The 144179-nt window shown below is 39.0% G+C and overlaps 1 protein-coding gene across 1 annotated transcript; it reads right to left on the bottom strand.

The window, feature by feature from the left end:
• Positions 1-48279: 48279 nt before the first annotated feature.
• TRPC6 (transient receptor potential cation channel subfamily C member 6) lies at positions 48280-143626 on the bottom strand. Its single transcript, XM_004585005.4, has 13 exons — positions 142786-143626; positions 87561-88335; positions 79970-80152; positions 77686-77850; positions 74338-74554; positions 68016-68249; positions 65124-65388; positions 64685-64880; positions 63784-63987; positions 61832-61906; positions 50509-50592; positions 49151-49226; positions 48280-48664 (listed from the first exon to the last, which is right to left on the bottom strand). The coding sequence occupies exons 1-13, from the start codon at positions 142947-142949 to the stop codon at positions 48513-48515; spliced, it is 2790 nt and encodes a 929-aa protein (XP_004585062.2). The 5' UTR covers positions 142950-143626; the 3' UTR covers positions 48280-48512.
• Between the last annotated feature and the right edge of the window lie 553 nt (positions 143627-144179).

Genomic DNA, 144179 nt, shown 5'->3' with positions numbered 1-144179 from the left:
GGATAGGATTCGGGAAAAAGAAAAGAGGAATCCCAGAGGCTATAGAACCGTATTGTGAGATAATACAACAAATAAATTTTAAAAGGAGAGAGAACCACATTATGTCACATTTCTCAGGCATATTCCTCCCACCCTCAAACACACACATACACACACACACACACACACACACACACACACACACACTGCTTGATTTTATCATTTAAACAGGTGGTTTTCCTTGGCAGGAGAAGAGTTAATAAATAGTGATTTTCTAATTCACCCTGCTATTAAATCACACTTTGGAGATTCTAGTTTTATGAAATGAAGGTGCTTTGGTTAGCTCTGCACTATTTCTCATTTTTCCTGTACCCAACCAGTGCAAATGGCAGAACAACCTAAGCTGAACCCAGGCAAAACTAATATTTCTGTACTTTTAACTACATGGGCTCCTACTTTAATGTGGATTTTAACATCCATATTCCATATAGTTTTTCACTTGATTTGAATTTTTACATTTTACCTAGCTATATTACGCACTTTCTTTTTGTTTTCAGTTTTGCAGTATTTTTTGTAAGTATATTTTTGTATAGTAAGTATATTTTTGTGATTATATTATAATAAGTATCTAATATTATAGTAAGTATATTTTTGTAAGTATATTTTGTAAGTATATTTTTGTAAGTATATTTTACAGTAAGTTTTTGTTTTCAGTTTTACAGTAAGTGAGTATATTACTCACTTTTTGTTTTTGTTTTCAGTTTTACTGTTTTACTGTTTTCACATTACAGTAAAGGCAAAATACCTTTAATGGATTCCCTTAAGATAAAATCAGAACAACAACTTGGTTTATAAAGCCCTGGTTGATCTACATTTTTGATGCTCTGGTGTCATCTTATACCACAATATCCTTGACCTGCACTTGGATCAAACTTATCTTTTTCAAGTTCTTTGCATGCCTCATGCAGATAGCTGGTGACGCTGATTATGAGTTCATCTCTGAGTATAAGAATTTCTGTTTTCCCTGTGTGGGTACTGTTTACATGATCATAGTAAATTATAGGGCGTGCTGCTCAGTGTGGTGTGCAGCACTCTGACTTCTATTGGTACACTGTCTTTATCTCTCTAGTAGTCAGATCATACTACTGCTCTGTGGCATACCTTCCACCCTAGTGTTTAGCTGAATGTAACCTGTTTGGGAAACATGGCACATTGCAGCTATCCATGTGCAGTTCAAGCTAGAAAGAGCCAGGAGCCAACTGGTTCACCTACTCTGAATATGGAGACTGATAGTCCCAACAGCTGTGGCTCAACTGCTCACTATTCTTCCTAGTGTTTGCATTATAGTGGAATAATGAATTGGATTCAGGAACAAATTTGAGCTCATTCCTTTCCCCTTACATAGTAAACCATGATTCCATATGTTTATTTTATTTTAGAGGCCAAGAGATAGAAACCAACACAAAGACAGACAGGGATCTTCCATCAGCTGATTCATTCCCCAAACTCCTGCATCAGCCAGGGTCTCAGACTAAAGTCAGGGACCTGGACCAATTAAGGTCTTCCCTATGAGTGGTAAGGACTCAAGTACTCAAGCCAGCTGCTGCGTAGCAGGTTTACAAGGAAGTTGGACCAGCTGGAGTAGCTGAGACATACACCAGTTACTCTGTTATGGGATACAGGCCTCCTGTGCAGCAGCTTAACCACTAAGCCAAATGCCAGTTTCAGTGTGATGGTTAATTTCATGTCAACTTGCCTATCGCATAATACCCAGAGGAATTTTTGTGCATTATGTATATATACATATGAAATATTTTTTAAATAGGTAGACTTTGAGTGAAGCATGTATTACTCTTCACAATATGAGTGAGCCTCATACAATCAGTTGAAGATCTTAATGTAAAGAAACTGCCCTCTTTGAAGAGGAAATTCCAGAAACAGACTGACTTCAAACTTAAGCTGCAACATGGACTCATTCTGAGTTTCAACCTGCTGGCCTGAATGGCAGATTTTTAATTTTGCAGTTTTCCCAATCACTCAAGCCTACATGTATATGATAGGAAATAGCAGATTATACATGTAATATTTATTCAGAGTATTCATAAAAATTAATGGAAATGAAATTAAAAGTTACACAATTTCCCATGAACTATTTGAAGACCTAAAATACATAGTCACGTTGCGTAAGATATACTCTATTGAATCTGCTTTTCAGAAAAAAAGCTAGATACATCTTTCCAGTTGATGGCACCCTTATTTGTTTTGCTCATTTCCTTTATCTTAGTCTCATATTCCTTCCCATTTTTCCACTTTATGGGCACTTTGGTGAATATATGTGCTCAATGTGTCATCGTCAATGGGCTGAGCTAGGTGTGGCCATGGAACCTGCCATCACTCACAGGTGCAGGGACCAATAAAGTCTGGGCAGGTCCAGGCTGCAGCACCCACATGCGCATCCTAAAACAGGGTGTGGGGCAGGTCAGAGCACAATGTAGACCAGCTCATACAAAGCCAAGATGGAAGGGCAGACTATGCCAGGCAAGGGTCTTACACCCACTGGCATGTATGAGATCTAGGTCCAGGAGTGGGCCGAATGGGGAGAGGTGGGAAACTCCCCTAGAGGGTCATAACTCCCACTGGTGATCACATGGTCCAGGCCTGGGGGTTGGGCAAGCTGGGCAAAGTAGCTCCAACTGTTGGCTAATGTGTGGGTTGGTTATCGAAGGGGTGGACCGGGCAGGGCCAAGCAAACCTTAGCTCACCAACAAGAACGAAACCAGGCTGGAGCACAGGTCATGCCGAGCTAGGCTCTCACATCTGTTGGTTTGCATGAGCCAGGGATGGGAGTAGACAGAGCAGGGCCAGGTTCCATCACCCACCAGTGAGAATCAGTACGTGGGCAGGCTGGGTCAGGCCAGGATACAGCATCTAAGGCAAAGGCAAAGACAGGTGGGGCTATGCCAACTGGGTTAGAGCAACACTGGCACACACACGAGCTATGGATGGGAACAGGCCTGGTTGGGAGCTGGCTGGGTTGGGGTTCCCACTGGTGAATGCAGGAGCCAGAGTGGAAGCTGCATTCTGATCTGGATATGGCTTCAGTGTCCCTCGGTACAAGTGTGGACTGGGGCTGGGCACACCGCGCTGGGCTAGATTCCAGCACCAACTGGTGCTCTGGAGGACTAGAGTAGGTGTAGGACAGGCTAGGCTAAGTGTTTGTCCCTGCAGTGGCTCAGACGGAGTAGTGGACAGAATATCCAGGTGCGCATGGAGGATATGGCACTATGTTGGAGTCTGCAGAGGACACCTGGTACCACAAAAGAGGACGGAGGATGGAACAAATCGATGAACTACCTCATGTACATGTTGGCAGTGAAAATCTGGGCAAACAGAGACTCTAACGTGGACTATGTCAGCCAGTGGATTCTGGAGAGATTTCATCGTGCTTGGAATGGCAAGATTGGTAGCAATTCAGAACTGTTGAACTATCAAAACCGCTTGAGCAGAGCCCTCGGAGCATGCCCCATGTCAGGAAGCCTGGGATGGGTGGTAGGCTGGGTGGGGCTTCTCTCTTTATCTCCTCACTTACCCCAGATACAGAAAAAGAGAGAGAGAGAAATCGAAAGAGAATGTGGAAACAATGGTCTTACCACTTCACTGTAGCCCTTGACCCTTTAAGCCCTAATCAACTATGTAAAGATTATCAAAATAAAATAATTTGAAAAAATGTATCATCTTCATGAAGATGCTATTGAGTATGGTTTTGACTTTCAGAGGACCTTTTGAAAACTGCAGAAGAAATTGAAAATGTCTATCATTTAGATTTTCTAATAACTCTTAAGTCAATTGGATTAGATTTATTCTTCTTCATCTATTTTATTATGAATGTATTTAATATGTACACAGCAAATCCTGATTGTTTATCCTGTTTGCCAGTGATATTACTTTGCAATTTTATGCCTTTGTAAAAAATAAGATAGAGCTGGGCTTATCTGAATATTAACTCAAACTAAAAGGAAAAGACAGTTGGGAAATAATCTATGTGTCATTTGATACATTATGTGTTTTTGAAATCTTACTTGATTGTGATGAATTTTATGTTAATATAGTGTCAGATACTATTATCAGTATTTTATATAACTCAAAAGTTTGTGTAATGGTTTTATTTATATTTTATCACTAATGTCACTGCTTAAGACATCATGACTGATATACTTTCTTTTCACCTTGTTTATATCTAGATGGTAAAACTGTGGAACCAGAAAATGGTCTCCCTTTCTGTGCCATTAAGCCTCAGATTTTGGTTTTCACACTCTTCACAGCAGTAAAAGGTGGGAACAGCATGAGAACCAGTTTTCCTTCACCTGGTGATGACTTGGCAAATCGTTTCCACCAGCCCCTTACCTTGGCCAGTGTTATCTTCTATTTACAGTGATTTCAGGGGTAGTGGATGAGAGGAAGTGGGTGGTTGACACGTCTCTCTCTGCCAAGGATTTTTAACATGACTCAGGCTTTCTCATTGTCGCTTTACAGCTAAACCATGCAAGTTTCTGGATATATATTTTTTAATCACTATGTATAATTTTATTTTTAATTTATTTCAAAAATGCATTTGAGAGGCAGAAAGAGACATAAAGGGAGACAATTGTACAAAATGGTGCTTCTTCATTTACTAAGCTAAAATAATTCTTTATGGTTTTAAACAATTCTTATTTATTTCAAAGGCAGGAAGTCAAAGATGGCAGAGCTGCAGACTAGAACCCAGGTACTCCTCTCTGGGGATACAGATGTCCCAACTGTGGTCCTATGTGCTAGACCAAACTCCCATCCCTAATAATTCTTCATTAGTCTTTTCATTTTAATGATATGTTGACGTTTTTTTCCTTTTTGTCAAGCTTATTTATATGAAATGAACATACTGCGTGTATTTAACAGTATAGATTTGGGAGCATAGTGGGACTTTCCACCCTACCCTACCTCCAGCCTGTGTTCTTCACCACCACCCCTGACTCTTGATTGTTTAAACCATCCCAATCTTTCGGGCCTCTCCAGCTTAGTAACTCTCTTACATCTCACTGTCTCTTTACTGTGCTTTCGTTTCACTGTACACACTGAAAACACTTATTTGTGGAATTCTTTAAATATTGTCTTACAAATCCCCAGTAAAGGAAAATATTTTATTTTCTTCTCATTTTCAACAACTAGAATATAATTCCATTTGCCACAGCTTTGAAACTGCTCTTATATCTGTCCTTTTTTTTTACCTGAAATGCTTGCTCAGCAAACATTTGTCTCCCACCATAGCTAATTAGTAAATTTTCGTTAAGCCTTTTGCTTAACAGCTGAGGTATAATATCCTCTAGAATGCCTTTCTTAACTTCTCAATGAATAAAAATCGTAACTATATGCTGACTTTTCCCATTTTTCATTTACATATGCAAAAAAATAACAAAGATCATGTACCAATACAGTGAAATTGTTGTCTCCTGTAATGAACTTAATGGCTTTTTAAGCATGAGAATAGTGTTTGTACATAGAACCGGCTGCTATACACCTTATGCTGGACTCTATGCTTGGTATATGTTTGCAACGAAAGAATCTTGACTCAATTTGAACTGTAATACTGCAACACGGTGGAGGAATCCACCATCGGGGGAGGGCACGGGGAGGGGTTGGGGGAATCCCAGAGCCTATGAAACCGTGTCACATAATGCAACGTAATTAATAATAATAATAAAAAGAAAGAGACTAGTGAGGCCCAGAGCAATGGCTCAATTAGCTAATCCTTCCTCTGCAAATACCAGGATTTCATTTGGATGCCGGTTCATGTCACAGCTGTTTCACTTCCCATCAAACTCTTATAGCTTGGGAACACATCCAAAGATGGCCCAAAGCCTTGGGACTCTGCATCCATGTGGGAGACATGAAAGAAGCTACTGGCTCTTGGCTTTGGATTGGCTAGCTCTGGCCATTGTGGCCATTTGGAGAGTGAACCAGCAGATGAAAAATCTCTCCTCTCTGTAAATCTTGCTTTCCAATAAAAATGAATCAGTCTTTTTTAAAAGGAGAGAGAAAACAGTGTTTTATTTATCTAGTTATTCTTGGCACATCTTATTTCTAGCACTTAAGCAATACTTGATAAATGTTTATGGAATTAACTTATTAATTTTTAAATAAATACTTGTTTTTAATTATGGTTTCATTCTCTCAAGGCTTCTCTTATGACCATCCCTCTTTTTAAAAGAAACCATGTTGGGGCATGTTTCTTTATTGTATAATTCACCTCTGTGTAATCAGAATGTTCTTGCTGTCTGTCACTCCATCTTAGCAGGACAATGTTGTACTCTCTGACAGCTCTCCTAAAGCAAATGGAAAAATAAAAATCTATCCCTTGGAAAGAAGATCAGGCTGTTGCCAGTATAGCAATTTGATAAAAGTTCACTGTGTTCTTGTCTATCATATTTCAGGATTGGGTTAGGCTAGAAAATCTGACAGGCATTTTGTGTTTAATTGGTGAAAGAAGAAAAGAAGGTTGTTGGATGACTAAGTTGTAACTGGAAGGAGTCATTGATTTGTGGTTACACTGAAAGACAAGTGAACCCTTATCACAGACACATTTATATTAAAACTGTATGTGGAGAAATTAGTGGATTTTCATTCTTCTAACCTATCTTTGACAAGAAGACTACAAAACAAGGCAAAAACTCAATATATCATCTCAAACTGAATCAACTTTGTCAAGGTGCAAATCTAAAGGGATGACACATCATGCAGTACAGCAAAAAGGATTAATTTCATGGGATCTATTAATGTAAACCATAACTGGATATTCCCTCGTGTATTGTTTTCCTATAGAGTAGGTGGTATATGTTGAAATACAGAACTGAGATTTTGGAGCAACAGGAAAAAGAGTTTTGAAAGTCAGCTATACATCAAGGTCTAGTTGTCTCAGGTGTAGGAATCAGTTCCTCACATTTAATAATTCTTGTTATATATATATATATATATACATACATACACACACATATATATATACATATATATATATACATATATATATATACACACACACACATACATACATACACATACTTGGGAGATAACAAATCAAATGTCCCCACAAGCCATGGCTGAGCCAGGCCTAAGGCAGGAGTCAGCAGTTCATTTCAGGTCTCTTGCATGAAGGAAAACATCTCAGCATATGAGCCATTACCTGCTGCAGCCCAACATGTATGTTAGTATAAAACCGGAATCAAGAGCTAAGATGTGAATCCAGACACTTCAGTATGGGATATGGCATATGGTCCTTCATTCAGTGTTTTCACCCATGGGTCAAAAGATTCTTTTCCTTTGAGCAGGAAAGAGCATGAAATTCAGTCTAGTACAGTGTTAATATTTTCAATATAGATGCACCCTCTCTCTGGGCCACAGTGGTTCTAGTTGTAGAGCTGGAATCTAACAGCATCTGTGCAACAGCATAGTTGTAAGGCATTACACATCAAGTCAAGTATGAGTTATTTCCTAAGTAGAAGTAGTTGACAAGTTGAAAAAGATTTCATTATGTTGAAAAATAAAAATATGAATTTAAATATTTAAATTCTGTTCATTTTAAGCACATTAGAGTTATCCTTATACAATATCCTTGCATACTAGAATTGAAGACAGAGAACTGGGTGCCTGTTTATCCATTTCCTTTTATCAAACCTGTTTTCCTTTCCCGAATCAGCCCAGGTTATTGTGAGATTCAAAACCATGCAGGTGTCTCAGAGTTCCACCTCTTGGGCTGCTCAAAGGATCCAAAGCTGAAGCCCCTCCCCTTGGGGACATTCCTGCCCATGTATCTGGTCTCAGTGCTTGGAAATGTGCTCATCATCATGGCTGTCACTTCAGACCCTCACCCGTACACCACTGTGTACTTCTTCCTCTGCCACCTGTCCTTGGCTGACATAGGTTTCACCTCCACCATGGTTCGCAAGATGATAGTGGACATCCACAACAGTACAATTATCTCCTATGTGGGCTGCCTCAACATGGATGTCTGCTTTTCTCATCTTTGCCTGCATGGATGGTTTGCTTCTGACAACAATAGCCTATGACCAGTTTCTTGTCACCCTCTGCATTACTAGGTCATCATGAACCACCACCACTGTGGCTTCTTGGTTTTGGTGTCCTTTGTGGCCAGCCATTCGGAATTTCTGCTGCAGAATTTGCTCATCTCACAAGCTCCATGCTTCAAAGGTGTTGACATCTCTATTTCCTTCTGTGAACCTTCCCAACTTCTCATGCTTTCTTGCTCTGACACTTTCACTTATAACATAGTGATACATGTTTTTGGCATCGTACATGGCTTTTTCCCTATCTCAGGAATCCTTTACTCTTTTCTTAAATAGTTATTTTATTTTTTATTGGAAAGTCAGATATATAGAGAGGAGAGACAAGAAGATCTTCCATCTATTGATTCACTCCCCAAGTGGCTGCAATGTCTGGAGCTGCGACAATCCGAAGCCAGGAGCCCAGAACCTCTTCAGGGTCTCCCATGTGAGTGCAGGATCTCAAGACTTTGGTTTGTCCTTTACTCCTTTTCCAGGCCATAAGCAGGGAGTGGTATTGGAAGTGGGGCCACCGGGATTAGAACCAGTGCCCACATGGGATCTTGACACATGCAAGGCGAAAACTTTAGCCTATGTGCTACCACATTGGGCCCAAGGGATCCTTCATTCTTACTGTAAAATCATTTCTTTCGTTCTGAGGGTCTCATCACCAGGTGGCAGGTGTAACGCTTTCTTCACATGTAGCTCTCACCTGACAGTGGTTTACTTATGTTATGGAACAGACATTGATGTGTATCTCAGCTCAACCTTCTCACTTTCTACTAGGAAGGGTGCATGGCCTTCAGTGGTGTACACTGTGGTCACCCCATGCTCAACTCCGTTATCTGCAGCCTGAGAAACAGGGACATCAAGAGGGCCATGTGGAGAGTTTTTGGCCAGTGACCGATTTGGAGCATAGCTTGGAAAAGCCAGAAAAACAAAGCAACTAGTCCTGAAGATCTCACCTTTCATCACACCCCACTTGAGGTTCTCATGCATGACTTTCTTCTGCTTTGTTTGGGAATTGAGTATTTACCCTTTTGATATTTCCTAATGGGAAGTAGTATAGATCCTTTGTATATGCTAACCATAGACATCTGATTCTTATTGTAGCTATGATACTTTCTGAAGTTCATCATTGATGATCCAGGTCTCCCAGGAAGATGAAATGTGCTCTTTTGTTATTTAAAATTCACATCTTTCCGATTATTCATATGTACTTTTCATTCACACATCCATATGCATTCAAAACCTACTTGATTTGGTTATCTGGGAGGATGCTGAATCATTAGTCCTTTATATGAAACCCTCCTAGGCAAATGTTAAAATTCTAAGGGTTGGATTTCACCACCGAAGATTCTAACTTCAACTGATGTGTGGCCTGAGCATGGAAAGGTCAAGGCACCCTGGATTTGAGAATTTGCTGCCAGTTCAATAGCAGCTTATGCAATGAGTATGTGATGAGTCAAGTTGTTCTTGCTGTTTTAATAAGTTGCTCAGTGACTTCTTATAGTCTAATCTGAATTTGTGTTGGTATGTTCTCTTTGGACTTCATAGAGATTCTTAGATGTGTATGTCCACGTCCAAATTCAAGTTTAGGAAAAGTCAAATGCCACTCATTATTTCTTCAAATTTTCTCTCTCTCTCCTTTTCCTTTTCCCTCTCACTCATCTTACTGGAATTGCCACAAAATATCTACTGTTCTGTTTATGGTATCCCGTAAGAACCTTTGGATCTCTTTACTTCAGTTACTTCTTTTATCTTTTAATGCTCTTTGGGAAATGCTCTTTTTTAATTATTATTTTTTACTTTTTTATTATTATCATCATTTTATGATACAGTTCCATAGGCCTTGGCATTTCCCGTACCTCCTCCCCATTTCCCCTCCCCCCTTTGAGTTCCCCTATACTATCACTATAGTATAGTTCTTTAAAAACAGTCATATAAATAGTTTTATCTATTTATTTGAAAGGCAGAGTTATTGAAGACAGGGAGAGAGGGTGAGGGATATCTTTCATCTGCCAGCTCACTTCCAAAATGGCTACAATGGCTGCAGCTGTGCCATGGCAAAGCCAGGAGCCCAGAGCAGCTTCTGGGTCTTCCATGTGGGTAGTAATGGTGTTAGCACTTAGGCCAGCTTCCGACACATTTCCAGGCACATTAGCAGGGATCTTGATGAGAAACGGAGGATCTGGGACTTGATCTAGAACCCACGTGGGATTCTGGCATCACAGGTGTTAGTCTAACTTGTTATGCCACAATATCCACCCCAGGATTAGTTATTGGCAACCATTCCTCCATGAACAATAATGAGATAGTCTACTACCCATTTCTAAAAGTTTCATTCACATAAAACGAGAAAGAGAATGATGCTAGAGGCGATTCCTAAGCTTACTCCTGCCATTAAGCTAATTACAAAATAAAGGTAATGAGTCCATGTCCCTGGAGACATTGTGAGGGACCAAATAACTAACCTTGGAATCCGCATTGTTTCTATGTCTCTTGATACTTGACAAATATCCTAATTGATGTGCACACTGTGTACAAAAAAATAAGGGAGCCCTTAGGCCTCTTAATAACAGAACTTGTTGAACAAAGCTATGAACCAAGTTGTCATCTTATTGAAGCATATTTAATTTTGGCTTGAACTTGAATAGACCAAATGAATATGGACCTGAGGAATGTATCTTGGATCTGATTTGAACCTGTTGAGAATGAAAACTGATTCCAGTCAAATGGGAAAAGTTTTAGCACTATACTGATGCACTGAAGACACATAGAAGAAACTGCGACGCCATGAATACAGGGTCTCATGAACAAGAACAGCCTTCATTATCTATGATCCTAGGTGTCCCGAGTACCGACTTCCAGGAAGATCACAGTCTTCCTGGAGGATCATCAGGGGTTCACTGTCTTAGTTGATTGCTACTGACTTCTTATTCTGTAACCTCTGGCAGGTTACTTAACCCTTTTGAACCTCATTGTCTTTAATGGAAGCATGAAGAAAATATTACATCAAAAAGTCTGATGTGAATGTTATGTATTATGTATAATATGAATATTATTACGTTGGGTAACATGAATAATGCTTATGTATTATGATGCACTCAACCCAGAATGTAATAATAATGGCAACAAACTCGGTGAGAATGTTCATTTGTTAACTGCTTAAATTAGGAGGAAAAACACGTTCAGCAGTTGCGGCCTACAAGAGCTGCTGCATATTAAGCATTCTACTAGAGTTATGCTAATATTTTTCCTTAAAAATTGTAAGTTGCTTAAACATAGAAGCATCTATGTAGGCACTGTAGACTTAACATAGTTAGATTGGGAATTTTACTGTTTCTATTTTTCAAAAAAGAGAAATTTTGGTAAGCAGCACAATGCCTTCATGCAGAAAAAAATTCATACACACTTAAAATGCATGAATAATTATCTTTCAACCTGATTTTTGGCCCTGTAGACCAACCTCTTGGATTTCTGGAATTAAGGATTTAACACATAGTGAGCAATGACCCACATGTTGAGAACTTGCTGGACCATGAGCATTCAAATACACAGAGGTGTGATTTTCCTGGGAAAACGGAACACGATTTTCCTAGAATAAGATGAAAGAACTGTAAATTTCAGATTGATGTGAGGGCAGAAAATAAAAAAGCATATGAAGCATAAAGAATATATTGGGGTAAGAAAAGATGTTTAGAACCAAGTCCTGTTACTTAGGAATTTGGCTAGATGATATATCTTTCAAGAATGAACATAACAAAATCAACAAATCAAAATGAGGCAAAACTTCATGAACAGATAAATCTGGAAGGACATTATTGATGTACGGCTAGAAGAAAATTGTTAAACTGCCAGATTTAAAGAATAGTGCTTCCTTTCAGAATCATTTCCAATTTTCCTTTTTGCTGTCGTCAGAAATATAGTCTGGTCAAAAATCTTGACTCAATTGCATTCTGGGTCAGGTCACTAAGTCAACTCTATAAAAATCCTCAAAATTAAGTTACAGCTTCCTCTGAGCCTTGCAACCGTCCAGTTGGGTTAAATGTGCTCAGTGGAATACAGAAGAGAATGCAGTAAAAATAGAAAAATGCATTTTAGGTTTTCTATTACAAATAGAAAGAGAATAAAAAAAAACATAAAAATTTGACTATATGATGAAATTTATAACTGCTATTCTTATAAAAATATTAATTTTCTTGTCCTATAGTACAACTGTCATAAATTTTAAATCAATAGAATTTGCAGTTCACTATTATAAGCATGCCATAATTTTCTTCTAAGATTTATTTATTTATTTATTTTTAAAGATTTATTATTATTGGAAAGCCGGATATATAGAGAGGAGGAGAGACAGAGAGAAAGATCTTCCATCCGATGTTTCACTCCCCAAGTGAGCCGCAACGGGCCGGTGCGCGCCGATCCGAAGCTGGGAACCTGGAACCTCCTCCGGGTCTCGCACCTGGGTGCAGGGTCCCAAGGCTTTGGGCCGTCCTCCTCTGCTTTCCCAGGCCACAAGCAGGGAGCTGGATGGGAAGTGGAGCTGCCGGGATCCTGACGCGTTCAAGGCGAGGACTTTAGCCACTATGCCACGCCGCCGGGCCCTATTTATTTATTTTTTAATTGGAAAGGCAAATTTAGAGAAGAAGAGACAGAAAGATCTTCCATCTGTTGGTTCAAACCCCAGATGGCCACAATGGCTAGAGCTAAGCTGATTTGAAGCCAGAAACCAGGAACTTACAGGTGCAGGGTCAAAAAGCTTCGGGCCATCCTCTACTGCTTTCCCAGGGCACAAGCAAGGAACTGAGTGGGACATGGAGCAGCCAGGACACCAACTGAAGCCCATATGGGATTCTAGAGCTCACAAGGTAAGGATTTAGCCACTGAGCTGTTGCGCTGGGCCCAGTATGTCATGATTAATGTATATATGTGCATGACTTTGTACCAAAAAACTGCTATTTGACTTAATACATTTTCAAAAGAGTTATTCATTTTATGAGAGAGAGAGAGAGAGAGAAGAGAGAAGAGAGAGAAAGGAGAGGACAGAGAAATTTTCCATGTGCTGGTTCACTCTCCTAATAGCTATAAAGGCCAGAGCTGGGCTACTTTGAAGCTGGGAGCTAAGAGCTTCTTCAGCATCTCCCACATGAGTACATTGGCCCAAAGCCTTAGAGACGCTCTGCTGCTTTTCTAATGCATTATCAGGGAGCTGGATAGGAAGTGGCGCATCAGGAATTTGAATCCCACCTGTATAGAATGCTGGCACCACAAACAGGATTAATGTGCTATGCCATCACACTGACTTTTTATTTCTGTTTTTATTTTTTTTTAAAGATTTTTTTTTTAACTTGGAAAGTTAGATTTACAGAGAGAAACTCAGAGAGGAAGATCACCCATCTGCTGGTTCACTCTCCAAGTGGCTGCAACGGCCAGAGCTAGCCAATCCAAAGCCAGGAGCCAAGAGCTTCTTCTGGATCTCCCACATGGATGCAGGGTCCCAAGGCTTTAGGCCATCTACCGCTTTTCCTGGCCACAAGCAGGGAGCTGGATGAGAAGTGGGGCTGCTGGGATTAGAAACAGCACCCATATAGGATCCTGGTGCATGCAAGGCTAGGACTTTGCTACCACACTGGGCCCTTTACCTAGATTTTTATCAGGTAATTATGTAATGATAAACAACATTAAAGCTTAGGTAGATTCATGAAAGTTTATTAGTAGTTGTAACTGAATGAACCCATATTAGTTTAATATTTACAGAGTCAAATTTATTTTTTTATTTTTTAAAAAAGATTAAGTTCTATTTCCACAGTAAGATACTTCTCTAGAAAATAATCTGAGACACTGAACAAATTGTTCAGGTGCTGGGAACCCTGCAGCTGCCATACGTAAAAACCTTTCTTTGAAAAAAGAAGAGAAGTGAAAGAGTGATTTTCAGACCACGTAAAAAGTATCGAAGAATCTTAAAAGTTATTAGAATAACTTTCACAGGTAAATATATTAAAGGAAAAGTTTCTGTGCCCATGAAAATGTTTTTTTTACATGATACCCACAAACTCTTGAATGTCATCTCTCTTTAATCACCTTTTATTGTTGTTCATTTTCTCAAGTCTTTCTTTCCTCATCTGGAAAGTGGGAATAAAATATCTAGACTGGTTTCCTAGGAAAGCCATTACAGATGATTGTACAAACCACTGCTTAAGGACTTAAAGCAAAAGAAAAGTGTTCCCTCATGGTTCTAGAGGCCAGGATTGGGGTGCAGCAAGGCCAGGTACCCTCCGAGGGGCCATTCATTGTTTCAGGCTCAGAACTGGGCCTGGTCTCAGGGGTTTCCTGACCAGCAATCCCTGTGACCACCGAGGGGATGAGGCTGCAGTAGCATTCCTCAGCGTGAACCACCACAGCCAGTCTGATCAAGCATGTCCGTTTCTTCAACCACTTTTATTCTGCATTTTATTTCCCTTAGGGATTGGTCATCCTATAGTTTCAGGGGCTGGTGGTTTTTGCAGAATCCACGGAAGCTTTCATAAACCTTTCATAAAGCATCAGTACCCAATTTCTTGGAAGGCTATTAAAAAGCATGTTTTGGTTCTGTCTCCAAATATAGACCTTGACTCAAGCCCAAGCTTGTTTTCATCATGATTTCCCATGACAAATGAACCAGGTGTTGTTCCACCCTTACAGCTTCCTCTCTGACGATCAGAGAAAAAAAGTGGTTATGAAAACAGGCTGTCAAGGCCCCGGTCAAGGTGTATTTTGTTTTTAAACTCAATACTGCCACAAAATATTATGTAATCCAAATACGTTTCTTGTAAGATCACGGTACAAAGAGAGAGACACATGCTATCAAATTCAATTATGAAAAGTGTCTGCCACGCCACAGTACTACCATATCATCTTTTTTCATAAGTGTTGTGTCCTACAATCTGAAAGCTTCACTTCTAAAATGATTATCATTATCACTCCAAAGTGCTTCTCCGAGTAGATATTGGCTATATCCTTTAAAATGCATTTATTTTTTCATCTTATGGAACTGGTTACATTGTAGCTATTTATGATATACAACTTCAATATCTGATACATGTATACATATAAAGTGATTAAGACAAATTGATTCACGGATCCATCATCAGCCATTTTAAGAAGTGTGGTATGATTGTGTGTGTGTGTGTGTGTGTGTGTGTAAATGTGTGTGGCTTGTTGTGAGGAAACTTGAGAGACATTCTCTTAGCAAATTCCATAATGGAGATCAAGCAATATCAGTAACATTAGATTCTGGGCTAGAATGTGCATGAGATTAGGTCATCTGGAGAGCCTAATGGAAAACACACCGTGTTGGAATCAGGCAGTTACATTTCAGTCAGTCTTTCATTACTTATAAAATGAACGATAATCAACATGATTCTTTTTCTTTAAGATTTATTTATTTTTATTGCAAAGTCAGATACACAGAGAGGAGGAGAGACAGAGAGGAGGATCTTCCATTCGATGAATCACTCCCCAAATGACCCCAACAGCCAGTGCTGCGCCTATCTGAAGCCAGGAGCCAGGAACTTTTTCCAGGCTTCCCATGCAGGTGCAGGGTCCCAAGGCTTTGGGCCGTCCTCGACTACTTTCCCAGGCCACAAGCAGGGAGCTGGATGGGAAATGGAGCTGCCAGAATAAGAACAGGTGCCCATATGGGATCCCGGTGCATTCAACGCAAGGATTTTAGCCACTAGGCCATCGTGTCAGGCCCAATCAACATGTTTCTTAAGCATTCCATGTTTTTGCATGAAATAGCAAGATGATTACATTTGGAGGGACTGAAGAAGATTTTCATGCTGGCTGTTGTAGTCTCTCTGTACTATTCTCAGATCTACATCAGAAAGTAGCTTCAGTCCAACTGTCAGCAAGCTAGCAGGTCACCATCATCTAGGGTACCTCTGCAGATCTCTGTGGTGTTATTCCACCTCACACTGCAAGGAACAGCACTTTCTCCTAAAGTGACATCACAAAACAAGAATGGTAGTTGGCTCATCCTTTAAGCTTAGATCAATATGTCTCTAACTTTCAATATCGGTTACTATAAAGCAAAGTATTAGATTATCACTGCTTGCTAAGGAAGCTTTCAGAAATTCCTTATATAGTTATATCAAATTCTTACAAAAACTCTTACAAATACACAGGAGTGATCTTCAACCATACCATGGGAAGTTTTTGAGCTTGCAGGAAAAAAAGAAATAAGAGGCAGTTGGGAGAGAAGAAAGAGAAGCAAGAGAAGGAGGAAGAAAGAAAGAAAGAAAAAGAAAGAAGGAAAGAAAGAAAGAAAGAAAGAAAGAAAGAAAGAAAGAAAGGAAGGAAGGAAGGAAGGGAGGAAGGAAGGAAGGAAGGAAGAGGCTTCCTCATAGGAATGGCAATGAGAAGATAGGAAGCAAGAAATCATGTTGATGGGGCCAGCAGACAACAGGGACCAGATTTATAGTGCTGCAGTGAAAGGAGGTCCCCATGAGGTCCTGATGGAGTGACAGAGGTGACTTCTGAACCACCTGCCCCCCAACAAGAGTGGGTAGTTGTCTTTCAGAAGAGATAGTGTTCTTGTCTCAAATAGAAGCTCAGAAGCTTTTCAGATTCATGGAGAAGTCGGAAGCGGTTAAGATTTCCAGGCTCATGTGTGGGCTTCTTCCAAAAGCAGAGGAATGCAGCCAGTTTGCCAAGGATGAGCTGCCTCTGCCCAAAAGGAGGGGAAAACTTTATTCTTCCTCTTACAGCAAAACAAAAGCATGCTCAAGGCCATGGAGACCTGTTCTTCAGGGCACTGTGACCCTTCACATTCCAGTCTGGGCCCAAACATCAATCAAAATCTGCCATTTAATCAATATATCGGATCATGAAACTGTTTTAAATTAAGGTTTCTAAAAATGCCACCTTGTACACTTATCATATTTTTTTAAGATTTGAGGTAAAATTGTAGCGTTTTGTGTGTGTGTGTTGTTTATTGAAGATTTGTTTATTTTTACTGGAAAGTTAAATTTACAGAGAGGAGAGAGGAAGATCTTCCATCTGCTGGTTCACTCCCAACTGCCAGCAATGGCCAGAGCTGAGCTGATCTGAACCCAGGAACTAGGAGCTTCTTCTGGGTCTCCCACGTGGGTCCCATGGCTTTGGGCCACCCTCTACTGCTTCCCAGGCCACAAACAGGTGCTGAATGGGAATTGGAGCAGCCAGGATTTGAACCAGTGCCCATATTGGACCCCAGTGCATGCTAGTTGAGAACTTTATCACTAAGCTACTGCACGAGGCCCAAACGTATAAGTTTTGAAAGGTACAATTTAGAGAACAATTTTTTAATTTAATAATTTAATGTCTTCTTCAATGAATTATCAAAATAAATGTAGAATGATACTAAATTTTTCTTGCTACTTTCACTTTTATGTCAAAGTCAAAGCAAACAAATGATTAAAGCATTCCAGAAGATGTGTTGTGTTCAGACTTATGTAATTTGTCAAGTGTTTATTTTGATAATAGTCCCTGTTTATACAAAAATGAGTTTTAAAGGAAAATATCTTAATAAAATTTAAACTTAGCAAAAAATTCAACTAAAATTATTAAAGCTATTATTCTGTTTGTTATATATTGTGACACAGATAAATAGGTGCAAGAGGGAATCCCAAACTCCAAAGATAACCCTTCACATGTTCTCTTTCAGTCTGTGTTGTCAGCAAACTTCTGTTAACACAATTATCACAATCTTTTAGTTGGGATTTGTCCTATAAATGAAGACTAACATGTCTGCCTTATACTATTGCTAAGGAGTTAAAAGATATTTTTGAGGATTAAGAGGATTATTAAGGGAACTCTATTATTACAGATATTGTAATGTTGTAATGCAGTGCTTCGCTTGTTAATAGGAATCTATTGCTCACTACACTTAGGAAGTTTATGCTGAGTGTATGTTGGTAGATACCTGTGATTTTCTGCGTGGAACATGGATGCAATAATAGAAGTAAAGTATCTAATAAAACATTTAGAGGATAGGTGTAGGAATATTAGAGCACAAAAACCATTGCTAAACTATGTGAATCTGCAGGTAGCAAACTCAGAATATTTTCTGTTGCATGCTACTAGTTATGTGTATCCAATGTCATTTACATCCACATTCAGATTTATCAAGTGTTACCAATACCTGGTGTATGCTGGGAATTACACCCAGGATGCCCTACAGATTTGATCACACTTTATTTACACTAAAGATCTTTGTAGTAGGCCTGGGTCATACCATCTGTGACTGGGACCTGGTTCTCGTTTCTTTTGAGTCCTGAATTTGTCTGTACCAACTTAGTAGTCTTAGGCAGAGATTTTGCTCTATTTTCATTACCCCTCTGCACTGTAAAATCCCCGGTAGGAGCAAGCAATAGTCCTCAAGGTAGGGTGGTTTTACCCCATGTAGAACATTTAGCAACGCCTGAAGCATTTTTTACTGTTATAAGAAGGGAGCTATGGCATCCAGGGACTACAGACTAAAGGCGCGGCCACACATCCTATCATGTACAAGAAAGCCACACGCAGCAAAAAAATTATCCTCTCCAAAAAGGCTAACAGGGATGAGGTTGAGAAATCTTGGGCAAAAAGAGCAAATTGTGTAGTTAAGCCATGAAAAAAATGTCATAAATTGGTGGAAAAATGAGCTCAACTTGAGAAAAAGAACAGAGGCCTTCAAAACTCCCTATCATTTTTAAGTCACTTATTTTTGACATTTCAAATGAATAAACATAGATTTCTACTTATTCATCACTCATTATGCCTCAGTGTATGCCAAATATCATACATGAAGACATAAAAATCAGTAAGACACAACTGCTGTGCTTAGCAAGTGCAAATATAAATGGGAGAACACTTTCAGAAAAAAAACAAGTCATTTCTGTGGAATGCTAGTCTTACAAGCAAGGGTCAACAAACTCTGTCTGGGTCAGAGCAGGCTTTTACTTATAATTTTAAAAAGTATTTTGGATATTAGAATGTTTGACTACAGTTTGAGACTTATGGTGTGCTTGTAGAGTCTCTGTTGGATTTATAATGCGCTTAGTCACTGGGTACTTTTAAAATTCCACTATTCATCTTGAATTCATTCACATGGACTTGTGCTTTTGTCAAGCAATGAAAAAATGAAAGATGTTCTCTACAGTCTTCATGAAAAGGCTCAAAGATGAATTAATAGCTTTTTTTTCTTTAAATGGAAACATTCACCTTACCATTACCTACTACACCATGTAATTTCTTTGAATTTAGATAAGTCAACCACAACAAGCCTTTCTAACGAAAGTTAAAGCTGTGGTCTATTTATACTTATCTCTTCATTTCCTTACCAAGAGTCTTTAGGACCTTAGTAGCAACATTCAGAATGAAAGTCAGCATTTCTTCGGCATTGTTGCTATGTGTTGACTGACCTGATGGGCAGTTCATAGGAAACAGTTGCATCAGTGGGTGCTGAAGCAGCAAAGACACTTAAGGGTAACAAGAGAGTGAAAGAATGGATATGACTTATCCTCATCCCTTCTCTTATATTGGTGTGGCCCCATACCTCTGGACAACTCTTTGCTTTCAAAACCACTACCCCAAACAATGCCATCAACATCCTTTGCTGGTGTCTACAAATAGTTTGGGAATCGGTCTCTCAACATTCTTCCTGGCTACAGAATAATGAGGTACAAATAAGGCAAGCAGGATCTCTTCAAATTCAGTCCTGCTCACTGTACTCCTCTGCTTAAAACCTTTGATGACTACGTGAGCATGTTATGGAATTTAACTCTTTTTTTTTTTTAAAGATTTATTCATTTTATTACAGCCAGATATATACAGAGGAGAGACAGAGAGGAAGATCTTCTGTCCGATGATTCACTCCCCAAGTGAGCCGCAACGGGCCGATGCACGCTGATCCGATGCCGGGAACCAGGAACCTCTTCCGGGTCTCCCACGCGGGTGCAGGGTCCCAATGCATTGGGCCGTCCTCAACTGCTTTCCCAGGCCACAAGCAGGGAGCTGGATGGGAAGTGGAGCTTCCGGGATTAGAACCGGCGCCCATATGGGATCCCGGGGCTTTCAAGGCGAGGACTTTAGCCGCTAGGCCACGCCGTCGGGCCCATGGAATTTAACTCTTACAAAACTCAAATAGATTAGTGTGCATTGTAGGAAATAAATGTATCAAAATAACCTAGAAAGAGAGAGATAATTTACATTTCCGTAGGAATCCTTTGTTTCATTTAGTTAGTCTATTTGCATAGAAAGTATTGTTACTTATTTTTGGTAGAATACACTTTATCTTTCAGTATTTACAATTTTATTTATTGAGTCTTTATTTCTTCTTGATAAGTTAACCAGTATCTTTTTTGTGCATGTAATATCAACATGATCAAGTCTACCATTTTTCAACTTTTTAACTCATTAGCTTTTAATATGCTCCTAATTTTATTTTCATCTTGTTGCTTTTTGTAGATTCCTTTTGTTGCTGTTTAAATTCAATCATACTTTGCAGGTTTATTTATAATTATAACCAGAAAATATTCAATAGTAGCACCTCTTACATGTTCTTACAATTCTGTTGTTACTCTTCTGGAGCAATTAATTGTTACAGATAATTTTAATTGAAGTATCATATTTTTATTTTCAGGCTATTTAGTTGTATTTTGATGAGATAATTTCTACTTCAATGAACAAATTACTGAGCTGTGTAATGATTTCATATTTGCTCAATTTTTGTGTGAGTTGCATGTGCTTGCAATCATCAGTCTGATGAAAACCAGATCTACTCTGGTAAAGAATGTTAAGCCCTGGTGATGAAGAAAAGCTGCGATAGCTGGAAGGTTAGAAGGATTTTGTAAAATGGTTAACATCTTGGAAAACTCATAGCTTAAAATTTCTGAATACAACAATTTTAGATAAGATTAAATTCTAATGTATGATCACAGGATTGCGTAGTAATGGGCAAAGTTATGAGGCGATTATCAGCTGTGTGAGCCTCAGTTACAGAATCCACATCTATTTACTTTCATCTTTCTCTCCTGCTTTTTTTTTTTAAAAAAAAAAAAGGCATTGTCTTCTTGCCTAAGAATAAGTTTCCCAACCGTATCCCCACCCATCCCCTTATTTATGCAAGTAACTTGCTTTCCTGCTTTACGAATCCCTGGTTTCTTCAGCCTTTGGTTTAACTGTATTTATATAAGCTTAAATTTACCTTACCTTAAGAAGAATATCTTCTTCTTCCCTCCAAAATAATAGCTTCCCAATACCCATTTGGTACTGACTACTCTCTTTTCTCTCCAATATCTAACTAACTTCAAAGACTTGTGATTCTGTGTGTTTCTTTTGTCAAAATTCACCTACATGTTTCTGTATTCACTAACACTACTTTACCTACCTACTGGTCAGCCTGCTCCCATTTGGGTTTTTCAAACCCTTCCTCGCCCTGCCATCTGCACACACAGATGCAGTCACACACGACTCTTTCTTCGTATTGCACCAGGTAATAGTTCAAAAATGCAGAAGTGCTTAGACCCCAGTCTCTGTGGGAAAAAACGTGACTTTCCTCATCAAATTCTTGAGGAGACTTCAACCTTTTCAACTAGATTCTTCTTGCATCTCACTTTGTTTGGGTATAACCCTGATATAATTTTTATTTTCTCCATTCACTGCCGATGGCCAGTATTGGCTCTCCTCTCCCTGTTCTGAAGTGAGGTCTTCCACAGCTTTGGGGGCAGATTCGTATCTATTAAAAAGCTTGTTGATCAGAGTTTGCTTCATCATTTTTGTTTTAAAGGGGATATCAAATGTCAGAAAATGTGTAATGTGTTTTGTTTGAGAGATACATATAATGCAAATAGACTTGCTTGTGATGGGATAAATTGTAGCCTTTTAAGGAACAAACTAAATGTTCATAGAAAATAAAGAAACAGTAATGTTTGGCTATGAAAAAAAAAACTTGTTGAAGTTTAAATGTTCGTATCTTATTAATGATTAATCCAACCTCCTCCATTATTCCCACTGTCCTTCAGATATGTGGACATGGGGGAGGAAGCCCTCAACTAGGAGGGGCTGGGGGAAATGATAGGTCTCTGGGACACTTCCTTTTCCTGTCCTTTCAAAATTCTCCCTACAGGCCTATGCCAGGACAGGGAAGGAGTGACGGCTTCTATCTCTCCCTAAACTGTGCTGGTGGTTCTGCCATCCTCACTGCCTGTGATGGCTGCTGCTTCTCTGGCTGAACCTGTGGACCCCTCCTAGTGTTGCCAGCATTTAAAGGCTGCCTCTGCTATTAGAGGTGGGCTGGGGGAATGGCTGTGTGTATCTTAGAGTGCCCCAGCAGTTGGAGAGGGATGGCATTACTGCATTCCTAGATACACCCAGCTCCCCATCAGCCTTTTCCACCCCCTTTCAGCTCCCACTCCTTGTGATTCCCACTCAGCAACATCTTCCTAATGTATTTTCTTGCTTTCCAATCACCTCTCATAAGGGTGCTAACAAAACAGGATGGAAAATGTATGTAGAATGGCCAAATAAAGCAATGGGGTACAGAGTACTTCACCACAACCTCTTTATCACATATTTCCCTCTTCCCCGTTTGGATGTGTGCAGGAAAAACCTACAAATTGACTGTATAAGCAGCTGTCCAGCTGTGGCTGCATAAATCATTCTTTTTCCAATCAGCTGCTGACACCACTCAACTTATAGGACTTATTTCCTGTGTCACTTCCTCTTCACCATCCTTCTGAAATTGTATACCTCTCCAGTGTAGCCCATTTAATTCAATGAGGTACAAAACAACCACCAGCCTGGGTCACAAATGTGGCTTCATTGTTATTATATTCTGCTTCCTGCTTTTTAGGTTCCCCTGCTTCTATCATTGATATACCATCTTCACTTCACTTCACTTTTAAATGATTTTTTAAAAATTCATTTATTTATTTGAAAACCAGTTATGGGTGCGAGGAGGTGGGAAGAGAGGGATTTTCCATCTTCTGATTGACTCACTCCTCAAATGGCAGCAAAGGCCGGCGTTGGATCCGTCCAAAGACAGGAACCATGAGCTTCTTCCAGACCTCCCACATGGGCCATCATCCACTACTTATGCAAGTGCATTAGCAGGGAGCAGGCTTGGAAGTGGAGCAGCCAGGACTTGAACTGGTGTCCATATGGATGCCAGCATGGTAGCAGCGGCTTTATCAACTATACCACAATACTGCCACCCAGCTCACATTTTTGAAAGAAATACTGCTACTGTAACCCTTCTCAGTATAGGAAGAGACCCAAAATTTTTAGAACATTAAGTTCTAATAGCCTTTTGGGAACCGAAGAAAACCATCCCTTGTGTGTACACGTGTGTGTGTGTGTGTGTGTGTGTGTGTGTGTGTGTGTGTATTATAAACCTCTCATTGAGAACTAAGAGTTACTACATTAATTGAGAATTTCTCCCATATTATGTTTTCCACAAGAAATCTATTAGAGATGATTGGAAAGGAAATTCCAGATAGAAGAAGGGGAACTACATGGAAATGAAGATCACATGACAGCGTAAACCAAATGGCAGATGTTGTTAGGGAGTCAGAAAGGGCAAGGAGGTCTTGTGAAGGCGTCTCTTCCAAGCTGAGTCCAGGAGTCAGTCCTGCAGAGAAGCAGCCTTCCCTCCTACTGTTTCCAGTATTGTATGCTAGCAATTCTGCTTTATTTTCTGGTTGCTTTTTTAATGAATTATTATTTTAACAGTTTTTTTGTTTTCTTGTTTCTACCATCTTATCCTATGTTTTCTTTCTGCTTTTGCCTCTCTCTCTCATTTGGAGACAAGTTGGCAGGAGCTGACCACAGGGGTAGTTGGTGGTCTATGGGACAGGCCCCTTCAGCTGTAGATAGACTTCCCCAGAGGGCTTCTTTGGTGCTGGGCAGGCCTTGAGGGCAGTCACACAATGCCAGTGAGGCTATGACAGCCATGAGCTACACCTCTCTGCCTCCTTCCTCAGCACAATCCACTGGTAGCCTCCAATACCATCCTGGTTCCAAATCCCTAGACTAGGACCATGCTTCCCATGGATTCCTCCCAGCTGGTGTAGGGGCCTGGAATGGGCATCAAAGCAGGCCTCTGCATGAGAAATGCAGCTCTCCTTAAATGACGACTTGACAACTGCATTTGAACATTCTTAGAACCATGCAATCCTCAATTCTCCTCCCTTTCCCTTGTCATCACTGGTTTAGGACCAGCATTTCCTGCCTTCTCTGCTTCAAGTTCCTTCACTCTCCATTGTTGTCTTCCCTTCAAAAAAAATCTCATCATTTACTCACCAGGGAATTGAACTAATGTAAGAGGTGCAATGATTAATCTAAAGAAAAAGGAGGTATACAGCAATTTGGAACTGCCTTGTTCATTATCCGTTTTGTCAGGGTGGCTGGGTCCACGTTTGCATGCAAAGTGAAGGCACACACTAAATAAGCCACATAGGTACATTCAAAAGTGAGGGCTGCACCCAATAAAGGTTGAGGCCATCCCTTTATATGTTTGGGTAGGATGTGGGGGCAGATTTTTTGTCAAGGCTTTGAGTTTAACTCGTTTCTTTGTTTTTTTCTGGAAAACATAGCAATGCCATAGAATGAGTGCATGATGAGAATGGCTGTTTCATTATAAGAGGGTTGTATTTTTATTATAATGACTATCTAATCAGCTAAATTTCATTTCAGAAATGTAGGTAGCAGTCATGCTGGTTCTTTTAGGCAGCCGCCAGTTCTGAGCAGCAGAACTATTGAACCTGCAGTCTTACGTTACACAGTTGGGGCAGTGCAAGAAGGGCTACCGTGCAGGCAGTGCTGCAGTGGGGAGCTGCAGTGTCAGTTCCTTCTTGCTGATCATCTCCCTGCCTATCAGTAATGTTGACCAATATGACGCTGGCCAGAGTAACACAGGGAGGCTAGGCACAAGAGCCAGAGGTGTCTCTAATGCCCATCCCTTGCAACAGCAGTGCTAACACAACTGGGGAGAAGACTGAAGCTCTGAATGTTAAAGGTTGGTGTTTTGTACATCAGTTAAAATGCTCCTTGTTGTGCCCACAACCCACCTCAGAATGTCTGGGAGAGAGACTCCTGGCTCTGCTTCCCCTCCCAGCCTTACAGTGCACCCTGGAAGGCAGCAGTGTTGGCTCAAGTACTTGGGTCCCTGCCAGTCATATGAAAGAGCCAGATGCAAGTTCAGGCTTCTGTCTTCAGGCTCAAGCTGTTGAAGGCATTTAGGGAATGAGTCAGTGGATGAAAGACATCTCTGTTTCTCTCAAATAAGTAAATGGAAAATTATTTTTAAAAGTTGGAATTCCGACAATCTTTAAATGAGGAGCAATGTTGGAAGAGATTGAAAAAACTGGACACCCTGAAAGATGGTGTAGTTACATCGGCATGGGTGCTGTGAGGATGTTGGCTTTATAAACACGCCTGTCTGACAATCCTCAGAATTGGCAGTGCTTGGTTATGCGTCTCTCGTCAGAGCTAACGCTGCCGTGCTAAAAGACCCATCAGCAAATTAAGAGGTGCCACTCTGAAAACCTTCCCCAGTTTTCTCATTTGGATTTCAGGCTGTTAGCCAGCATAAGATATAATAGATGTGGTAAGGGTAGGAAGATATTATGTGTCAGTAGGTATAAAACCCATTTAGCCTATACTAGTATTGGCTTTCAAGGATGTTTGGTCAAGGGCACAAGATGTAAGACTGCATGCACAAAATTCACTGATTTGGAGGGTCTCTAATTATCCTGGCAAGGATTCTAAGAAATGAGGCAAATTCACTTCTATGGCAGCCACTAGTAATCTGAAGAAAGTGTCAGTGTTACCTTGTCAAATAATGGAAGAAGGATTAGAGAGGCCAGGGGATGAGCATAAGATGCGTATACACTATGTGAACCGAAAAAAATCAACAGAGGATCTGCCTACCTGTGCATCACAGGACACACCTCTAAGGAAAACCATCACGACGCCCCCAATGACAGTGACCACTGGAAAGGACAGTCTCGATGGCTCTCCTTGGCAGGTCAGGGCTAACAGTGGGAGAGGCAGTCATGGTGGATATTGCTGGATGTGATGAAATCTTCAAGTAGTTGAAGTTAGGTATTGTCACCTAACTGTGAGAGGCTGTAAGACCTTCATTACTGTAATAACTGGCAATGACAGAGGACAGTCCAGGGAGCTTGAGTTTAGGGGAGTTTGAGAGATAGTCATTGAACATATGATTTCTAGGAGGGAAAATCAATGGGAATGGAAAAGAGTACCATAAAAACTACATACACCCGTGGGCATTTGTTTTAGCAGTTAAGGTACTACTTGGGGTACTGGCACCCAGTATCAGAGTGCTTGCATCTGAGTCCTGATTCTAATCCCTGATTCAGTTTCATGGTAATGCACATCTGGGCACCAGGCAGCAGGAGCTGCTCACACATCAGTGTCCCTGATGCCCAGGAAGAAGGTTATGGATTGAGTTCAAGATTTCACCTGGCTCAGCTACAGATGTTGTGGAATTTAGGGAGTGAGATGGAAGATGGGAGAACTCCTCTCTCTGTTCCTTTTTCCTTTTCTTTTTTTCTTTAAGATTTATTTTTATTGGAAAGTGACATTTACAAAGAGAAGGAGAGACAGAAAGATCCGCCTTCCACTGGTTTACTCTCCCAGTGGCCGCAAAAGCCAGCGCTGAGTCAATCCGAAGCCAGGAGCCAGGGGCTTCTTCTGGGTCTCCCACGTGGGTGCAGGGTCCCAAGGCTTTGGACCATCCTCGACTGATTTTCCAGGCCACAAGCAGGGAGCTGGATAGGAAGTGGAGCAACTGGGACACAAACCAATGCCCATATGGGATCCCAGCGCATGTAAGGGGAGGACCTGAGCCACTATACCACGCGAGGCCCTCTTTTTCACTTTTGAAATAAAATAGCTTTTTTTTTTAACTATAGATAGAAATAGGGAAACTGGAGGATCAGAAAACTGCAAACAATCACTCCAAGATTTGTCCCTGATCATTTCCAGGCATGAGTCAAATTTCACAGTGGACCTGACTGACGTCCCCTCCTAGCAGGCAGTGCCATCATTAAGCATCTGTAGACTTCAGGGAGGTACCCTGTGATATGTCTCTTGGATGCCTCAAGCTGCCTCTACATGAGTCCTGAAGATGGACTGCACAGAGTTACCACTGCAGCAGCCCTAACCCTGCTGCTAGGCCAGATGTGGAAACACTCCTAGAGCAGATGTGCAGGCCATTAGGTATACAGTATGAAGATATTTATTTGGCAAATACAGCTTTGCTATTCCAGGAAGAAAAGGGGAGGTAGAATGAGTCCTTATTCCCATTGGAGGAACAAAACTCTGAGTGATGTAAATCCTCCCCATTTGTTTTACAAAACAGTACAGAGGTCTAGGACCACCTGGATATTCCATGCTATGCTTTGCATCAATGGCACAGGATTATCAAATAAGACAAGAAAGAGGTGGCTAAAACACTGCAGCTACTTCAAAATATGGAAAAGAAATCCTATGGGATTCAGGGATCTGCCATTTCAGTGACAATTTTAGGGGCATGCTGGAGTATTCCTTCCAGAGTATAAAACAGAGTGGTGCACCATGCAACTTTTACCGCAAAGAAGGGAACACAAATTCTTGGACGCTTTTTGAGATCTGGAGGCCACTCATTCCACTCCTAGGAGCCCTGATTTCACCCATAATGGAAGACCCAGAAGCTGTCAGCTTGGGGTCTAGACCAGCTCCACATTGCCGTGCAAGCAGCCATGCCCATTCGAGCTCACAGACTCCATGACCAGGCACTCCAGCTACGGTGGGAAACGACTCGGAGTGCATCTGGTGGTCTGCCCCAGTGGGAGAAGCATGAGGTGGGCCTTGGCTTTCTATGACTGCAGAGTGAGAACTAATTACCCAACTGGAGAGAAACAGCTCCCATCAGGGAAGTCTTGGCCAAGGGCTCACTCTGCCATTGCCGGTTAGGAGCATGGTTCTTTCTTACCTGCCAAATTGGAAATTGGGTTTGGCTGCACGGGAGGGCTATCCAATCAATGACTGAGCCAAGTGCAGTGGGTACAAGCTCATTCCTGTGAGGAGGGGCTGTTTGGGCTGCAGAATTTCAGCAGGCAGCTTTGGCTACAGCACTCACCCTTGACTTGGCAGAAACATTTGCAGAGCTGCTCATGGTCTGCTGTGTGTTCAGTCCCCTCCCACCTAATTGTCCTTCTTGTCCCCTCTTTCTAGCAGTTGATGGTCTCTCGGTTTCCCTCTGCTATAACCTTGATGGCCTTTCCCCCTAAGACATTTCTTGTACGTAAAATCTCATTTTGAAGACTGCTTTTTGGAGTGTCCAAATTAACACAGGACCCTTTGTCATCAGTCTAGATGGATAAAAGCCAAAAAGAGGCAGGGGGTTGGGGGAGTTCCCGAACCAAAACCAAAAACAAACTTAAGGGCTTGTTCTTCTTAATGGATCCTGTCCCTCCTCCCAGCACTGAATTTCTGGGAACCACTTCATGTAATGAATTGTTTGTCCCCAAACTGTCTTTTTACTCTCAGATGTAGAATTTTATTTCCAAGCAACTCCCCTGCACAGCATAAGATATACTGTAACCCCAGAGTACATGAGGGATTGAAAATTGCAAGATCCAGGTTAGGTATCTGAGACCAGAGGGCTCCAATTCTCTCCCCAGGGCTCCCATTCCAAATCAGTTTTCAGCTGGTAATTATGAAAGCACAAGGGAGCCTACATATTGCGGTCCTGTGTGGTCTCTGTGCCCAGAGCTCCATCTCACTCCTTCCCTGTGCTGTTTTTTCTGAATGTTCTAGTGACTTTCTAGGGAGCCATAAAACCTGCTTCCACATAGAACCCACCCTGGATGAATGCCTGAGTGGTTCCAATAGGATTTCAGGATCCACTCTCTCCAGGGCTTTAAGCATTTGACTTGGGAGAGCTGCCATGGAAACATCAAGAAGCAAGAGTCCCTGAAAAGTGTCTTGCTTCCATCCGAGCCACCATTGGTAATCACTTTTATCACACGCCCTCTTCCATGGCGGCAAGGAGTCCACCTGAACAGTATCCATGCAATGCTTGCCTGCAACATGGCATGCAGCTCCTCTAGCAAGCACTGCTGTCGCTTCCCCAACATCCTCCTCAACCCAAGGCCCTCCTCACCAGAGCAAGGTGCACACCGCTTTGCTCTGCCTGTTTCGAAGTGTGTATCATGAAACACTGATTCCTCGGGGGGTGTTAGACACGGTCTGTGAACAATAGATTCAGAAAAGTTTGGATTGAGTGTATGTGCCTACACACTCAAAGGAAGGCAGAAATGAAGAAAAAGCTGTCGACATTGGGGCTTCTCAGGGGCTTTCAGATGCTTAAGAGGACTGTGACTCTCCCCAGTGTCCTTACCACAAGTCTCACAGACTCTGTACCGATTCCTGCGGGGTTACTTTCCACCAGCCCAGCCTTAGGAACTAGCCTGTTACTATGGAGGCGGAGGGCACTGTGCCTGCCTTCTGGGACTCAGCAGAGAGCGGGAGCAGTGATCCATGTGGGTCCTCCATGGAGATTCCTACAACCAGCACCAACAGCAATAGGTATTTAATTTTTTTTTAATTTTATGATACAATTCCATAGACTCCAGGATTTCCCTTATTCCCTCCCTAAGCTCCCTGGCTTAATTTTCCTTATATTATTACAGTAGTGTAGTCCCTCATAAGCAGTCATAAGTCCATCATTCTGCTATTTAAGTGTATCCTGACATTGCAGATACAGACAGTGGCAGAGAGATCAGCATCCTATTGTCAAAATAAATTTAAGAGTTTCATTGGGAGTGCATCTTTGATTTGGAAGTAGAGATGCACACTGCATTGCATCTTCTTATCTGGAGATGATCATCTCTATTATCTAGTTACTATATATTCCCTCAAATGAAAAATCATAAAGCAAAATCAACAACAGGAAAAAATTTAAAATTTTACAATGTCATGAAGCCAAATAACATGCTACTGAATGACCAATGTGTCACTTAAAAATGAAAAAGTAAATTAAAAAAAAACCTTGTTGTTGAAAATAATGCTTGGAGAGAAAAACAAATAAATGTATTTATTTTACTTGAAAGGCATAGTCACAGAGAGAGATCTTCCATCTGCTGGTTCCAAAATAACTGCAACAGCCAGAGCTGGACTGGTTTGAAGGAAGGAGCCAAGAGCTTCTTCTTGAACCCCAATGTGGGTACAGGGGCCCAAGGTCTTGGGCCAACCTCTATTGTTTGCTCATAACATTAACAGTGAGCTGGATAAGAAGTGGAGCATCTGGGACTTGAACTGGCACCCATATGGGAAGCCAGCCCTGTAGAAGCAGGAATAGCTTACTCTGCCACAGGCCCCACATAGTTGCATTTTTAAGTGCTGGATGCGTCTGTGGCAACTGAGAGTTTCATTCCTACCTTCAATGGCCTGCCCGGTGGCAGGTCCAGACTAGAAGGTATGTGGTACATTGTTTTCATTCCTCCCTGCGGCCAACCACCTCAAATTCAATGTGGTTTCCTTAGGAAAAAGAAGGAGAAGAGGATTAGGTCCCTAATCGTCTCCTTGGGCCACACTAAGAAAATGTTCAAGCTTTTGCTAAATGAAACTGTTCCCGTGTATGTGACATCCCTTAGGCCGTGAGGGCACAGTGCCCTCATGCCAGCAGGCTTCCTGCCTACATCGTAGTTCATCTCTTTACAGTCCAGGGACTCGGCCAACCTCTCCTGGAAGCATACACATTCAGAAGTCTCCTGGCAGGTGTTGCACACAGCCCGGATGAACACAGTCCGGACGGCTGTTGAGTGAATACTTTCGTCAAGGACTGTCTGGGCTATGGGGCCCTTTCCAAGCACATCAGCATGACAAACAGGAGCAGGGAAAACAGCCTGAATCAAATGGGAAAGATGGAAGTGCTCACCTGATACAGCAGATCCTGGGGACCTAGAAACTGTTACCTGATATTTCTGAAACAGATTCCGTGAATTGTCTCCCTCTGCCTTTGAGGGTTGATTTCAAATCTAAGCATCTGCTGCTCACTTCACTCCACGAAGGAGCTGCGGGCATGGCTTCAGGCCAACAAGATGAATGTTCCCAACGCGCAGGGCTTTTATTTTCTATCTCTATGCTACTTATTCCACATCAGTTCCCAAGAAAGGAAACCACAGTGCCAGTTGCCACTCTTCTAGGGATGAGATAAGACATCACAGCCTTCCTTCCTCCCGTGGCTGTCTCCCCCCTGCCTCCTAGAGCAACGTGACAGTGAGTGGGGAGAAGCCTGTTTGCTGTGGCATCACGGAGACGCAAAGCAGGGGTCTAAAGTGAGAGGGGCTGAAGGTGTGATTAGGAAGGGCTAGGAGAATGAGGGCAGAATTAGTGCACGTGTGAAGAAATGAGAGATGCCAGGGAACCCCGTGTGTTAGACTTAAAGGACTCTCCAGCTTAACTCTGGCAGTCAGACCATGGCTTTGCCACACGGAGCTCTGGCAATGTATTTTTGCTCGGGGAAATATTACCACTGCTGTCCCACAAAGACAGGAATGTTTTAGCTAAGTGTATTGCCAACATCTTTGGATAAACAAAGGAAATATAATAAGCATTGCAGAAAAACTGCAATATTAAAAACAATAATCGGGGACTGTAGGGAAGTGCACAGACCACAGACCCCAAGGCCATGATGAGGCTGATGTTTCCATTTGGGGCACAAAGCAGCAGGCTCAGCTCCTGGCCCAGGGAACTGCACATGCCCGAGAGCCTTTACCTGTGATAAGACGCTCTTTGCAGCCATCAACACTTTTAAAATCAAGTTGCTGAAGGGAAAATTTCAAACTGTGTGTTGGAAAGCCACAGTATGGTATTCTGCTGCCTGTCTGATGAGAAGTCCCTACAGAGTAAATCACTCACACTCCATAGCGCATCTTTGCAGTCCTGTGCAGAAGCCTATGTTCACTCCGGCTGAGGGCTTGTCTGACTTCTGTGTTACACATTCCCTGCAGGAACTGAGAGTATGCCCCTTCATCTCCGTGTTTCAGTGCCTAGCATGGTGCCAGATATAGAATAAGAACTCAATGTTAGACTTCGCCAAACTGAAGGAGGCCATAGAGAAAACAAAGCAAAGTGACAGCACAGTAAACTTACCATATTTTTGTTTCATGATGAGATTAAGCACACTGTTTAGAATCGTCAAGCTTAGCTCTTCTACCTGGAGTGAGAAACCCAGTGAAGTTTTTACAGCTACACACGCATTAGCCATAAACACTCCTCCTTTATGCTTCACACAGAATCCCAAGGCTCCACCCCGGAGTGTACAGCCTGAACAAGCCCATCTGTTTGCACCAGCTGAGCTGCTCCTCGTTCTCATCAGACCAACAACAACAACAAAAACATAGATCCATGACCTATAGCTGTCACAAATTACCGTGCTCATGCTACCCAGCATAGAACAAGCTGTTCTTTCTTGCCTCAAACATCAACCTAGATTTGGAAAACCCATTACAGCATCTTTGCTGCTCTTTCCCCAGCCTCCTTCATCCTCTTGTTACATCCTGAAGGAAGGCCTCAGGGCCTACCGATTTCTTTCCCTGGGTTAATTAAGAAAGGGAAAGGCAGCTCTGTAGATGGGCAGCAATTACACACACGAGCAGAGCTCACCAGTACCGCCTCTTACCTGCTCCTTGGTCCATTCTCCATGGCTCAGCTTCCTCTGTTAAGTCTCATTAGAGCCAGAGCCTACTTCACAGTTCATCGGGTAATTATGAGCAAGGTGATATCCGTAACCACTAGCAGGGGAAGACAAATCTACACATCCCGGATTTTTCAAGTTCAAAGTGCTTGCTGCCATTACACACAGGCAGGCAGTTGGAGACAGCAAAAGGAGGGGTGGCTGTGGAGTGGGGAGATCATCTTGTGGCCACTGTGGGGTGTTGACACGAGGCTTCACTCACTCACTCAACCGCTATGGCCTAAGTGTTCCACGTAGACAGAAACACCCATGCTGTCCGTCGGTTAAGTCCCATGCCAAGGAAGATGAACAGATGAGAATTCAGAATTGGTGGTGTCTGAGCTATGGGCTGAGGAAATTCTGTATCGGTGTAAACTTCTTTTTTCTTGGCAGAACAGAACAGGGTTGGTTATTCAGATTTGCTTGTGTCTCACTGAGTCATTTGCAAAACCCTTTTATGGGCCAGCACTCTGACACAACAAGTTAAGCTGCCATCTGCAGTGCCAACATCTCCTACAGGCTCCAGTTCAGGTCCCAGCTGCTCCACTTCTGAGCCTCCTGCCTACTATTGCACCTGGGAAGGTAATGGAGGATGGCCCAAGTCCCTTCCGTGTGGAGACTGGGAAGAAGCTGATGTCTTCCCTGGCCCATTCCCCGTCATGACAGCCATTTAAGGAGTAAACCAGCAGATAGAAGAGTCTCTCTCTCTCCCTCTCTCCCTCCCTCCTTCTCTCTCTCTCTGTGTGTGTGTGTCTTTTTTTCTGTATAACTCTGCCTTGCAGATAAACAAACAAATCTTTGAAAAAAATACGTTTAGTGAGTTCTTTAAAATCCTTTCAAGAGAGTATAGTGTAGTATCAGGTTATTTGTATCCATAGAGCTCAGCTTTCTGCTTGTGGGGAAAAATATTACTGATCTTCTACATTCTTTGAGAAGCAGATGCAGAAGTTTTATGAAGAGTGACCGCCCACCAGACCTTGCCTTCCTTTAGGCCAGACAGGTGAACATTTGTGAGCATGTGGACTCACAGCTACAAGAAGGGGCGTGGGCGCCCTCTGGCGGTGCGCTTTCGTCAGGATGCTTTTAGTTTACATCCTTGCACTGCAAATTGAAAGACACTTTGTTCTTTTCCTAACTTTGCTGCTGACAGGAGCAACTTGACCTGAATGGAGGACTACTTCAACACTCTTCCTCTTGGAACGAGGCTATTCTGTTGCCATTACAAGTTTTTGTGCATAAAGTACTGCCCTTGGCCTTACAAGAGCTGAGATTAGGATGGCGATTTTAAACAAGAACAACGATTACCACCCGTGAGCCTCAACATGAAGCACACTGTGAGGATAAATCAGACAACGTGTTAGCGTGTAAGATAAAGCATGCTCAGAGAGAAAAGGGACACCTGAAATCAACATTCTGTACAGGTCGGGAGCTGTTCGCTCGTTTTCTTACTTGGAGTGTCAAAAGTGTGATTTTAACAGTCAGATGGAATTCAGATCCTTCCGTGGGAGGAACCGGAGTGGCACAGTGATTCTCAGCCCATCTTTTCATCTTCCTTATAAAGTAACACATCCAACTATTTCACACTTAGGTTATACATTTGTCAGAACCTTCTGTATTGCTCTGCAGGATTTTCACAGCTCAGACCGCAAGTTCCTCTTACCGAAGAGCAGACGCTTGTTTTCATGCATGTGATGAAGAAACACAGAATTCGACATAAACTAGGAGCAAAACTAGTCTCGTAAGAACAGCGCCCTCCTTCGGCTAGTTTCAGGGTTTTAGACCTTTGTAAACAACCGAAAGTAATTCTTCTGTGTTTGTTCATTCTGGCCATGACGAGGGGAGACTCCATAAGCGGGAACTCTTACAGACCCCAGGCTGTTATCTTGCCTCTTAGCCACCTGATCCATGATTCACGCGGCCTGAGCAGGTGTTCTTCTCAAAGGAGGAACTGCAGTGGCGTTGAAATACTTTCGTTTTTGCAAAGCTGTAACAGATCTGATGCAACATCTTTCATCATCAAGCAACCGCAGCGTGGGATTAAAGCATTTTAACTCCTGCATTTGCACTTTGTCCCTGACTCTTTTCCCCAAACCTCTGGGCATCTCAGCCATCATCGCACCACCTACTGTTTGTCAGGCTCTGAGAAACCCATCTGATCTGTCTGTCCTGAGCGTTCTCATCTCTGATAAGCTACAGCAATATTAACGTCTTACAGTCACCGTGACTACTCCGTGAGATAAGGCAGCTGCAAGGCCCAGAGCCGGACAGATATTGCTGATTGCTGTGGCTAGGTCCTCCACAATGAGATCTTCTGGATAGAAATAATTAAAATAGATAAAATAGATATGAGATATTTTCTCAGTTTGGCCATTTTTAAAATTATTTTTAGATATGCTTGAATGTAGTTGCTTGCACACTCCAACTATTGCAGCCCAGTGCCACTCTTGGCTGGGGAAGGTGATGATGTCATGGAGTGAGTTGCTCATCAGATGGCCTTCGGGCTACCATATCAAACGCCACAGTTATGGGCAGCCATTAGAGCTCACGGATGACCTAATAAAGCCGTAGCAGTCTGTGTCACGGTGCTCTAGGTCGCCTGGCAGAAGGCTCCAGCGCAGAAGCACACGCTGCCTGAGGCCTGGCGGCTCCTGGCCTGGGAGCCAGTCCTGCCCAAAGTAGAAGGGCACCATAGCCCTCCGCCTCCACAGGACGGCGCTATAGAGTGATTCTGGGGCCCAGGAACCACTGGCAGTGTGCGCTAAAGTGCATCAATTTTAAGAAGAAAAAGGAGAGATTTTCCAACGTGCTCTTAAAAATCAATTTGCTTTGTGGTCTATTATTCCTGAGATGGGCACTGTTCTGATTGGATTGCCATTTCTCAATGGGAATATTCAGAGGATGGAGGCGAGGTTTTCCCGTTGGGCACCACTCACCCCGTACATGCCCGGGTGAGCTTCTAATTGATGTTTACTAAGTCCTCAGGTTAGCACCAGTTTCATGGCATATTAATGGTAAATGCAATTCTTTTCCAGAGATGACTGGGAAAGGATGGAGAGGCAGGGTTGAGGCACCCTGCGGACAGTAGCAGGAACAAGGAAGGGTAGGGACGTGAGGGTGGGAAGACGCAGGACCCATAGGGGTGTGTGACCAGGTCTGATAGATACGACAACAGTAAACTCATCTGGAAGCCTCTGAGCCACTCAGTCCTACTACTGCGGACATCACACACCCATGCAAGCGTTGATGGCAGGCAAGGTGAGGCAGGGCAGGGCTGGGCCTCCGGGATGAGCCCCAGGAAGAGGGCGGAGCAGCATTCCTCCTCAGCCTTCCTGGCGCTCCCTTGCCCGCACCCTCTTGCCTCCTCTCATCTTGCCTGCCTTCCCTCTGCCCTCCTCCTGGCTATTTCTCACGTCCATCACATGCTCTGGCCTCCTGTTTTCAGGCTCCCGCGCCCCCAAATGCCGTTCCCATAAGGCTGCTTGGCACCCTCTCCCCACCTCTGCTAACACTCCTTGTGAGGCCCTTTTTAACCATGGTAATTCACATAGCTCCTTTTAACACGCTGTGTATCTTATTTGTTGTCTTGCCTTAATTTCCCCTCCCGAATGCCAGTTTCGCGGGGAGGCAGTTTATCCCTGCAGTCTTCGTCACTTGAAGGCGCCCTGAGCATACACGTTGGGAGTGGGAAATGACTGTCCTACAGGCCACGTAAGGCCCCGGGGAGCATTTGATGTGGCTCTGCCAAGGCAAGCACAGTGGCTTTCAAAATTCAGCTCATCTGTAGCAGTTTGATTTTGATCATTTTGTGTGGTCCATGAATGATATTATAAGCATCCAAATGATCCTTGGCAACAAAAAGTGTCCCCAAACCTGCGAGGCTCTGGGAGAGTGGCTGAACCCTGGATTGGCTGCTCACAGCACCAAGTCGCCTTTGGCACCGCGACACAGGGGGAACTTGGATCTGGAGCTCAGGAGGCACACACAGAGGTAATGAGGTCAGGGTCCTGATCCAAGCCAGCGTGAGCGTGCCTATGTGGCTGACACTTGGAACCGGAGTTCTGCCAGGGGTGGGAACCCAGCTGACCAAGAGACCTAGTGATGGAGCAACCTCGTGGCAGGATCATGGGAGTCGGAGAATGAAGTCCAGGATGAAACTACAGCCTCACCAGGGAGCCCACCTGCATACAGAAGGTGACCTTGGTGTGGCGTCTGCAGGAGACGCACTCAGGACCCAAGTGAACTGAAGAGTGTAGACAAGAACATGTGTGTCAGCCTTGCCAGAGTTCCCCCTCGCCGCCCCCCAAAGTGGTTTGCTCACATCTCAGGCTGGGCACACACCCTGAGCCTTGCTACGTACTGAGTAGCACGTCAAAGTTGAGTCAGATGTGGGGGCAGACATGATGGAGGAGGTAGAGAAGGCTTCAAGGTGAGACCCTCAGAGAGCAAGTGCTGAGCATACATGTCTGTATTTCATCCTTGCTTCCTCTTCCTGAGGGAGGCCGACTCCTGCAGCAGCTTGCAGAGGAACGTCAGGAAGGCTCACCGTCAGCCCAGACTCCCAGAGGAGGTGGCTGTGGCAGGTTGTACACAGGAAGAGGAGGATGTGCCTCCAGAGATGCCTCCGACACCGTGTGTGTCCCCCGTAACCACACTGCCACAGGAAGCGGCGCCCACGGGCTGGGCTATTTCCTGCCCAGTTCCTCCAGCGGCCTGTCACCAGCCTGCCTGAACCATGTCAGTGTGACCTTCCCCTCGGGATAGAGTACCATGTGGTTTGGCCAGTGTCCAGATAGAAAAGAAACAAAGAGAGCCCATGTCCAGCTGGGCGCCTGGGCTCCCTGTGGCTGTCTCCAGGCAGACGCCTGGGGCTGTTACAAACCCAGCTCCCCAGGCAGCAGAGAGCCAGGCCCCTCACTGAGTCAGGGTGCGCAATGGTCGTGGAGAAGGCATGAGACGGTGCCCCCGAGTTTGCCCGGTACATGTTGACATGGTCTCCCTTGGGAGTTTGTCTTGGCCAGGGGCCTGTTCCTGCTTTTTTCCTCCCAGGCTGCAGCTGCCAAGCTCACTGGGGTTTCAAGTGGCACCAGCAGATTCACCCAACAAATATCATCAGTTTTGGAGCACCCATTGTGAGCCAGGACCTCTGGAGCTGCATTACTTAACTCCCTGGGAGCTGGGTTCCTGGGATTTTGGCAAGGTCTGGTTTTAGTAGAGGCAGGAACCTGACAACTGTTGGCAAAGCCACCTGCAAGCAGGTGAGTCATTGGTTCTGTCTGTCTTAATTTATTAAGACTGAACTCAACGCTTGCATTCTCCATGCCTAGCTAGGCTATGGCTACTGCTCTGCAAGTCAAGGGCAGGGCTTGGGTGTCCTTGTTAGGAAGTTACAAAGTGGCCTAACAAAATGAGCCTATTCTCGGAATCTTCACTTGGACATACACTCACATAAAGTTTCCAATTCTGGGTTTATTCAAAAATGTGTATGTGGGGGGCCCTGCACGGTGGCCTAGTTGCTAAAGTCCTCACCTTGAACGCCCCGGAATCCCATATCTAATCGTGGCAGCTCCACTTCCCATCCAGCTCCCTGCTTGTGGCCTGGGAAAGCAGTCGAGGACGGCCCAAAGCCTTGGGATCCTGCACCCACATGAGCTCCAAGCTCCTGGCTTCGGATCAGCGCAGCACCAGCCGTTGCTGTCACTAGGGGAGTGAATCATCGGACAGAAGATCCTCCTCTCTGTCTCTCCTTCTCTCTGTATATCTGCCTTTCCAATAAAGATAAAATAAATCTTTTTTAAAAATGTGTGTGTATGTGTGTGTGAGTGTGTGTGTTTACGAGGGAGGGAGAGAGAGAGAGAGAATGAGAGAGAGAGAAGGGGCCTGGGTGAATAGTGAGAGATTTCATCTGCTGGTTCTCTCCCCGAGAATATCTGATAACCTGGGCTATCAGATCAATTTTTGGCTCTGAGAGGTCAGTCCGTGTGTTCTTCACTGATGGCAGGAGCTCAGACTATGTGTGTCAACACCATGACTTCACCAGGAAAGGGGAGGCAGGAGCCATAGCAGGGTTCCCATTTGTGTCATAGCCATCAGGCCGCATCCCCACTCTTGGTTCTCATTCTACAGAGGTCCAGAGAAGTTGATTCAGGTGAATGTTGATAATTTATAAACACAGAAGCCCCTTTAGAACTGCATTTCACAGCACCATGCTCCACTTGGACTTCTCGAAAGGACTCCTGCTGGGCAACAGAAAGGGACTAGTCAGCCCCTGAAAGCATTGTGAGTCCAGATTACCTCTCAAATGTTCATTTTTTTTTTTTTAATGGAGTGAACAGTCACTGTGCAAAGAGCCTCATGACCCTGGGGGGATCAGACATCACTTGGTTTCACCCCCAAGTAACTCAGGTGTTCCTTTGTATCAAGAGGATGCAGTCCATCTATTTAGTGGACTCAAAACCAGATATTGATTTTCAGATTCCTTCCATAGAAACGAAATAGCATTCCTTCAACAAAAATGAAATAGCATTTTAAAATGTGATGCACTTGATGATCCCAAAGGACCTTGTCCTTGCCTCTGTGCCTCGGCTGGAGTGGACACTGCCCGTGCCCCTCTCACCGTTGTCTGTGTGTGCTGGCAAGGCCTGCGCTAGCCGCTCTCGCTAAAAGCCTGCTCTTGGGCTTTGCAGAGAAGGCCTTGAACTTTACCTTCTCTGAAGCAGCTCTGATGGGAAAGCGGTCCAGGAATCCGGCTCGGATGTATTCCTTTGGGAACAGGCTGCAGTGATCGTGAGCAGGGTTTTGCTGTATGCTCTTCCGGGGTTGTGCTTTTGCCCTTCTACGTCAGTTTTTTTCCTGACCATGTTTCTTCACAAATCACTTGTACACGAATCCTTCTTTTAGGATCTTCTGAGATTAACCATGACTCAGTCTGCATGCAGGCTTCTCCAAAACCAGAAGCCTCTTGGAACTGAAGTATCACCCCCCTCCCCTGCCCAGCCTCCATGAACTCCTGTGGGTCCTTCTTGGGGGCGTTCACAGCACTCAAAAGGCTGCAAGTTTGATTGAGAACCCGTGAGGCAGAGGTGCGTCGGCTCTCAGTGAAAAGACAGAACGAATCCCATGTTGCACTGCACACACAAAGCCCCAGGAGTTCCATTAGTCTGGAGCTCATAGACCGTGTTGGGATGGAAGTAGTATTCAAACCTCTTTGCAAAGACACCCGAGTGCTGTATTATTTTTACTTTCTGAAGGTGCATTTTTATGGATTTTTTTTTCTATTCTCAAAATGTTTTAAAATATTAAAGGCTACAGGCCTGGTGCCTGCTTCAACAAAGAGGAATTGGGAATCATGTAGGTTATCTTAATGGTAATGGTTGCAAGCAGATAGTTGACAATTAATGCCTAGATTATGCCTACGCACTACGCATAATTGAATTGCCAGAAAAGTAACCTTTATATCTTCATAATATCTTAACCTCAGGTCACATTGCTTAGAGGGAAAGGTTTGCTTTATAAAAAAACCTTCTAATGTTGTGGCATATTAAATCCATCTTCAAACCACAAGCAATATTGAAAGACCTCTGATTGATGGCCATCCAAAATGTTACGGAAGTACTTGAACTTTTCTGACACTGAAGTTTTCTTTCAAAAGCCTCTATGACCTCTTGAGCCATCTGCAGAATGTCAGTGGTTTAAGAGAGAAAACCTTGAACATATCTAGAGGTCAGACCTAACAGTGCTGTGGATTTATGAGGATATGCAAGTGGGTCCCAGGATGGACAGTGTCAACAGAAGCAGCCAACTGAGCTGAGCTGTTTGCTTCCTGATAATAAGTAAGGCTGGATGTTGAGTAAACCCCTAACAGCTGTGACGGGTCAGGGGTCTCCCGTTTATGGATCTTGGCTCTTATGCAACCTGAGAGGCTGGGTCCGTAAAGGAAAGGGCTTTATCCCTACTCCTTGACCAGAAGAGAACTCCCTTATTGAACAGAATGTTTGATGTGAATGAGTCAAGAGTTGAGAGGAAGACAGAAATAAATTAGGAACCACTCAGTCGGTGACTGGACAGCATCAAGGTTTCCTTATATGGCTTGATATGAACAGAATAAAATGAAACCATGAGCTATAACAGGTAAAGCCAGCCTAACACAAATCACTCCAGAGTTCCTTTTTTGTTTTAAGGATGTTGATGAAATTTGTCAAACTCCAGCTTTCTGAAATGAATATTATATGACCATCTAAAATAAATAAATTCAAGTAGCTGTCAAATAACGTGTATTGATTAGGTCTGTTAGTTGTACGTGGATTATTTGTGGGTTTTTTTCTAGTATGTCTGTTGAAAACAGCACTCGGAATATTGCAGTAAATATCAGAAATTTCAAACATAAACATCATGAGAAGGATCTAATATGGCACATGTCCCGAACAACGTATGATGGTATTATAAAATGATACAAAATAATTGCAATCAAAAGCAAGAAAGGGGCTCGACTCAATGACTCAATTGGCTAAATCCTTGGCTTGCAAGCACTGGGATCCTGTATTGGCACCGGCTTGTGCCCAGGTGCTCCACTTCCCACCCAGCTCCCTGCTTTTGACCTGGGAAAGCAGAGGAGGGCAGCCCAAAACCTTGGAACCCTGTACCGTTGTGGGAGACCCAGAAGAAATTCCTGGCTCCTGACTTTGGACAGCTCAGCTCCAGCTGTTGTGACCATTTGGGGAATGACGCAGTGGACGTATGATCTTTCTGTCTCTCTTTTTCTCCATAAATCTGGTCTGCCTTTCCACTAAAAATAAATCTTTCTTTAAAAAAAAAAGAAGTAAAAATTCATAGAAATATTTTTGATAAAGTAATAAAGGTGCCACATTTGTCCACATCTTGCTCAAATGTGAATTCCCTTGGCAAAATGACAAATACATGGTGTGGCCTTCACGCTAACTTGCCATTTCATGACAAGCATTGTTAATTCTACAGCTTTACATCCTGTGGATTCTGACTTTAGCATTAGAGATATCAGTGTGATGCTCCAGAGAAGGTATACAAACTTTTAGAAAGAACTGAGTAGGAATCCAAGTGCCGTTACTTCTAATAGGGGTTAAAGAGGATGACTTAAGACATGGCAGGAAAGGGAACTGCAGAGCCACAAGCTACATCCTTTCTCTAGCATAGATGACACTAACTTAATAGTTACCAGGTGTCTCATACTGTTCTCTAAGCTTAAAATGTGCTAACTCATTTCATCCTCACAAAAATTCAGTGTGGAAGATGTTCAGTTTTCATGTGTAGAATTGGAATAATGACTTTCAGGAAACTGAAGTAACTTGGCCAAGGATACACAACTAGTAACTGTCACTTCTGGAGTTTAAGTCCACACATTCTGGCTCCTGATTCTACATGATGAGGCACTAGGCTGAAAATAATTCAGAAGAGATAGGTGATAACATGCCGAGACCAGGAAAAGGGTGAAAGAAAATGAAAAATAATGAAAGGACAGCTGAGGGGGGGAAAAAAAGAAGAAGAAAGAAAAATTTGTAAACACAATCATATTTCTAACATCTTTGATATCTTTGCTTTGAAAAATGTCTCTGATCAAATATGCATACAGAAAGACACTTTAAAAAGTTCATGGAAATGGAATTAAAGGTAACTTTGTGGGTACAAACATTTTAAAATCCACGTATAATTTTTATAATACATCCATACACTTTTGGAAAATCTCTCTTTTGTTTTTGCACCAAAATACACTTGGTCTTTTAATTCTGTTTCCAGAAATTCTTTGATATACTCTCCTATGTATGTATTATGTGGTTATAGCTCATGGCACACAATAGATATGCATGTGTTTGCATATTCTACATGCTAATAAATTATAGCAATTATGGCAACACATTCATGTTTTTTTAAATACAAGCAAATGCTATAAAATCTGACCTTTTCCAATTATTCCGATGCAAGTCCATTTTCTGAGGAAGAGAGAAGGGTGAATGTCATGTGGCTGAATCACCAGCTACTGAAAAGGTTAAGCCAAATGCGGAGTACTGCCATAGTTCTCCTAGCCCGAGCCATGACAACAAGTAAACCTAATTTATTTTGAAAAGATCATTCTTATGGTGATATGAGAGTCTATGTTCTTGGACAATAATTAGAACAAAAATGCAAGGAAATAAAGTTCAAGATTCAGTTCCTGAATGCCAGCATTAAAGTCTTCTCTGATGATTGAGGAAAAAGAATTGTGATGTTTGTGTATTCCGCAGACATAAGCTGTCCTTGCAGGTAAACAATAGGAAATGAAAAAAGCCTTATGTTTGCCCAGTGGGCATTAGAAAAAAAGTAAAAAAAAAATATTTAGTTCTATGCATATCAGTTAGCATGGCCTGAGTGTTTATAGCTCCCATTCCCAAATGTGCTTATTGAAATCCTAGTCACAGAGGTGATGGCACAAAGGTGGCAGTGGTACCCTTGGGAAGGGTTAGTTTAGAGGCTCCCTTCCTCCCTCCCGGGGGAGAAGGCAGCTGCAAGTCTCCACCGAGGACTTAAGAAGCCGGCCCTCCCCAGACAGCACGCTTCCCAATGCTGTAATCTCGCATGTCCCAGCTTCCAGAACGATGAATAGACCTGAGCTATGGGGTTAGCTGTTCAGTTCAGGAGTTTTTCTTTCTTTTTAAAAATTATTTATTTATTTATCTATTTATTTATTTTGGAAAGGCAGATAAACAGAAAGAAGAGGCAAAAAGATCTTGCATCTGCTGGTGCACGCTTTAAGTAGCCGCAATGGCCAGAGCTGAGCCGATCTGTATGCAGGAGCCACGAGCCTTTTCAAGGTCTCCCATGTGGATGCGGGGTCCGAAGGCTTTGACCCAACATCTACTGCTTTCCCAGGTCACAAGCAGGGAAGTGGAGCAAGCAGGGTTTGCACCAGTGCCCATCTGAGATCCCGATGAATGCAATACGAGAATTTAGCTAACAGGCTATCACGTCAGATCCTATGGGTTTTTCTTGTAACAGCCCAAATAGTCTAGAACCAAGTTTTCTCCCTATTTTTCCTTCACAGTTTCAGATTAGCATAACAGTTATTAAAGAAATGTCATGGTTGTCATAAATATATAGTCACTTTCATGGATAAGATCACCCCTACCATTCAGTAAGATGGCTTTTGATAAATTATTTCTCCGAGAGTTCACAAAATAGGTTACTCCCCCTATCATCCACTTAAGCTGTTGAGTATCCATGAAATGGCCTTATTTTGAACAATATATATCATAGTGGTCGCTGTCACTGTTTAATCAGTTGTTCAAAAAAATCTATGAAAGGGCCTGTTGCGACAGCCTAATGGTTAAAATCTTTGCCTTGCCACAGCTGAGATTCCATATAGGAGTCGGTTCAAATCCCGGCTGCTCCACTTCTCATACAGCTCCCTGCTTGTGGCCTGGGAAAGCAGAGAATAGCCTAAAGCCTTGGAACCCTGCATATGCATGGGAGACCTGGAAGAGGCTCCTGGCTCCTGGCTTCGGATCAGCTCAGCTCTAGCTGTTGCGACCACTTGGGGAGTGAACTTGCAAACAGAAGATCTTTCTGTCTCTGTAAATTTGCCTTTCCAATAAAAAAAAATATTTTTTTTAAAAATGTGCTTCAGGAAAATTTTACATAGCTATAGCTATAAACATAGAATCAGGGAGAAAATTCAAAAAATCATCATAAGTGATTCACACACAAAAATGTGTTCTTCCTTAGTTACAGGAGTATTCAGCATTCAGGGTGTATCTCACACCTCACTCATAAAGCAAGAGACTCAGACTATGGATCAGCATTTTGTTCCATCACTGTTTCTGAATTTTCAATATCCATCCATTTTAGGATGCTGGACTGTACTCCTGGGTGGCTTTTAATTAACTCGCTCACTTGGCAATCTGTGCTTCCTACATCCAAGGGCCGAGTCGCTCAGATGTGGGCACTGCATCCAGCACCATTGTGCAGAGCTGCGCTAAGGACTGGCATGGTGCCCGTAAGCCCGCGTTGGCACACAGCTCTGAAGGCAGCTGTCAGAAGTGAGAGGCCACCTGCAGCTGACTTTGAACTGAGGCAGAGCATGCTGGGCACCTGCACCTGGAGAGATAACATCTGTGTCTGGGACTCTTCCTTGGCCCGCAGCTGATAATCAGGCCTGACAGTGATTCCATTAGGGGACCGAAGGGCCTGTCTGCCTGGTTGGCCAATGCTAACGTAAAGACTTTCCACTTTAATTGAAGGTCTGATTTCACTCTTGACATGACAGTAAGATTTTTTTTTTCAAACTCAATCGTCAATTGAGACGATCCAAATAAAGTCAAAACATTTGCTCCCAAGGGCGTCCTTTCGCCCCTTGACTCACTCGCTGTACTTGCTGTTGCTCCTGCGGACGACCTCAGCACATGGACCTCCTGCTGAGGTCTTACCATTACTCAGTTCACACCCACCCCAACATCAATGTCTCCATCTATCACTCTTGTTTTATGACTACCGTTGGGTTCAGGACCCACTCTCCATCATATACAGACGGGCTCAGACACGCATGTTCCTTTTCTTTAAGTCCCCAGTAGCTTGAACCAGGTTCTGCTCATTTGTTCAACTGAGAAGAGAAAAACATGCACATTTAACTAAGACAAGTTTTATATGACATGACAGCCTTCAGAAATCAAGGTTCAAATGAATGAAGTTTTACACTGTGCTTGAGGAAGAGTACACAGTTGTGAAGTCATCTGTCTGGCTAAGGAAGCATCATCTGCTAAGATGTATTCCTAAATTTCAGAATGATGACAGTCGTGGAGTAAAACCATATTTGAGCTTATAGGATCTTTGAAGCTGAAGGCATTTTGAAAATCACAAAATTAAGGTCACATTATTCTTTCCTTTACCCTTTTGCCTGGAAGCAGGCTGTAAAAGTAAGGAAGGACTTTCTGAATTCATTTCTGAAAGCTGCCATGTCGCATAAAACTTGTATTCATCAAATGTGCATGCATCTCTCAATTTAGGGGCTTTAGTCATGGACCTAAGATGAATGATAGAAAGATACGCTTTCTTATCATATCTTCAGGCCTTTGGGAGCCAAATTTCTGTGTCTGCAAGCTTCCTTGCTTAATGCTATTGTCAGTCACTTGACTGGATACATAGTGGAAGGTCTGGTGTTCAAATATAGACCCTTTTCCCTCACCTAGAAACCTAATATAAACTACACAAGGATACAACCACCTCCACTAGGGCAAATCAAAACGAGCAGGTATTACAAGGCAGGCATAGGTGTCATGCCTGGCTTTGCCATGTACTCCATGCATAAGATATTAGCCTCTACAAATCTACATTGTGTCGTTTCTAAAAGGGGATGATGATAGTATCTGGCACATAATGATACGATTGCACAAGTATTATCAACATGAATTAAATTTAACTATGCACAAGACACATTGACCACAATGCCTGGCACGTGGCAGTGCCCAGCAAACATCCCTCACAGGTGGAGTAAGCCCCATTGTTTCATTTGTTTGCAAGAACCGTGAGTTCAGACCCTCATTTTCTACTCCTTTCAATCCCTGGCACTTTTAAGTAGACTGTAGTCTTTTGTTTGATCTGAACAGTAAAACCAGATCAAATCTGTGATATTTCTGAGTTTCCCAGTAAAGAGCAACAGAGAATAAAAACAAGCATTGACATAGAAACCCAGTGTTTTTGTCCTGTTTGTTGGTGATGGATCTGTTGTGCAGAGGTGATGGGAGAGGAGTGGCCAAGGCTTGACCTGCAGGAAGGATCTGTGAGTGAAAAACTTTCTGTACTATCCTCCTCTTCATCCCCAAATCTCCAGGGAACATCAACTCACAGATGAGGGAGAAACTGGGATAAATGCACTTCAGCTTACTAATCACTCTATTTTAAAATATGATACTGACTGTGTAATGCTAATACAGGATTTAAAGCCGGAGGTCTAAAGGCTCATGACCGTCCCTTGTAAATATGCCAGTAATTAAGCTCATTATATAATTTTTCCTCAACACACATTTGGTTTATCTTTCATGTTGCAATGGAAAAAAGTTAAGAAAGGTGTCAAACTCATCTGCACTTTGAAAAAAATCCGCTGGCTTCATTGAGGGGCCTCTTGGTGACAGGCAATCCTTTACTAAGACATCCATGGTTGTTTCTGTTTGTTGTTTTTTCCCCAAAACTGTTAGCTTGTCAAGTTAAGCCAAATTAAGACACGCTCAGGCGTCTGCATGTCTTTTCTAGAGTGGGCCTGCCTAAAGCAGTACGTGACGGGGAGGCCAGTCTCCAGCATGGCACAGCACGCAGACTTGATGGCTGGTCCCTTATTTTAATTTGCTGACAGTGCATTTGGAATTTGGTAAATTTTTTCACAGCTACTGATTCAATTATTCTCATTTAAATGGACTTTTTGTATCACTAATTCATATCACTAAGTTGACAATACACAACTACAAAAATAACAGATTATAATTTTTTGTCTGTATTTTCTGATAGTGGTTCTTAAAAAAATTTGTTTTAAGTTAGTTAAACTACAGTTGTGGCTAAAAATATTTTCTGTGCTGATTAAAGTTTTTTCAGAAAGTTTGCATTTGATTATTTCCCCTGTTGAATTTAAGGCAGCTTTTCCAGGTAATGTGCAGTGTTCTCTGAATGTCAATTGTACTAGCAAAAAGGAATGAACCTTCGTTTCCCTCTGTTACTTAAGATACCACTTGACATCATCACTAAGCCGTAACAACCTTCCAGTGAGTGCACTTAATTTCCAGTTCCTACTTTATGTATTTTGGGAAAAGGACAGAAAATGTTGAAAAAAATGAACAATCAGAATTTTCCACATTATATACCCCTTTACATCCAATAGCCAAATGTGAGAATTGCCCTAAATGCCCTCAGAAATAGAAAAATTTGTGCTATCATTAAACCAAAAAAACTGTATGTGACTTCAATACTTGTCTAACAAATACTCATTTGAATACTTACATGGACAATAATTCTTCAGTCTCAGCAAAAATATAGCACAAAGACAGAGCTTTGGAGTGTGTGTGTGTGTGTGTGTGTGTGTGTTAGCAACAACAAAAAATACAGGTCAAGTAATTTATGTGTACACACACTCACATACACACTTGGACCATGTGTTCAGGGTTTGTTGATGAAATACATTCTCATTTCTAGGTGTAATATTTTAAAGAGATGACTCAGAAAATTTAACATAAACGTAATCCCATTCTGCCCAGAGAGTTTTGATCTTATTCTTTCAAGGTTTAGTAAGGTTAACTGATCAGTAACCGGAATCCTTTCATCGGTTATTGATTAGTAATAGCTGAGGCCTGGAAGTCACCAGCAGGGAGTCACACCTGGGCCCACCACCCACTATCTCTCGCCCATTCCCTGAGAGATACTGCATGACAATCACATTATCACTACAGTCATATCCAGAAAGCAATTTATCAAACAGGCACCAAGCATCCGGGAATGATCTCCAACATAATCAGAGAGCCTCATCCTGAACAAAAAGTTTAATCACTGAAAATATTAGCTATTAGGGTTCCAGATGACAGGCTGACCCAAGTTATCCGTAACCTTTTTCTAGTTGAAAAGGCAGACAACTGGCATTTAAAAAAATAAATCAGAAAATAATATGGCTTCAAGTGAACAAATAAATACAGATTGCTAAGGAAGTCTTTGCACTATCTGTTGCTTTCGTCTTGATTTGGTTCCAAGGATAACTTCTCCCCAAGTTTTCTAATGAGTTCTGCTAGATCTTCTGTATTCTGAGATTTTTCTTCAAGGAGTTCATAGCGGAGACTTGAGATGTCTTGCTTAATTTCCTTCAGTTCCCCTTTGGAAAAAATAAGAATTATAAGAATTACTAATGTGTCATAGAAGGAGACCAGTGATTATGGGACAGGATGATATTAGTTCTAGTTCTGCGCAGATCTACATTTTAACCTGTTACAAAGGAAACAACTTACTAATAGAGTAGGATTCTGTCATCTTTTAGAGCTACTTTGGTAAGCAAAGAGATTTAGTAGAGGTATAGTGAAGTGCTCCTAAAGTGAAATAAAAGGCAATGGTGGAGAGTATGGCAGGAGTTGGAATAGTGGCTCTTCATCTTTCTCCTGCCTCCCCAGCTCTGTCCCCACTGTGGAGCAAACAGCCCACTGCCCACTGCTTTAACAGAACTGATGGTTAGTGAGCTCCTGGTCTGGCAGTCCTCTTGAAGCTTCCCTTACCACATCCAATGTCCTAGCTCTCTCTTGGCTCTGCATCAGATCCTACGACCTGCTCCTACTCGAGGACCGGTCTTCTCACGTGTTCCACTCACCTTCATTCACTTCGTCACTCTCCTTGTCTATCTGGGCTTTCAGAACATATCTCTTAATGAGCCTCTTCATTATTTTCTAGAAAGAGAAAGGAGAAATCATCTCAGTTTGTGTACACACACATACACACACACACACACACAAGTCTCACTTGCCAGAAGTTTCCAAATCTTCCTCCCTTTCGCTTTGGAAGCCATAGCTATCAAAAGTGAGGTGATTCATCTAGCGGGGAATGTATAGTTCTGATTTTTTTTTCTTTTGAAGTAGTTTTCACATCACCTGGGTTAATGACTTAAACCTTACTTCTTAAGAACGGAGTAAGTTTTGGGAAAAAGAAATCTACTCTTTAATGGTTATTGTTTCATATCTTAATTGAAAAGTGTTAGATCAAAACAAAGCCTTCTTATAGGGCTGGTTGAAGAGACGCAAGCACTGCTTGTGAAAAATTATCTACTGTCCCTCTGAAAAATATGGCCACTTTTCATTTTGTATGTGCTATCAATTTAGGAATAGTTGGTTTCTCTAGCACCTGGGTTTCTACTGTGTAAATATTGCCTTTGCTATAAAATATAGATGTGGGCTTTCCTAATTGATTTCCTTCAGTTTCACCCTTTGAAAAACAAATAGCCAGTTTTTAAAATCAGAAGACTTTGCTTGCATGCAGAATGTCCTGGCTTACCAAGGCCAGAGTTACATGGTGAACAATAAATTTCCATGTCCAACACTTGTCACAATGACACACTTCTTGTATATCGTTTTCATAGTAGTACTACTCATAATTGTGTTGGAAAGAACACCAACTTTGCATTAATAGGTTATGCTAATAAATTCTCATATTTTTATGTAAATGTGAATATTACACACCCTAAGAATTAACAGGAACATATATTTTTAGAGTGAAAAATACAGTCTACAAAATCAGTACTCATTATTTAAATACTTTATCTTGTTTATACCATATTATGTTCATTTTGTGTTAAAATATGTCAAGTTCAACATATAAATACATACAATCATCTGGCTGGACAGTCACCAAAGGTCAACTTTAATAGTGGTAGGACCAGAGATTATTCACTCTCTTCATGTTGTTTAAAGGCAGGATGATTTTTGCAATAAATATATAAACATAGTTTCATGACTCTAAGCATTTTATTTTTTTCTTTATAAATCCAGTATTTGACATGTCATAGTTACTAAAGACATATTTGCTGAGTTGATGCATTATTTTTATACTGAGAAATATCCTAATATTTCATGTTATTTAAAGATATTTGATATTTGAGAAACTGAATTTTTTGAATATTTAAGAATTCAAATTTTCCAAAGATCTAGCCTTAACTCTTTAAAATTACAGCCTTACCTGATACTGCCTTGGAGGATTATTGAAACTATTCAAGTGGAAATCTTCTGAACTTTGTATACTTGACTCTTTGTCTTGTGCAAGCTATAATTAGAAAATAATCAGAAATTAACTATGGGCTTATGTATTAGCTATATATATATATATAAGCTAACAGCCTCATATGAAATTAATAATTTCTATTTGTGTAGCATAATTTTTAACTTGCTTAAAACTCTCTGCCAGGACAAACCATCGACACTGTAGTGTGCCCAGTGTTTAAAGGCTTGTAGACACTGCCTGAGGTGCCTCTGAGGCTGTCGTGAGAGTCATGCCTTAACACGCCTGCAGAATCATCTTTGGTGAAGGAAGAGGCAGACAGTCTGTAGACGGGATGGTGGTGATCTCAGAAGCCACATGCTGAGGAATCCAACAGCCCGGCAATCCAAGACAGCATACCTGCAGGTGGTCTGATGGGGACCCAAAGGGATACCATGGTGACTCTCTTATGGGACAGAGCTCAGCTGCCAAGAAAGCACCAGTTAACCCATTTGGATTTAGTATCTATATAGTATCTCATTTTGAAAGCACATTTCAAATACTAATTTACCTGAGAAGGCAAATGATAAAGAATTAAAGCAATATGAAATAACAGTGATGACATACCATATCAATATGCTAATAGGATGATCAAAAAATTCTTAATTCCTTCTGTAAAGGCAAAAACTGAGTTTACAAAGATAAAAATAAGAACAAGGTAGTTCCAAACATGTATTTTTGATGGAAAATTGTCTTCTGGGGTGTAGGTAGGAAACTATAAGGCTTTTTGGAGACACCTGTGATATGCATTTCCCAATGGCATGCAAGTTGTTGTGAGTGAAGCTCAGTGAGACCTAAAATCCAATCTGCTTTAATGGTACCAATGGCCACATTCTCATTTAAAATATTCTCCCATTAAACAAGTAGATATTGAGGGTCTTCTACAAGGAAGATGCTGGGCTGGGTTTGGGATGTTCGATGAAGAACACTAACAATTACGGTCTGGCAGAGTTGTGGCAACAACATAAACATGACATGGCTGATAAAATTGATAAAAATAATACACTGCATTTGACGACAGCATCCTTTACATGTAACTATCCTTTCGTTTCATTGCTTCTAAAAGTGTCAGCAAATTGTTTGTATTTTCACTCATATGACTTTAAAAATCATTATATAACATTATCCAAGTCATCAAGTTAATCAAAGAAAGTCAAGTTAGATTTTCAAAAAGAACACTTGATGAAAACCCAGAACAGCTTACAATCTGTTTCTGCCACAAGCTACGTCTGGAGCACGAGGCAAGATGCTTCACTTTTCTACACACTTACGACAACTAAAGGGGAAATCTGCTTGCCTTCTGTCATCCTGTAAGTTTTACTAGCTTGTGAATTCATGAAATGTGTGGGAATTTCAAAATGATGTTTTCAATAATATACTGAGATCTCTAACTTCTAAACTATGACTTATGCCTTAAGGCCATCGCTTGATGTGAAGACTAAATTACCTACTTATGAAAAAGTTTAGAAGTTGAACACAGGCTCAACACGACAGGGGAAAAAATGCCTTCGATTTGTCTGCATCCAAAACGTGCTCACTGATACAGTAAGGTGAAAATGTGCTTCTTTGGGACATTAACTCCTGGATATGCCAGTTGTACTCAGTTAGGGCAGTCAGTTCCACACTATACTGCACTCGTGGAGGTGTTGTTTGTTTTTTTCTTTAATCCTAATAACTGATTAACATCACATAGGCATTCTTTTATTTTCTCTTTTCGTTTTGAAGACCTTTACACTGCCATTTCCAGTTCATAAAACAACATGCTCTCTTTGGGATATGAGCTTGTGTTTATACTGCAGTGGAACTGATCTTTCTACTTTTTGTTTGAGAAATGTTATAATCACATGCAAAGTAAGCCTGGGAATATGAAGTGCATGAAAGATATATCTGCAAGAACTGATGAAGAGTTGGGAGTGAGGGAAGTGTGGTCATCTTGGAACTGTAACTATCAAATCTGTTCTCTGTGTATTAATCAAAATGTTTAAAAAAAAACACTTTTCAGCATCATATCCTGGTGGACTGTGTCGTCTTCTTTTGGATTTTAGTTGAAAACAGTTTCTTCAGAGAGTTTTCCTGCTCCCTCTATGAGAAGCTGACCTTGAGAAAGCTAGGCCTTTTGTTTCCTTTAGAACATAAAAATGACAATGGTGACAGTGGTTTGGTTACTTGCTTATTGTCCATACTTTTCTAAATAATGGAGGGAGAAACTTTGTTTAGTTCAACCCAGTGTTCCCCATGCTAGTACTGGCAAGTGGAAAATGCTCAAAAATCGTTGATTGGTAAAATGAAGGCAGGAAGCATGCCACTAGTGAGCTGTGCTTGGCTGCTCTTCATCTTGCTGTACAAGCGATGTACACCCCGGATTACAGGCCAGGAACCAAAGGGAAATTGGTATGAAGGTGTGAGGCTGATGTCTCAAGGACCTTGACAGACAGGGTAGTATACAAGAAGTAACACTGTTGGGAAAGACAGATATGGCATTCTGTGTATGGTTGTGGAGTTCTCAGAATATAGATATTAGGAAGCGATGACAGTGCATTGGTGCAGCTTCAGTACAACCATCGGTTCTTCTCTGAGCACATGCGCAACGTTGAAGTCCAGAGCTTCTTAGCAGTAAGGCTAGTGGCACTGGGGACTGGATGACTCTAGTGTGCTGGGTGGAAATACCCTATGTACTGCTTCACTTTATGCCCCTACCCTCAAAACACTAGGGACCAGTGGCAGCTCCCCATTGCTGCTGCTGTAGGCAAGTATGGTTCTAGATGTTATCAAATACATCCTGGGGAAGACAATGAAAAGAAAAATCACCCCTGGCTGAGAACTACTGTTGTAGTATCATGGTATAAGATTAAGTAGCTATAAACCCATTTGAATCATTTTATATAGCTATTACTACTCTAAGTCAGAAATCTCAAGTTTACATTAAAATATATTTCTTCAAAAATATTTCTAGACCATTTCTTTTACATAGGAATTCAACAAGTACCCATATTTAAAAACTAGCAAGAGGAACTTACCTGATGGTGCAAAGATGCATTACTACCACTTGGGGGCAGACTATCCTAATATATCGTTTCCATTATAGCTCCTAAACCAGTTTAAAGCCTGCAAAGTCACATTCCTAATACTTGCACAGACATAAAGGAACTTTAATTACAAAATGAACAGGATTTAAATATTATGGATTTGAGTATTTCTGGATCTTATGGACATGCATAACTCCACAGTAATGAGGAGTTAGAAATCTGTTAACTGAAAGCAGAACTGCACATAAGCTTTGTTCGTAACCAGCACATAATGTACTCTCTCCAATGAAACACTGTCCTTTTTTCTATGCCTTGTACAAATTTCCTGCATTTTTATGCTTGTTATTATTTTCTAATAATTAGATTCATAGTAGCATTTCTCATCTTGTAATTTCATTGTAAGTGTAGAATAAGGGAGACCAAATAATTTATTAATAATGAAAAGAAATATGTATGCCAAACAAAATACCAGCTTTAAGTGACTGTGGGAAAATTAGATTTTCCACAGTCCTAGTGATCCAAAGCTAAGGATGTTTGGGCAAAATATCCAGTCATCAGGGAATGCAGTTGGGAAATAAGGCCTTGCAAGTGCTTATAAATCTCATGCTTGGGAGTTGTGAAGATGTGAGCTTTAATTCACTCTGTCTCAGATGGCTGATGTGGGATTTTGGGCAAATTATCCCCAGGTTCCTTAAGAATGGAATAAAGCAGGGGGAGACGAGAAAGCAGGCACAACGATGCAGCACTTTAATCCTGTGCCTGCACTGCCAGCATCCCATACAGGTGTCTATTCTATCCAGGTTGCTCCACTTCCAATCGAGTTCTCTGCTTATAACCTGGAAAGCAGTGGAGGATGGCTCACGTAGTGGAGACCCTGCCCCAAGTAGGAAACTGGGAAGAAGCCCTCACTTGCAGCTTTGGATCAGCCCAGCTTTGGCTGTCATAGCCATTTGGAAAGTGAACCAGCAGATGGAACACCTTCTACCTCTGTCTTTGCTTCTCTCTGTAAAAATCTGCCTTTCAAATGAAAATAAATAAATATTAAAAAAAAACAAAGAATGAGATAGGACAAACATTCTCACCTCCTAGGGCTAGTGGAAATATGAAAGAGATTAGGTCTATAAATTACAGTTTCACAAGAAGGCAATATAGAGCTGCCAGTAGCTGTTATTGTTCGAACATACACACATCCCCACTACTTAGCTGTGTTTCATGTGAGCTTTAACATAGTTGATATCTTCTGGAGATACTTGGTCCAAACATTGAGTTCTAACAATGTGCTCAATTCATGACTCCATCACTCAGGGAACGACACATTCAGTGAGACCCACACACTGATGAACGTTACATTCTCCTAATGTCTTATTTAAGAAAGACCTGTTTCCAGGTCCTGCTGTCAGATATTCTGACTGTAGATCTGGAAAAGAGGTTTGAAAATCTTACAGAACTGCATAGAGAAGTAACTCTGGTGAAACTGAATTAGCTGGAGCCACTGTTACAGGCCATCATTTCATCAGATGACTGAAGTCTCAGCTTTGGCTGGCAGTAATGGCTACAATACAGAATTTCTGGTTGTATCATCAATTCTTAACATCTTTCTCAATCCATTGCTGCCCAGATCTGTTCAGGAAGTCACACTCTGAAACCAAAAGCTTGAGAGAAATTGACTCTGAAGCTTGAACAGAGCAATTATCCCAGAAGCCATCTGGCATTTTTAGGGTAACACATGTAACAGTGTATGGCAGAGATATCATTTCATTTATGCTATTCTTTCAGCCTCTACAGTTGCAAATCTAATGCTAGCAAATACAAAAGTCAGGGAGCCCCAGAGTGGAAAGACATGATCAAAGATAATGAATAGATCTGCTTATATTGGTTTCAAAGGTATTCTTATATGGCAGCTCATTAAACTGATTTCTATGCTATAACTGAAGAAAATATGAAGGTTGAGTTTTTGTGGCTAACTATACAGTTTAACCCCCTGGGAGTCAGAAGGGAATAAAACAGCAACTTGTTATGTCAGTGCAGACTTTATGAAAAAAAGATATGAAAACCCACTAGAATTTATTAAGGAAGAATGAACCATGAGAATTTTTCCTAGTACATATCAAGACCAAACTTGATCCAATACGAGCCTACTTTAGTAATAAGAGGCAAAACTGGTACGAGAAATAGTCACCTTAAAAATCATTTCCCCCTCATGTGTACAGTTAATGTCTCAAGTAAAATCCACTGTGAAAAGGGCCTCAAGTTTTGGTTGCAACAGGCTCACCTGGCAAGGGAAAAGATACTTGTCTTTTTTCCAACTTTGAAGATTCCAATGCCGAGACAGAGTCAGAAGTATGAAATATGCTCATGACTTCAACTTGAAAGACCAGAGCGGATGCAGGACAAGGCAGATGACGTGTCTAGACAGTGAGGCTCAGTTCATTTGCGACAAAGGGAAAGGTAAGAAGATTGTCCAAGCAAGTCAGCCTAGTGGGGAGCTCTGGAGAAAACTCTGCACAAGACAAGCTCGGCGCTCAAGATAAATGGCCAGGACCTAGTGAGCACAACAGCACAGCCAGGAAGCCACGGACATTGTCCCAGCTGCTGTGAGGCTGTCAGTGCACAGGGCTCCCAGCAACAAGTTCTCTCTTGGAAGAGGATAAGAGCAGCAGCAGCTCCTGGCAGCCACAATTTAAAACTGTTCAGAAGGCTCTTTAAATGGCGAAATGGAACATTAGAATCACCACTCTATGCCATACTTCACAACTGACACTGACACATCAGACACTGCTCCTGGAGTTTAACTAAGGATTAAAATGTATACTGTTGAGAAGTGTTTTGTGATTCAAGTCTCATTTGAAAGATATAACACACTTTACAGATGATAAAATGCTGCATGTCAATGTTAAACATTTTTTTTGGCAAATCACAAGGAAAATATTTTACTTGCTAGATACTGTAGTTTATCATAAAGTATTTTTAACTTATTGTGAAAAAAACTCTAATATGCTTCTTTTAAGTATAATTTATAATACATAGAGAGAAGTTAAACAAATTAAGATGAACCACATCATTCATGAATTTTTAAACCTTGTTCAAATACTATCAGTTATAAATTACTTGATACACATGTTGCAAGTGATTGGGATCATGCAGTAAAGGACCAGCACAGTTGTACTCAATTTTGAATGTATCCACCTACTAGCGATGCCTTTGAAAAATCATTAAATCATTTTGCTTTGCTGCAGAATTCTTTGCAATGTGTGCAAATGATTTAACTGATAAATAAAATATTTTATTACAGTGACCTATCAAATTGTACTGTCTTTTGTGTTGCGTACTCTTTGAAGACCGCTATCCACGATCTGTAGAGCATCTTTTCACCTCTATCCATCCATCTTTTCTTCCATCCTCTGATTCTTTTTTTCCACAGGTATTTAGGAGTATCAATGATATGGAAATATCAAAGATCAGAGTTGAACTAATGTTTGGACTTTGTCCTCCAAGTTCCATACTGTCATCCGTTAGTTTGCCTCTTGTTGGTCCAGGGATTGGTTAACACAGCATGACCAACATTTCACAAAAGAAGTGGATTAGGAGAAAGAAATTGACACGTAAGAGGAAGGAAAAAAACCTTCCGAGTAATGCTATTTCATTTACTTTAATGATTTTGTAGAGGATGAAGTACAAAGTGACGAAACTAAGGCCTGAAGGGTCTGTGCAATTTGTCCAAGCCCATAGTTGATAGGTGAATAGGAAGCTACCGTAATGTATGCATGTGTGTGTATGATGGAGAGTTATTTGCAAGCACACCCTAAAAATACTAATTTTGTTGCCTCTTGGTGATTAACTTATGCTGATTTTCAAGTTTGTGATGACATTATGACTTTCCATCACTGTTGGTATTTCTTCCTCTTACAATTCATTTATTTTAAAATATGTGTCCATATAACAACTGCTTATAAGTCTTAACTTCTCTCATTACCTGTTTCCATTCTTTTGCTAGGACTTTTTGATATAATTTCATTTATCAGTTCTCATTGTATTAGCAGCACTGCCAAACTATGTCATTATATTGTTCTTCCTCTTCTCTAGTAGCAATAAAAAAGTCACAAATAGCCATTATGTACCTACCATGGGTCAGACACCGTTATAAGGACTTTATTATGAACTACTAATTCAATATTCAAAAAACGTTTCACCATTAACAGGATTACTGCCTGCACTCTACAAACGATCGGAGTATCCTAAGGAGGCAACATTCTAAGAATAATGCACAGAGACATGAATCCAATGACAAAAATCACTTCCAGAATATCTGACCTTGATTGTGGTTTTTAAGTGTTCTGCTCATGGTAGCCATCATCCTGAGTCACAGGGTGATTGGTTTTTTTATCCAAAAAGTTTGGTGATAAATATCTTTGGTTGTGTACCTCATATAGAATACCATATTGTTCTTTTTTATTATTATTTCATTTTATGACACAATTTCATAGGCTCTGGGATTCCTCCAACCCTTCCCCAAGCCCTCCCCCCATGTTGGATTCCTCCACATTGTTACAGTATTACAGTTCATATCCAGTCATGATTCCTTCATCGCGGGCATGTACCATACATAGAGTCCAGCATCTTATTGTCCAGATCAGTTCAACAGTTTCATTGGTAGACCATCCCTCGTCTGAAACTAGAGCTGGCAGAATATCATCCCATCCAATGAAAAGCCACAACACAACATCAACAACAATTTACAACATTATGGAGTTAATTGCATGGTATTGATTGATCAATATGTTAGAAAATGCAAGCTCTTAACCTCTTCCTGTGACTACTTCATTGACATTTCAATTTTACTTTATACACAACTGGCTGCTATGCACCTTAAAATGGTTATAGGGTATTATTCAGCTGTCTCGTGTCTATTTTCATTTTTATATTTAGCAGCTTATAGTATTGAAGCATGATTTTTACTGAACTTGGTGAATTTTAGGATAGTCCAAACAGGCTTATAACTCAACGAGGCCATAAGTTAACGATTGGGGCACAGAACAGTTTTAGGAGGGCTGTGCAGAGAAATCTTCAGTACCTTAGTGAAGAGTAACTAATCTTTGCGTTCTACCTAGTAAGGTATATGTGAGCCCAAGCTGACCGTTTCTTGTCTGTTTTAAGCTTTGCTCTGTCTACCTAATCTAATTTTTTTGTGGGGGTAGGGGGCTTCTGGAACGACCTTGATGGTCACTGCAAGAGAGGGTGGGGAGCCAAAGTGGGAACTTACTAAGGACTAGAGAAATCTCTCCCCAGTCCCAAAGGAAGTTTACTGTTCTTCTGTTTCTGAGGACCGCTTAGGGCTCCCGGCTGTTGTTCTGATGACATTAGATCCTGTGAGGAAGGATCTGGGCTGCTTCCATCCCATGTGGGAGTTCCAAAAGGGAGTGGATGACCTCAGAGTTCTTGGCCTACGAGGGCATTCCATTTCCCAGTAGTCTCCTTGGCAGTTGGGATATAGCCCTTGGTGTCTGTGCTGATAGTCCTATGTGAGGATCCAGGAGTCTCCAGGGTTGGGGTACAAGCCTCCTCCTGCTCCGCTCTGGGGTCCCCACCTGCCCTGTGCATATGACCTGCTGTTAAGAGGCTGTCAGGATTGCTCCTGATTCCCACTGTTTTCCTTTACAGTTTTGCTAATGTCTAATGCAGATTCGATTCTGCTGTCTATAAGTTACCTGTTATATTCTGGATAGGTTATACTTAACATCTTCCTCACACATTCTAAGAAGGTGGAAGATTTCTCTGCTCTCCCGGCCCATTATGGAATAACATAGGGAATATCATATTATTGTTACAGCTCTTAACTGAACAAACTAGGCTGAAGACCAAAGAGCCATACTTTATTGATTCCCTGCAGTAGCTTGCTAACTACTACACCATCTTCTCAACAACAGTGAACCCAACTTCGTAAATCTGTTGTATGCATTATTTTCTATCTCATAAACTTCCCTTATCTGTACCATTTTTAATGACACTCTAGATTCACATGGCATCCATATAAGCAAGCCAAATTAGGCTTGTATGACAGCAAGATTCTTTCAACTTTCAACAACCTCAATACCAATACTCTCCCTTGCGAAACGAGATTCTTTTTTTTTTCCTTCTATCTATTTCATTTCATATCCACACAGTGACACTGTTGTGACTGAGTTTGAATGTGGCAAGTCTCGGGGAATTTCCCCATAGGTCTCATACCTTTGTGTCACCCCTTCCTCAGCCCTTTCGGTCATGCTATTTATTTATTTATTTGTTTATTTATTTGGCAGTCTTACTGAGTCTTCCCAATCTTACTGAGACTCAAGGTCCAGCTTTTCCCTTATCCCAGATTGTTCAGACTTGAAATGGAGATGTGTTGACCTACTTTTGGCAGAGATGCTTAAAAGGAATTTTGGAAATTAGAGATTAGATATATCTTAAGAGTATCCCTATTTGGGGGGAGAGAAAAAGTACTCAACTTAAAAGCAGAACGTCCCTCCCTCCTGAGCTTTTGTGTCCCATGAGTTGAATATGCAAGTAGTAGGAATCTGGACATTAAAAGACTGATTAAAGGAGCTCAGTGAGCAATGCTTCTGCGGGTAAGAGCAAATTCACTCGACATGGCTTACTTTTCCTCTGTCCTTACTACTATTAATGTTTGAAAATTGGTGTAATGGCAGGAACTGAAGTTGTTCTCTTACATTTAACTGTGATGAAAACCCTAGAAACTCATGGAGTCTCACCCCTAGCCACAGTCTCGCAGTCTCTACACAGCTACATGACAGAAGCAAAATAACTGCATTGTCAAAAACCACCAAGTTTATGGAGCTTATATATTATTATTATATGTCATTGAATACAATGTCTTCCTATACATCATCCTTCTCATTTATCCTTTCTCCTCAGCAATAATCATTTATTTCTGTTTTTGTATTTCTTTACTGAGAGATGCAGAAAGACAAAGATAGAAATGGATGACAGTCAGACAGACCTCCCATCGGTTGGTATGTTTCAGAAGTGCCTGAGAGCTGGGAACTCCATCCAGGCCTCCTGTCTGGATGGCAGCAGTCCAGCTACTTGAGAGATCAGCAGCTGCCCCCCAGAGTGTGCATTAGCAGAAAGTAAGAATCAGAAGAGCCAGGGTTTGAACCCAGACACCCTGATTTGGGATGTGGGCTTCTTCACTGCTGTGTTAGGAACATCTCCAGTCACAAATACGTACTATTTTCCTACTGTGTGCGTACTCTCAGAAAGGAAGCCAATGTCTTCAGTATCGAGTGCTTCACTACTCCAAAATATAGAACTGATGCATTCCTGGGATACACTGTTAATTAGGAACTGTGCCAATTACAAGAGTAGTTGTATCCCCACAGTGCCCTTTGTGACAGCTTCTCCATTACTGACAAACATGGAGGCATCTAGTCTATGTGTACCTTCCACCAAAGGTACAGAAATTTCAAAGAACTTCATGTGAAAGCCAGGAAGAGAAAGAGAGAGATCCTCCCATCTCTTAATGCCCAGAACAACTGAGGTGGATGGGGGCGAGGACAAGAGCTGGGACCCCAATTCATGTCTTCCACATGGGTTAGCAGGTACTCAACTACTTGAGCCATCACTGCTGTTTCTGAAAGTGTGCATTGACAGCAACCTTGTACTGTGAATGGAGCCAGAACTTGGACCAAGGCACTCCAGTAAGGGATGCAGGAGTCACAATAGTGTCAAAACCATTGTACCAGGTACACATCTTAATATATGTCTTAAATATACACATACTTTTTTGCTAATTGTACAGGGGGATTATTTTTAGTTCTCAACAGATTACTTATTTTAAAAAAATATTTATTTTGCTTGAAAGTCAGAGTTATAGGGACAAAGAGAGAGAGAGAGAGAGAGAGAGAGAGAGAGAGAGAGAATCTTCCTCTGGTACACTCCCCAAATGGTTGTGATGGCCAGAGATGAACTGACATGAAGCTGGGAGCCAAGAGCTTCTTCTGGGTCTTGCAGATAGCCACAGGGGCCTGAGGACTTGGGCCATCCTCTGCTTCCCTCCCAACTACGAGCACAAAGCTTGATCACAAGTGAAGCAGCCAGGTCTCAAACTAGTACCCATAGGGCTGCCAGCACCACAGTGGCCCCACAATATATTATCTATTAAAATAAATTATCTTTTATTTACTCATTTGTATAAATTCATATTTTCAAGTAAAGCTTACCTGTTTTTTGTCAATTGATAATTTGGAGAGATCTTCATGACTTCCTAAAATTCCAAGTTTCTTTTCTTCATTTCTCTATTAAAAATAAGTAGAAAACTGAATATAAATGCATTTTCACTCATTCTTCATTTCATATTTTAAAAGCCAAGTAGTTTAATTCTCTGGGTGTTTTTATAAGATTTATTTCTTAATCTTAAAGACAAAGAGAGGAAGAGAGAGACAAAGAGAGCTTCCATCATCTGGTTGACTCTTCAGTTGATCACTGGTCTCAGACAGGATGAAGCTAGAAGCCAGAAACTACATCCTGGTTTTTGCCATAGTTGGGCAGGGCTCCATATAATTGGGTCACTTTCTGCTTCACAGGCACTTTAGCAGGGAGCCAGATCAGAAGCAGAGCAGCCTGAACTGGAGTCAGAGCTCTTATAAAGGATCCTGATGTCACAAATGCTGGCTTAACTTGCTCTACCATAATGCAGCTCTGTTCCTCCAACTTCCAGCAAGTTTTAATAAAGGAAATAAATTCCCTTTGAAAAGTGATTGGGTGTTTCTTTTGATGGTCAAATCCTCTCAGGCTGAAGTTCTTATCAAACCTGTAAACTACACACTTAATTACACTAAGATTAGGAAATTTTTGCCACTAAACTATTAATTTTGGAAATCATCTTTCAAAAGGTTTCAATAAATAGACTATTCTTCCAAAATGTATCTGAGGAAAAATAATGATGATGACTACTGTTAAACAGAGCCTTGGAATTCTCCAAGAACTCTCATGCATTTATTTGACCATTACAATGTAGAAATAATTTTTATTTCACGTGTTAGCTAAGAAAATTAGAATCCAGTTACTAACTTGATAATTCCAATTAGTAAGTGTTCAAGAGAACAGGAATTAGAACAGTTTTCCTGCTTATAAATTATAGAATCATTATTGCAAGGAAATTTCATACTCTTTTGGTAATTGACCATTCAATATAGGAAGTTCTTCTGTCAATCACCAAATATTAAATTGAAACTGATTTGTTATTTGCAAAACTGGAAAGCTCACTTCCTCCTCTGGCAGTCCTCGGTTCTTTTAGCGAATCTTGCTGGTATAAGTTTGTTGTTACATAGAAAAAAATAATTTTTTTTACCACTTTTGCCCATTGCAGTTTTTTTAGAAGGGACAATAAACTGTAACCCTTTATTAAAGGTGGGAGATACAACTCTTCAAAATTCTTTATTCCAAAGACACAGCTCATCAATTTTCCTTCAGATTGCACTATACCCATTTCTTCCTCCATCCTGTTTCCCCCTCTTCAGATGCACCTCGTGTCTCAATGCTCCGCTTGTGTGTAGTATCTCCATCCAACACATATTCTTGCAAAGGCCTGGCAGCTTCCCTAGTTATACACAACATGCCACATGTGTTCTAAACATGTCTTAGCAGCCTCTCAAATAACATCTGTATCTATTTTTTCCTTGAGCCTTTATTGCTCAGGAATTACAGTTTCTAATTTCTATTCTTAGATCTTTCTTACTTGGATTACTTAATGCCAAGCCTGGACCTGCATACTTCACGTGAGCAATTGATTGCTGAACTTCTCAGTGTCAAAGTTAAGAGTCTGCTCAACTGCCACAGTCATGATGAGCTGATGATGCTTTACCTGGTTCTAAATGTTGTGAATGAAATGAATAATGTTTAGCCCTGTGAGCAAGAATGAGCCCTAGATCAGGCTCTCCTTGCAGCATTTACTGTAGGCTGTGTACTACATTATTTTTGTGAGTTTTTCTTAAACTTTAAAATAGGAAATGTCCAATTTTCTCATGGTAAAAAGATACAACACAAGGGGATTGCTGAGAAGAGACTGAATTGAGTTAGTTATGTCATCTTGGACTATTTCTTCTAAATGGCCAAGTGGTTATAATAGTCACTGGACTGAAGAATGTGATGATACATCATCAAGTCAAAATACCTTGTTCATCTCTGCATCCTCTTTAAAACCTTTTTTATGACCCTGGAACAGCTCAGACACCCACTTTTTAAACTTCAGCAAGAGGTAAAGCAGGGACTTTGGACTTGGCACCAGGTTGAAGGGAACAGGAAGTGTTCTCCCCTCTTCAAAATAGGAAAACCAAAGTTTGGCCCTTGCAAACTTCCACTCAACATCAGCATCGTCCTGCAAAATACACACAGCAGTTCAGTAAGGAAATGCATATACAGAACTACCAAGGTGCTTCTAACATTGTGTAGTTAGTTGGAAGCAATGACTTTTTCAGATGCTCACCCCAGACCCCAAAGATTATTCTAAGATTTTTCAAAATATTAATGTTGCATTCTCATAATCTTTCCTAAGTCTTTCTAAAGTTTTATGAGATTTACCACACTACAAACCTTAAAATTTGCAAATATTTGTACATATATTTAAGCATATAAATGTCTTTCCTACATTCTCAAAAGACAATATGAAAAATTATTATTTTATTGTGTAATAGAGCATGCATTAGTTCAGTATACAGGTCAAGATTTCTGGCATCAAGTTAATGTTGTCACACTCAACCTCATGAAGAAAAGTTGATTACAGTGATATTCCTTAGCAATAATTTTTGAGAAAAATATAAGTCTGTGTTGATAAGGCATTTCTGAAGTTGTTTCTTTTTGATAACAATTATTTATATATTTCTTCTCTTTCAACCTTATCACCCCACAATACCCCATTGATACTGTGTTTGGAAGCAGAATCGTCCTTTTCTAAATCACTTAACATAAGGCCGTAAAGTGGAGATGGAACAAGGGAAGGATGGTAGTTTATACTTTCCTGACTTGGAATACTTAGAACATGTGGGCACAGACCATAAACAGTAGAGAGTTCATACCTCAATTTCCTGGAATGAACTGTTGATCATTGCAATTAACATATTTAACAAAACAATGACCATTGTAACATTATAGACTCCATAAAGAACATAACCGATGTTTTCAATGAATTTGTGATTGCAGTTGATCACCACTGATTTCACCTCAGAAAGTCCAAATATAGCCCAGAACAGTGTCTTAAAACTTTCCTCAACTCTGGAGAAAAAGAAAGAAAATAAGAAAGTACATAAATAATGGCTCCAAAGTGTTGGCTATTATAATCTAACGTCTAAAAGAGTCTTATATTTTAGAGTTTTTCCAACTTTTTAAAAAGTTCCATGTTTTATGAAGACAAAGTGGAGATGAAGTCTTTGCCAAGTATTATTTATTATAAGCATTGCTAAAGAAATACTTATTTCATCTGCAACTTCCATCATAAACATATCTGCGATCACATACGTTGTAAAAGCTTCATTTAGTTTTGCACCAGTGTAGTAGGAGTAGAGGTTGAACATTCCAATCATAAAAGCCACAAACACCATGATGAATATGACCATGAACTTGAAGATGTCTTTTACTGTCCTTCCAAGTGATATCTGCAGAGGTCCAAAGCTTTCATTCGCTGGTAAAATATAAGCTATTCTGGAGAAACTTAACACTACAGCAATGGCATAAAGTCCTTCAGATATAATTTGAGGATCAGAGGGGTCCCACTTTATCCTAGCTAGGAAAAAGCAAAGACAAGAGTTATGGTGAGCTTCTTGAATTTGTTTATTCTGGAAAAATAAATAATTATTTGAGCCGTGCTGCTCTCAAATGTAAGTTTCTGATTTCAAAGGGCTTTAGTATTGGCCACACTTGAATTTCTGAATTTACTTAGAAAATCTTCATATCCCTGGTTTGTTGGTGGATTTCTATGTGAGAATAACATAATAAATGTTATTGATAAATTATATATCTATATGTACATAGATATATAATCTATGTAAACATACAATGCTCTCAGAAACACATATATGCATATATATGTATCAACTGGAAGAACTTGCAAATAAAATTAAAACTTTAAATTAAATTTTCATAAGACTAAAAGTTTAGTTTTATTTCCACACATCTTTCAAAATGAAATAACACTGTGGCTACCTCTCTTCATAAATTGGCACATGTCCATTGTTTAGAAATTGTTCCACACCTTCAAAACCTAATAAATGTAGCATTTATTGTCTAATATTAAACTATAATTACGTAATAATGTAATTTGGAGCTTGTGGAATAGTGTAGTCATTTAATCTTACTAGATGCAATTTTTATTGGTCATTCAAATAAACCAATTTTTCATCACAAAAGTTGTAATTATTCATAATGATTTTTCTTGTTGTTGTATCTGGTCATCAAACTCAAATTCATGAAGAAAAATATACAATAATATGTAATAAAAAGGAAAACTATGATTATAAATTGTTCTGCTTATTTGCTGAGAAATTGAATTAGGAAAGGATAACAAGATAAAAAGCAGAGCCATTTTCTTTTTTATGGTATCTTGCATATAAATATAGTATGATCTGTAAATTGACACATCAGTGACTGTAAAAATTGCAAATGGCACATAATATTTCTATAAATTTGTGGGATATGCACAATATAATAATTTGATTCAGGTATCCAATGCTCAATGAACATGGTAAGGTAATAAAGATTTATATCTCCTCAAACATTTATCTTGTATATCCAAAAACTTCAGATTCACCTTTTCCAGTTAGTTTGAAGTATGTCATGAATTGTTACAGACTAGAGAACATACTGCACCAGAGAACATTAGAGTTGATTCTTCCAAGTTGACTAGGTTTTGGTGCCTACTGCTTAACCCTTTTCCTTCCCTGAATTCTTCCTCTTCCTAGTTTTTAGCGACCACCATTTCTATTCTCGTCTATGAAATTGACATGGCTTTGACTTCTTAAAATACTGTGTATTTTTTAAAAATCTTGTTAAATGAAAAACAAGTACTAAATACTAAAATTACATATACATATGTGTAAGAAAGTGGAGTCCTTTTAATATATGGATAATAAATCCATAGAGCTTCAACTGAAGATTTACTGATGTCTTAACAGAAGGTGGGTTTGAAGTAAGTATCAAGGGAATATATTATCCTCAGTACAGGTTTCTACAAACAGACATTTTCTCTAAGCAAACAAATGAATAGATCCACCCCTTAGTCACCTTTTTCCTGGGAAAATAAAAAAAAATTATGTATGTTGTTCAGTTGTGATAAATAACTTAGCATAAGTGGCTCAGCATTTCCCATTTTTCTCTTGAACATTCTGCTTCGTTATGGAGGGGTCACCTCAATCCAACCACCTTCCCCCATCCCACTAAAGAAGCACCACCCTTGCTCCATTGTTGATGAAAAATTGAAGGATAACCCATCCTAATTTTGGGTTCAATATCAGTGAGCCCATTATCTGATTGACTCAGATCATTGCCTTTCACTCTGATGTCTATCAGTATTACTAGTAGCAATCTGGCCTTCATGCTAACTTTTTGTTTGACTTTCCAATTATTCAAAACCTGGTTGAGAAATACTGGTGTTACTTATTCGGAATCCTCAATATTTTTCCCTTCAAATACCCAACAGTTAATGTTTTGTTGTCTATATCTTTAGGATCCAATGTCATATTACACACACACACTTTAAAGCATTCATTGAAGCTAATCAACAATGATAACCTCACCCAGCTGTCATGCTGTGCTTCTGGTAAACACATCACATGTCATCATTCACTATGGTCAGTGCGCTTTTCAGTGGATCTGCAGAATGTATGTCTCCTAAGTTAAACTTTGTACTCTTACCCATTGTCTTTTTCATCCCACACAGCATACACCATTACTTACAAACACCATTACTTGATGCTTTAATAAATTTGACTTCTTCAGGTTCCATAGAAAAGTGAAATCATGCACTGCTTTTGGTTTGTCTGTGCCTGACTTAATTCCCTTAACCTAACACTCTCCATAATCACGCACATGGCCAATAAATGATAGGATATCCATTGTGAGTATGTATATCACTGAAATGTAGACTATTTAAACAGACAAAAGGAGCAAAATGAGCCCAAAATAAACTATTCTCAATAGATTTTGGTACTCCATCCAACAGATGCAAGGAGGTAGATTTGTGGTTAAAGAGATTTCCAGCATCAGGAAAAGCAAAAGCAGCAGCAAAAAGCACACTCTTAGCTATAGGTATTGGAAACTTTATAAGAACTTGGCAGTAATTAAACTGCTGTTACTATATCCTTTGTAAGAATATTCTCCATTTTTGTTCATGTTAATAACATAATGTAAACTCACCCAAATTATAGTACTTCACATTGTCTCCCAAAGTAACTTTTGTCAAGTCTTTCAATGTATCATTTGCATCAATGATGCTCTGAGCTTTGGAAGCATGCCAAAATGCCATGAATCTTGCAATGAATGATGCTGAAAATATTGCTAGCATACCAAAATCAAGCATATTCCACAACTCAAACAAATATTCCTTGGGGCCTTGAGTCCAAATTTCTTTGCATTCAGCCCATATCATGCCTGCATCAGAAAGGGATTACAGTATTAATTTACTTTCACTAAAGCTCTGGGTCTTCAGTTAACAAAATCAATTTTAAAAGTCTCAGTATGACATTCAAACGCTTCAAAAATTTGTGACAATCTGCATATGCAACAATAATTCCCACATTCCTAGAAATTCCACAGTTCAACAATCATATCAGTGCATTAATTTAAAGCAATTTGGCAAAGTTCAACTAGCGCTTTAACACAGAAACCATACTGCTGACTCATTAATTATATATGTAGAACTCTATTAAAATGTGTTCTTTATGGGTGCATTATAATAACCAAAACTTACACGTGCACTCACACATCTACCTTCAAAATAGAAGCAGTTGTGAGACTTCCACACAGATGGACTAGTAGGCAACCATTTGGTATGGTGTTTTGCTGATTATCCTTGGGCAATAACCATGAGAATGTTCCTCCCTGGCCTCTGGTTTCAGGAATTTATTTGATCATCATCTCAGCTTACCCTTCTTTAGACAATGGCCAATTTGCTCAAGTTGTGCATCACCTGGCAGTTCCCAGTCAGTGACTGTGTCTTTTTGGGGGAAGACCATGGATACCTTTGAAAGTTGATTTTGGTCCATGGACTTTCTGAAAGTTTTGTGAAGCATTGATTAAGCTATGTGAAAATCTGTGTTGCTTTGTCCCAATCTTCCCTCTTTCACTCCATCCCTGGGACCTGACTTGTATCCTTCCTTTGCAACCTTTCCAGCTTTCTCCCTGTCTTCTCTTGCAAGATACTTTTCTATAGCAAAACTTACCATTTTCTTTAATAAGACTGTTTAATCATTGCATCTCCTCATTAGAACAGCTGGACACTTTGGAAAGTCTCTGTATTAACGCTAAATTCAAAAGTTTTAAATCTTACATAACTTCATATTGAAAATAAGCATAGAAGGAATTACAGAATAGTTCCTATATTTTCAGTAGTTACTGTCTTCTCATAGATTAATAATATTGCATAGTCTTTCAAAAATGTAGTGTAGTACTTAGATCAAACTGACTTGAATTTGAAATCATCTTCCACTTTTACCTCTGAAACCTTTTGAAACCTATTTAAATTTTATAAAATTCAGTTTATGAAATGGGAGTGGCAATATCTTGTTTCTAATTAAAAGGATTGCTGTGAGATGTAAGTAACAAGGTCTATGTGAAATGCACATTATGGTACCTGACACTTGGAACACAAAATAACAAACATTGTTCAAATTTCCCTTGGTTGGCACATATTTGCTTTTTCAACTTGTAGACTATTTGATTTAAAAAGAGAAGACACTTCTCTTGCATTCTTTCTAAGGTGCCTGAACACACTGGCATCCCCCCTTCTAGAGCTATCTAGAGCACAATACAAAGTCCAACTGTTGGCTAGAACCTATCTCCATCAGGAAGTTTTCCATAACCTCTAGTTGGAATTCATCTTCTCATTTTACTTTCAGCAATAATCTTGCCCTATTCTTCTGACATTCATCCTAAATGTCGATTACAGAATCTACCGGATGAATGGCAAGGAAGGCCTGGAGGGCTGCTACATTCTGAACCAGTCTCATGAGCCTTTCTCTAAATCTGCATTTTGTAAATCATGGAGAACGTAGTTGTAAGAAAAGACAACTTAATTGGGTGTTTTAAATTATCTCAGGTTAAAGAGAGTCTAGGATTGAACTCATGTGGACTCCAGGGGACCAAATTTATCACAGGAGATGATATAGATGTGCACATACACTTTGCGCATGTATGTAAACACACATACCCAATACACACTAAAACTGTGGCTGAAAGGACATTGAACTTTAGTGGTTCAGGGTTTTACAAAGCTGCTTCTTTGCCTCCTTCTACCTCTCCTCCAGCTCCTTCTCATCTCTTTTTTAAGAAGAAAATTCTTGGTACCAATGCTATGTTACCAAAAATATAAAACTAAATAAATGTAGTGAACTCTTCAGCCTACATAACCATTCTCCTGTTTGATTTCTCACAAGATCCCTGTGACCTGTTAAGCACAGTTTGCAATCCATCATCCAGTTCAATTTTCTCTCGGGTAGAGGACCTCTCCACGGGGATCAAGCCTGTCCTTGAGTAAGTGCTGAGGAGAGGTGCTTAACTGCTTCTCAAGACCGCTCAGGCCATTGTCAAATTTTCAGGATTATTCCTTCAATGTGGACTTATTGGTTTTATTTCTGCCTTCTAGAGCAAGGAGAGTGAGTCCTCTGCCTTTCAGTTTCTTTTTCAAAACAATAACAACAACAACAAATATCTGACTTGTGGGCTCATGAAATCTATTTTAAAGCCTTACTTTTTCTGGTGTTGGGCCCTTCAAACAAGTATACCCCAGATTCCTCATGACTTTGATGCCACCATACCATTCACGCAGATTTTCTCAGGCCTGTCAAAGACAATTGTGTGTAGAGGCCATTCAGTCTTGTGTGCATCCATGAATAACATGCTCCCTAGTTTGCAAATTGGCTGCAGGTGGTACCTGGAACCACACACAGTCTGCAGAGGTAGCCTTGCTGGAGTGACAATGACAGTATGGATTCCAGTCCATCCCTGATATTCAAGTCATGCAAGATTGTATTCATTTTCTAGCACTGGCTGTTAAGTTAAAAGTTCCCTTTTAAGCTTCGCTAAAATAAAGTGCATATAACTTGTCCCCAACCTGTATTGCAGCTACACCTACCCTTACTGGCACAACATTTTGCCTTGTCAAATCTCCTGGAATAGTAGCTCTCTGCCCAAGTCTTAATCGTTTGCCATTAGAAAATCAAATAGTTTTTTTTTTTTGATGTGACATATAATTTGATTTTTTTGTGTATGACAAATAATGTGATTCTTTTCTCTCAAATCAACAAGTACAATCAGCATCTTATCTAGAAGGGTAACTCATTATTAATATGTGCATAAAATGCTACAACAATTGAAAATAGTGTTTTTCACTCCTTTCACTTACTAACCAATTTTATTTATAGAGAGATGGCGAGAGAGAGAGAGAGAGAGTGCACTCCCATTTACTGGTTCACTCTCCAAATGCTGGAAAGCACTAACATGGGGCCAGGCTGAAGCCAGGAGCTAGGAGCTCCAGCCACATCTCCCACTGGGGCAGCAGAAACCCAAGTCCCTGAGTCCTCACCTGCTACTTCCCAGGATCTGGATTAGCAAGAAGCTGGAGTCAGTCAAGCACTCTGACATGGGTTGTGGACGCCTCAACAAGTGTCTTAAAGGCAACACCCAACTCTTGTCCCTAAGACTTCCTTGAATGAGTAAATTTAAAAGGAAAATAAATACTAGTGTCAGAATTTCAGAATCTGAACTGAAAAGGTATACCTGTCTGTTTCAAATTGTTCTTGTTTTTCCCTTTAAATAAGTACTGTGATATAATGTCTGTTATCACTGGCAGAACAGTTGAAAGGAAATGCTATTAGTCAGAAGATTAAAAGTTAATCTAATGTTACTGGCTAAGATTTGCAAGAAAAAAATCTGAAATTTAGGAATTAAAAGTGTATTAGTCTACTAGTGTGAGAGTGATTTGACAAATATGACAAATATGAGAATTCTCTTGCATGAAACATATTTTTAAAGTGTCATCTTACACTAAAAAGAATACATCTTGTTTAACATGTCTTCAGACCAAATTATACTCCCATGTAGAAAGAAGAGACATACATTCAGTGAAAATTTTAATAAGTATAACTTTTCACCATTTACTATGTGCCTATCACTGTATTATTTTACATATACTAATATGTTAAAAACTGTAGCACATAAGTTTCAAGTGGATTCTAAGATAAAAGCAAAGCCCAAGTGATAATTTCTTTCTTGTTTTTAACAAGGTGTTAGTAGTCAAATAGGAGTTAGTTGTTATACTTTTAATAACTGAACTAGAAATGAAATAGCAAAAAGTCAAAGTTCTTTTTTATTATAAGGTTTATCATTACCTTGGTGAGATGATTTATACTTTAAATCTATATCACTGTGTTTACTTGAAATATACCCAGGAGTTGAAGTGACTCAGAAAATTTGAATAACTCAACTGCAGTTGAACTACCAGTAATACATCTGAAATGCTCATATGTAATTTGCACAGTGCTCTATAATGTTTTGATTGACCATAGGACTCTAAAATGAAAATGATAAAAAAAATCCTCTGCCCTTGAAGTAATGCAAATAACTGTAAGTAGCTCACTAGACAATTGACAGGAAGGAAGGTGTGGACCGATGTTTCTACCAAAGGTTTTATATGAAGACCCCGGAACTCTTTTCTTTTCACATAAATCCACTGTAGATAATTTCCTCAGAGTTACGGAGTGATGAAACTTTATTTACAGCCCAGACATCTCACAGGGTCATCAATTTTACTGCTTAGTGGAAATTTCTACCTGATGTTCCAAGGACACTCAAAAGTTAACTCTACCCTATACTTCATTATTAGCCTTTGCCTCTTCAGTCCTAAGCATGATATTTTCTCTTCAGGAGTTATGGTCACCACCTACTAATCAAAGACAGAATCCATATTGCTCCCTTTTTTAGTTCATTTATTTGAAAGATAAAATGAAAGAGAGAGAGAGAGAGAACCTCCCATTTAATGGCTGACTTGTTAACTACTCATCATAACTAGGACTGAGTCCCCCTTGTGGATGGCTGGAACAATTGACCTTCTGCCTCCCATGATACACATTGGCAGGAAGTTTGGATAGCAAGCAGAGCCATGATTTGAACCTAGGAACTCTGATACAGAATGCAAGATATCTCAACCAGTGGCTTAACCACTTCACCAAATGTTCATCTCTGTAACTCTTTCTGTGGCTGTGCAATACAGTCAAGTCTTTGGAGTCTGATCTCTACTCAAGTCTCTACTTAATTTCTACTCTCATTCTCTGCAGAGAAATCACTTCAGTTATCTCAATCTCTGGACTGATTACTCTAAGCTCTGTACCTTACAACTCAGTGATCTGTCAGACTGTGATTTGATCCATCACCAACTGACGAATGCTATCCACTGTCCACTTTACTATCCTTCTCTCCTATCACCCTTATCCACAAATTTGCCTGAGCTCTTGGTCTCCTAGCTCAGTATTTCAAGCATTGCAAAGGTCCTCATTGGTCCTTGTCTCTGCATGCAATGCTTTCATGCCTCCCAGTGCCCTATATCCCCAAACGCTTGATGCAATTGACATTGCCTTATCTGCAAAGTCTGAAATTGCAATGACTTTCCAGAAAGGACTTTTTGGACCTTTATATATCCCCTTCACTTACATTTAAATGCCCAGTCTATGTATACACATAATATCTTAACATTTCCTTAATTATGTTACTTGTCACACTGCCTCCTTGACTCCACCAGATGTCCCTTCCTTGAGTACAGGGACTATTCACCTGAATACCATTATTATCTAACATATACTTAATAGCCATTAAATTTACTTACTAATTTATATCCAGCTGAAATGCCTCATCATTTACATTATATTTAATGGTAAATCACATGTATGGTTCTATAGACAAATCATTCAATAAATAGGATATTTCCTTCTCTCTTATCTTTCACCTGGGAGATCCATAGCAAATTACTTGATCCTCAAATAAAATGAGTAAAATATGTGTTATTTTATATTACAGATTAAAACTAAGGAACAGATTATGCAATTTGATGAGTGTATCGTACTCTGAACAATTCCTGCTACATAACAAATGTTAAATGGATACAAGTGTCTATTAGCCTAATAAACCTTGCATAAAATAATGTGGTTGCTTTAAAACTTGGAATTGAAGTTCTCCCAAAATATGAATGGAAATTTGTGTCAATGGTGGGATTTAAATATCCGGTTGTTTTCTTCCTGAATTGTTCTCAGAATTGCAAAAAGCACTAACATGTGAGAGGACTGATAATGGTACCAATAATGAACCCGAGGCAACTGTGTTTTACGAACACAAAGAAAATCATGGAGAGCAGTGTATTATGCTGTGCTGTATGCATACATTTGTATAACTGATGTGTGAAAAAATCAGAGTCATTCAGTACAAACGCTAAGGCTGCAAAAAGAAACGATGACGGAAAATCAGTCTTTACCTATTACCCAGGATATAATGAGCATCTCCATCCATGAGAAGCAGGATGTTTTCATCCTGAACAGCTGTTTTGCATTATCTGTGCTGGTTTCATTAGGAAGGAGCTTGGTGCCTTCAAATCTGTCAGCTGCATTCATGACTAGTAGTCCAAGAAAAATGGTGAAGGAGGCTGCATGTGCTACAAACTTCATGAATGGTCCACGCATTATCCTCCCCATCTGGCACAACACACACCGAAAGGAAACCTTAGCTTTGTTCCATACACTTTATAACACACACACAAGAACAGACATGTGCATATTCCAATGCTTTCGTAAAATAATTATGTACATTTACATAATTGCAGATAGAATTATCTGATACTATTATAAGATTTGGGTTACAAATTCCTCACCACCATATGTTAATGTTCTTAATTAACAATTACACAAACCAACTTTTCAATTACATGATACTTTAGGTCTGAAAATATTACATAATGATGACAGAGCACAATAACAGCATTATTCATGAATGCACACACCAACACAAAACAAATTAACTAACTTAATGTATTAAGGAGACAGCCATGAAAATTTTAGGCTGAGTGTACTTGGCAACATACAGACCCTTGGTGTTTTGTCCTCATGTAGATGTTGCTGTCTTGGTGATGTAAATGGATAAAACCCATGAGTTCCCAAGCAAAGAATGCCTAGCCAATGACCAGAAGACAGAAGAGTTTCTAAAGTCTTGCTCAACGCCCTTGAAGGGCTGTGGGTTGAAATGTTGAAATCCAACATTTTTGGTTCAGGCTCAGTTTCACTTCATCATTAGTTAGTTGCATGAGGAGGGCATTTCCAAAATTATGTGAAAATCATATTCTATATATGAAAATGGGGACAGCAAAAGCTATCATGCCTCTCTAACATAGGATTCATTTCCACCTGAGTTGCACAGATCTTAGCTAGGCAGCAGGAGAATCCAGGACAGAAATGAAAAGGGTTGGAATAGCTTTAACATTCAAAGTATTTCAAATCACAGAAAGTCCTACTTTTATTTTAATGAGCATAAAACAATTGATATTTGGGTTGCTGGAGAAGACAGAGAACAAGAACAAAAAACTTCTGGAAAGAGGAAGGCAGAACACTTTAGGAAGCAAGCCTAATTCACAAAGAAGCACAGGCTCTGCCATGGTCATTAGTCCTTTGATTGGATCTGGATTTCGAAGTTTCTAGAGAAATCTAAGTTCCCTTAAAAATATTTTCAATAACAGCATCAATTCAGTCATAGCAATATTCCTTCACGAGAAAAATCAGTTGTGACTTTTAAATAATTTTCATAGTCATTGCTAATGGAAAACAAGTCAAGTGGATGTTAGCATCATGCTTTAAAGGACAAACAACATCCAGGTTTTTTTTTTTTTTTTTAGGTTTTGGATAGGAGAGAAAAAAAATACCTTGACAGCATCATTTTAATGTAATTATTTGCCTAAGTGTTCATAAATGAGGGCGGAAAACAGATGCCAGAAAGAAACATGGCCCAGGAAAAATAAATAGTGAAGGAAATTAGGTTAATTAGGATTCCATCAAAATTTAAGAAATGTGTAACTCAAAAGAATCCCAGAAATAGTCTGTTTGAAAACAGCAGACCTCCTAGATGGCATTACGCTTTTGAACTCGCTCAGGAAAGGAAAATTGCTCCATTTAGAAAAGAGGTTATAATTGAATTGATCACAGTGACAACAGGTATAATTCAGAAACTTTCCTTCCTCTCTTTTAATTCAGCTTGAGTCTCTCAAGACGAGGAAATGCAAGTAAAAGCAGAACAAGGAGCTACATATTGTAGATGCAGCTTAGGTTCCAGTGAGGAGAACACAGACATTTCTTCTTCCAAGCAGTAATTTGTCACGCACTCAAAAGGGAGAAAATATCGTTCAAGACAAAAACATGTATTAAAGAGGCCATTTCTGATGAATATCACTGCTTTCCTTTTATGATTTTGATTCATATTTTATTTATAAACAGTCAATTCCTGGCCTTACATTTCAAGACATTTCAAAAAGTTTGTGGAAACCGAGTTCAAAGTTAAATTTATTTTGGTACAAAAACACTTTAAAAATACATATCAATAAAACATCTTTAAAAGGTTCATAAAGTGAACAGATTTAAATTTTTTGCACCAAAGTCAATTTGTCATTGAATTCAATTTTTCTTAGGTTTAAAGTATCTTTGTGTTTTGAAGGAAAAAAAATATTATACTAGATCAAAGGTTCACAAGAAATTTCTCAGATACCAAGAGTTCTTACCATCAACAGTGGAAACAACCATGAAATTCCCACCATGTAAGACACTTTACACTAGCTTTCTAGTGTAACATTAAGGCTAAAAAAATAACATTATGTTGAAGTGATAAGTAGACAACCAGCTGGTAATGGTGGTGTATGCATTTGCCCAAATGTTTGAAAATGAATCATGCCCATGTTTATGAACGGCAAGTGAACAACTGATTTCTATACTGCAGTAACAGATGACCCAGCAGACATTTTAGCCATAATACTCTTAATCTCAGTCAGTCTTTCGGAGTTGTAACTTAAAGAGACCCAAAAATATGATTTCAAAGACATGATGACTGGGATGATTGCCAATAAGGAGCACAAATTGTTATGCTTATTAACAGAAGGAAAGATCAATGTTTCTCCAACTTTTTCATAGTAATGAGAGGTTGGGTCCATTTGAAATTATTTTCACCAAAAAAAAAAAAAAAAAAAAAAAAAAACAGGGCAATACAGTCTGCTTAGAAAAGAAGCTATCTTGTCGCTGGGTTCTGATGTATTTTGGCCTTAAATTTTATTGCTGGGTTCTGATGCATTTTGTCCCTAAATTAACTATCTCTTACTGAAACAAACATTACATTAGTATTTGTATTGTTATCCTTATTTATGTTAAGAGTTGTCTGGTCATGTCAGCTAAAATAAACACAAAACTCTCATCTCAAATTTTGCCAAGGGAGAAATAAAGAAAGGAATTAATTTTCATCCTTAGAATGTCACTTAAAGTATCCATTCATTGATAGTATGATATCACCAGAAATATAAAGGTGTATGCAATAAGCCTAGTAGAAAATTGTAAAAGGAAATAAGTAACAGACTAATGGAGGTTTTCATTTACACGTTAATTGGGGTGACATTTCAGGTGAATTTTTATTTTTTTTTCCCATTTTTTCCCTTATACTTACTAAACCAAGTACATATTTTCACATAAAAACCAGCGGTATTACTTAAGTTACCGAAGTTTTCATTTTGGAAATGGACTATTTCCTGGTTAAGACACATCTGAAGCAGGTAATAGAGGTTGAGGCTTCACAGACATACCTTGCTGCATGGAGCAAACCAGTAGATGAGAGCCAGGAAGGGCAGTCCAATGGCAACGGCAAGGACCACAAGAAACTTGACTGCCATTGTCTGCTGCCGTAAACCGGAAAGATTCTCATACCATATGGAGAGAAGCTGCTGTTGGCAGTTCGGATGAGCTACAAACTAGCCAAAAAGTGACAGAACATAGAACTGCTTGATTAATAAAATGTTCAGCATAAACTGTTTCCATGTGTCCTAAGATTTAATTCTATACCTTCTCATAGAACCCATAGTTAAAGAAAAAAGATAAAACATAAACTTTACAGAAATCAAATAAGGTGACAAGAAGCTTTAATATATGTTATATAAATCTGGGGAATTTCTGCTAATTGTCTAATCATTTAACATTATGCACATGTGTTAAAATATTGCTCAGGATTCTATGTATTAAATAACTGTACAAGTATTAAATACTAATCAAAAAAGATTTAGAACTAGAAAACAAACTTTGGTATTCAAACTTATCCAAATTATTCTTTATGACTAGTGGGCTTTCTTCAAAGCATAAAAAAGCTCTAATAAAATAACAATTTTGGGGACAGTGTTCATGCACATCTTCTTGAGCCACTGTTTGTGATGCTGGCATCTTGTATGCATGTGGGTTTGAGTCCCAGCTGCTACACTTCTGATCCAACTACCTATTCATGTGTCTGGGGATAGTTGCAAGTAATGGGCCTTCGAGACATGAACCAGCCAATGCCAGATACGTATCAGTGTGTGTGTGTGTGTGTGTGTGTGTGTGTGTGTGTGTATCTGTGAGAGAGACAGCCATTCTGCTTTTCAAATAAATGAATATTTAAAACTTTGAAAATAGGACCCAGCATGGTAGCCTAGCGGCTACAGTCCTCGCCAATGCACACTTGGGCTCAGGTTCTTTTCCCATCCAGCTCCCTGCTTGCAGCCTGGTAAAGCAGTCGAGGATGGCCCAAAGCATTAGGACCATGCACCTGTATGGGAGACCCAGAAAAGGGTTCGGGATCCTGGCTTCAGATCAGTGTAACTCTGGCCATTGGGGCAGCTTGGGGAGTGAATCAACACATGGAAGATCTTCCTTTCTGTCCTCCTCCCTGCATATCAGACTTTCCAATAAAAGATTAAATATTTAAAAAATTAAAAATAGACATTTTTACAGTAATTTCACATTTAGGAATTTGCAGAGTAAATTCATGCAAGTGAAGATAAACAAATATGCTTACTATACAAAAATAAATAATCTGTGATAACAATAAACATCCTCAAAGAGTAAACACGTTAAAGGGATACTCCTGCAATGATGTGAAAATAAAGCCTTTGAAGGATGAAACAGGTGCTACCATATGATAGGTGAACATGTCCAGAGTATACGTCTGTAGAAATAAAAGCAGAATGGCCATCGATTATTTTCTATTAAGGGAGCAGTGCTGTGGCACAGTGTGTTAAGATGGTGGCAGCTCATACTTGAGTACTAATTTCAGAATGAGATGTTCTACTTTTGATTCAGCTTCCGTCTAATGTGCCAAGCAAGCAGTAAATGATTGGCACAATGTTGCGCACCTGGCCCCCGAGAGAGTACAGAATAGAACACTTGGCTCCTAGCTTTTGCCTGGGCCAGTTCTGGCTGTTACAAATTTGGGTAGTGAACTAACAGATGAGAAAAGCTTGCTTGCTTGCTTGCTTGCTTTTGAATGAACAAATAGTTTTTAAAGAAGAGTCGGAAGCAGAGGAGACATGTCTACACCATTTGAAAAATACAGCCAACATCATGTACTAGTTTTATTGTAAAAACCTACATTTACAATTTTTTAAGATCACACACAGCCTAAGAAACCAGTCAAAGGTATAGCAGCTTCTGCAAAGAAATACAGAAATTACAAACATCCTGCAAGTAAAAATACAGCTGGAAGGAATTCAAATGCACAAAAGAAGGAATTGAGGCATTCCTTCAAAAATTGGAAAACAGCAGCAGATGGGAAAATGGAGCTAAGTATGAAATAATGATGTTCCCATCATTTAAAGAAGTCTTATAATTTGAATGCACAAAGTAATTGTAGCATCATTAGTTAAGTCAAGGAAAGTGGCCATCACTACAGTGTTCTGTGTAGATAGGACTAAATTTTTTAAAGTCTATTGTTTAGTGCAAGTTGAGTGTCTGCATAGCCCTGGTGTCAGTCAGATAAACAGCCCAAGCCAATCATACTAATCCTTCATCCTTAGCATCAGTAAGACTTGAAGTCATACAAGTTGGCTTCATGCCTGACCTTACTTTTTTTACTTCGTATTTAATAGCAAGTTTTAACCGGCTGAGATTTGGACGGCCATGGTCACCAAGGTGGCATGTTTCCACATCCCCATTCAGAATGGCCTCGACTTCTTCAGTATTTCTGCACAGATCAAGGAGTCCAACAACAAAATCTTTGCACTGCATTGACAGCTTTTTGTAGTCGTTCTGGAAAAGACAAGGCAAAGCACAAAACAATGATGCAAAAACTGCACATTTCACTCCACCAGACAGCAACGTGTTTCAGACTTGAGGGATTGCATATTTCAAAATAAAAGTTTTAATTCACTGTTCTTTTATGCATTTCAACTCTTCTATGGACAGGCCTACAAGATATTTTGTCAATGATGATTTTCTTCGCATCCCCTAAATGAAAGTTACCTAAAGTACAGTTTAGTTATTAAAATAAACAAAGCTTGCTGTGCCAAATTCACCTACTAATGCAAGAGAAAAAAAACCTTTTTACACAGTATGATTGTAGCACTTTACACACATTATGTCCTTAAAGGGCAGAACTTCATCATTAAGTGCAGAATATATCTTTGATACATCTTTCAAAGGCTTTGTAAACTTTGTAAGCTGAAGAGTTGACTTAATTTCGGGTCATGTCTTTGGAACACACAACTACACCATAGAGTAATAAATTAGAAACTGGTGCTTCCCTGTTAACCTTTTAGCAAAAAAGAGGTGGCTGATGGTGGAGCATAGAACAGGGTTTATAGATTATAACAGCTCTCCCAAAGTCTACATTTTTTTTCTTGTTACCATGGTCCTAACATTTGGGATTTTCTTTTGTAATCTAGGGTCCTATCTGGACCCAATTACAGACCTGTTGACATGAGAAATAAAGCAATTTATTAGACTTAGAAGATTCAAGACAGAAGCCTAAAATTCATTGATAAACTCAGCAAAAACTCTCCTGATATCTCTTGTTAATAGTCTATGAGTTGTTATGAAAGAGAGTTTGGAAAGAGCCAATAACAACCACATATTGGAAGTTACAACTTATTAAATCATTGTGAAACATCCTATTCTTTGTCATAAATTAGATTATCAGTTCTCTTCAAAAAGATGTACAGGAAGACTCCTCAAGGGACTGTAGAACATTCACAAATTTGATGCAATTTCCAGACCTCCACCTTTTCTACAACTGATTATTTTGAGAACATGTGTTCAACTTTTTTGTAAACAACTCTCCGTGGTCACTCATCTGTGCACCAAGTGACATGATATCTCTGCTGATTAATCCAAGATCCAAGAGGAGTTTTCTGTATTTCCCTGTGTTGATATATGTTTCTGTTGCAGATAAAGTTTAGTGACATACCTGCAATATGTTGGCTCATGTTGGACTGAATTCAGAATCATGATGGAAACAAGGGTCATTTTTAACTATCATCCAAGAATTCAGCCATCCTGAGTCAGGGTCCAATAACATCAAAAGAGTGAGACCATCTGGAGGGGATTCAGTGAGCCCTCCCTCTACTTTGTGGTGTTGTATTCTGTCACTTAAGTTATCTACAGTTAATCGTGAACTGAAAATATTGTTTCCAACGGAAAAATCTAGAAATAAGCAACTCATGGATTTTTCATTTCACACCTTTTTCAGAAGTGTGACGAAATCTCATGCCGTCTCACTCCATCCCTCCTGGGATGTGAATCCAGTATATCCATGCTTTAGACACACACCTCATTCATGAATCATTTAATATCATCTATGTTACCAGATTGTCCATTCCAGCACTGCAATGCTTGGGTTCAAGGAATTCTTGTTTACTTAATAATGACCTCAAAGCACACCAGTAAATACACTCACAATTCACTTAGAGAAGCTATGAAGTATGCTAAAGTTTCTACAATCTGTTAAGGACAAGTCCATAGAATTGTGAAGAAGGAAAAAGAAATGTGTGCTAGTTTTGCTGTCACACCTAGAACTATAAAATCTTTAACCATAGGGGCTATCGCAATGGCATATGCTAATCATCTGCCTGAAGCTCCAGCATCCCTATGGTGTCTGCTCATGTCTGACTGCTCTACTTCCAATGCAGCTTCCTGCTTATGGCCTGGAAAAGTAATAGAAGATGGGCCCCTGCACTCACATGGGAGACCTAGAAGCAGCTTTTAGCTCCTGGCTAGAGATGAACCCAGCTCTAGTTGTTACTGCTATTTGGGGAGTAAACAGCAGATGGAAGCTCTGTCTTTCTCTAAAATTTGCCTTTCAAGTAAAAATAAATAAACCGTTTAGACAATGTTTTCACCACAGTTTAGGATAAAAGTTTAATTAAGATGAAAAAGGCATTAAATTTTTCTATGTATGAATAGGAAAGATCGTAGTATGTTTGGGTTTGATACTGTGTAGTTTTGGGCACCCATTGGGAATATATTCCCCTTAGAGAAAGGGAAATTGCTGTACCAAACAAGCAAACAAAACACACCTTTTCATGTTTTTGAATGAAAATTATTCTTTTAAACCGTTCTTAGCAATCATCTTTTGAACACATCAATAGCTGAAAACAGTCTCTCAACAGATAAGGCAAAAAGGTTGGCGAAAAATGACTCTTCAATGTGATCTGGAGTGCATCCAGGGATCAAATTTTTGTCTACCTAAACGTATAGCTAACATTTTTATGTGATTTCTTTTCCATTCAGTGAGCATAACTCAAGAAAACAGCTATCAAATCACATCAAGATATATTTATTCCAACTAAAATCAATCCTTTTCAAATTGCATATGATCTTTACTAATTTCTGATGTATGTTAGTAATAAAAATCAAGTAACGTGGCTTTCATGCTAAGTATTTTTATATAGAAGTATGTATTTTTCTTTCATTAAATATATAGCAAAATTGTGAACACAATACCACAAAAATTCATTTTCAATTAGAATTGGCTATAGTTAAATTTTTCCTACTTTTTTAGCTTAATTATTTATTTATATAAAGTGGACAATTTTCAAATATACTGCTGTACAGATTTAGGAGTTTTGTGATATTTTCCACCCTACCCCCTCTCAGGTTCACATTCCTTACTCCCCTCCTTCTTTCTTATTGCTTTAAATTTTCCTAATTTTCATAATAAACACTTTCACTTCATTTTGCAATCACAGATTTAACACTCAATTAGGTAAAGATATCAACACATAGCATATAGGAAACGGCAATAAAAATTGGTACTCCTCAGGAATACAAAAGCTGTAACAGGAAAATCCCAAGATGCTAATTTTAGTCTGAAAGATTACTTTTTTATATAGCGTGTGTATTAGTTACCACAAACAAGAGAAAACATATAACATTTGTCTTTTGGGGATTGGTTTATTTCACTAAACATGATGGTTTCCAATTAGATCCACTTAGTTGCAAAAGACAATATTTCATTTTTTTTAATTTCCAAGTAGTACTCCATAGCATATATTTTTCCTATTTTTTCCTTATCCAGTCATCAAGTGATGGACATTTGGGTTGATTCTATATCTTAGCTATTGTGAACTGAGCTACTATAAACATGGGGATTCAGAAAACTCCATATACTAATTTCATTTCCTTTGGCTCAATTCCCAGGAGGAGGCTGGCTAGGTCATATGGTAGATCCATTTTCAGAATTCTGAGGAGTCTCCAAAATGCCTTCTATAATGGCTGTAGTAATTTACATTCCCACCAACAATGGATTAGAATACCTTTCCCCCATATCCTCGACAGAACTTACTGTTTGTTTGTTTTTAATTTTTGGATGATAGTAATTCCAATTAAGGTGAGGTTAACCTTCACTGTAGTTTTTATTTGCATTTTCCTGATGGCTAGTAAACTTGAGTGGTTTTTTTCATGTGTCTATTGGCTATTTGAATTTTATCTTTTGAAAAATACCTGCTCATATCTTTTATTATTGAGCTCATTTATAAAAATTTATATTTATTTGTTGTTTTAGCAACTTTATTTGATATATATTGAACGGTTTTATCAAATGTACTAACAGTAGACGTAATGGTAACTTTTAGCAATTTAGTTTTATTATGTACATATATGGATCACAGGAAATAAACTCTAAAATTTAAAACATATATGTTTGTGTCTTTATTTACAAAACATGTGTGATTATAAGAGAATTTACAATAGAATTAGGCACATTGAAAATTAGGCACTTTTCTGGGGGCCAGTTGGACTTGAAATAGAAGATTAGGAGAAAAAGGAGAGTTACTAATCTGAACATTAATTCAAAGGTTGTTGATAACTGTTGAAAACCAGCTGTCGGTGGGCATCAAACCCTCAGAGAAGCCCAGAAGTTCTATTTTAATGGCAATATTCACAGGTCAATCATGTGGCAAGGGAACAGAAGAATTTGCGCATCAAGCACGGGGAGTTTTCCCTGTGGTTAACACTATCAAATGATTCCTGGGCTGGCCCTGCCTCTGGAATTCCCCTTTGCTTCCTAGGATGCAAGCAACTCTAAGGAACTTGAATATACATATGTGTGTATACATATATATATATACACATAAGTATATTCAAGCATATGTATAATGACTAGAAGGATATACGCTGATAAATTTACAGTATATCAATGCTAATTTCTTGTTGCAAATTCAGGAGGATGTTTTTAAAATGTTCTTCATCTTTTTACCATTATTTTCAACATGGTTTTTGTACTGGAGTGCTTCCTCGAAGACAGTAACTTCTGCAACCCTGTCAAGTGGGACCTCACTGTCATAAGCTGAGGTTGAAATGCTGGGAGAAGATGTGTTGTCACAGTTGCTATGCGTAGAGATCTAACACAGCTTTCTCAAAATTTGAGCAACAAAAACAGAGATATGTAACCAAAACAGAAGGTTTTTCTTACCTTTGCCATCCAACCAAGTCTCAGAGCAGAGCATGTTTCTTTTAAGATTTGAAGTTTGGTAAGAAAAAAAAATGTTCATTATGATTGTGCTTATGAAAAGCCTTTATAAAAATCCAAGAACTGACCTTTCTCCTTGGGCAAAGCATTGTTCCTTTGAATCAGGTCTCTCATGAGAAAAACTGCAAACTGTGAACTTTTAGGACACAACTTCTAAAATATTTGACAATTGGCTACCATCTTTTAATAGTAAACTATTATTTGAATGGTTTTTAAAAAAACCTTGCAGATAACAGGCAACTAAAACGACTTTCTGACTTAAACAGATTTTTCTTTTCCTCTAGACCTCCTAGAGGCAGGACGTTAAGGAAAGGGTAAGGCCCTTTCAAGAATGTAAGCTACAGCGAAACTCACAGGGACAGCATGAATGAATGAAAAGCGTATATTCTATGCCCACCTGCCAACTTCACCAGCAGATGAATGCACCTGAGGAGCAAACAAAGGAATTCACAGATCTTTAAGTCCCCATAACTTTATGGGAGCTTCCACATTCTGCAATACACTTGCAGCCAATGAGGAGATCACATCCTCATCAACTGTGATTCTTCCCACTGTTGAATCACTGTTCTGCTTTCAAGACACAAGACCATGCACAACACCACACAGATCACACACAGATCTCATTCCCTCGTGCGATGAGATTATAAAATGAGTGGAGAACAGGATTACTAACTCAGTTGTCATTGTATGTTGTCCTGTTTCGATAACTTCATCCTCAACTATCCCCAACACACAATACTTGGTATAAGACAACAACTCCGAAGATGAAGGTGAGTGGTTAAATGAACAAATACAAATGCACTAGTCATCAGTGATTTAGTCAAAGAATATAATCAAGGAAACAGTAAAGAGCCATGCTGAAACATAAGCAGTGAAGTTACTAAAACTAGATATAACTTTCAAAAATGATTAATTAGCTTTTGAAGACAGTGTTTTAACTTAAATCTTACAAAATTCCATAAATCACTGAGTCCCAAGAATCAAGTGAAAAGTTGGATGGAGCCTGAAGCACGGTTGGGAAGGACAGGTTCCTTATCTTGCATGTCAAGTTGCCAGGTGGACAGTGGAAAAACAACTTTCTCCATCATGGGACCCAAGAAAAGATTGTAGCCATCTATTTCTCCTGTCCCTGGAGACCTGGATTTAGGTAGACACACTGAATCCCACAGTGAAAGGGTCACCCCCTTGGCAGTGACAGTGGTATCATGACACTTCCAGGACAGATAGAACTATAGTCTCCCTAGGTATGGAGGTAAGGAGATAAGAGTTTCCAAAGCATATAAAATAGAGCAATTCAAAAATTTTAAAGAACAGCAGGTTGAACAATGGTACAGGTCAAATTTTCCACCAAACATCTAAGGATATGGACATACCATAATATATACAGCTGGCAAGTATGGGAAGTGGTATCCCGTATCTGATGCAAAGAAGCCAACATCATTTCAGAGCGATTGAGGCTATTCAAGAAACATTCTCATAACATTTTCCCCTATCATGGTTTCTGGGATGAAATCTGATGACCGTCTATATCCCCTGGTGCTGATATGATATGGCAAATAGCACAACATCTCCCGTCCCTTCCAGGGAGGGCAGGATTTTTTTCCTCATGCACCTCACCCCCTCTCTTCCCATCCCACCCAGAAACCTGCACCTCACCTATGTAACAAACTTTTTAAAATAAATAAATCTAAGTTAAAACATTTTTAAAATAGCATCTCTTTTTATAAAGCACTATTTTTGGAAAGCTATTTGATGAATCACACCATTTTGCCAGCCACATACAGCTTGCTAAAGGAGAAAGGCACACACTAAATAATGACAATGTGTGGCACCATGTGATAAGCACTACAAGGCGGAGAAGACATGGAGAGAGTTGAGAAGTCTGTGGTATGGCCCTGGAGAGCATTCTGAGCTTGCATCCTCCTCAGCTGTATCACAGACCACGGAAAAACGCAACATCAGACACTCATTTTTTTAGATCCCTTTTATTCAAAGACTGCTCAAAATTCTAAGTGTCTGCTTAATTTATACCAAAAACATTTGTTTTCCTGTTACCCTAACCTAAAATGTTTTTTTCTACCATTCTATACCTTCTGAATTCCAATTAACTCTGACATACACATCTGAAACACCTTCTTACATGTAATTTTGCTGAAACGTAACAGAAGTTGTGCATTGCTTTCTCTGAAGTTGTATATAGCACATTGCCTGTAACTCTACCTGGTATTTCCATTTTGCTTTATTCTTGCATTCTTCTGTCAGTTAAGGCAAACTATGCCTGTCTTATACTCATCTTTCAGACCTCAACTTCATGTATCACAGAATTATTAGCACAGAAACACTGATAGGAGAAAGAACCACCAGTTTTAGAGATCAGCCCAAAGTGGAAGCATCCCACTGGATTTGGAGCTCAGCCAGCTAGCTGTTGACTGTGGGCCTTATTTAACTTCTGTGCCCTAGCCACCGATCTCTCCCTGTACCAGCAACTAATTATGTCTTCTAAAAGTTGTGATAGGGATGCAGAGTAAAATGTAAAGTTTCTAGTAAATAAATTGTCACTAAAATCTTGTGGAATTAGCATAGAAAATTACCTCTAGCCCACAGCAATTAGCATGGTATTGAGCAAGCTATAGAATTTGTTCACACATTAACTTTGACTTCTGGGGGTAATCTCTACTGTTAATCACCTACCTTGAACTCTTTCTCAATGTTTGCCAGAACTGCCAGCTCATTGCTAAGTTCTAAAGCAGTCATGACAGGGTCTTCACTAGACAATGACAGGTAAGCCGGACTGGCCAGGCCCTTGTAGGCATTAATCCTAGACCTGGAGTGGCTAAAGGAGTCATGCTTCTGTTTCTGGTTGCATTCACTGCACTTGCAGAAGTAGTCATGAGGTCTTTCTATCCGGGCACCCTTTCTCAGGAGGGTATGGACTATTTCATACTCCTGGCAATGGGCAGCCAGGATGATTGGAGTCACATCATGGGAGAACCGGGTCCCATCTTCATCATAGGCATAAAAATCATCTTGCTGAAGTTCAGACTGGCTAGGGCTAGTTGCTAATCTCCTGCCTTCAGCAAAAGCTGGATGATTGAGAATTGCTTCCACAATCCGGACATAACCTTTACTAATGGCTAGAAGCAAAGCATCGCCAACCCGAGACAGGTTTTCTTTCTTGAGAAGTAGCTCTGTAATTTCCAGGTGTTCGTTGGCCACTGCCAACTGCAGGGCATTCTGGCCCATGTAATCCACACAGTTCACATTGAGTGACAGGCATTCTTCTAACATCTTCCTCACCACTGGGATGTTTCCATATTCTGCTGCATCTAAAAAGCGTTCCTCCTCAATAGATAGGCTTGTGGAGCGATCACTGAACATGTATGCTGGTCCTCGATTAGCTAACCTTCTCCCCTTCTCACGGAGAACTGTCTGCCGCCGGTGGGTCAGTCTGTTGTCTGTGCCCCGGCTGCAATAAAACAGAAAGATAGTAAACAAACCATATTAAGAGCATTTTAGTGCACCAAATGAACTGTCATTTTCTAGTGCATTCATTAGTATATTAGACCTTGTCTTAATGTCCCTAGACCTGCTTCTGACAAAATGAAAATACATTTGCTTGTTAATGGAGCTCAAGGATGTTTCCTTTAAGAAAGTAAGCTCTCTGCAGATTTAAACATTCCAATTTGAGGTGAAGACTCTGATAATTGCCATAACCTCTTTCTCTCTCTCTCTCTCTGACTTTCACAGAAAGATTAATACATATCTCTCTATCACAGACATACAGACTTAAGATTCTCTTACTCATAGTTAGTCACCAATAAAACAGAATGTGAAACTCTAAGGAAAGAAGAAACAACAGTGAATCCACTCAACAAGTGCTTTTTGAATCCTTCTTACACCAAGGTTAACATTAAATAACATATGGGGTAAAGCACAAATGAAGGAAAGTAGGTAGTTTCTGTCCTTACAAATCTCAGTCTAAAAGGGAGAAATGAGCAATCAGAACATTGTCCGGTTATCTGCTCTTTAATTCTCATGATTAATCTATTGCAGGTGCATTAAGCCCAGTGGGAAGATGAGTAGGATTCAGGAGAGAATGTGTGATTTGAGGAGTAGGGAGAAGAGTATAACACAGATCAAATTACGTGGAAGGCAAGAGATTGGGTATATTCTAAACCACAGGTTTCATTAATACGTGCAGTTAATGCTAAGGCTCTTGTCCCAAATCTTACTGCAAACTTCAGAAAAGCGCGATCAAGGTGTCATTTGGGAAGGACAGTCCCTGTAAGGAGGCAGTGATCAAAGCAGCAGTCTCTCCTCAGTGTAGGCCTTCAACTCTTGATGACAAAGTGACTCTTCCTCCAATCAAGCTGCTACAACTGGGGATTTCTTTGATTCCCAACGTTACACTTTAGAATCTTTTTGAGCTTTAAAGGATGTCACCACAATAAGACATTCAAACTTAATGATTATCGCTAACTAGAAATCCAAGAGTTGAAAAAGAAGGAAAAGATGAAAAATGAATATCATTTGTTCTCTCATAAATTTTCAAAGACGTTTTTCTTAGAGACTAACAAATATTCCAGAGTGAAAACGATTTACATGGATCCAAAAACTGTAAACCACCCTTCCTTTCAATGTAGTTGGGTCTAGAGAATTTAAACTGTTTTCTGTACCAAAACTACTCATCTTTTTACAAAATGTATTTGCAAGTCAGAGCAGCAGCATCAGAGAGAGAGAGAGAGAGAGAGATTCTATTTGCTGCTTTACTCCCACGATGGCCACAGCCCAGGCTGAGCCAAATGGACTCAGAAGCTTGGAATTCCATTCCAATTCCCTCCGTGGGCAGCATGAGACTAAACACTTGAGCCGTCTTCTGCTGTTTTTCCAGAAACATTGGCAGGGAGCTAAATTGGAAGTAGAGCAATCAGAACGCAAAACCAGTGCTCATAAGGATGTAGGTATCACAGTCAGTAGCTCCTCCCACATCACTTGCCCTGCACCTATTTATCTTGATACCAAAACTCCTGGAGATGACATATATGGCAGTGTGACAGCAGCAGAAAAACAAAGTTCAGTGACTCACAAATAGATTAGGATTTTCTAAAGAGCTTGAGGAATATGCTGCCTTATTCACAAATGTTTCATTCGGGAGTGATTATTTTGGTTATCAAACCTTCTTTGAAACCAAGCACCTGATGTTTTAGTAAAGAAACAACCTTCTTAATTAAGGAAAAATGACATGAGGGGTCTACAAAAATACATTTAATATGATAATAACACCTAATATAAGCAGGGAGCTGAATTAGCAGTGGAATAGGTGGGATATGAACTCTTGCCCATGTGGGATCCCAACATGTGCAAGGTGAGGATTTATCCAGGATTTAGTCATGCTTGTTCCTATTTTTTATTTTTAAGATTTTCCACTATCTTAATTATGAAATTAAAGATTTGACTCATTTTCATAATTCCACTCCACATCTTCTTACATACACCATCCATGGGCATTCACACAAACACATGGCATAGTTCCTATTCATTTCAGTGTAATTACATCATGACTTTCTTTAGATAATTCTTTGCTGTTTGCATTAGGAAATATGCAAACGTTAGTTATAGCTAAGTAATACAATTTCTCTATGATTTCAAAACCAATAGGGAAAACCAGTAGGGACCTACTCTAACCAGAAGTGGGAGAAAGGTTGCACACACAATGGCGCAGCCTTAGCAAGATACCACAGGAGGTGGAGAATGATGAGCCAGGAGCTGGAGCTACAGAGACTGTGGTGGAAGTCTCACACAAGAGCCCACACCTGAAACTCGCTGGAGGGAGTGGCACAAGGGACTACAAACCAAAAACCAGGTACCAATCACAATCAATAAAATCAAACTGTAGACCTATGGGTGACACAGCTTAAGAATCTACCCTAAGGAGAAGACTCTGCTAATCAGAAATACTATGACCAAGAGCAAAGGAAGAGACAGAGGCGCAATGAATATTACTGAAGACTTCCCCTGCAAAGGAGGAAAACCCTTTGTCAACCTCAGAGTTAACTGAGGAAGACATTGAGAAAATGTGAATATAGAATTCAAAACATTTGTTATAAAATTTCTTTTGTACAATGAGAAGCACGTAAAGCAGACATTCAAGGAATTTAAGAAACATGTCACACAGGAGAGGAATCAAATGAAAGCTGATATATCAGAAATGAAGACTACAGTGAAGCAAATTAAAAGTACAGTGGGAAATCGCCAAAATAGAATGAAGCAAGCAGAAGACAGAATCTCAGAATTAGACGATATTTCCTGTCACTCAGGGGAAATAAACAAAAAGCTGGAAGCAGAGCTGGATCAGGCTAAAAAAGTATTCAAGAATTAAAAGACACCATTAAAAGGCCAAACATAAGAGTTATGGAAGTCCCAGAAGGTGCAGAAAGGGAAGCTGGGTTTAAAAATGTATTTGATGAAATAATAAGGAAAAATTTCCCTAATCTAGAGAAAGAATTGGGAAGCAGCATCTAGGAAGGGCACAGAACTCCCAACAGGGTTGACCAAATGTGATCTTCACTACGACACATGATCATCAAGCTCTCTTCAATGGAACAAAAGGAAAAGATACTTAAATGTGCATGTGAAAAAAAAATCGACTGACATATGAAAGAATGCCAATTAAACTCACAGAAGACCTCTCACAGGAAACTCTACAGGCCAGAAAAGAATGGTGCAACATATTTCAGATTCTAAAATAAAAAGATTGTCGGCCCAGAATAAAGTACCCAGCAAAGCTTCATCTTTGAAAATTAAATAAAATTCTTCCACAGTAAAGAAAAGTTAAAAGAATATGCCAATTCCAAAACTGCCCTACAAATGATAGTTCAATATGATCTCTTGACTGAAGAGAAATAGCACCCACCAAAATCAAAGGCAAATGCAATGAACATCCCAGTAAAATGACAACAGAAGACTAAATCAATGAACAACCCATTGCTAAAATGACAGGACCAAATTACCACCCATTCATATTAAACCTGAGTATAAATGGCTTAAACACATCACACACAGATTAGTAGGCCAGATTAGAAAACAAAACCCATCTATTTGTTTCCTACAAGAGACACATCTCACCAACAAAGATCAGGGGAAACTATACTTCATGAATTTTGATTTTTTTTGTTAGTTTCACCTCTGCAAAATGCTTTCTTCTCAATATAGTCTTCAATGTCTCATAGATCACACAGCAGCATCATTTTCTTCAAGAAGGTTCTTGATTTTCTTTTTCATTTCTTCAGCAACACAATAGTCATTCAGTAACCTGTTATTAACTTCATGGTATTGTTAATTCCTTTATTTTTCTTCCTATTGTTGATTTTGTTTTGTGGCTTTTCATTTAAGGGGATGTATGATAACTGTGTAATGGAGACTATCATATCCAGATGTGAGGATACAATGCAGTATGCATCTCTACTGCCAGGTCAAAGATGGACTCCCAATGAAACTGTTACCTATAGCTTGACAGTAGGATGCTAGACTCTCTGCCATTGTCCATGCCCGCGAATAAGATTGTATATGAAGAACTTGTTTTCTGCATTTCATGTTCTTTGCTTTCTTACCTCCTTGTTCCAGTACAGCATATCCTGCAGTAGCTGACACACAATGGATGTACGGGAAGTCAATATCCGAGATGTTGCCTGACTAAAAATAAAACATTCATACCTCCACACTTAAAGATAGTTTGGTTGGGTAGAGAATTCTAGATTGACAGTAATTCTGCTTCTTGCACCTGCTATAGAAGTATATGATGACATTTTCATTCTGGATATTTCTTTATTTCTGATGTCTTAAAGTTACATGATTGCCTGTTAAAACAACTTTTTCTTCCATCATGCTAGGCATTCACTAAGTCCATTTATTTTAGAGTGGGGATAATGAGAATGGGTTGTTCTTTCCTGAGAATGCTATTGCCCTGTTTCTCTGATAATTTTGTTTCCTGATTTCAATGTTCTGTTCCTGGAATTCAGTTTTTGTATGTTACACATTCTGGAACTGTCTAGTTTTTTTTTTAATCTTTTCTGTCTTCAACTTCTTGGGTTAAAATTTCATCTAGCATATACATTCAACTTTACCTTCTAATGTAACTGTTGATTTTTTTCTGCTATCTTGCTTTTCAAGAACTTTCTTTTCTTAAAATACTTCTTTTTATACAACTTTTCTTTCAATGACACAACATCTTCTCTTAGGTGATAGTTGCAGTAAAGACAGCACAGATCTAACTTCAGAAAATTTAGTTGGAAGTTGCTTTTTAAATAAATGTTTGCTATGATCTCTGTATATTTTATGTTATAGCTTTTACTTAAATATCACATAACTCTTAGCGGACACCCTTTCCACTTTTTATGAAAATATTTTTTATAGATATTTTTTTCTAAAAGATTGAAGTTTTCCCTTTAGAGAACTAGACCAAATCTAAGATTAGTTTTGGCCAAAGGTGACTCGAATTGGAGTAAATTTCAAAAGCACAATATTATTTCTAATTTAACAGGACAGATGAAGTAGGAGAGACTGGAGATCACAAATGGTTTTACATGAGGCTATTTTGCTTCCAAAATTTTTAACTCTTTTCCCTTCTGTCTGTCACTTTTCTGATTTCTAATAACCCCTCTAACATTTCATTTCTCATCATCTGTATTATTTACTCTCAATAGTTACTGTTGCAAACATGAAGTTCAAAGGTTAGGGGCAGAAACATTGTCTTTTGACAAGAAGAATGAAAAAGAAATGAAAAAATCTATGTAAGTTTATATGTAAGAGAACATGTAAGATGAGGGAGGATGAAAGTGAAGTGAAAGTACTGGGAGTGAGAATTTGAAAGAAACAACATCATAAACAGAAATAAATCACACAAAATTGACAAATTTTTTTAAAAATAAAATATCAAGAAGCAAGGCACTTAGTCTTTTGTATTTATTGCAATGGCAGAAACCGTTACTCCAGTCTATATCAAAGAATGAGTTTCAGGGTCAATGAAATTATAACAGAAAGTACTTAACGCTGGCTTTTTTTCCAGCCACAGAAAATACACACTTACATGAACAAGAAAATTTAAACTGTATCATTTCTCAGCTTTTATTCAATTGGAAGACTCATGAAAAAGGCAAAGACTGTGATGGTATTGATATTAGTGGCTTTTATCTTTTTTAAAGAAAGCAATATGTAATGCACAGCTGTATCTAAACCTTTATTTCTAATCTGATTTCCAAAAGATTTTATTTATTGTAAGCCTACATAAAGCTACAATAAGACTTAGTTATGAAATTTTAACTCTAAAATGTGAAAGCATTGATCTATAATTTCAACGTCCAGTGATTGAGAATGGTATCTTACTTCGTGGGCATACCACTAATCCTAAGGTTACATCCTATATCTTTCCAAACTTCTATGGCATTTATATAAATAATTTTTAAACCTATCACTTCTATTTTCCTGAAGAAACAGCAGAGATATTGCCATAAAATACTCTTGGCATTTTAAATTTATCTCATCTTGCTTGTTATGATCGCAAATATTAATCATTTGCAGTGACCCATTATAATACTTTTTATAACACATTTTATGTGTAAAACAAACAAAAGTTCTAGTTTAGCATCACCTCTTCACCCCTCTGACCACAGAAAAGTCAGATAAAGTTTAGAAAGGAATAGTTGAGTTTCTTAGAGTGATAACAAATGAGTATCCGATGAAGATACTATTATTTCTTATACAGGTAGTGAGATGCTGTGAAAGCTGCTTGCATATTGACAGAGCTAAATGAATGCTTTGCAGCACTTCCAGTCTTAAATGCAATCTTGAGAACAACAAAAAGTTCTGTATATCTTTTGGTTACAAATGGTGTTACGTAATTCTTGATTCTCAAGTGCAAAAGCAAAATGTACAAAGAAACTTTTTAAGTAACAAATGTAGAACTCCTTCAAGAATGACTAGGTGTTATTTGATTTCATTTCCTCTGCAAATGCATTTTATAAAGATGCACTGTAGAACTGAACATTAAGAGCAAATGCAGCAGAAAAAATGATCTATGTTAAAGAGGAACAACTAGTTTCTCAGGACAATGTAAGCAACAGAGATATTTTCACTCCAAATGAATGGAATGCTTTTGCAAAGCTGCTTCTTTTATGTAAGAACAATTTTTATCAATAAATACTGTTCATGCATGTAGCAATCCACATTTTGATATCTTCTTCTTAAAATTTGTTACATCACAATGTATAAACATATGGTTCTAGGAAAAAATATGGCTAGCTCCTGACCTCAGCAGCACTTAAGTATAAATTTGGTCATGAAAATCAAGCTTTCACATACCTCATCTTCTTCATTCTTTTCACTGACAAAGTGGTGTCTGTTGCCTCAGTCAGTAAGAGATGGAATAGTTCATCTCTAATGAAAATGCCAGCAACAAAAATTAGCTTCTGAGTGCACTGTGTGCGTATATCCAGACTATATTCAATCATTCTCTCTACTTCCTATTCAAATATGACGCACCTTAATGAAATGGTACTGCTCCCAGACCAACTAATAGGCAGCTTATGTACTCACTGTAACTTTTGTTTTGTGCTTTAAATATCCTTTAAATATTTAAATTAAATCACAATTCTAAAACAGAAGCTTTATGACAGAATCATATACAATTATCAGAGACATCAAGAGAGCCATGGAGCACATTTTTTATATTCAACTGAGGGAAATAGAAACAAAGGTTTTCCAAAATAGATATTTTTTATATGCACAATTATCTGTAGAAAAAAAATGAATTTGGAATTTTTTGCAATGAACTGAACACAATTAGCACGTCTGCAGAACATCTTTAGAAGGATGAACTGTGTATGTCATTTTATTCTGATTTTACAACACTGAGTCTCTTTTTACCCTGTCCATTTAATCTCTGGTCACATATTCCAGGACCCTCCTCTGGGTCTGAGGAATCAATAAACAACTATAATAATTTTTTTGGCTTCCATGAGAGCAAGGGCTATTTTCCCCTTTCACGATTGAATTTACCATTCCTAGAGAAGTGACACATGGTAAGCACTTAGCGCACACTGCTGTAAGAATGAATCTGCTAAAGTGACACAAAGTGTCTCTTCCTACAATGTCAGGATGCACTTAAATAGCAGAATGGTGAACTTATGACTGTTTCTGAAGGACTATACTGTTGTACTAATATAGGGTAAATTATGTGGGAGAGAGGAATTGGAGAGGTGGAGTGGGGAAAATTCCAGAACATTTGGAACTGTGTCACAAAATTAAAAAAAAAAAAATTTAAGCAATACAGTCAAAGCCTGTTTGTTTCCTGTTAATCTCACAGCAAATGATTACAATATATAGCCCTACATAAGAAAGAAACGTGCTATGTTATGTAGGGCTATATATTTTTATATATTTAAAGCACAAATAAAGGTGGAATCCATGTGGCTCAGTGTATAAAATATTTTATATTTATTTTCAGTGAATAGCAAACTAAAGAGGAAACAGAGGAAGTTGAAAGGAACTTTTTTAAATGGCACACTTGTGACACATTCTTATGAAGAAGTGAAGAGTCTTCTGTCATTAAAAATAGGACTAATACCCCCATCCCTATCTCCGTGCCCTGCTGTCTCTGCTTCTCCTTGACATTGCACACAGAACATGACTATGTCATCTTCCCAGTTCACAACCAAACCTCTTTAATGTCCAGATAGTTTTCCTCGACAGTAGCTATTATTAGTTTTGACTCAATTAACATTCATTTTCCCCATGAATGCCTCTCATTTCATCAAATGCTATCTTTCTGTTTGATCAGCCACACCACATCACAGCCTGCTTAAATGAGTGAATTGTTAAAGACCTAAGCAGTTTATCATTTCAGGATGGTGAGCCAGTGTAAGTGACTGAAAGTAGTTCTTGCAAGTTAGATCTTATTGATTTGTTTGCTTGTTCTATCAACAATTGGAATCTTGTTTGCATAATTAGAAACCTAAGGGTGTGGATGAAAACAGGTAAATTATAAAATAGCTACAAAAGCTTGACTTTTCATAAAACAGTTATGCCTAAAATAAATTTTTTCCTTTTTATCCTCTGGTTTGCAGTTTAATTTATTTCATGCATCATGATTTCCTTCTTTGAAATGCTCTTGATAGAACTTTGAACTAGGCATTATTTATCTTCTTTGATAGCACACTCTTTGGAATATTAACATGTTTATATATAACACAAGTAAAATGCATCCCTGTTATTTCATCAGAGAAAGAAGTTTAAATGTTTTGCTTTTATTATCAACCACTGTTATAGTCCTGTGTATCACATAACATTTTTTCCCATTCCACAAATAACTTCTGCACAAGATAGATTCCAGGCAGCAAAATGACAGGCTATTTCAATGGGACAAATTGAGAGATTCAATAGAGAAACGCTAAGATGTGAAGGCAGGGGATAAAAGATTCTACCATGGCATCAGGCAGTGCCTACGTTGGCAACAGCCTAGCCTTAGGACTGAAGGGGCACAGGGATGAGCAGTTAGTGAAAGTTAAAGAAGGTCACTACAGGCACGGGCCAGTTGACAGGACTTCTTGACTTTGCCAAGGTGGTGAAGATTCAGCCAAGGCCAAGCAAGCATTACCCAGCACAAGCTCCATGAGTGAGCTTGACTTTGCCAATACTAACTTCTTCAAAAATCACTAACAGCAACATGTACATAGGGAAAATGAAGAGTAGTTTTTATTATTACTATGAGTCAGTGATGTCTCATCAGTTCTCAACTTTCTGAACTTACTTTTCTACTCTATAAGCTATCTGTCAAGAAAGACACCCACATTCAAGCTCATGCAAATCATTATCTGAGGAAAAACAAATGAGTCTGTAAACAGGGGGCATCCACCTGAATTTTAAGCTAGTGTTCTATAGGGCGTAGGATGAGTAACTGATTTCTGAGGGTGGGAGGACGGGTGATCTGATGTAGAAACATTTTAAATGGTTGTGAAGAACACAAGCAGAAACTGCTGATTCCAAAGAGCAGCAAAGCTAAAGAAACTGATATAATAGATCTGAAACATGTTACTAATCTCCACCACAATGACTGAGTCTAAGTGCTCCCAGCACATACTCCAGTCTATGTGAACCTGCCATGTATAGCAGATTACACCACAGAAGATTAGGGGGTGACTGCAGTTAACAGTTTTCCTTTATTGAAACTTGTGTTATGGAGAGCCCTTCTTTGCTAATGGAGTATAATTTTAAGTACTGCCAAATCTTACTTCCATCACCAAGATCTTAGCACATTCATTCATCAGTTCAAGTATTTATTGAATAGGTACATCAACATGTTCCAGGTATGGAGCTAGGAATACGATAGACACAGCAGAGAAAGATGAGATGTGTGTGACAGAAAAAAAAAAAAGAAAAAAACTTGATCACAGCATGGTGAGTGTTACAAGCGGTGTGCTTTGTAAATGAATGACAAGCAGTTTTCAAGCTAAACTGGTGGTTAGGGAAAGCCTTCCTGAGGAAATGTTACTTATTCTAAGAATGAAAGACACTAGCAGGGAGGAGGAAAAGAAGAGGAGTCCTCCAGGCAAAGACAAGCCACACTTCCAAGTCAGCATTCCAGATAAAGCTGAGCAATGATCCTACAGCTGGAGAAAGCAGAAGTCCCGTCTCTCAAGGGTATCTGCAGTTGCTGACTCAGTTTAACAGAAAGTCCAGGACTCAGGAATGGAGCCTGAATACCCATTGATGTTCATAGTTTAACACTTAGGATTTAGATCTGAAAGATGAAAATTTGGTTAGTTCCGTAAGAGTTAAGGACCCCAATTTAGGAAGTTCAAGAGTTAGAGCAAAGATACGGAGTTATCAGCTCAAGAAGCATGTCTTCCAATAAGCACAATTCCCACGTTGAAGGGATGGAGAATTGAGACTAGGGTGAGTTACAAAGTATCATAAATAGTGAATGCTGCCCATGAACTTTAGCTTTGCACTTTACATCAAAATGTCATCAAAATATCAGGATTTTTAAGCTACATTTTTTTCTCTATACTGCTCAAATTCATGAATTTTGCAAATCTTAATTAACCTTTACAACAACCTTATACAATACACACTTTACTGTTCTCATGAGCATCAAAATTTAATCAAAGATAATAGTTATTGTTCAATATATAATCATATATGTTATTTTAACAATATTTATCTTATTTTATTTACCTGAAGAGGTGCAGGGGGAGAGAGAAGAGGGAGAATAATTTAGCTCTCATCTGCTGGTTCACTCTCCAAATTTCCACAGTGAGAGAAGGCATCAAAGCTAGGAGCCAGGAATTCAATCCAGGTCACCCACATGAGTGGTAGCAGTCCAGCCACTTCAGTTACTGTAGCTGCCACCCACTGTCTGTGTTATCATGAATAGGAGTTAGGAGCTGAGCTGAGACTTGAGCCCTCAGTGTTACTGCTAGTCCAAATGCCCGCTCCAAGTATTCTAAGTTAAAATTCAAGTGTAGCTATTCACTCTCAGTTTAAAAAAATAACAGTTTTATTTTAAGCACACTAAATGTGTCAAGTAAATAAAAAATTCAAATAGAAATATTGAATAAACTCTGTGTGTGTATATTGATTTTATTAGTTTAAGTGGAGCTGGAAACATACTAAAAGTTTACAATAAGCCAACCATTTTACAGGTGTTAATTAATTATGCTGTCAGTGTACTTTTTTGTAACAGGAGGTTTTCAAGGTGATTAAATCCACAAAAGTTGTATAACTACCCTAACGTAATGTGAAAAGGAAAGCACAAACTCAATGAAATCAATGAAGTCACTAGTATCACATGAAACAAGCCTAAGTGACTAATGCCTGGATGCTCTGATATCACACATACAAAAATTGAAGGTTTGCCTTTTATCAGAGACGTTATCCTTTTCTCTTTATTGATAAAAAAATGTACTCCTTCAATCTCCACCAAAAAAAGAAAGCCCAACCAAATTTATTTATTGCATTATATTATCATACAGGTAAATTTAAAACTTATAGCTCTGTCCCAAGTTCATGTTTCTTCTGTGCACTCTACTCTGTGATTCTTTATTAATGTCATTAATCACTGAGTAAATGCTGGTTGTTTAGAAGTTTGTATGCAGTGGATATATTTCTGCATCTACACGTTATCTAGTACAGCAATAATGTCAGAGCCACAATCTGCAAGTACTAGAAGGTCAGTTAAAAATTGCCTATTTCAATCTTATCACTTGTTAAGAACCTGCCTAGAGTTTCTCCAATTAAAGAATTCATTTAAAAATAGTTTACTGTGTAGTTACCTTGTTTTTATTTTATTTTTATCCATTTTTATTTTGATCATTATTTTATGATACAGATCCATAGGCTCTGGGATTTTCTTACCCCCTCTCCAAAACCCTCCCTCTTCTACTGATTTCCTCTATTTTATTACCATAGTATAGCTCTTACTAGACAGCCATAAGTCCATCATTGCTGACATGGACAACGGTAGAGAGCCCAGAACCCTATTGTCAAAATATATTTAACAATTTTGTTGGCAGTTCATCTTTGGTCTGGAAATAGAGATGCAAACTGCATTGAATTCTCACATCTGGATATGATAGTCTCCATTTCATAGTTACTTTACATCCCCTTAAATTAAAAGCAACAAAAACAAAATCAACAACAGGAAATAAAACAGAAATCTACAACACCATGAAGTTAAATAACATGTTACTGAAGAACTAATATGTTGATGAAGAAATAGAAAATAAAATCAACAATGCATCAAAATGACGGTATAGTATGACCTGAGTCACTGAAGAACTTAATGAGAAAAAAAAGTGTTTCGAAGAAATGAAAATAAAAACGAAAACATCAAAATCCATGAGGCACAGATTCCACTGATCTTTGTTGGCGAGAGGTGTCTCCTGTAGGCAACAAATAGATGGGTTTTGTTTTTTAATCCAGTCTATGATGTTTGATTGATGGGTAAGCCATTTACATTCAGGTTAATGTGAATAGGTGATAATTTGGTCCTGTAATCTTAGTAATGGTTTGTTCATTGTTTTAGACTTGTGCTGTTATTTTACTGGGATGCTCTTCACATTTGCCTTTGGTTTTGGTGGGTGCTATTTATCTTTGTCAAGAGAACATCTTGAAGTATCATTTGTAGGGCAGGTATGGAACAGATGTATTCTTTCAGACATGCTTTTGAAACAACTTCATTTCATTTTCAAAAACAAAGAAAAGCTTTGCTGGTTGTTTTCTTAGGCTGAAATTTTTTCTTCTTAGAATCTGTTTCCAAATTCTCCAGATTGGAGTTTTCATTTACTATTTTATTAAATACATTTTAAAACCAGCTTCTCTTTCTGTGCCTTCTGGCACTCCCATAACTCTTACATTAAGCCCTATATTGGACCTTTTAATAGTGTCTCTTAATTCTTGAATACTAGTTTTTTAGCTTGACCCAGCTCTGCTTCTCTTCTAATTTGAGATTCTTTCTTCTGGCCTCATTTTATTACTGAGACTTTCCACTGAATTTTTAATTGGTCTTTTGCATACTTCACTTATAATAATTATGCTTGACTTTGTTTTAGTGTTGGTATTTCCCCTGAGTGACATATTCCTTAAATTGTTAGGATTCCTATATGTGTTTCTCATTGTCGATAAGAAGCTTTATAACAAGTGTTTTGAATTCTATATCCCACATTTTCTCAATGTCTTCCTCAGTTAACTCTGAGGTTGACAAAGGGTTTTCCTCCTTTGCAGGGGGAGTCTTCAGTAATATTCATTGCGCCTCTGTCTCTTCCTTTGCTCTTGGTCATAGTATTTCTGGTTAGCAGAGTCTTCTCCTTAGGGTAGATTCTTAAGCTGTGTCACCCATAGGTCTACAGTTTGATTTGATTGATTGTGATTGGTACCTGGTTTTTGGTTTGTAGTCCCTTGTGCCACTCCCTCCAGCGAGTTTCAGGTGTGGGCTCTTGTGTGAGACTTCCACCACAGTCTCTGTAGCTCCAGCTCCTGGCTCATCATTCTCCACCTCCTGTGGTATCTTGCTAAGGCTGCGCCATTGTGTGTGCAACCTTTCTCCCACTTCTGGTTCAAGCAGTTGCCAGGAGTTAGGAGACAACCAGGTGTCCTAAATCATTAGGTTGTCGGTGGTGCTGATTTTGCTGGAACCTGTTCACCATTAGGTCTGAGGGCAACCCAAACCTATTTTGATCCATAGGGTGTCTAAGTCACTATTATTTTCCCTGTGGGGCCAGTGCAATGCACTGAGCTGGAAGTGAACTCATTCCCAGCTCAAGCCATGCACAGCTCACTGTTGTCCCTGCAGTCTCAAAGCCTTTGCTACACTGTACAAAATGATGCCTGATGTGAGTTCTGGCTCTGCTGGCCATTATGTCTGATGGCTATCCTTATCTATCCTGGGTAGAATCTGTAGAATCGCCATGTCAATTCACTGAGGCAGAAATGAGTTTGCTCTCAGCTTAGTACATGTGCGATTCTGTCCCACAGCCTTTGACTCCCTACACAAAACAGAGCCTGATGGGACTCTGGTGGGCACCTGGGCTGTGAAATCCACCCTGCTCCTGCATCATCTGTTTGGGGTCTGCTGCTGTGTTTCTGCTACTGGTTAAATCAAATTAGCAAGATGGGCAGTTCTTTGCCCAAGTTCACCTACTGAGCTCCATGTACTCTCCTTGTCATCTGGCTGCTAGTGGATCACCACCTGCTGACTACCACTGGGGTATCTTGTCATTACAACACTATACCATTGTCTCTGGTGCTTTCCAGTATCTGCCAGTCTCAGGTGCCTTTCTGCCATCAGCCTATTCTCTCCTATTTCTTGGAATGTGCCATCTCCGCTTCACCCTGGATAATGATTCTCTGTTTAAACATGTCCTTACCCTATTCTACCATTTTGATTCCCCATGTAGTTACCTTCTACAGGAGAAAACCTAGGTTCCAATTAAGATGTCCAATGCTAAACTGTCAATTCAAGCCTGAAATGTTCATTTATTTTCACTTGAAGATGTTAGTACCCAAAAATAGATATTATTGAAAGGAGATTAGTTTCTAGTCTAATTAAGAAAGGTTTTGCTATGATGAAAATCAAATTTAAAGAGCAACATGTTAATCTGATATTTCCACTGCTGATGTTAAATTAAGTTTCACTTAGAAATCCGGCAGGTAAAAGCAGAATCGGCATAGGTCAAATGGTTGTTTGAGTTGATGTTCTTCAGCTTTTAACTGAATCCTTGAGTGGAAATATAGGACCTAAGCATGTCTGCTCACAGTATGTTATGGCAGCCCTTTGCCAATGAGATCAGTCAGATGCTGTTCAGAGCAAACCAGGGTAACCTTTGCACACTTCAGTCTGTGTTTCTTTGCCTTAAAAATAATCGCTAAGTTAATGCAACATTTTATTCTTGTTCCTTATTTTAAATAAGCAGATTAACTTTTATTTTCAACAGCATTAAGGATAACTAAGCAGACTAGAACCAGGGAAGAATAGGGAAAACTTTACCAAAATGTCTTTCTCTCCATAATCTACTTCTCCAGTCTTGTTCTGTTATCAATTCGTGACACTTAAATATTTTGGTTATTCAAGAAAATAAAATCCTGGGGTCATTCTTTACTTCTGTCTTTCCTTCTTATTACACAACCATTTAATCTCAGAATTATGCTTATATTGCAAAACCATCAATACTACTTCAAACTTTATCCAAAGACCTCTTGTTATGACCCTATGCTGGACCACATCATTTAAAATGCTTTGACTTGTAAACCACAACACAATCTGACCCTGCACTGGTTTTCTGAACTCATTGACCCCCACCACTCAATCCCTTTGCTCCAGTCAAAGGAGCCCCTTCTCTTCCTCTATGTACCAAGCATGTCTGTGTTTTTGTACCTTTTCCACTTTCTGCCTAGAAGCTTTTGCTCTTCCATCTGAAAGCCTACCCTAGTTCTACTTGGTTTTGCTCAACATCACCTTTTCATGATGATATCTCCTGGATACTGCTTAAAAATAAAAGCCGTGTCTCTAATATTCCAAATCTTTTACCCTTGCTTTTTTTCTCCCATCTTAGCACCAACATTTGAATGTTTTGTCTCTCACAAATGTAGGGTTACAAAGCCCTGGGTTTCTTTTCCCTACAGCATATCCCCAGTGTATTCAACAGTGCCTGCTTCTAAGAGGTGTTCAGTAAATATCTGCTGTATGAGTCTTGATAAGCAAAGAAACAAAGTGCATGGGGGTGGGGAGACATCCAGTTCATGGGCTTCATAAGGCCCACAAATCATTTGTTCCAGCCCTGCCAAGGGAACCACAGGAAAGACGCGGAATTCTATAAATCTATGTCAGGTTGATTTTTACATTGATAAGTTTGCAGAGGCCACAGATGATGTTATAAATGTCCAAATGGTCCTTGGCTTTAAAAAGGTTCTCCACCATGTAAGGGAATGTTAAATGTAGCTTCAATACCAGTATTAGAGTTCTTTGAGAAAAATCAAGAAAATCTGTAAAGTTCTAATCAGAATGACAGAAATAAAAATATATAAAATATAAGTTACTGAGAGATGTGACACAATTACAAAATCTACAAATGTTAAAAAGATATGACAATATGATAACTGTACATTTGACAGTTTACATAAGCAAAAGATTTTTAGATATTATGCCAAAAGCAAAATCCATTAATTATAAAAGCACGTAAATCTGACCAGAGAAAAACACATAACTTTCATTGGTAAGTGGCATTTTTTAAGATAATTAAAACAAAGGCAGAGATTAGGAGAAAATAATATGGAAGATAATATGGATTAGGAGAAGATAATATGGTATAGGACTTTCATCTACAATAAAAAGGAACTCTTAGAGCTCAAAAATAAAAATTTGAGTGTTCTACATGCAAAAGACCATGCAATGACATGAAGAATGAAACAAAAAACCTGAGCAACAAGTTTGACAGTAACTTAAAACACAAATATGTAAAATGACAGCTAAGAATACAAAATGCTACTCAATATTATTATACATCCAGGAATTGCAAAATGCAATCTTCGGGAGATGCCAGTGTGTACATTCTAGAATCATTAAACTAAAACGAATGATCATATCATGTTTTGGTGAGGAGTAGGACAACTTTGTTCTGATCTTTCTTTGCCATGCAAACCCAAGATTCTTAGTTCAGTGGCACCCTCTTCTGTCAATACTGCAAAATTCAGCAGCTCTAGAGGATTCCTGAACATATTGGTGGTGGGAGATGAAATTGTGTGGTCTCTAATTTTTCAGTTGTCCATTATATTAGAGTTCTCCATAAAAAAACCAGAGTCAACATGTATACATGTATACATGCATACACAAAATATTCAGAGTTCAAGGAAGAATGCATGCATTTTCATTTTATTTCCACAAACTGTTTGAAGCTCACTTCTGTATGTGGTGTGTGTGTGTGTGCGTATGTGTGTGTGGGTATGTTGGTTGTGAAGAAATGTACTGATAGGCAGTAGCTCTTATAATTATGAAGGGTGAGAATCCCACCCAGCTGCCCTTGCATGCTGGGGATCAGGAAACTACAATGCAAAGTTCAAGTCTGTGTACTACATCCTGAGAAGCAGTAGAAGTGATGGGGTAAAACCCAGTCCAAACACAGAAAACTGGTGGCTCAGCACAAGCAACCAGGCAAAATGCAAGAAGAATTCATTCTGTTTCTGCATTTTGCTTCTACACACACGAAATGGGAAGAGGAATTTGTTTTACTCGGCAGCCAGCTCAAATGTCTATCTCTCTAGAAATACCCTCACTGACACATTCAGAAGGTAGCCAGGTAATTTGGGTAATCTGTGGACCCATCACGCTGACACCTAAAATTAACCACACAGCTATTGTCACTGTCACGACAAAGACATTTCCCCTTCAGCTTCTTTTCTCTTTCACTGAAAAATAACCAGAGACTTCTTACTTTATTTTCTGGCTCTTCATCTCCCTCCTTCCCTGCCCTACCCGGAAGTTTCATATTTCCAAGAATTCTTTTTGAAACCATACGTACTTTCAAGCCCCTTCCCTATAAGTTTTGTCCTGATCTATGAAGACACTTCTTAATTATTTTTTCGGTCTTGGGATCAACTTAGTCTTTCTGGCAATGCTTTCACATAATCTAGAGGCTGCTCACTGACTTTCTTCTTTCTTTTCTTTAGTCTTTCTCAATCTTTGTGGAGGAAGGAACGCAGGAGGATAACCAATCCTATATTAGGACTTGGTTGTGTTTTTCTTTTTCTCCTTACAGTCATTGTAATGTTTGGTTGTTCTCATTCTTCATTTTATATTATGGACATGTTTTCTACTTTCTGGCTTAGCATTCTTTCTAAGTTACAAAGGGTCTTCAAAATGTTCACACAAAACCTACAGTATCTTTATTCCACATTCCAAGACCTTTTCAAGTTCCTGTGTGTATTAGAAAACAGGACCATGCAGTTTCCACCATGTTCAACTACCTGATTTTTTTCTTTCTTGTGAAATATTTTAAATCAATAGTAGCAGAAATGAAACATATTCCACTGCAGTTTATGGACTGACTCTGTGATGAAACCAATTTCAATCTTCAGTGGAGAGTAAAAAGGCAAAAAAATCCTGTATTTTCCCTGAGGTTAGATGGGAATTCATTTCACAGATAGTTATTATTGCTTGAAATTGAATATACAAATTGAAAAAAACTAAACCATTGAAGTGGTTCTAGCATTGAGATAAAAACATATCCAATCTCTACTAAACCACTCTTTCCTGCTTAAATGATCATTTAATGTATGTACATGTGAGTAGAAAATAGTCTTCTAATAAGATTCTATTATTACATAAAATGATTAAAATGGAGATGATTATTCCATGTAAATTTTTTTGTTCCTTACTCTGCCAATATTTGAAAGAAGCTTATCATCCTTTGTTACTCTTCTTGCCTCTATACTTCCTTGCAGTTGAAAATCTATTGTGTAAGAGGAACAAACTTTGGCATTGCCCAATTCAGGTTACTTGAAGCTATCCTGTATCCAACTGGTTAGTCAGCATTGGCCCAATTTAAAAGTAATCTTTTATTCTCATATGCTTTTTTCTTATAGTCTTCCTTTTTCATGTTTGGCAACATAGGCCCCCCAGAGACACTCCAGAGAATCTACCAAACTTACAAGAGATGAGATCTTCCAACCCACCAGGTCTTTAGTAACCTTTGAATTAAATGTATTTGTCACAAATGTATTTTTTCCAGCACGAGTCTTTGATTTTATTATTTTCCATTTCTTCAACTAATGAACAACAAGTATTATCATAATTACATCTACAGCATTATGCACACATCTTTCATTTATTGAAAAATATGTAGTAAATTAGTGGAATAACTCTTGGTTGATTTTATTTTTCACTCAATTTTTGCCATTATTTGATGAATTTCTTAGTATGTACCTCTAACACTTTTCAACTACTTCTTTTAAAAATAAATAAAAAGTGCTCGCTCCTGCAGCACATATGCTAAAATTGGAATGAAAAATAAATAAAAATATTTCACGCATTTTTCCAATTATTTCTCTTTTTCCATGCCTTTGAAATATGTACTAACCTATGATATCTTATTGCCTTACTCATTGTTAAAGGAATTGTTAGAGATGCAAATGTTTGAAAGTCTAGTGCTGATTTCATTGGCAACTGGTTTTTGTGTAGCCATGAAAGGAACAATGAAACAAAATGAAGTTGAATGTCTTGAAGTAATATTGATTTGGAACAAGCATGTAATAATCATTAGCATATCCCTTGCCTTGAAAAGACAGTGTGGTTATGTATTTTGGCTTTGGAATCAGATGGAATTTGGCTTTACTCCCAGCTTGAAAATGTACTAAGCGTATGATCTTTAAAAAGTATCTTAGCTTCAGTTCACTGATGGCAAGAGCAAGAAAACCAACCGTGCATATCTGTTTTAATAAATACAGAAAAATTAAAATAACCTACAGCGAAGATAACAACTCTTAGAATTTTCAGGATTTGGTGATGATTGAATGGAAAGAAGACAAAGTAAAGAGACAAAGATTATATTCAGTTTCTGGCTTGAATGAACAGCTCTGAGGTGAGACCTATTTGCATGAATATCCAGGTGAAGATTCAGTACGGAGGAAGAGAACATTCCTGAGAGAACATTCATTTTATATATGTGAAAGGAAGAGTGGCAGCAAAAGGCAGAGATCTGGAAAAAAAAATCTTGGACTTGTATGCTTTGAGAGTCAACTGCAACAGTGCAGCTAGAGATCAAAAGGACAGCCCGCACAGTCCTGTCCAAGTGCACACATCAGGACAGCTCGCACTGACACACTGGAATTCAGTGCTTTTTCTCCTGTATGCTCACTGCTTCAATGTGCTTTCTCACCATGTACTGTAATTTCAAAGTAGCATGGATTCCCAGAGTACAAAAGCCATGCCTTTTCCAGTCTCTCACAAAACTCCTAGCATGTTCAGAGCATTCTACATGTGCATTAATGAATGAGTGAAAACAGGAATTTCTCTTACCCTGAGTGTTTCCTTCTAGCAATGACCATTAATAGATAGAGTGCAGATGCATCTAATTGATTTCTCCAACGGAGAGAGGCCTCACCAAAACGTCCAGTGCTATTTTTTCTAAGAAATTATAATACACCGTGAACACTGCTTAAATGTCTGGTCTTGGAAATTTATGTGTGGCTGATGCAGAAATGTATTTTTAAAAGTAAAAATGATTAGTTTGTGTTTCTAATGAGTTGTTCTACATATTGTATAAATACTGAAATAATTAAAAAGGCTACAGCTTTCAACAGATATTGTAAAAGTATAGGACTGTGCAGAATTTTATAAAGCAAACTGTTGACACTGCAGAAGGAAAGTTTGATGGCAATAAATATAACAGTAGTTTTAATGATTGATCATGCATAGGGGTTAAGAATATTTTTTCAGCTTTATGTTTATTGCAGTATATGTATTTCCTCTTAAAATGTGTTTTTCTTCTGAAAGTGCCAAGTGAGTTTTCTCAGTTTAAAAGTGTTGAATTGCTGCCTCGGCCTTGGAAACACATGTATTCCCCAATCACACTAAAGTTTAATTGTTTAGATCACTGTTCAGTTACGGCAGAGGCCTTGAGGATACTTACAGAATTCAATAAGTAAAGGTTTTTCTCTTTGGTCAATTCATGCCCATAATGATTCTATTGAGCAAGCAAGTCTTGTTGACAGTAAAAGAAGCACAGATTTCAAATCTGCCTGTTTTGATGACACTCCCACCACTGCACTAGGCCATACATCATTTAATGATAATGATATGTTTAAAAAATGCATCTCATCGCATGGTAAAGACCATCGAATGTGCTCATGAAAACCTAGCTGAATGAAACGGTCTTTGAGATGAAAAGATGTCAACCTGCAAGATAGTACCTGTACATTACAATATGATTGCAATCTCTTCCGACCTGTATCCAATGCAATAGCATAATGCGATGTAATCTATAAATCAACAATTAATATCAGACTGCTTATAATCTACATTAAATATAATATGCTTTTAAAAAATGTATTTATTTCTTTCAACTGCACAGTAAAAGAGAGGCAAGTGAGAGACAGATAGAGTTAGCGAGAGAGAGATCTTCCATCTGCTGGTTCACTCCCCAAATGGTCACAATGTCCAGAGCTGAGCTGATCTAAAGGCAGAGCCAGTGACTACTTCCGCATCTCCCTCATGAGTACAGAGGTCAGCTTCCACTGATTGCCCAGGACATTTGCAAGCAGCTGGTTTAGAAGTGGAGCAACTGAGACACAAATTGATATCTACTGCAGCCATCAGTTTTACCCACTATGAGACAGCACCACCTTCACAACATTGCTTCAAAAATGAAAACACATGTGGCTCAAAAACTAAGTATGCTAAACCAAAAGCTACATTACAATAAGAAACACTAACAGCTTATTCAAGTGTAAGATATTCCTCTGAATTTGCATAGTTTATCAAGCACTTTGTTCTTGTACACTACTCTTTATCTACAGTCTCTGCATCTGATTGGATCCCTGTATTTTACTTCATTTTTGATGTGACACTCTCCAGAGATATATATCATTGGCTACTGCTTTTTTGGCTGTACCTCCTTCTGAGTGTCCATTGTTGGTCTCTTTTTAGCACCAAGAAATGCCTCAGTGCTTCCAAACAGAATCCAGTGTGCTCCTGTGTCTATTACTACTGTTTATATATAACGTTTCCTTTCGTTACAAAGTTCTGTGTGAATACAAAACCATTGCTTGTATCACACGATGCTTTCTGATCTGTGCATATTAGGAAAAAATATAAATATATTCACAAGCATTAAATGATACATAGCTGTGCCAAAAGAATTCTTTGAGCCAAAAAGAATTTTGACAGACTGAAAAGTTTTTCAGTGTTTTCCAGAATGTCAAACCAAGCTAAGAGTACATAAGAAGAAATAACTTAGAGAAAACTATATGTGCCAGGCCATTGGGCATCTGGAATCATGGAAATATTAATATTTTCCGTGTTGTAAATTCCTTAACATTCCAACTAATGAGTGCACAGCCACAGGAGCAAGCAGGAGGTCTGAAAGATGAATGAGCATCACTTGCCTTCTTCTAACAACTAATGAGCTGAATTTCAGTAGGAAATACGGAATAATACGTGCATTTTCTAAGGCGTTCTCTTTAAATGCCAGACTTGATCAAAGAGAAAAAGCTTCAACTTCACTAAAAACCTGAAAAGGTCAGAAAGGATTAAGGGAGTTCTCTAACTGCAGTTTGCTCCTAAGGGTGGGAAAGGCAGCACATGGCCTTTTAGCAAGCAGGAACAGAGTCACATAAGAACTAGACCTGGGAGCTAAATCCAAGAGCAGCATCAGGCCATGGTCATGAAAGCTCCTGCCTTTGGAGCACTCCCCTGAAGGAATCAGTAGACACTGCTATTTCATTAAACGAGCGAAATAACCTGGACCAAAGCGTGAGTGTGCACTGACTAGTTCTTTGTTCTTCAACAAGCCTGGACTTATACTGCATTCCAAAGTTGTTACACTTGATGTAGAAATTATGTGAAAGCAAAGTAATCCATAATAAAGCTTGGGAAAAATAGATTGTCCTATGAACATGAACAACATCACAATCAGAAATGATTTTGGAAAATATGAGTGAAATTTAAAAAATACATAAATACTGCTAATGTGCATAGGGAATTTCCAAAAGTTCATGGAGAATTTGAATCATTCATAAACTCAATCTTTCACAAATTTTTTATTTGAAAGGCAGAGAGATGAGGAGACACAGGCAGACGACAAACTGCCTGTTAGCAGATTCACTCTCCAAATATCCACAATATGTGGGAATAAACCAGGCCAAAGCCAGGAACCCAGAAGTCATTATCAGCCTCCCACATGGATTTGGAGAACCCAACTAATTGAACATCACCTGCCACTTCTCTGAATGTGCATCAGGAAGAAGCTGAAACTGGGAGCAGAGTCTGGACATGAACCCAGGCTCTGGCAATGTGACAGACCTAGCCCAAGTGATATCCTAACCACTACACAAATTAGACAGGTTGATTGTTTCAATCATGGTCATCATTATACAATGTATATCAAATCACTACTTATTTAAGAAGAAGAAGAAGAAAACGGAGAAGGTGAGACCCATAGAGAGAGACAGTGAGAAAAGCACAGAGTTCCCATCCTGTGGTTCAAAACCCAAAAGCTCACAATGCACGGGGCTGGGCCAAAGCTGAAGTTGGGAGGCAGGAAATCGATCTCAGATCTTACTTGCTGTCTTCCCAGGTCTGCATTAGCAGTGAGTTGGAATCAGGAGGGATATCTGAGAGCAGACCCATGTAATCTGATGTGGGTCCTGGGCGTCTTAACCACTAGGCCGATCATCCACCTCAAGTACACACACTTTTTTATTTGTCAGTTATACTTGAGTGAAGCTGGAGGAAGCTAACTCAATCCCCTTAAAAAGAATAAAATATTTGTGTATCTTAAAAAATGAGAAAGATTATAAAGTAATTTGCTTTGCATTAGCACAGCTTCTAAGCTCTGAACTGGCAGAATAGGGTTTTGGCATCAGGAAGTTAGGCTCCCATGCCTGCCACTTTAGCCTTGTTTTAAATGTTTTCATTTATTGTTAATAGGAATTTATTATACATTCATTTTCCAGGTAACAACAAATGCATGGTAACCACCTCAACACAGTCTCAAATTGATACTAATATAAGAAGAACAGATTCCATGAAGTTCATAACTACAACTGCAAGAATATGATAATGTTTCCCTTCCTTTCAACAGATTACTAGATTTGCGCCTCAGTTTTCAATCCTCTCTACATGTAACCATAATATAGACAGGTCCTCCAGCATACTTGGCAAGAAGACAGTTCTGCAGGTTAGAGTGAGGAAGATGAGTCCTAGGACACAGGTGTGGTTGGATTGACAGGAACCAGACAAACCCAGTCACTCATGGTCCCAAAGCACAAGTGAAGCTGGAGAGCAGATCAAGCAACAGCAGTGTGATACAATTGAACCCAGGGCATGTGTACAGTGAACCTAAGAAATTTAACCTTCAGAACCTCTAATTTGTTCTTCTTCAGGTTTCTGAACATTGTTACAGTAGTGAAATTCAGCAGACAATGAGCAAGCTTTGAGGAGAAGGAAAAAGAATAGCCAAGAGCAGTTACCAGTATGGCAGGGTCATGTGAGGGGAAAGAAGTATCTGCACTGCTCATTGTCAGTAATGGCAGAAAGGGGTATAGTAGTGAGTGGGAAGGTATAGCAGCTTTCTAAGAGCAATGGGTCTTGAGGCTAGAGGCAAGTTCCAATCTTCCTTCTTGGTTGCTCCAATATTCGTTGACAGATCAGCTCCGAACTCCAGGAGAAACAATCTCTGAGTCCTGAGCTTTAAGATTGTATGGCTATGCTGGCTGAGCTGCCTGGCTGGTAGTTTAACAGCACCGTGAGAGTCTCGAATTAAGGTGAGGATAGAAGCTTAAAAACACAGAAAATGAACAAGAGATAGGGCTCACACTTTGGCAAGAGATTGTGGATGAAGAAAATGGCAGGAAGCATCACAGTGTCACATTCACCTGTCAAGTTTGGCAAGTCCCATATATAATACATATATTATATAATATGATATAACATAATACAATACAACCACTTCTCAGCAAAGTGAGGTTTCAATCCAAAATGAATTTTAAAATTTACTTCTTGAACAAGAATTAAGGAGATTCTTAATTGAACAGAAGAACCCACAGCTCATACATAGGTATAGAATTTATGAGAAAATAAACAAGTATAAAACATTTGAGGAACCAAAGCACTAAGAGGTATTCATTCACATAAAAGAGTTAAAACTTTACACAATGCTCACAAGTTATAGGCTATATTATATATATTATTTGAATGATTAAGAAAGTAGCCAAGTAATTTATCAATTTAATTCACTCTAAACTTTGTTATAATTTTTGCTCTAATCTTTGACTACTACATAAGTTTTCATAAGACGTTTTGTCAGATTGAACTCATTCTTTCTCCTCACTAGGAGCTCTAGGGCCCTTTGATCTTTATGTTCACCCCAAATGTAGAACATTCAGATTCTAGGAGATGCCTTTTTTGTTTACTCTTTTTAGTAAAAATCAGTGATAGTAGGCATATTCCTCTTTGTGATTTACCTAATGGAAAATAAAGCATAAAAGCTTTACTGATTGAGTGCACTAATCAGCTCAAATTGTGCTTAGAAATTCACATGTGAAGTATAAAATACATTTCTGATAAACAAAATGATTTGCAAAAATATAATAATAAAAAGTTGACAACCTTATTCATTGTGAAATGGAAGAATATCTTTTAATTAATATTTCTATAAAATAGAAATAGACGAAAAACACTTGGTTGTAGTAAATTACAAAAATTAGAGCAGGAAAAGAGAATATTTTTGTGCCCAAATTCTATTTGGACAGTCAGTTCATCATCCAGTCAATAAAAGTTGATTTAATTACTATTTGTTATGTGCTAGGAAATTGGATAAGGTGGGAAATAGCAAACAGGTTTCTTTTTGGATCTTCAGGTTAATGGAGAAGATTGGTAATTATAATGTAATTCCAAGTGCTCAAAGTTACTGAGAGCTGTAGAGTGCTATGCATATTTGGGAGTATATTTTCTCGTTTAGGACACAGAACAAGAAAATCTTCGTGGGAAAAGTGATTTTCAAGCTGAAATCCAGGAGCTAGAGTGGTAGCTCAACAGGCTAATGCTCAGCCTGCAGCATCCCATACATGTTCATGTCCCAGATGCTCTACCTCCAAACCAGCTCTCTGCTTATGGCCTGGGAAAACAGAAGAGGATGGCGCAAAGTCTTGGAACCCTGCATCCACATTGGAAACCTAGAAGAAGCTCCCGGCTCCTGGTTTCAGATTAGCTCAGCTCTGGTTAATCTCTTCCCTTCCCTTCCCATACTCTCCCCTCCCCTCTCCCCGCCCTTTATAATCAGCCTGTCAAATAAATAAATTAAAAAAAAAACAGTTAAATCCAAAGGAATGATAAGATACTGTAAGGAAATAAAGGGCATTCCAGGATGAAAAAACAAACCAGTATGATCACCATTAAGACCTGGAGTGTTTGTGTGGTGGACAGAAGTCCAGGAAGGCTGGAGATTAAGAGCTGTGGGAGGGGAACAGAGTCTCCCTGGGCTGAAACATTAGGCAAAGACCACAGAATGCAGACCACTGTAACCATTCTTAAGGTTTTGGAGGGCCTTGTTATGTTTAAAATATCATTTTGTTTCATAAAGGTCATTTTGCTTCATAAGTGTCATTTTTCAAAGGAAGAAAGAATGCGTGGCAGGGACAGATACACAGAGCTACAAAGAGACCGTTAGGAGTCTACCTCATTACTCCAGGTAACAAATGATGGTGTCATTTGGGTGGAGTGAGAAATGGACAGATGAGAAGTCACAAAAGGTAGAATTGGTAGGATTCTCAGACCGGTTGCTGCTCAAAGAAAAGGAAAGAGTGAGTTAAAGGATTCAGTGTGTTTATCAAGTTTCTGGACTTAGCAGCGTTACATTTGGTTATAGCATTGCCATCTACTCTTGGGATCAAAGAATGCAATCACTGAGTGTCATTTCCTTTATGAAATCTTTGAAAAGATGAAAATCATTGTAACAATTCCAATTTAAATCCAAATTCATAACTCCGGTTTTCACTTAAGCTTTTTTCTGGATCTCTTATCCACACCAAAAATCTGATTTCCAAAGACATAAAAAAAACCAGGAATACCATACCTATATGGGATAATTTTTTAATCCCACACTACACATGTAAGAGTCATACAATGACAGTACTAATACTACTGTGACCTACAGAGTTATTGAAAATGGATTCTTCCTCTCTTTTCTATAGTAATGTTATATTTTGCTTGTACATACAAATAAAATACACTATGGTCTCTCATTTTCAATATCGTGAGTCTGAGTTCAATGAGTAATTATGTGTTTAATGCAGTTCCAAGATTTTTGCTAGTGTTTCTCGTGTTATTTCAGTTGTTCAGAGCACATTCTCTAGAAACCTCTTCTGGGAGAGCTCATGGGAACTATTTCCCCGAGTTCTCATATCCTGTTCACACTCTGCATCTTGATAATTGAAGGTCAGTTTGCTGGATATAAAATTTTGGACCAATATTTGTGTTCTTGAATATTTTAAATATGGTACTCCATTTTCTGCTAGCATAAAACACTGCTGTCAAAAAAAAACTGTGATAAGAAAATAATTTTCCCTTACAAGTCACTTGCTGGTTTTACTTAAATGCCAAATTATTTCTTCCTTAAAATACAGGGTTTTTTTTATTAAAATATATCTTGATGTTTGTCATTCTGGATTGACATTCTACTTACTCAGTGCACTCTCTCTTTAATAGACTGATTCATCTTTACTTGAAAGGCCAAATCACAAAGCAAAGGAAAGACTTTGTGTGTGTAGTGTGTGTGTGTAGTGTGTGTGTGTGTGTGTGTGAGAGAGAGAGAGAGAGAGATCTTCTATCCACTGTTGTTTTCCCAAATGGCTACAATGGCTGGTGCTGAGCTTTTCTGAAACCAGGAGCCTGGAGCTTCTTCCAGGTCTCTCACACAGGTTCAGGGGCCTGGATTTGAGCCATCCTCTGTTGCTTTCCCAGATCATCAGCAGAGAGTTGGATTGGAGGTGGAACAGCAGTTACACGAGCCCACATGGGATGCTGAAGTTACAGAAGGAGGATCAGCCTGATACACCACTGTTCTAGGCCATCAGTGTGTTCTTACTGTGTAGTTTCAAATACATACTTTTCTCAAATTCTCTTGAAGTATAGCTAGTATTTTTTCTATTCTTTTGCTTTATTTCGATTTTTTCCCAGAGCTCAATTACAATTATGCTGATTTTTCTTTGCGAAATATGAAGAACATTAACATTTCTGTAATCCCTTCTCAAGCCTCCTTCTTCACTGTTTCATGCTCTATTTAACACGTTAACAAGTTGTCTCTTTGCACCTTCTGTTTCTCCGAAAGCACTCTTGTGCTGCTTCACTCTTATGTTGACCTTTTCCTTTATTTTGAATTCCTTAGTTCTGTTACCTCCTTTTTGATTTTTTTTTCTCATTCTGATGAATATGATTCTTTCCCCTGCCTCTCACCTCTTTTTCAACCATGCAGTTCTTGAAACAAAACGCTGTTTCTAGCTTCTCTGGTGCCTGTTTTTATGTGAAATTAGTTTCTTTGAGCTTGTTAAAGGAGACACAGAAACTTGGCTTTCTATTGTTGTTGATCTTACTTCCTCTGTGATTTTTGTAGTTATGTTGTTTCCCAATATTCCTTTGCTCTGTGTTCTCCATGTCCCATGTAGAAAACCAAGTGGACTCCAGAAATGTTTGTATCATCATCCTTGAAATGCTTGGGTGTTTATGTTACATAGTAAAAGGGACTCTGCAGATGTAATTAAAGTTATACACCATAAAATAAAATCCAGGGAGATTATCTCAACTTATTTATGTTAAGTCAGTCTAGTATCACAAGCCCATGAAATCAGATAATTGGCTTCTCATTTGAAGCAGGAGAGAAGAGATAAATTGAGTGATTTAGAGAGATTTGAGACTTAACAAGTTTACAACCCACAGGTTGAAGCCCTTTTTGCTAGCCTTGAAGATGGAAAGAACCATGAGCCAAAGAATGCCAGCAGGCATGAAAAGCTCAGAATAGACTCCAGAACTGATAACAAAGAAATGGGAGTGTCAGGACTCCAAGGACATGCCAACAAGCTCTGCGATCAGCATAGATGAACATGGAAGTGGATTCTTTCAGCTAGAGCCCACACAGTTAATACCCTGGTTTCCACACTGAGGGGCCCAGTACAGAAACGACAGTCAGGACCACCCAGACTTTGGACCTACAGAAATGTGAGATTATCTGTTTACAATATTTTAAGTCACTATATATGATAATGTTTACATTAGTAATCTAAAAACAAATACATTGATTTTCATTTAAACTCTCTTTTCCTTTCTCAAACTTATGAACATGCTGCTTGTCATTGTGAAGTCTTGTTCAAAGAAGAAACCCTAATGGATCAGTTTTGACATTTTACAGAGCTAGGCTGCTCTAACTCAGAGACCAGACTGCTTTCATGATCACATGTTACCATAAGCACCTTACATTCTGCCATGGGAGTTAATAACCCACAGTTTCAATTGCTCTCTTCCAAGTGTCTGGGCATTCTCTTCAACATCTAAAATATGAGTTAGCACATCACGTCTCAACATCTCAGGTACCAACTAAAGCTCTGCTTTCTTTAGTACAGACACAACAAACAGGTCTTCTGCCTAGTGCTGGCTTGTCCATCAGCCTGCACTTTGAGAGTTTGTTGATTTACTTTGTCTCAGTCCTGAGCTTTGGTTTTGCTAAAAAAAAAAAAAAAAAGTTGCCTTTTTCACTCATACATGGGTATTTGAAGGTAGTTTCGAAACTGTATTCTGCTATCACAATCTTCCTGCAACCCTCGGCGTAATTTAAAAATGCTCTTTTGGAAAAACTGCCCATCAATTTGATTCCTAGATAATATTTCAGATCCCACCTCTTGTGGGATGAACATTAGCAATAACTTACACTTATATCTGATTATGTCCTAAGCCATCTGTTTGATGAATCTGGGGTGTTTGTGAGGTGAAGCCCAGCTGTCTGGACACATTGACTGAAGAGTTGAAGAACTGGCGAGTAGTAAAGGAAAAGATGAACATGGGAGTGTCAACTGGCTCATTGATTTTGATCCATGATTAATTACAGATGTGACATATTAAATCATACAAAGAATAAGCATTAAGTCATTTAAAATACCAATCATGTTTAAACTATCAGTTATGTCAAAAATGCAACAAAGAACTGAGAACTGTAAGATGAGAAAGCTATTCTAAACTTCCTAAATCATCTTATCATGAAGCAATAGTTATGTGTGCAACTTCCTTTTTCTCTGGAAAAGTCTGAAACACTTATCAAACTTATCAACCATTGAAGTGAGGCAATATCAGTGGGGAAGCCGAGTCCTCTGCTCCCCAGTTGTGGCGTGAAGAACACAGCATAGAGAGAACCATGAAGAACAGAAGAGTGTGCAAGGTCTCAGGGCAACTTGAAAATTAAGTAGACTCGTGCACTCAGTGCATTATATTACAAAGAATTACTCTCTCAATTTTCATTATCCATAAAACATTGAAATAAAGATGTGTTATTCCTCACAGCATTTTAGAAAAATTTTATGATGCATGTTTTCCTGGGTTATGCAGTGTTAAATGACAGCATTACATACTTAAAGTATATCAGAATTCATCTTTTTTCACTGTTTTGTCACATGTAATATAAAGTGGACATCTGAAGCAATTAAGACATCACAACCATCTCCTTTATTTGAATTTGTGGAGGAAATGCATGCCTAAAACTTAGTGTGAAACGTAATTCCAATCTAAAGAGTAAGAATAATTTAGAGATCATTATTGTTTGTTCTGAAACATTCCATTTATTTTGAATATGCACTCTAAATAAATATGAGCTAAAATAAAAATATTTTGCTTGTGCTCCTAATGACCACCCCAGATTGTTGTTGATAGTCTTCCCATCAATGGAGCAGAGATAAAGGTCACAGGAATTGAGAGGGTCAGATCAGACAATCCAGCAGAGAACCTACAGGAAACTTGTAAATCCTCTCATTGATCAAATGTTTAACTTAAAAAATGTGCTGAAAGCTGTATAATTTATAAGTGAAACAAAATCAGCCTAGGAATGTATCTATTTAAAATACAAGGATTAACATTTGCAAGTTCAGTAAATATATATTTATGTGTAATATAAGGGTATACATAGTTTATGAATTAGTAGGAAAATATATTAATGCTCAAATGAGGAAATTTGGTTGGAATTTTTATGAAGCTAAAAATGTTTTTAATAGTATTCATCTCAGAAATAAGTCGTTTTAATAGATAAGCTAATTCTTTTGTTTTTCTAGGATTAAAACAATTCAGAAATTTTCAAAACCTTTTAGCTTGCTAGTTATTCATGATTGAATTCTGTGAGTTTTTTTTCACAAAGGAGTTATAATGCTTTAAACAAAGAAGTTTTTCTTATAATGACTGTATTTCTTGTGGTCTATATGAAACGAAAGGCTTGGGTCAGGGCAAGCTAAAAGCACAAGACAGTTCTGATTAGGGGCTCCATTCAAGCCAACTTTTTCCAAGAAATGAAACACATGTTGTGTTTGTTAAGTCTGAAAGTATCTATTCCAAATATCATGAAACGTAAAAGGAAAAAAAGATATTACTCTATTTAGCATTATTAATAATTTTTAAAGTATACAATGGTATTTCAAAAGCTAATATAAAACATAATTTAAATATTTATTTTTGTGGGAATACTTCTTACATCTATGTATTTTTACTGAAATACACATTTTCCATTGGCCTTTTGAACAACTCCGGCAGCTGACAGTATGCTAGCAGGCTTAGCATTCATGATCACAATATGTTCTCAAACAGCTCAGAGGGAGGACATTGAACAGAGCTTTTCTGACTTGGAACTATACATGTATTTTCAATTATCTTGATAAATATGCCTTATCTGGCAGCTTGGAGTACCTGGAAGTATCAGGCAACTGTTGAAGAATTCAGATTGAAATCAGCAATTGTCAGGTTGGAAAATCTAGTGCATTTTCTACTAGAAGAGAAAAAGGACCCCCAGCTAAACTTGTTTAAAAATTGAAATTAGAGCCATAATTGTCTTTGGTTTATGGACTGTGTTTGAGCTGTAATGGCTTGCCTATTGTAATTTTAAGAATAAGCTCAACTGAAGAGTTGAGCTAACAGAAGTATAGGATCTTGTGGGCACCTGCCTGGGACACTTATGTAAATAAACAATAACTGAATAATGAAATCAATAATGATTGTGTGCTGACCAACCCCTTACGACTGAAAAGTGTAAACTGTTCCCTCGATTCAGATCTATTGATTACTGAAATGAAAACTCCGAAAGTATATTTTACCACAATAGGATAGTCTGTTGAGTATTTTTTTCAAGTTGTTGTGTAAATACTTGTTTCAACTAGCTGATAGTCACTACTAAAAAAAAATTTCCCACAATCAGAAATCACATACTTCATCACGCTTTTTTTTGGTCAAGACATAACTGCTTCATTATCTAAAACTTCAGCCTAAAAAGTCACCCTATTCAGAAAAGTACAAAAGGAAATGGAAAATAGGATAAGGTTTTCTAAGAAGTGAATATATTTTGCCATTGTGAAGATCAGTAAATAAATTCTGAATGTTTTATAGCTACATTTTTATAAGCTATTATTATTGTTTAGAGAATGTGATGTGTTATCACTTAAAATGATAGGAAGCAGAAATGAAAGTTAACTCTAAATCAAAATTCTGTGGGCTCTAGACTTTAACACAGAAAAGAATTTTAGAAGGCAATATTTGAGAAAAATATTGTGACTGTTTTGGACAGATTTTTAGCTAGGACATAAAAAGTCTGAAAATGGGGGTGATTCTCTAGCCCCTGGTGATGAGGACACTTGCATTCTATATCAAGTTATCCTTGTGAATAGCAGCTGTGACTTCTGACTCCAGCGTCCAGATAGTGCAGATCCTAAGAGGCAGTTCTAATAGGTTTTGTGATAGGGTTCCTACCATGCACGTGGGAGACCTAGATTGAGTTTTTATGTCCTGGCTTGGACTGGGACAATGAAAACATTTGAAAGTAAACCAGCCATTGGAAGCTCACTCCTTCATATTCTCTCTCTCTCTCTCTCTCTCTCTCTCTCTCTCTCTCTCTTTTCTCTCTCTCTCTCTTCCTAGCTCTCACTCTTGTTCTATCTCTCAAATGGATTTTTAGGAACATATGATGACTGACCAGCTTAAAAATTACTTATGTAAAAATTACTTACTACTTAAGTAATAAACAGCGTTGCAGGGTTGTGAGCAAAGCCACCATCTGCAATTCTGGCAATTCTGGCAGCCAGTATTGGTGTCCTGAGCAAAATTCTTATTATACTAGGCGCACTTTCATTTGTTTATAATCTGGAAATACAGCTTTCTTGAGACTATTAGTATGTAAAGGTGTTTCAACTGGTAACCCAATATTCTCTTAAACATATCATGGAGTCCTCTTATGAAAAACAAACAGTTGGATAAATACTCATTTACCTTCAGCCTTAATGAATTTCTTATAGATTAGCTAACACATTAGCAGATTTTCCTAATTACTTAAAATAACTTCTAAGAATATTGTGGAGGTGTTTATCCATTTTTTCTCTTTTTAGCTGTGCTATCTCTTCACTTGACTTATTCTGTTGAAACAGCTTATCTTCCATATTAGCTCCTAAACCAGACATCGATTTTATCTGACCTATGTGTCCTTGTAGCATCCCTGTGCCATTTAGTTTTCACACAGATGAAGTCCCTATTTATATGTTTGCCAATGATCTACTTGTCCCTTTCTGTGAACAGGGCGAAAAAAGAAGAGGAAAAAGTGAAGATGAATTAGTTCACAGGAAATAGAAAATTGATGGATCTAACATCCTATTGTAGAGCCCTTTGTACTCAGACTCAGGTAATAAAAGCATAAAGGCAGAAAATGCCAAGATTTCAAGGGAAAGTAGAAGTTCTTCAGTAATAATTTCTGGAAAAAATACATGAATAAATTGGTGAGTGAATGAATTAAAGTGATTAGAGATACCTGCTCTTGAGCTCCAGTTCTTCCAACTGGTACCTGGAAATTGGAACAAGCTTAGCTTTCTAAGCCTTGTCTCCTTCATTTAAAAGATGGGAATAATATTTATTTGTAAACCTAACAGAGAGATTATATATGATGTATATAAACTGTCTATCACAAGATCTGTAAAGCAGTAGATCCCATAAAGATAAAATTTCCACTGCATATGATATTTCTTTTTTCATTTTATCTAACCAGGATACAAGTGGTCCCAGTCTGACAAAGTTATAAGACTAGGAAATGCAAAGGCCCAAGAATAGTTGAGAAACTGTTGAAGGAAATGAACAAGTAAGAGGGCCCGGCAGCGTGGCCTAGTGGCTGAAGTCCTCGCCTTGAATGCACCAGGATCTCATATGGGCGCCGGTTCTAATCCCGGCAGCCCTGCTTCCCATCCAGCTCCCTGCTTGTGGCCTGGGAAAGCAGTCGAGGATAACCCAAAGCCTTGGGACTCTGCACCCAGGTGAGAGACCTGGAAGAACTCTTGGCTCCCGGCTTTGGATCAGCGCAGTACCGGCCGTTGCGGTCACTTGGGGAGTGAATCATCGGATGGAAGATCTTCCTTTCTGTCTCTCCTCCTCTCTGTATATCTGACTTGTCAATAAAAATAAATAAATCTTTAAAAAAAAAAAAAAAAAGAACAAGCAAGAAAGAACTGGAGCCGGTCAGTGGTTACTCAGGCTCATCCTCTACCGGCTAACACTGGCATTTCAGTTGGGCACCAGTTCGTGTCCAGCCTGCTCCACTTCGCATTCAGCTCCCTGATTATGGCCTGAGAAAGCACCAGAGGATGACTCAACTCATGTAAATAATTATATACTGAAAGCTTTATAAAGCATGATATTGATGTATAAGAAGGAAATGGATTAATAATGCGGGGCGAAATAATACAGGCTCATGGATACATTATACATGGAATGAATAATATTTAAGCTTTTAGAAGAAACACAGGATTTTCCAAAAACTGATGCTCATTGAACTGGCTTCCTTTATTGAGAAAAACTATACCCCTACCAAAAATAAATACAGAAGTACACAAGACAAAAACATAAAGACAAAAGTCTCATGTATATATATGAGTTTCATAAGACTATATAGAAAAGAAACAATAAGGTTTCTCAACACAAAAATATCAATTACAGAGAAAATACTTATCAAACAAAGGATGCTAAATCTGTTATTTTGATTATAAAAGTAGTAAAAGATAAACTGCAAAATAGTTCAGAATTGCAAGTCCGTGATTTAAAAAGCATACAGAATATGAAAAAGAACTTCTATGAAGCAATATGTAAAAACCAGACAGCTTAATAGGAAAAAAAGAAGAAGAAACTTTAGTCAGACACTTTAAAAAAAGAACATCACCAAATACAAAATAAATACGTGAACAAATGCTTAATCTCTTCAGCAGTCAAGGAAAATAAAATGAAAATGAAAATGAAATATTACTGTATTTTACCATATTTGCAAATTTAAAGCATCCAAAATATCCATTATGGCTCCATCCAATGTCTTAATGTTTGTTACATTTAAAAATCATATAGCACTTATAGCTCCTTTGATTAATTATTGATTCTGAATTGCAACTGATAAATAAAAATTCAGGATCCAATAAAAGCAGATCAAGGGAAAAAATTCCACTGTCATAAGTAAGTACAATTTTATGCTTTAATTTAAAAACTAGTTAGAAAAAGGTAACCCAGTTTTTAAAAAATGTTGTGATATTTGGATCAGAATAAAAGCCTACTACTAGGAGGATCTATATTAGGCATGCTTGCCATTAATCACATTATGTGATTAAAGAGTAAAATGTAAAATTAACATTTAAGTTCAGTGAACATAACTCAAAATGTAAAAACCCATCTCATTTATACAATAAGTTTGTTAAAAGATATATCATAGTCACATGCTCAAACAATATGAGGATAATTGATGAGGTATATGAAAAATATGTCCACACATCATAGTATATCATAAAATAAATTATGTGTAAATAAAAACATTTACATGTATTTTCCTTAGCTAATTAGATAGTGAAAAGGCAGTTCAAAAATTTCAGATCTTATAAGAGGCCATAATGAAGAGAAATGTTTATGTTTATAATAAGGTAAATTCAATAATTCAATGAAAATAAAATGGCAAAGGAAAATCATATATTGAAGAAAATGGCAAAATGTTAGTCACCATATATAAAACTATGAAAAATTGCAGTTCTAATAAAGACTAAGGAAAATTTTGTGTAAAATATTTTATATATTACAATATAAAATAGAATTAGTAAAACAGTATTCATTAAAATATCCATTAATATTCAAATAAATACAAATCAAAATTCTACATATAAGAATCTAACTCTCTCAAGCTAGGTGTATTTCCTCTACAATTGCCAATTACTTTTTTTCCCTGTGGCATTCATCCACCTTACCCCAATTTCTGTGGATCAACTGAATGAAATTTGTTATTTATATATGTAAATGTTCCTTATAGCCTCTGTAAGGTAAAATGCCATAAATCACAAGCAGATATCAAGTAAAAAATATTTGTGATATGCAAAACAGGTGTTATGACCTCCATACATTTAGGAAAATGTGTTTCCAAATGTAGCACATTACTAGTTCATATTGACATGTCTTGCTTGTATTTTGAAAATAGTATATGCACACTATCATATGTTCATTGGGTTCACTCAATATGTTGTGGGCTAAAAGGTATTTACTATATTTTATTAGATTGTAACACTTAAAAGAAATGTGATCACATTTCAATCATGAACAATTTAACTATAGAATCACTAAATATTTGGGACAAAGTATTTAGTATATAACCCAATTTGCTTGGAGAAAATGATTCTATATGTTAGTAATCAGAAGATGGTTTCTCCATAAGGGTCATATTTGGAAGTCAACCTATTTCTTCAAATAATAGTTCAATTTCAAACTTCCTGGAAATGATTATTTAGTATTTAAATAATCAATACAGCCAGTAATCCCCTCCCTTGTTGGTGGAGTTTGAGGTAAGTAGGACTGGAGACATCTGTAGTGACTCCCAAGGGTGAATAGTGGCAAGTCTGTGAACCAGCTGATGGAAGATCTTACATTCTCTCTGCAATTATGACTGTCAAATAAATACATCAGTAAATAAGTAAATCATTTTTGGAAAAAGACCTCTTATGAAACTATACTGTAAAAACTCGAAAAGAAACAAACAGAACTTAAAGAATTTGAAATTCTGGTAGAAAATTATTGGGCAAATATGTAGTGAATGTGGAGATGGAGTACCTGCTGAAGTGGAAGGGATTTATAGAGCGGACAGATCAAGACACTATGCCAGAGGTCTTGATCCTAAACACATAACTGGTGCCACTGAACAGCAGAGGGGAATGATTGAGGTGAGGTTGACTTGGTGCTGTGAGAGAGGTAAATACAAAGTATACTCAGATTGTAATTGGTCTTTACAAAAAGAATTTAGCATTCTTGTCACAAGATGATTATAAATATTATTTATGTGTATTCATATTAGATAGATAGATGGATAGATAGATAGATATTCAGAAAGACTACTAAAATTCAACTCTTCACAAATAGACGTAGGGCTCTTAAAAGTCCTGCATGCAAAGCAATGCTCACCTTTTGACCCAAATTGTATTATCAAGGATGTTTGCGTCACATATAGCCTCCGTAACAGAACATCCCTCTCCAGGACACAGAACCAGTCATGACTATCGCCCAAAACAAAATAGACTTTCTAAGCTCAGAGTTCTTCTTTCTACAACACACTCTGTGAAAACTATAGCTTATGATCTGCAAATCAATGCACTGAATGCTGCTCTCGATATTAGAAATTCTCCTCCATCACTTACCCTGAACCCTGTGCCTTCCACCCCCATGAATGAAGCTGAAACTGCCCCCTCACAATTCTTGACTTCCATATGATCATAGTCTACATAATTTACAGGTTATTTTCAGGACCTAGAACATGAGTTTCTTTAAGTTAAGTCAGGGCCGTTCCGAAAGTCTTAATTATTTTAGAGGTAATCTGTGACTACTTTGCCATGTGTGTGTTTTTCCTTTCTTCCTACATGTTCCATGAGGAAGATATTCTGACTTTGTAGATGAAACATGCTTATGCTTTATTGTACAAGAAGTCTTATGTTTTTGAAGCAAATAAAGGTGTTTTAAAAAAAAAGGGCCGTTCAACACACATCTTCCCTAGGACAGCAGGTCACCCCTAGCTGTAAAAAATCTAAGATATACACACAATGAGGGAAAGAAATCAGTATAACCACATTTGAAAAACACATCAATCCATATTTGGAAAAATAAGTAACAGAAACACATGATGCAGAGTCATCTAATCCAAAATTATTTGGCTCAAAATATTTATCACCTTCTGTCTTGCTGGTTTATATATCAAGAAACAAATGGTCCAGAAAGCATGTGTACCAAATCATACTGACACCAAAACGGAACAAAGCAGAAGAACCTAACCTTAGGAGACAAGGAGATGAGTCAGTGACTCCAAATTTTTATCTGAAACAATCTTTGCATTTTCTTTGCTTATATTAAGTTGCTTCCAAAATAAAAAGTGAACATAAGTGGGGGTGGTTGGGGTGGGTGTTGTGGCACATCATGTTAAGAGGCTACTTGCATTTCTTATCCAAATGCCTTTTCGAGTCCTGGAGACTCCTTATTTCTGATCCAGCTTTTTGCTAATGCACCTTGGAGGCAGCATCTTAGGGGCCAACGACCTAGGTCTCTGTCACCCAGAATGGAGACATTAATGGAGTTCCTGATTTCCAACTTCCACATGGTTCAGTCCCAGCTGTTACAGGCACTCAGAAAGAGAACTGGCAGCCGGATAACCTCTATTTCCTTCCCTCCCTACCCTTCTTTTCTCCCTTCTTCCTCTCCCCTTCCTCTCACTCTCACTCCCTGTCATTTTACCTTTCAAACAAATGCATATTTCAAAATCAAGAAGAGATGGAAAATATTAGTTAACACTCCAAAACCAACTTCTAGAGTATATTTTAGCTATAAGATTCTCCAAATTTGAAATGCTATCTAGTGAAAATAAGTGTCTCAAACTCTGAATATTTCCTCTTCAATTCCTACATTATTGTTTTTCCGCTGACACTGAATATAAATCTGACTCCATGGATGAGGTTTCTGGCACATCTTGCTTTGTGTGGCAAGTCACCTCTAACTGCAAGAAGCAAAACAGACAGGTGATGAAGAGAGAAAAAAACACATAAATCACATTTTAAACATGCAATGACTTATACTTGAAAAAAAAACAATAACATCCACATGAGGCAGATTTTTCTAATCATTCAAAATGAGGTTCTTGATTACACCTAGGAAAGCATTTATAAGATGGTATATTGTATTAATGACAAATATTGCTAAATTTGGTCCACTGGGTTTTTCTGTTTCAAACAGCTAAAATGAAAATACCAGAACCAAGAAATCATTATTTTCTCAGATCATGGAAAAGGAATATAATGTGTTTGATTAATGTGAAAAGAGAAGTTTGCTCAAAGTCCAGGTTTTCAGAAACTTACGAAGTAGAGTGTTAATGGGAAGTAAGCTGGGCTGAAGTGTGAAGCCAAACAAAAAGGAAGCAAAATAATTCCTTTCATTCCCTGCTTGACTCAGATTATCAACCTGAGCTAGTCTTACCAGGGAAGTTTTTCAAGCCAGTAAAGTTGGTCATTGACAGAGACCAGTTACAGAAAGCAAATGTTACTGGAAGCTTTACTCTTCACTGTAATCTTCCCATACCTGACTACCTTGATACTAGTCTTTTCAATTTTTTTTTACTTTAATTCTCCTTGAATTTGTTCTATGATCATCTCCCTTAATATTGATTGTAACTGGCAGTGGGAGTTCGAGGGCAGTAAGATATTTGTATTCAGCCTGCAGTGTTTATTCAGCATCATTTGGCATCAGAACTCGATAATCCACCTGAATCATGTTCCTGATATTTTCCAACTCTTCCATTCCAACCACCTCATCTGCTGAGATTGCCACAAATATTGTGTCACATCTGCTAACAGTTATAGCATATCCTACCAAAAATACATAAAATTAATTATACACTCTTCTACCAAAAAAAGAAGTGTGGGGCAAAAAAAATCCAAAACTTCTGTATTTCAGTAGTATCTCTTCCGTACCTCATGTTTTTAAAAGAGGAAGTGGACTCGATCATTCTCCTCCCCACTCCACACACACACCCACAAAAACAAAGTTAAAGCAACACTTATGTTTATCATGTTTTCAGATACCAAGTCCAGTAACAGGAGGAATGCAATGAAAATTAGACTATTACAAAAAGTCATATTTTTTAAAAAGAGTTGTTACTTTTTATTGGAAATGCAGATTTATAGAGAGAAGGAAATACAGAGAGAAAGCTCTCCTATCAGCTGGTTCACCCCCCAAGTGGCCACAATGGCTGCAGCTGAACTGATCCAAAGACCAGTTGCTTCTTCCAGGTCTCCCACATGGGTGCAGGGTCCCAAGGTCTTGGGTCATCCTCTACTGCTTTCCCAGGTCACAAGCAGAGAGCTGGAAGGGAAGTGGAACACTTGGGAACAAACCAGCACCCACATGGGATCCCTGAAGATGCAAGGTGAGGATTTAGACTCTAGGCCATCACACCAGGCCCAAAAGGGATCATTTTTAAAGTATCTGTTCTACACTATATACTGTGAAGTGCTCCCAGATCACTGGAAAAACTGTTTAAAATGTTCAGTATAGAAGGGGCCACAGAAACTAACAGACTAATCCCTCCCTATGTTAAATGTGACACATAGAGAAATGACTCCTGCATGACCGTGAGATGTAGAAATAAAGGAAAAATTATTCCAGGCAGTTGGACCAGTACATGCAATGGAATGATTGTATGAGACAATACACTGTATCCTGGGTTGTCAAACAGAAAGAACTGGAAATGAACATTGTCCACTTTTACCCTTGTTTTTTAATATAGGAAAAGTTACAGGAAAGATGACTCCTAAATAAGTTGTGAATGTGTACATATCCAGTTTTAAACTTCTACTTTCCTTTATGTTATGCTTCATGTATTCACTAGACATTTTAAGTTTATTCCAACATTTCACAACGATAAGAAATTAATCTATTAAAAAATAAGTAATAATCTGATTAAGCTGGTATCTATAATATTTCTTATGCTTGCATGAATCCATGTGTAAAACATACATGGAGTGGGAATACACTGGGTCTCCCTGGCTCCAAAGGAGACAGTGACTTGCCCCTCCGAGCCCAAGGCCGTTTGAGAACACAGCTACAGGAAGCCAAGCAGTGAAGAGTCAGGTCAGCCGTCCCATGGGATTCCCATTTTCATGCTTCATCAATAGTGGAGAGGAAAACGGCTTCAAAATGAAAAGGAACTAATCAACATAATCACTTATGAGGTAAAAGTCTGGGAAAGTTATTCTAAACACAAAGCAGAGATGGAGCACTGCTGGTCCTTCAGAACTAGATGCCGCCTTGGTCAGCACCAGGCCTGTTTCCCTGCCCACCATGTTCTCCCACTCTGTGCAGGCACATCACCCTTTTGACTGCCTTCTCCTTCTGTTTCCCCCTCGTTTGTCTTGTTCTGTATGCCTCCAAGTCTTACAACAAGCAACAAAGATCCCACTCTACTGGTTCAGGTTATTCCAGGTTATTTATTCTCACTACCTAGATACTTTTCAGTGCTAAAATAATATAATCTGATGGACACCGAGCCTTCACTCTGTGTTAGGTCACAGTGACAACAGTAATGGACAGGAAACGCATAAGCTTTAGAACTCATTTTCTGGTCTCAGGAAATAGGTGTTTACTCGATGATAATACAGCTCTTTGTGGTGACACCTGCCTTCTTTACCTACTATTCAAAGGAAGGTGCTTTCAACTTGGTGTCAACTGGTCACAGAACATATGGACATCTGATACTATTTCCTGGTTTCAAAACACCCCCTTACAATTTTGTCCCATGGAATCCTACCTTTGGGGCCACTCTGAATTGAACTTTACCTTCTGTTTCACTGTGCTTCCATCCCCTCCTCAAAAGGCTTCCTCTTGGCCTGCCCAATTTCCTTTTCCTGTTTAGGAAGGATCCTGTGTTCTCCATGGATTTGCTCATGGTCTGAGGGTCATGAGTAGCTGAGCTCAAATTTTCTGCACATAGTCACCAATGTGACTCATTGACTTTCCCTCACTGTGATAATAATACCCTTGTGGCATCACCAAAGGACACACCAAGTTATGGATAAACATATCACATCTTTTTGGGAAAATGGGTGGTAGAGAAACAACTTTATTTGCAGATGAACATGGAATATGATATAAATTCATATTGCAAAAACTGTTAATGTGTATTTGTTAGGTATCAGATTCTCTGATTATCAATCTTTTTATCTGCCACCAGTAATATGAAATGTTGCAAATGCTATGTAAATAAAATATTACTTGTAAAACTTTGAAGAGCACCTTCCCAGGTGTTTCCCAGGCAATGGTTTTCTATGAAGTTATCACTGTAGGTATTAACAAAGTAAATACTGAAAACCTTATTAATCAAGATATAAGATACCTCCACGTAAAGGTAAACATTTTTTTCATAGAGTTAAAGGAATTTCTCAGTAATTGGAAAGGGTTTTTCATTTTTAGTTTTTATGATACAGTTCCCTATGTTTGATTGCAGTAATACTTCAGGATTTATTTCTCCATAATCTCAAAAGCATTTACTTTCAATTTAGTCTTTTTCTACAGTTCACTTTTAAATGACAGCTGGCCAATGTGTGAAAAAAAATCAGCCTAGTTTCAGGAATAAAAATAAAATATCTAACACAAAGATGATAACTTAATTTTGCTTTGTTATGGACTCAAGAAGTACTGGGATTTATATGTAATTATATGAATGAGAGAAATGTATTCCATTCGTAATTAGAATTTTGTGGAAATAGACATTTCAGTCATTCAGTGTCTTTTAAAGTTATCAGTCTTTTAGTTACATCTGGTCTATTATCCTTTTGAGTGAGTTAGTGTTTAAAATATCAAAATAATTGCTTCCCGGCCTTTTGGCTAAGATCAAGTGTAAAATATCAAGATATTTCATGTATAAAATTTTAAACAAGGCTGTTTATTAAATTCAGAGGATTTAGAAATGTAAGAATAGTGCTTCATAGCAATGACTGATTGTGACCGAATATAGACTGTCACTTTCATATATGGCATCCTCTAAAGGCCACCACATTCCCAACCATCCTCCCGATTACATCAGCTTGCTATTCCTGTTTTCTTTATTTGTGCAGTCAGTTGAGTTGGCAAGACTGATTCATTCAACCATTCTTCCATGCATTAGATGTTCAAAAATATTGTGACACAATGTTCTACGACTCACAAGTATATCACTAAGCCCTAGCCCAGGCCCTCAAACACCCAAATGTACCAGATGGCAGTCACAGAAATGAATCATTATGCCAATGTGTAGTAACAGCAATGGCACAGATCAGCCCAGAACACTGTGACACCGAAACAAACCGAAGTGCAGGGAAAGATTCTCTAAAGGAATGTTTCTGGCAAAACACGAGTCAGGAATGGTCTAGGCAGCAGAGCTGCGTAAGGAAATGTGCTTATTTTACCTTGTTTTCGGGTTATTTGAAAATATCTTAAAAGCCCCATTTTACTATTAAGCATATATTGCAAAGCTCCTAAATTTATCAAATAACTGAACATGAAAGAATACAAAATATCAATAGTATAGCGTTTCTGAAAACACATTAGCATGCAAACATGCTACATCAAAAGCAAATTTAATGACACATACGGCACCAATACAGGGATATGATCAATGCACTGAAATACTTTTGTTAGGGTAAGCATTAATTCATCTGATAATATTTATTTAGTTCCTATAATTGTCAGTCATTATTCACCTACTGGAACCCTGTGTTCCTGGAGCTGTTAATCTATTGGAGAGAAAGAAATGAAAACGGAGGAAGAGCAAAAATCAGCAAACATGTAAATGTAGCCCTCAAATATGAGTCAAGTGCTATCTCAAACACTTGACATCTTTGTTAAGCAAGCAATTTTACCTTTCTGGATTTCTGTTTCTGCATTGATAACTGTAAATAATACTACTTACCACACAGGTATGCTGTGCCCATCAATAAAATAATGTAAATAAAGCAAAAGATTTGCATAATCTTCTCTATATTTTAAAGTCAGCAGGAGAAAAAACTGACCTTCTTAAATTCTAGACAGATCATAAAAGATACATCTTACCTTGTAATTTTTCATGTCTCCTCTTTCCTGTCATGTACAGTAAGCTCTGTACACTGACTGACTGAATGAATGAATAGCAATGGTTATAAAGAAATCCTGTGTATGTGTGCGCACACGTGTATGTGTGTGTATTGAGGACAATGAGAATATATAGAGAATAGTAATAAGTCAATCTGTTTTGAAATGTTCTGGAACATGTAGGTCAAACAGGTTATTTTACATAATCAAAAAAATCACTTTAGTTTCCTGCTAGTATTACCTTTTGGATCATGGAGACTTTGGATTCAATTGAAAGAAATACTGCATCACCAATGTTCTTTCTGACACACAGGATGGCAGTACATTGCAGGAAGCAGGAGCAGTCAATAATATAAATTTCAAAGTGACATGGTAGTCCACCCCTGAATGTGAGCTTAAGAGATACTGTAACATGAGCAGTGGAGATATTACAACAAGTGTGCTGTTTGTTTGTTTGTTTGTTTTCCTTTTTCTCATAGGTATCTAAACATTATCTGTGACCTAAATCTAAGTATAAAAAGTCTCTTCAGTAAATGTAAATAAAAGTTTGGGATGCAGTTTAAATAGAAAATATTTCTGCTTTGTCTTGAAAGTGCATAGAATATCAATTCAGCTTACAATTAATGGAACCTGAGACTCAGTAAAACATGGTATTCACAGTTCTCAAATATGATGCATGACAATCAAAGGATTTAAACAAATCTTTGTTGATTTAAATTAGTGAATCCCACAAGATGAAATATAATGACTGGCCTGAATGTGCCTCCATAAGCATGAATCCTACAGAAATTATCTCCCACAGTAAACATGGGGATTTTCACATCCCCTAGATATAAGATTTGTATCTCCATCCCTGCCAACCTTCATGCAACAGTGCAACATTCAGTTTCATCTCAATAACAAAAACTTAGTTTTGTTTGTATAAGTTCAACTCCCTAAAATAGTTTGTCAGCTACCTTTAAAAATCATGTCATTTTCAATTCTTACTATAACTCTCAAAAATAACTGCTAGCTTTTCCTATGAAAAGAGCATTTTCCAGGTTTCTGTAATTAAAAAATGACATCTGCCTTGAATAGGCAATCAATCTTAATATGAATACCCACACAGTAATTGATTTCTGGTAATATACACCTTCTGATGAATGCCATGCAAAACACTTTTTTAAATTATGCACATCTTGCTGTGAAATCTCCAATGTTGCATGTTCATTTGATTCTATTTCTCCAATACCCACTGTGTCATAGAATAGAATCAGTATCATTCACATGATAGCATATTGAAGAATCAAGAGTCATGATCAATTCATGGATCTTGGTAAAATAAATACACAAGTAGTCTACAGAGCGCTCAATTTTAGTACATTTGTGGTCTTCACTGTGTGGCAAATTTCAAATCCGCATTTTATTATGTGACAAAACAGAATCTTTGGCATTTCCTTTTTTTTTACATGATTTCCACCAACTAGTAGGTATGAAACACTTGATAAGTGTTTTCTATGGTATTCTTTTCTCAGTAAAATGAGGATTATAAGATTACATACAATACAGCATTCTTAAAAGGATTAAATGAGTTAATACTTACACAGCACTTACAAATCCCCACATAAATCTGCCAATGAATTTACCAATTATTTAATTGTTATTGCATATTAACATAAAAATGCCAATAGACAAATTAATAAAGAGCTTAATAAACAAATGAAAAGAAGTAGATGATAAATATTCATGACCTTCAAAGACAGTACAAAGAATCTTGGTTCAGTAAGTTAGAGCAAAGTTGTGGCTGCCTAAAAACCCATAATTAAGACAGGAAAAAGAGTAATGAGTGTACTTTCCAAGGGTACAACTTACCTGCATCCAGCTTTGCTGGCTGAAGACATGATGATAAAGGATGCTGATGCTGCAAGGGACTCTGCAAACTGTTGGCCTTCCTGCACATGTATTCTAGTCTGTTCTGAGATATATTGGTATTTTACCACTTGACAACTTACCAGCTCTGTAACTTTCTACACATTGCTTAGCATCTTTAAATGTCAGCATTGTCAGGAGCAGGCATCTGGCCTAGCAGTTAAGACACTCACATTACATATCGGAATACCTGGGTTGACTACCAGCTCTAGATTCCCGTTCCAGCAGATCCTAAGAGGCAGCAGTGATGGATCAAGTAATTGGGCTCCTACTGCCCATGTGAAAGTATTATGATTTCCTAGTCTGGCTGCTGTGGCCATTTGTGGAGTGAATAAATTGATGACATGTCTCTCTCTCTCTCTCTCTCTTTCTCTCTCTCTCTCTCTCTCTTCCCCCTTTATCTTTATCTCTCTCTCTCTTTCTCCATTCCTCCCTCTCTCCTCCCCTCTGAAATAAAAATTTTAGCTGTTTTATATAAATGCATGGTTTGTCATTTATAAAAGGAACATCAAAAATAACCAAGTGGTTGCTCTAAAGAGCAAACTACATTTTTGTCACAACTAGAAAAGAACGTGATACAAAGTAGGTATTCAAAAAATGTTAGTCACTCCAAATATTTTAGACTAGTCCTCTACAGAAACAGCTACTTACACTGAACTGTATATCATTCCAGTTAACATCATTTCTCCTATATATGTGGCTCCAGTAGCTGAGTTTACAGGAAAATAGTTATGCTGCAATCATATGTGGTGTATGGGTATCTGTAACACTCTTGTGACTGTGCTGCTCCTAAACATACATTCCACAGAAGGTGTGACTCAATCAATGCCAATGGCTTAAAACATCTTCAATAGCACACTGAATTTCAGATGTCAAAGTTCCATTGAAATTTGTCCTACAGGTGAGTACTTTCCCATATACTGAATGCCTTTAGAAAGATTTCTAAACAAAGAGTAATCACTAATGGTAATTTTGTCCAACTGGATCCAATTATATTTAGCATATTTTTTATGAAAGAGGGAGAAAAATAAGAATGAACTCAAGAAAATGTTTTCCTTTTATGATTTTTCTTTACTCTCTAAAGCAAAGATGAGTTGCCTTATGGAGTTGCTTCTTATAACTCAAAGAATAAACTATCTAGCGAAAGAATATGCACGGTCTTCCTAAAGGTAAACAAATGTACTGTTGCAGAATAATCATGAGCTTTTAAGCACATCTGGCAATCACTCCACAACCCACAATGTTGGTACCCTAAAATGTGCATCATGATAGTAATTTGTAACCAGCAGATGTTGATTACTTCAAGCTAGCAGAACTTGGGAAACAAAATAGGTGGCCTCCAAAGTGATCAGCTCTTAGAGACCTGCCAGGAATCTACATGATAGGGCATGGGGGAGCATGGGAGGTTGTTGATTCTTAATGAAGAGAGCAAATCAGACTCAACAGTGAATTTTACATTTGCTCTTCTCTAGGGTTGACATACAAACTACAAACCTGTAACCAAGGTGCAAGTGTTGATTTTATGGTTATAAATGTTATTTCAAAGAATAATAAGATTCCCTGTGACTACTAGACCACTACATACGTATACGGTATCATAGTATTTCATACTCTTCTCTGGTTGATTTTATTTACCATTAAATGAATATGTCTTGTACAAAAAAACGAGCCCTCTGCTTGTATTTGGAAATCTGTTACACTGCCACGGGACTTTCATGCCCTGATGTGACTGCCCCTTTGAGGTCAGGGAGTGAAGTCACACCTCTGTGGGTAGGTGGTGAGGTTTGTATTTAAAGGAATGGATGCACACAATGTCAACATTCCAGGAAAGAAGGGCTGGAGCTTGAAGGCAGCATACCACTGAACAAAAAGGGAGAGGGAATCATTCACATATCTAGATTAGGACTATTGGGGCTAGGTTGTTTGAGGTTAGTCTGAGCAGGAAAGGGAAGTGTGCTTACTGCCAGCAAACAAAACTGACTTAGGCAAAGGTCAGTTTCTCAGAGATTCCATCAATAAGCTGGAAGAATAGTTATAGCTAAGTATGACTTTTTCTCCAAATGTTAGTTCTTGACTATTCCTAACATTTAAAACATCCTGGTGAAGACAAGAGCTTCCCATTGGCATCTGCAGGGAACTTAAAGGGAGGAGCAGGAGTGAGAAAGCCAAAGAAAGAGTGGCCTGGTGGGGCAATATTGGCTAATGAATTTCAGTGCCCAAGGCTGGAATATAAAATATGAGTGTCTCTGTCTGGACATTTGCTCTTCTTACTTACAGGGTTCGATATTTTTATTAGAAAAAATATTGAGCAGAAAGAAGATGCCTTTGTTGATGACTAAATTAATTGACATCTTCTCTTTCCTAGGTACCTCTAGAGGTTTGCAGGCCAGCAGCTGGGAAGAGCTACGTGAACAAATTAAGTGAGAAAAAGTATAACAAAACCATGTTTGCCAGACATACGGAGTTAAAAGTTAAGGAGAGGTAGCAAGAAAGTGATAATGTGATTCACGGGCCTAAATTTATATTTAAATTTCAATGTAATATTCTAACTTCAATCTTTTTATTATTTTTATTATTATTATTGATGGTATTTACATGGTTGACGGTTGATCAGGGTGGGAAGGATTGAGGATCAGGGGAAAGTGGGTGAGACTATTGTTTCCAAAATTTCTTTTTCTTTCTCTGGTATCTGAAGCAGGGGGGCAGACAAGTAAAGAAGCCGCATCCAGGCTCCCAACTACCCCAAGTACCTAGGGATGGTGAACGGCCCCCCAGTATCTACCCAAGATTCACAATGTTCCAAGGGATCAGAGATGCTGTTGATCTCTCTGATCCAATGAAATTTTTCCAAGGTCCATTGGCTGCCATAATCCACCTTAGAGTCCCCATTGGTCCAAATATTTGCTGCCATCGCTTGGCTGGTGGTGTTGTCCATTTTGTTCTGCTCTCCTTCCTCTGCTATGGTACCAGATGTCCTCTATAGACCCCAATGGACCTCCACGTCCTCCTTGTGTATCTGGGCATACCACCCACTGCTCTGTCTTTTCCACTGAGAAGGCCAAGCTCTGACACATGCACTGTATGGTCAGCCCACCAATCCTGCAGTTCTCCCCATTGTGGTTCTGAGTCTAGTGGTTCAGTTGAGAGGGAAGGGATCCCCACAGGGATCTTGTCTGAGGTGATCCCAGACTTGATACTTACGTGTGCTTGCCCATACAGGGTTTGGCTCAGACTGTCACCCACATCAGCCTGCACACACACTGGTAATTGTAATTGCTGGGTCAGTTCTGTCTTCAGCCCCGTTTCTTATGCAAACCAATGGATGCTGCAGCCCAGCCAAACCCAGCCCACTATGCACTTGGCCCTCACATACACCAGCAGGGACTGCAGCCTAGCCAGGGTGATCCCCCCAAAAAGCCCCTGTTAGGCCCACCTAGATCCAACACATCTTTAATTTCTTTAAAGAGTAATCAGCTACTGTCACACACACACACACACACATACAAAGTCTATCCTATAGGCTGATTTTTTTCATTCACAAATTGTGTGTGTGTGTGTGTGTGTGTGTGTGTGTGTGTGTACATTGTTAAAGACAGAGGTTTATTGTGGAGGGTTGGGGTACACTAAGGAAAACAAAGCTGTGTCTGGAAGACTATATATCCAGAAGACTATATATTTCAGAACCTTAAAACCAGGGTTCAGGGGTTAACAAATAGGTTTGAGGTTGTGTAAAATCCTTCCAAAATCAATACAAATTTTAAAGGATCTACAACCCATGTTTTTAAGGCCACTTTTATTTTAATCATGAAAAACAGGAGACAGAATTAACAGTTTCTTTAAGACTGTGATTCAATAATGTTACCCTCTTTTAAAGTTCTTGCATATCAAATGTTTGAAGAGGTATTTTCAGTAACAGAGCACTGATTGTTAATTGAAATACTGTACTAATAACTGCAGAGGAAAAGATACATTTTAACCACAGTTCTTATAAGCTACACATCATAAAACCTATGTATCTAAATATATTGAGTGCATTTCCATTGTAAATATACTAAATTTTATAACATTTTGTTGAACTCCTGTATTTTGCTTAATTTTTGATATTTTCTCTCATCTTTGTGGTGTTCTGCAGTTAAAACAGTATGCTTAAATGTTTTCTGTATCACAGTAATATTGTTTCCTTCCTGACCATGAGAATTCACCATCTGTGCAAAATTATACCCTCTTATGTATTCAAATATTGTCTCTTCCTTCTGCTCCATCTTTTCCTGTTTTAGTCCTTCTGTCTGGTTCCAGGATTCTTAATAAGTTAGCAGATATCATTTCTTTACATTTTTGCATTTTGAGGATCATCATTAATTATGGCTATTTCCAGCCTGCCATTCAAAGTTTTTTTTTTAATTTCAGAGTTTTCATTTATAGATGTTTCATTTACCTGCTTTTTAAAATAACTCTTCTTACAATTTGATGTCTTCCTTTATATTGGTAATACTTTTCCATATTTACATCTTTTCATGCTGTTAACCACAGCATAATTCAAATTCTTAAGGACCCAGCACACTGTAACATCTTCTGTTGACCTAAACACAGAACTAAGTCCTCTTCCGGCTCTCATACTTAGAGTGTGCATATCTTTAACAGGACTTGCTTGTTCGTGAAAACCCCAGGGAGTCTGATGGCTGTTCTTCCACTTCCATCATAGTTCTGTGTTTTAGTCGTCCAGGATCCCTGGGGCTATTTTCCAGCTTAGCATTTCTAGGTCAACTAGGTAGCATAAAAAACAAAAACACATGGCATGCAGGCCCCAGATATGCAATGCTCAGGAAGTGTGTTCCTCCTGACTTAGGAGATGTCCACTCTCATTCGGCCAGTGTGCATGACTTCTAGCCTAACTTTTCAGTAAAGTAAGGACCCTGGTTCAGGGTTGTCTCAGGTCCAGTTCTTCGATTCCTCTGGGACCTTGGCTTTACTTTCTGTTTCATGTGGACACTAAACCTCAAGCTCCTCAGTCGCTGGGACCCAGGCAGTCACACCAGTGCCTCACAGTCCACATGGGGGTGTCCAATTTCCATCTTCTTGCCATAGAGGAATCACTTCTATGACATGCCTAATTGAATAATAGTCAAAAAGACATACCTAGAGATGTAAACTGAGAAACTAAGCATTTTTTTTTTAGCAAGAAACAGAGAATTTATCTCACACATACACATACATACAAAATGGCTACTTACAAAGATTTGGGATTTAAATAATGTGAGAAAATGGATATATATATACATATATATACATATATACATATATATAATATATATATTTACAGCAAACTCATGGTTGCCACAAATAGACCTGCCACTCAGAAAAAGCCCACCACATTGTTTACATCAGTAGTCAGAGCACACAATAGTACTTCTGCATAGTCTCACAAGAAAGAAGTAATTTCGTTTAGTTCTTTCTTATATATCACAGGTAAGAAATATTTCTTTTTACTGGTTTAAGTTTCTCACCGATTTGCTTATTTGTTTGGATAAGACAACTATTGCCAGAGAAAACAGCAGCTGAGAAGTAACCACGGAATCATTTAAAAATAATAGACTCAGGGGCTGGCACTGTGGCTCAATCCACTAATCTTCTGCCTGTAAGTGCTGGCATCCTGTCTGGTGCTAATTCGTTTCCTGGCCACCCCACTTCTCATCAAGCTCCTTACTTATGGTCTGGGAAAGCAACAGAAGAAGACCCAAGCCCCTAGACCTTGAACCCACATGGAAGATCCAGAAGACACTTGTGGATCCTGGACCCTGGCTTTGGATCAGCTCAGCTCCAGCTGCTGCAACCATTTGAGGACTTAACAGTGGATGGAAAATCTTTCTCTTGTCTCTCCCTCTCTCTAAAAATCTACTTTCCAATAAAAACGAACACATCTTAAAAAATAATAGATTCAGAAAAAAATTCAACTCTAATTCAAGAACTTCCTTCCACATGACAGAGGGGTCTGTATTATTAATTGAAGCACATTAAAATGTGTCTGTTCTTATCTCTGATACTAAAATCGGTCCCTCAAGAAACAGCTGGGATTCTTGAACTATGGGAAATTATTTTTCTCAAAAATAGTAGATAATGCAAACAACTAGATAATTCCCTTTAGCACTGAGCCACGTTTGAAGACATAAGAGAAGGCATTAGAGAAAATTTTCAGAAAACTTGGAATTCATTCCTTACTTAGTCTCACTGCTGATATGTAATCACACTTATTCTACAGACACAACAGGATATGAATGTAGAGATTACAAAAATAAAAAAGAAATATTTTGCTGCAGGATCAGTCTAATTTTGTAATGCAATCTAGTTCGACCAGTAAGCAATGTTGCCAAATAAGCAGGTCCCAAGTCTAACTCAACATTTTAAGAAAGTGTATTTGTGTTTTTAACATATACTTTCAATGGATGTTCAAAGATAGATAGATGTATATGGAATACCCAGAGTTGAATCTTTGTTGTTGTTACTGGTTTTTATTATTATTATTATTACTGGCATGGATGCCTTGCTATTCAGTGTATTACCTAGACAACCAGTTTCTACATCATCTGAGAGATGGCCTTGGAAATACAGAATCTGAGGTTAGCACAATGGCCAACAGGCTAATCCTCTGCCTACAGCCACCAGCAACACATATGGTCACAGGATCAAGTTCTGGTCCTGCTCCCTTCTTACGGCCTGAAAAGGTTGTAAGAAGCCATGGGACCCTGCAACGGCGTCAGCCATTGTGTCCACTTGGGAAGTGAACCAACAGATGGAACTCCACTTCTCTGTGTAGATCAGGTTTTCAATGAAAATAAAGTGATTAAAAGAAAGAAGGAAGGAAGGAAAGAGAGAAAGGTTGGAAGGAAGGAAGCAAGGAAGGAAGGAAAAAGAAAGAGAGAAGAAAACAAGGAAGGAAGAAAGGAGAGAAGGAAGAAAGAAAGGAAGGAAGGAAATAAATACAGAATTCCCCCACTGCACCTAAGGCCTCTTGAATTAGCAACAGCATTTGAATGTGATCGCCAAGTGATCCACATGCCCATTAAACTTCAAGAAGTCTGTACTGCAAAATACACACACACACACACACACACACATTTAATATCAAGCATATGTACGTCAAGTATACATTTAATGTCAAACACATACGTTTCAATTTAATGTCAAGTATAAGATTTCTCTTGAGGGTGATGAAATGTGCTAGAATTCCATGTTACTAATGAGTGTATGGTTGTGTTAAACAACACTGCACTGTATGACTTGAATAAATAGATTTTATGGTAATGTGAATTATACCTCAATTTTTTTTGAGGAAAAGATTAGTTACAGTAAATGTTTTCCAAATTGCACTGCAGGTTGGCAAATGGAACCGCTTCTAACATTTTTCTAATGTCTTAAAGGAGAAAAAAAAAAAAAAAGCAAGTTTCTCTCTCTGTGAAAGGGAGTCACAGCAGACCTGCCGTTGGGCCAGGCCTGACCAGGACCCCCAAGTGCGCATCTACCCAACCAGCAAGGACCTCCAGGAGTCTGTGGGCCGGACCCTCCCTGCAGTTACAGCTGCCTGCAGAGCTGAGAAATACTTTGGGAAACCACTGGCGGAGGGATGTGACAGGTCCAGTCAAGTCAAGGTGCAAAGAAGTGGAAATGCTAACTGCTCCTGTGATTGCAGACCTGAGCTGAGAGTCGAATTTTCTTCTCCTGAATTCCACCCTCTGCCAACCTCTCCCCACCCCACATTCTTTTGGTCCAGATCCTTCAAGAAAGTCTTCTAGCTATTCAGAGGTCACTCTACGAACCACCCAGCACCCTGGTTTCAAGAATTCAGAATCCCCGGCCTCATCCCGGAAGGACCTTCTCCCCTACCACCCTCAAATAAAATAAGAGCGCCAAGCTGCTGGTGCTTAAGCCTTTGGGTTCTGATTCGCCATCTTTAACCCACAGAATCCCGAGTGGGAAGTCCCCGCTTTTTCCCGCGCGCATCTCCCAACTTCGCAGCCATGCGTGTCCTGAAGGGCTGAGGCGGGCAAAGGTGCGGGTTCCTCGGACCTCGGAGCTGCTGTCATCTCTGCTGCCTAAGCTGAGTCTTGGACCGGCACCTGCCAGCCAGCGCCTGTTGCGCAGCGAGACTGGGCCTTGGGTGCTCAGGGCGTCATGGGCTGAAGAAACTGGCCAGCCTGGTCACCTGGAGTGGAGTTGGGACTCTGTCATCTCTACCTTTCTCATGGGCAAACAGACCCTACGACTTACAGAGAGCCAGCCTAGCCTGGCGCGGATCAGCCAGCGCCTGTGCCAAAGCGCACCCGGCGGTCCCAAGGAGCGCACTGCCTCCCGCCCGCCCGCCTCACTGCCCGCACTGCCCGCACTTACAAGCTGGGGTAGTAGGCGTAGGGAGGCAGCGGGAACTGCGGACAGCCGTCGTCTCCCAGCTCCGAGTCCAAGAGCAGGTAGTCCTGGCTCTCGTTGCGCCGCGCCCCGGCTCCGGCCGCGGCAGGGCCGCCCCTCCGGGGCCCGAACGACGGGCTCTGGGTCATGGCCGGAGCGTCCGAAACGTCTGGGGTCGGTTCCCGAGGGAGGCGTGACGGCACCTCCAGCGGGCACGGACTGCGCAGGGGCCAGGTCACCCGCCGCCACGCTGGTCCTGAGCAAACTGTTGTCCAAGGGACAGAGGGTGAGGGAGGTGTTGCAGACGCCTTAGCGGTACGACCTCCACGACCGGATGCCCCAACCGGCGTGGGGAGTAATCACACTTAGGGGAACACCAAGGGACCGCGAACTGAGCGCAGGTGACCGCGGAGCTCCAAGAAGGGGCGGAGGGGACTCGGGGTAGGGCGGGCGCAGACGGAGCTGCGGACGGCAGGGGAGTCGGAGCCCGGAGCTAGGGCGACGACGCTGGAGTTTCTATGTCAACCGCGACTCCAGCCCTCCGATCCCGCCTTCTTCCCCGCTTCCTCCGTCAGGATCCCCACCTTTAAAGGGATGGGAGCGACGTTCCCCAAAGCAGCCAACGCCTGCCCTTGTCGTTGCAACTTTCAGGGGCTGGAGGAACATAAACTAAGGCGGAGCCAGACGCACAAATTTGGAGGCGCGAAAGAGGCCGCTGCTTTGAGGGTCGACTTATCCTGGACTGGGGACTTTCTAGGAAGCTTCGCTTAGGTAACACGGAAGAATCAAGGACACCTGTTTATTAAAAGGGGCAGAAGCCTCTACCTTCCCCAGACTGCAGTCATTCCCTCCGGGGCGTTTCCTCTTCTACTCCCAGCGCCAGACTTTATTAAGACTCCCCTTGCCTTGAAAAGAAATAACGTTCTGTGTGCCATTACCAGATGTTCCCGGTTCCCGAGCAAACAACCACTGCAAGCATTTTTCCGCTGGTAAAGAGACCAACAACCAACTGCCCTCAGAGAAAAATTTTCCTGCCATGCAGAATTATTTTTCTGCTGGATGTGTCTCACATTTCCAATTTTTTCATTATAAGATTTGCTTTTAAATTCCGATTGATCTGCGTACACATGAGAAGTGAAGACTTCTTGGGAGGAATGTATCAGTAATTGGGTTGCCCCAGAGGCAGTAAAGGAGCAACCCATTCATTCAGTCCACAAGTATTTAATGAATGCTAACTGCCTGCCAAGAACTGTTACAGAAGTCAGGGGGCCAAATAAGCAAGTTAAGGCATCGGTCTGTCCTCACACAGCTCTCGTGAAAGAGGACAAAGAGATTAAACAAGAAAATTTAGGAAACTTTAAAGCTACAATAAAAAAAAA

The sequence above is a fragment of the Ochotona princeps genome, chromosome 4 (assembly GCF_030435755.1).
Source record: "Ochotona princeps isolate mOchPri1 chromosome 4, mOchPri1.hap1, whole genome shotgun sequence".
Lineage (NCBI taxonomy): Eukaryota > Metazoa > Chordata > Mammalia > Lagomorpha > Ochotonidae > Ochotona > Ochotona princeps.
The sequence above is the reverse complement of the archived record's forward strand: the minus strand, read 5'-3'. Positions and strand labels throughout refer to the sequence as shown.

Bases quoted from the DNA above. Each gene is read 5' to 3' on its own strand.
- TRPC6 (XM_004585005.4), bottom strand. From the start codon at position 142,949: ATGACCCAGAGCCCGTCGTTCGGGCCCCGGAGGGGCGGCCCTGCCGCG. The intron at 65,389-68,015 runs GTGAGTTTACAT...GCTTTTTCCTAG, and splicing joins TGTGAAGTACTATAATTTGG to CTAGGATAAAGTGGGACCCC. The intron at 50,593-61,831 runs GTAAGCTTTACT...TTCTAATTATAG, and splicing joins TATCAATTGACAAAAAACAG to CTTGCACAAGACAAAGAGTC.